Source organism: Neolamprologus multifasciatus, chromosome 17, assembly GCF_963576455.1.
Source record: "Neolamprologus multifasciatus chromosome 17, fNeoMul1.2, whole genome shotgun sequence".
Classification (NCBI taxonomy): domain Eukaryota; kingdom Metazoa; phylum Chordata; class Actinopteri; order Cichliformes; family Cichlidae; genus Neolamprologus; species Neolamprologus multifasciatus.
Window position 1 is genome coordinate 11,042,876 of NC_140455.1, and position 144,179 is coordinate 11,187,054.

Consider the following 144,179-nt stretch of genomic DNA (forward strand, 5'->3'; position numbering starts at 1 on the left):
GCTGTTTTTTTTGTAAAAAGATAACAATGTTAGCCTTTTCTGCAGCTATAGGGCATATATGGTATCACTCTTGGCTGGAAGCAGTGCTTAAACAATGGAAAAAACAAAAACTTTGTCCAAAAACCTCTCATGTTTAACTGTTTTCCACTTTTTATTTGGTCATTTTAGCCTTTTTGGCCAGGGTGAAGGGAGTATCTGCCATCAAACAAGAAGACAGCCGCATGTAGCTATGATGATGTTTGCTAGTTCACCTTAATGTAATAACGTGGTTAGCCTACTCAACGTAAATTATACACGAACAACATTAAGCTCAAAGTCAGAGAGAGTCAATATGACTTAAGGGGAACAGATTTCTTTAAAAAAAACAAGATAAGGACAAATATAAAGCAGAGATGTGTTTCTGTTAGAGGAGTTAACCTGTGGAATAGTTATGACAGTGATTTAAAAAGGTGTAGTTCATTTTCCTTGTTTAAAAATATGTTTAAAAATAGAGTATTAGAAAAATATATATATCAAGAATGAAAAGAGCAGAAAAAAAACAAAAACAAAAAACAAAAAAACCTCTTGATTATTTTGCTTTGATGTAGTTACTTACTAAGGTGGAAAGTTTTCTGTTTTTTTGTTTTTTTCTTGTTTGTTTGTTTGTTTGTTTTGTTTTTGCTTTGTTTGCCTTCTCTCACCCCAACCGGTCGCAGCAGATGGCCGCCCCTCCCTGAGCCTGGTTCTGCCGGAGGTTTCTTCCTGTTAAAAGGGAGTTTTTCCTTCCCACTGTCGCCAAAGTGCTTGCTCATAGGGGGTCATATGATTGTTGGGCTTTTCTCTGTATCTATGAAGCGCCTTGAGGCGACATTTGTTGTGATTTGGCGCTATATAAATGAAATTGAATTGAATTGAATTGAATTTTATTATTTGTTTCAAGCCCTGTGTACAGGAGCTGCATGCTAAAAGATCTTTTGTTAAAAGGGTTGGCGTAATAAGCAAATGCTTCAGCCAATACCTTTTGATTAGCCTTGTCTCATGCTTTCTTGCTTTGTGGTAAATCTTTGTTCTGTCTTCACTGAGATATTTGAATGCTAATCAATAAAAACATATCACTCAGCTACTCACGCAGAGAAGAACGGCTGCTGCTGCCATCATCATCCTCATTATTTCTGCTACACTGGCAGGGCTAGGGGCCAGGACTCTACTCTTCAGCTTTTTGGGGGATGTTGCTAACTCCAGGTCCGATAACAGGCACCACACCTGCAGTAGATGTGCTCGGTGTGAGGTCTCGCAGCAAGCTATCAAATACGGCGCATTTCTCAGCTTTTAAAAAAAACGCTATGCGTCGCCAGGTGTTTCATCGGATTTCAGGTGTTACCTCCTTTCCACAGTATCAGCTTAAAGCACTTGTTGCAGGCTGCTGAGTTTGCATCTTTTGCTGTGAAGTACAGCAAGACTTTTGACCGCTTCGCCTCGGGCATTTTTAATCTGTAGCTCTGCTCTAAAAGAACATACGTACCTGGACCCGCCTACTATCCTCGGAAACATGAAATGATTGGCTAGAATTCAAAGTGTATCACATCTCAGGAAAAAAAAGCACCGAAATAAAGCACCAAAATAAAGCACCGAAATGTGCGCTGCTTTTCGGTCTGGTTACTACCGTTTATGTCAGAACCAGTGCCACCGGTACCCATCCCTACTCGGGACTTTTGATCTCGGGACTTTGAGGCCATACTCGGCACAGATGATTCTGTATACTATGCCACTTGGTTATGGTGTTCCATGTATGTCCTGCATGTTAGCATCTTGCACCCTGCTGTTATGTGCTGGACTGTCTCACAGCCTGTACCTGGGGTCTTGCCTAGTGTGATAGACCCCAGCCTCTATGGATCTTGTGCTGCCATGATTAGTGCCTCTGTGCTGTCTTTCAGTCCAGCTTCGTCCAGCCATTGGTGGGACTTCTGAATGTCAGCCACTTCCTCTATCTGCCAGTGGCTTGTCCTTCCATGATGGTTCCTCCTCTTTCTTGGGTTTCTGCTATCTGAGGTATTCACTGAGCACACGGTCGGTTGGAGCCATCCTCCTGATATATTTGTGATATATTTGTATTTTATATTTCTGACGCTCACCAGTTCCTGGCCTCCTTCCTTCCGCTTAGCATACAGCCTCAGGGTACTGGACTTGGGGTGAAACACTCCAAGCATGTTAAGGAGCGTCCTGGTTTTGATGTCAGTGGCTTATATCTCCTCCTTTGGCCAGCTTATTATCCCAGCAGGGTACCTGATCACTAGCAGGGCATAGGTGTTGATAGCCCGGATCTTGTTCTTATCATTCAGCTGACTCCTCAGGATGTCCTGTTCACTCTTGACTAGGGATGGGTATCGTTTAGGTTTTATCTGATACCGGTGCCAAACTGGTACTTTTGAAACGGTGCCGGTGCTTAAACGGTGCTCGAACCGGTGCTTAAAGAATGGAGAACACAAAATTGGTCCAAAAACCTCTCATGTTCAGCTGTTTTTTTTGTAAAAAGATAACAATGTTAGCCTTTTCTGCAGCTATGGGGCATATATGGTATCACTCTTGGCTGGAAGCAGTGCTTTAACAATGGAAAAAACAAAAACTTTATCCAAAAACCTCTCATGTTTAACTGTTTCCCACTTTTTATTTGGTCATTTTTGCCTTTTTGGCCAGGGTGAAGGGAGTATCTGCCATCAAACAAGAAGACAGCCGCATGTAGCTATGATGGTGTTTGCTAGTTCACCTTACATACATTAATGTAATAACGTGGTTAGCCTACTCAACGTAAATTATACACGAACAACATTAAGCTACTCACGCAGAGAAGAACGGCTGCTGCTGCCATCATCATCCTCATCATTTCTGCTACACTGGCAGGGCTAGGGGCCAGGACTCTACTCATCAGCTTTTTGGGGGATGTTGCTAACTCTTCGTCCGATAACAGGCACCACACCTGCAGTAGATGCGCTCGGTGTGAGGTCTCGCAGCAAGCTATCAAATACGGCGCATTTTTCGGCTTTTAAAAAAAACGCTATGCGTCGCCAGGTGTTTCATCGGATTTCAGGTGTTACCTCCTTTCCACAGTATCACCTTAAAGCACTTGTTGCAGGCTGCTGAGTTTGCATCTTTTGCTGTGAAGTACAGCAAGACTTTTGACCGCTTCGCCTTGGGCATTTTTAATCTGTAGCTCTGCTCTAAAAGAACGTACGTACCTGGACCCGCCTACTATCCCCGGAAACGTAAAATGATTGGCTAGAATTCAAAGTGTATCACATCTCAGGAAAAAAAAGCACCGAAATAAAGCACCGAAATGTGCGCTGCTTTTCGGTCTGGTTACTACCGTTTATGTCAGAACCGGTGCCATCATGGCACCGGATACCGGTACCCATCCCTACTCTTGACATTCAGCTTGATGTCATCCATGTAGAGGAGGTGGCTGATGATTGTGCCATTCCGTGGTCAGTTTCCATAGCCAGTCTTGTTAATGATCTCACTGGGGAGGTTCAGGCCTATGCAGAACAGCAGTGGGGACAGAGCATCTCCTTGGTAGATCCCGCACTTGATGGTGACTTGTGCTATTGGCTTGAAGTTGGCATCTGGTGTTGTATGCCACATCCCCAACGAGTTCCTGATGAAAGTTCTTAGGGTCCTGTTGACCTTTCATAGTTCTAGCCATTCCAGGATACAGGTGTGGGGCATTGGCCTTCTTGGAGTCAATCCAGGCAATACACAGGTTGGTCACCCTAGTCTTGCAGTTTCGGGCAACTGCTCGGTCTTCCAGTAGCTGGTGTTTGGCGCCTCTTGCCAATTTCTTTCTGTGCCCCACTGTATATATATATAGAGAGAGATTATTGCCGTCATGCATCAGGACAGATTACTGCAACATACTGCAGTTGGAAACTCTTGACATGAAGGGCATCTCTGAACAAATTAGTCACATGGTTTGTTGGCTTTGCAAGTGATGATGTAGCTGATATGATGGGCTGATAGGAAGAACCTGCCAGAGTTGCTTCCTTCTCTGTTTTTTAGATGTCAATAAAAGAAGGCAGGATGCTGCACACGGTGGTCTGAGGCCAGCAGGAAAAGCCTATCAGCAAAGCTGACTGTTTTCAAAGACTCATGAGCAGGAATCTAGTATGGCAGAATATTATTACTTTTTTAAAAATTCACAGCATTTTGTGCTCTTAAGATCTGAGATTATTTCACATTAAATATTAAATATTAATTAAATATTTTATTTTATTTTATTTTTTTTTACCATTTTTCTAGAATCACATGGACAAATACTTATGTTAAACAAGAAGGCCTATCTCACAGTCTACCCTATAATTCATCCCACATCTATCGGTTTGAGGTTTTAACTGAACTTGATTGTTGCAGGCCAGTCAAGTTTTTCCACATCAAACTCCGTCATCCATGTATTTAAGGACCTTGCTTTGTGCACTGGTGCACAGTCATGCTGGAACACAAAAGGGCCATCTCTAAACTGTTCTCACAAAGTTGGGAGCATAAAATTGTCCAAAATATTTACACTTTGCCCAATTTCATCAGACAAATACTGTTCTCCTGGCAATCACCAAACTCAAACAGAGTGATTCATCACTCCAGAGAATATTTTTCCTGTGTCCTGTGGCGGCATGCTTTACACCACTGCATCCAACACTTTATATTGTGCTTGGTGATGTAAGACTTGGATGAAGCTGCTTGGTCATGGAAACACATACCATGGAGATCTCTACTCTCTGTTCTTGAGCTAATCTAAAGGCCATATGAAGTTAGGAGGTCTGTACCAATTGACTTTGTAGAATGTTAGCCTTTGTGCACTGTGCACCTCATCATTCACTGACTACTCTGTGATTTTACTCAACTTTGTGGCCGAGTTGCAGTCATTCCCAATCACTTTGACTCTGTTATAATTCCACTAACAGCTGACTATACAATACTTAGTAGTGAGAAGAGTCCCCTTCTTTCGCAAATGTTTGTAGAAGCAGTCTGCATGTGTGCCTAAGTGATTGGAACACCTCAATTAAATGATTCAGATGAGTGAATACTTTCAGCAACATAGTGTAGTTCTAATGAAGGATTTAACTTGTTAAATGTGTTACAAACGTTAAAACATTTCTATTGTTAAAGAGACTGAACTATAACAATATAGATCAGCTCAGCTGAAACTGATTTATTTAATTTATCCTAAGTGCATACTGATAAGCATTTGCCAAAACAGTGTTGATAAATACTTTAATTTGATGAGATTAAGTAAATAATCCATGGGACATTTAGTAAACAAAGACGTGTGTGTGGTGTAAACACAATTGATAAGCCTTTAATCACATGTCTGCTATGCTTACTTAAACTGGACTTCTTGGATCATATTTCAACATGCTTCAACAGTACCTAAGGCAACATACCAAAACTAACACACCCATTTCTTTACATTGCCTGCTAACATAGGACACACGCTGTCAATATCAATACACATTTCATTACACATAAACTCAAGTTGTTTACCATAAAAGATATAAATACAACAAAAACAAAGGAAAACTATGTATGTCTACAATGCCTTAAGGCCATTGAAAAAAACAAAAAAACTTAACTTCACAAATTGATCAAACACAATTTAACAAACACAGGCACACATGTACACACACACACCTAGCAGTTTGTTTTGAATGTAGACACTGTTGTAATTGACCTCAGGTCAGCAGGCAGCTTGTTCCAAAGAATAGGAACAGAGTAACCGTATTGGTGCCTGTATTTAGTTGGTTTACATACCACTGCTTTCAAAGTACAGATGACAATACTTTTGACTTCTAATTGCAACTTATGTAGGGCAGAGAGTGTGTCATGATTTATGAACTTAGAATCATCAATATGCTTAATCTGGCTACATTTTAAGTAGATGTCTGTGACGTTTGCGCTCCACAGTGGGTTTTGTTTTGTTAGTACAACCAAACACAGCTTTTACCTGTAATGTAAATGTGTTTGCCTTAAAACCACTTTGGATCAACTTCCGTTGTTTTAAACTGCTGCATAAATAAGAATGACTTGACTGTCAGGGCAAAGGATTTATTATACTAAGACAGTTTCATGCATTATGTTTGAGGTATTTTTTGTCAATTCCAATAAAATAATTCATTTAACGTGTTTCAGTATATTGTTGGAATGTCAGCCTATAGTTTTACAGGTCAGTTTATATGACAACTTGTGATGAGAAGAAACAAAATAGTAGTACATCTTACTGAAAATTAAATTAATAATGCGGAAGATCTAATGGAAGTCATGACTGAAATATCATTTTCATCACTTAATAAGCTACCTGGATATTGCTTTCCTCTCTGAAAGGGCTCAGTGACCTCTAGTGTGGCAAATTAGTAAAAGTTCTACCTTTTAAACATTTTCACTTGATTATAGTACATGTGGTTGTCAGTGTTGGGCAAGTTACTTTGAAAAAGTAATTAATTATAGTTACTAATTCAAAAAAGTAACTGAGTTAGTAGCTGAGTTACAAGATTCTAAAACTAATTAATTACTTGAAAAGTAACTATTGTGTTACTTTAAAAAAAAATGTTTAACCCTTTGGGGTCTAGGTTATAATTGGCCATTTTTAACTACTTTTGATTTTCCCTCTACATTTCACCTTTAAAAACAATTCTCTTTGCCTTGTTTGGTATCCTTCTTTTCAGCACAACCTCATGTGTCTGAATTTACAGTTGTGTTTTCATTTTGATGTACTGTATTAACACAATTGATCTAAAATCAGACAAAAAACATAAAATCCGAGTAGAAAGTTATATTTTTTACTGTAACAACCACAAACATGTTTAATGAATCATATTTCATAACTTTAAATGCAAATACAAATGGTCAACTTTAAAGTCATACGCACAAGTTTTACCTTTACCTTTTACCTTTTTTTAATAACCATTTCAAACTATTTACATAACAATCAGCTGTTCTGCATTCAATAAGATGTCACACAAATTATTTGTGCCACTCCAAAACTTTCTGTCCACTATAAAGGAGAACATCACAGCTTGAAACCTGCAGGTCTGACAGCAGCTGGCGTATCACTCCTCCTGTTTTTTACCTGGAGACAGCAGTCGCTTCATTGTTCTGACACACAACACAAAACTATACACAACACTACACACTAACTACACAAGACAACACAGTAACTACACACTCCAAACATGCTAAACATCACAAATCTCTCACAGCTCTCTCCCTTTTTCTGCTCTCTCTTTCTCTCTCTCTCTCTCTCTCTCGCCGTCACTCCTAACCCCCCCTCCCCCCCTTCTAAACAACCAATTGTCATGTTGCCATATCATTTTTTTTATTGGTCGACATGGTGCATTTTTCCACCAACACGAACTGGCTGTTTTTTGTTTAGTTTTTTTAATTTTTTGCTCATAAGCAGAGAGTGCTTGCTAGCGCTGTCCTTAGACAGTAAACGTGACGAAACTATTGAGGAAAAAACACGCCTATATATTGTTTATCATGACTCTGGTTTTATGTGGCCTATCAACACAATTTAAAAACTGGTATATCACCTTGTTGCTTTGTCATCTTGAAGTGGTCATGTGATTGGCTTACCACGGCTACTTTATTCTTCCTCAGTCAAACAACAGCACTCACGCAATTGTTTTGCCCCCGAGCTACAGGTGTTGTGCCAAAAAGTGCAGCTGCTTCAAGCTGTAGCGCCCAGATTACTTACAGCTATTTGCGTGCAACTGATATAAGATGCGGTAAGCTGAACACAGCTTCAATCGTCTGTTTGTTGAAAAATAGTATTTTCTTGTTATTAACTGTAATGGCGTTGTAACGATAGAAATAGTAATTTATAATTTCTAATAGTAATAAAGTAACACCGTTACTTGTAACGCCATTATTCCCATCACTGGTGGTTGTACATCATGTTCAGTGCTTTGCTTTCTTTTAGTGCATACCTGCCATGTTGGCATGTATCCATAAAGATGTAAATTTCTAACCTTTCAAAACATTTCGGAGGATTTTTTGATGAAAATTCCTAATGAAGAGGACAGGATAACTTTTGCACTGTAATGATTACATTCGTGTAACAGCCAGACAATGTTAAATCATATTATATGTAAAAAAAACTAGTATGAAAATTTCAAGCAGACTTTGAAAATGCGTGTGCATGTAACTTCAGCAATTGCCAACATGTTCAATAATAACAAGTTATGACAAAAAAGAGAAAAAGAATCAGCATTTACAAGCTGCGAAAACCACATAAGCTCCAGGCTTGAAACAAAGGTGGAAGTTGTGGTAATAAATGTTTTTAGTGTTTTGGGTGGAGTACTAAAGAAACAAATTGAGCTGGGACAGAGTTGCTGCATACAGTCTTACAGTGCTTCAAAAATCAATTCCTTTAAGGGAGTTCTCATTCAAAACCAAAGCTGACTGCAGCAGTCACAAAGCAAGAGTGAATGGAAGACATCAGTACGGAGCTGCTTCCTGCCTCTTCAGGGAGTAGTGAGCAATGCTGGGAGACAGGCTGAGAATCAGAGATGCACTGAAGGGTGTCAATACTGTACAAAATTGAATTAAAGTGTAATTAGGGAAATCATTACCTGACACTTCTGCAGTGGGGGATTTGGTTAATTTACTGAACAATCCTTCAGTGAATGGACTGTGTCTTAGATTTTTATGTCAAGGGTGACTAAGTACCTTTGAGTGATAGAGGATGAATTCGTAATGCACTCCTTAATAATGAAACACAATCAAATCTGCTTAAAAGTGTTTTTGCACTGTAGAAGATGGTGCTGACAGAGGCATATCTTATCTTGCTTTAAAGCATTAGCTGTGGCTTCAAACAGCAATGCCTTGCACTGTGTATGCTTTAAAAAAATGGGTCCAGTGTGTTCAGTTCATGCTTCATCCTATTCTGACTTCATGAGAACTGATACAATGGCTCAAAATGATATAAAATCCTATTGTACATTTTATTTTCATCTCTCAAAGTCTACTTGAGGTTAAACTATATTTCACAAGAGAAATTAGGCCAAGGCTGCTGAAAAATTGTTAACCCTTTTAAATAACTTCACATCAACAGTACAGCTATACAGTATGACATAAACTACACCAAATGCCGTAAGAGAGTATACCAATGTTGAGTATACAAATGAGTTTTTAAAAATCTTAAAAGGCAAAATACATTACTCGGTAACATCATAAACAAGCTTCTGAAATAGGTTTGTTTCAACCTACCAAGTCATATGCATCTCTGATAACCAGCTTATTACATTTTCTGGACTTCTGTGCATATGTATAAACAGCTATACAGTATAGTCAATGAAGCAAATACAAAAGACATGAATGAACTGCAAAGACAAATGTTTGTCTTTACACTAACGCAAGCTATCCTTACCCATACATATAAATGATTTCTCACCTCGACAAATCATTCACCCGCTGAACTGATCAGGGAACAGATAAATGCTGGAGCAGCTTGGTATGAATTGTATTTCATTGTTGGGTAGAAATGAGACCGAGAAAATGGCTGATGCGTAATTTCAGAGTAACCTCAGAGGTAAAGCATTTACAAACATTTTCTGCTACAATAAATATAACAGATTGGTAGCTGGAAAAGCATAAATAACAGATCGCCACAAATTATTGGGAGATGTGGATTGTCGCACAGATGCCAAGCACCAGATATCTATTTAGAAATCAATAGCAATTGTTAGTATTGTGCTTTTGAAATAGGACCAATAAGTACTGTACTGATATGGGGGGAAGTGATAGACCAGAGAGCACCTTTAAGAATAAAACAGCAAGGGTTTAAAGAAATACAGAGAGACAAAGAAAACAGCTTTTACAGATGTCTCGCTTTACATCTTTTCAGTGCAGTAAAGCCTGTGTGGATATGATGATAGATCCATGCAGTTTCTGTGTTGAAAGTCAGGGGAATGGTTTCAAGCAGTTTAGATTAAGGCTATGGTAAAGACAGAGCGAATGTCTTTTTTCTTCGTTTGCTTTGCACACAATAGTATAGATGCTTTTGCACTGATGAAACTCTAAACAATGAAGTGCAAAGATCAATTTTGGATGGAAACCTTAAGAAATTACCTAACCAGCGGTGTTCCATCAGGAGGACCAAGGAAAGTGGTGCTTATCTAGTGAAAGCTTAAAATTAGACAAGAAAAGACATCAGTTAAAATGTAAGAAAATGAAAGTAATCTACTTTCCTCTCAAACTTCATCGTGTCATAAACCGTCATGCCTGTTTGCATCTTTTTTGCAAATTGCATCTTGTGGTCACAGTCTCTGGAAGCCGGTTCAACTCTTCTTGGTTTTGACTCCACTAAAATTTGTAGTTCATCTTGATTTCATGGGCATATAGCTGTAACAGTAGATTGAGCTTGTCAAGCTGAAAGGCCATCCACTTTTTTCTGGTTGTTTGCACATCGGCATTGTAGTGAAACCTGAGTCTCCCATGAGACAAGATGCCACTGGCTCTACGTTCGCTTCTCTAAGATCAGTTACTGTCTTTAGCATTAGCTCAGTAAACATAGTTCTATGGTTTATCGTCTTAACAGAGCAGATTCCTATTACTAACCACCCAGGAAAACATGCTTGATGAAAGAAATTCATCACACTCTTTTAGCATGTTGGCAAAGAAAGTGTTGATGATGGAGAGCAGACTTATTGTGAGCACACGTAAATTTTATTATTAGGTGTATTTTTGTTATTTATTAGTAAATGAGTGTTTTCCTTTTGTTTAAATGTTTTTTTTTAAAAAAAAGAAAAAAACATTTAAATGGTACATGTGCACATTTATTTATCTCTGACTGAACTCAGCATAAGGATTTCAAATCAAATTCAAATTTTATTTGTCACATACACAGTCAAACACAGTACGATATGCAGTGATTCCCAGATTATTGTTTGTCTTCAAATGGCAAAATAAAGCCATTATATGTTATCTCTTCAGTTTCTACTTTTGACAGTCTATTGTAACAGCAGTCTGGCGATGAAGGAGCGGCTAGCCGGTCCAGCGAGCGTGTGGTGTGGGGGTTAGCTGAATAACCCGAAGCCAGTCGGTTAAATCCTATAACACACCTTTATTCGCCGTCAGCAACATTACACTTTATAAGCCAGGTCTCCTCGGCTGTACTCGTCCGAGCCTACATACGCGAGGATTGGTATCGCCAGCGCCAGCTTGTTACAACAGTAAGGTGTTTTCTTGGAGAATGGAACATGAGCAGCATGGAATGGCTGCCGCTAACAACACACACCCACTAGGAGACCCCCATAGCTATTACAATAGTTGGGCAACCCCCCCTAGTGGTGCTATAACCCAAAAGGGTTGTTACGCTATGTACAATTTGTCAGTAGTACAGTTTTATTTGTAGTGAGGTGTTTTCTTAGTAGTTGATCATTACTTTTGCAAAAGAACTGGTTCTAAAAAAATTCCTCTAGGACCCCTCATTTTAAGATAAGACAATAAGCTGAAAATAATGAATTATAATGACTTCTGTAGTTATTTATTCAGTATAGAAGTAATAATATTTTACAGTTCTTGAGCTAGGAAGACATTCAGCCAATTAGGTAAAAACACCCTGGAAGAGTGCAGCAAACTGTAGGAAGATGTCAGGATACATGAAACAGCACAAAAAATGTTTTTTGATTCATAAATTAAAGGCCACAAAATGCAAAATATATCATTTGTTTTTGATGTACATTTGTTCTTTGTGACTTATACTGCCTTTTGTGTGGTTATGTACAACTTGTTCAAATCTGAAAATTCCAGTTGGTGGACTGCTGCTAGAAAAGAGCCTGTCGCTCCAAACAATCTCTCTCTGTAGCCTTCTGGGGAATAGTTTTACTCTCGATTTATCTGACCATGGAATGAAAAGCTGCTAAGTTAAAAAAAAAAACAACAACAAAAAAAATTACAGAAAATGTAGTGGCCAGAACAATAGACAATGTCATCAGCATATAAATGATACAAAGCATTTTATTATCTTTTTCAGAAATTATTTGCATAAACAGAAAGCTTACAGCATTTTGATATAAGGAAGAGAAGGAGTTACCAAGGTTGTCGACTGAACTGTGTCAGATGGGCTAGCCCTTAAACTAAGTTCAAATGTTAAAGTAGTAGATGCCTCTGGATGTTAAGTGAGGAAGCAGTACTCTTGACATTGTTGCATGATTTGCAAAGATTTTTTTCAGGCTAAACAACATAGCTACACACACTTACATGACCGCAATTAGAAACAGTAGATCCCTCTGGGACAGAGATTTATGAGCAGGTGTGTGTGTGTGTGTGTGTGTGTGTGTGTGCGTGTGTGTGTGTGTGTGCGCGCGCGCGCGCGCGCTACTCTGGGGTAACATAGTACAGTGTGTGTGAGATGCCATTATTTTCACAGAAGAGCTTCATTTGTTGCTCCTTCTGAAGTAATTAATTTATTCATGACAGTTAAAAATAAAACCAGAAGAGGACCCATGTGAGAATATGCAGGCAGAGGAAGGAGTTTGAAGGGTGTCAAAAAATCTGCTTGGTACACTTCAGAGGAATATTCAAAAACAGAAAATGTTAGTTTATGGGCTTTTAGTAGCAGTAGATATAGTGTTTTTTTCTGCTTTCACTTTATCATTTTAGTGATTAAACACGTTTCCTACTTGAGGAACAACAGTTGAATCTCAAATGCTGTGCATGCATGAATTGGCCTTGTTGATTATTAATTAATGTGGGTCAAACAAAAACTTTCAGATATTCATATAAAGGAAAAGTAAAGAAAATATTAATAACATTAATAAGAAATTTGGGCACTTTTAGTATTCATAAATAAAATTTCTTACTGAAAATTTTATTTATGAATAAATAAGGTGCGTTGGAAGGTGCGTTAGCGCCTAACGCTGGGAAGGTGAATGTGGTTAATCCCAAAATATTTAAAGTGCACATTTGTTATGCTTTTTAAAACATGAATAATCACCCAGTGCAAGGATATGGCCATTGCCTTGCTCTCTGGGTAATGATGCAGAATAAAATTCAAAAAAAGGAATTCTGACCTTGAGTCAGTGAATATCATAAGGTAAACAAACACCAGTGAGAAAAAAGCATTCCATTTTAAGAAAAGCATTGCTTTTCTTCTTAAAATACCCTTTGCACATCAACACGATACCATTTAAAATGATGAATACTTTGAATTAACCTTAAATTAGATTCCATTTCATAAAAATGGCTTGAGGTGCATTCATAATCCTCTAAATCAAAGTGTGTGTTTTTCCAAATAACCAAACCCGTTTTCTGACTTCTCATAGTTCTTCAGACTTTCTCTCTCTCTCTTTTTCATGTCTCGCAGCCCTGAGTTGTGACAGCTCAGGTCCCTGCAGTCCCCCCTGCATGTCAGTCATTTTCCAGAAACACCCTCAGATCACAACATTCCATTTATTCGGTAAGTGTTTGTGATCGCATGTAATTTGGTTTTCTCTGCACTGTCCCAGTGTTGATGGCAGCTGATGAGGTCTTAGAGAGCCAAGCATTTTATTCTCCTGAGATCATGTCCCAAAACAGCATCTGGCCATGCCTCACAGCCAAACACACACGCACTCACACACTCACAGTCTGTCACACAAACTGCCACATGCACGCCGAATATACTATATTTAACTAGTTCAGTTCTTCTCACTGCAGCATTTGCTCCAAGTCTTCATCCATCTGCAGTCATTCCATTAAATTTCACTGCAGTCTGTTGTCTGCTGCTTAAAATCTCACTGCCGTGTAATTTCAGTATTGCGGGGACATATGGTCTCTGATAAAACGATATTATGTTGTGCCACACAAGAGGGGGAATCCAAACCAATTCATAAATATCGCTCGGTGAAGAATTTGTCTTTCTAAAGAAATACACACAACATGAGAACAGTGAAATATACAGAACTGCAAACGATTAGCACTGCATGAGACAAGCTGGAGCAGAATGCAAGATTTGTGATGAGATTTTTGTGCAGCACTCAGCTTTTAAGCCCAAGTTTCCATTCTGTAGAGATGCTAATGGATTCTCTACCTCAGCTACCATATTATCTCAAATGCAGCCTGCAGCAAATGGCTGAGCTATACCCACAATTTATTAAGTTAATAGTCTCTGGAATTTTTAAATTATTATTTCATGTTGTTATTTAATTTATCTTACTAGTGAGCGAAGAGAAGAGAAGAGAAGAGAAGAGAAGAGAAGAGAAGAGAAGAGGTTAAAAGCTGTGAAGTTATTACTTTATCCACAAATAAAAATCCTCTTTTCAACACAGAAGAAGTCTGCATATCATTATAACCTAACAAGTTTGCTGGTGCCTTTTCTCCCACAAAATAGCGGCGACCCTTAACAAGGTTATTTGAGATCTATTGTGGGCAAACAATGACCATAAAATTACTGCAAACATCTTGTGCTGCACAATCCAACTATTCAAAAGTCCAATATTTACCTAATTATATCGTAGATTTCCTGCACTCGCTGTGCTCTCGTGGCCCTGCTGCACACAAAAAAGTGCTGCTGCTGTCTTCATCCCTTCTTTCTAGGCATATATTTCCACAATTTCAGGGTCATAAACACAAAATTATCATTATTACAAAATAATGAAACCCTAAGGCAAAAGTAAGTCAGCCTGTGCTGGTATTACAGCTAACACAACACACATCAGAAATTTGATTCTGAACCACAGAAAATAAATCATAATAATAATAAATCAATAAAATTCCTGCACTTTAATTTACCCAGTGATTTTGACAAATCCAGTTCAGATGAAAGCATAGTGTCATTGCTCTAGTGTGCAGCTGTCATGTTGGAAATGAAGTGCATTTTTTTTCTGTTATAAAACCTAATAAGTATTGCTCACGAGTTATATATTCTCACAGCAACATTTTACAGAATATACTACATTGGGAAATCACAGTGTCATTTAGTCATTATTTTAAATTCAAGTATTTATTAGATTTTACAGTTTATAACAGCAAATACAAAAATGCAACAACCCACGGAACAAAAAAAGAAAAGAAGAAGACAAACAAAAAAAACACCCAAAACATAAAACTGAGGTTTTAATGTCTGTTGCATTAAGCTCGAATATCCAAGTCAGGTCAACATGTAGGTGGAAAAACTGTCCCATTGTTCCACCGAAGAGTCAGTTATGTGATGTAACCTTCCCAACATCACTTTGCAAGCAATGTTCCCAATCATTCTTTGTTTCCACATTTTGAGCGTAGGAGTATGGGAGTCCTTCCAGTATTCCAAACTGAGACGGGCACATGTTACCAATGCAGTGCTTAACACTCTAAACTGGCTCATTTAGTCATTATTCAAAAATACATAATGAAAGGTGTTATTACTGATCAGTGAGCCCCATTTCATTCAAACAGCATTAAATGCTCATTGGAATAAAAATAGGAGCTCTAATTATAGCTGTAATTATAATTGGAAATGATTTAATAATTTTTTTGTTTATAGATGCTCTAAAATGATCATCTATCTGTCTAACACAGACAGACAGACAGACATTTGCACTCACATCCACACCTATGGGCAATTTAGAATTAGCAGTTAACCTAACCCCACTAATTGCCCACACAAACACAGTGAGAACATGCAAACTCCACAGAGAGGCCCCAGTCAGATTCAAACCCAGGACCTTCTTCCTCTGAGACAGTAGTGCTTGCAGCTAACATGGACTATCTACATGCCCCAGTGTGTCCTAATCCAACCACCCACAACCTAACCCTGACCCAGATGCACAAGACTACCAACTCTTTGCATCTTAATCAAAACCACCACTTCTCCCAAAACGATGTCACACGCTTTAGGTGTCTAAACCTAACCAAACGGCTAGTAAAAGTAAAAATAAATAACGGGTGACATAGGATACAAACCATGTATCCATGTTCACAGCCTAGTGACTTACATCACTGCCACCCGACCTGCCGACTTGTATTCTCTCTGAAAAAAGTATTATAAACAATTATCAATTTTAACTTTACACAGCTAGTTGTTAGTCCAGTCTACATTTCCAAAGTAAATAAAGTATTGTGATGTAGAACATCATAAAAAAAAAAACAGGTGCCTTATCCATGCACGATTTCGTGAAACCAGGTAACATATTGAGATCGCCCTCCCCATCCCCCAATGAGTAATATCTAGAAAAGTATGTTGTGGTCCACGATCTGAACACCAGCCTGCAACTGTCATCAGTTTGAGCCAAGAATTCTATAATTTGCTAATTAAGACTTAACGTTTACAGTAGATCCGGATTGAATATCATTGTTTTATTAGACGTGGTCTTAAACCTAAATCCAGAACAAAGTAAACTGTGGCCTTGATGATGGGGTTTGAGGAAAACCTATGAGGATCATCAGCATCCTTTAGAAAGAACAAATCTTTTTGGAGTTTTCTGTTCCACAGAAATCCGCATTTTCTTTAAATCACTGAAAAAATCTGACATGCCTGTGGCACTAAATAACAATAGTAATAGAACGAATTCAATTCCACTAATTTTTCTTTTTATGTAGCATGAAAATCACAAGAACAAGTGCTTCACCGCGCTGTATATTGTAAGGAAAAGACCAGAGAAACTCCAAAAATCAGATAACCCCCTATGAAGAAGTGACAGTGGGAAGAAAAAACTTTTCAGGGAGTTTTTAGCCCATCCTGATAATAATGAATTACACTAGTCCAGCCTAAGTAATAAATGCATTAACTGGTTTTTCAGAATCACTCTGAGACAGGATAGTTAACCTACAGTCAGTTTGAAGGCCTGTGTTATAGAATCAATTATTATTGGTTAGTCATATTTAAGAATGAAGCATTAATTACTAGGACGTCTTTGAGCAGTCTTGTAGGAGTGGGTTCTAAAAGATGCATTTATGGTTTGTAAGAAATAAAGGAAGTTAACTCAGAAAGATCAATTCGACAAAAAGAGTCTAAATAAATATCAGTGGTATTGAAAGTAGCTGTAGATAATGTAATGCCATTGAGATGATTATGCATATTTCTTCTCTAATGGTTAAAAATGCTATTTGTAAAGAAATTAATGAAGTCATTACTAATTAAGGTTAAAGGAATACTTGGCTCAACGGATCTCTGAACTTTTGTCAGCCTGGCTACAGTGCAGAAGAGAACACTAGGGTTGTTCTTCAATTAATAGTAAGATGTTGTAGCTTTACAGAGGGCTTTTTTTAATTCAGCCAGTTACTTTTTTGGTATTTCTAAATGATGATAAAAAAAATTAGTGAGGTGTCATTTCCTTTCCAGCTTACAAGTCATCTGATTTAAGGTGCACATTTGAGAATTATACCAGGGAGTCAAGTACTTCTAATTGGAGCTACAGTATACAGAGTCATAAGAAGGTGTAAAATTATTAACAAGATCAGAGACATCTGTGGGATTAAAGTTCAGGTAGCTTCTATGCACTGTGTTGGGACATGGCATTGAAGATAATAACAGTGGAGGAATTATATCTATAACTATAATTTAGTTACAGCACTTTCAGAAATACATCTACTGTAATAAAATGTATTCCCATTTCTGTGTAATCCATTACTGTAAATTTAAAATGTAAGTGCTATTAGGAAATAATGATAAGAATGATGACAATAGGGGATTAATGGGGAATACTGTTACCATATGTTAGAACAAGAGAAGCCAATTGAGTGTAATAATAGAATAAATGTTGTGCTGAGGCTTTCACTTTTAGTATCCATGTCATTAGGAGAGGTAAACATTCACTTAAACTGCCACCTCTTGACCAAACACCAAGACAAAAGATTCCAAATATTTTCTGTTAGCAGAAACAGTATACCTCCTTTTGAGGTATATTTGTAGATTCATAGTGTTCTTGCTTTATTTGATAGCTGACTTACAAATGAAAATGGCTGATTACTGTTGCTGCAATTTGTAAGCCGATGACTAATGCAAGGTCATTTTGGGATGTGTGCAAAAGCATAAATCTTTGTCACTGTATTGTAAATTTGTTTCATTCAGTCTCATTTTTAATAGGAAGTTCAGTCAAAACAGAGTCATGGTCCTTATTATTTGGGTGATTTGCATATTGTGATGACAATTACAAACAAAGTGTAAGAAACTGACTTCTTTTACGTGTGTGAACTGCATGATTATAGCTGAGCTCTTGGTATTTCAGTTGGACGCTGCAGCCAGAGGACTGTTAGCTGAGGTCATTTATCAGCAGCCAGTTACCACAAGCGGAGGCTGGGCACTTTCTATCCCTGACCTATGTTCTCTATAAACTGAGACAATGTCCTACTAACGCTGGGTTTTATTCCACTAAAAAAAGTCTCTCTATCACTGCTGAATTGTTTGCTTTTCTTTCCCTGGAGGGAATGAATTGTCCTTGGCAAGCCTGCAAATTCAGACCAGCACCAAGGAGAAATAACTCTAAAGATGTAAAAACAGAAAGAGGAAAACATAATGCTAACAAGGTTTATACAATAGGTAGTGCAAGCCAAGAAATCTGTTTGGTCAGATAAGCATTCTTACCATTTTTTATGCGATCCTTAAACACGTTCCTTAACCAGCTAGACACACACACACACACACACATATATATATATATATATATATATATATATATATATATATATATATATATATATATATATATACATATTCATAAATATGTATACATACACATTATGTGTTTTTATGTACATGTAAAAAGATATAAATGTATCAGCACTTACCCAGGTGAATGTGAAGTAACTGATATATTTCGATTACATCATCTTTTTGTATTTGTATTAATAAAGGCACCTTCCACTCCCACCGCCAGCTCCTGTCTATGTAATAATATTAATGACAATTAATGACAATTCCCATGGCAATAATTACACCATGACTAAATACAATTACAGTCTAAATTCTTCATGGTCATTAAGTAGAAAGACTGACATGATGAGAGTCAGCATAAGAAGACATTTTAAAGCCAAGACTCTATTTTAAGCTAAAAAAAAAAAAAAAAGAAAGAAAAGAAAAAAAAGAGTTATTTATTAACAACCAACAAAATGCATAAGACAGACTTTTAATTAATCAATCACTTGCTGCTATCTATTCTTGCAGTCTGTGATAGGAATGATTTGGGAATATTTTACATTTCTGTAAAGCAGCATTAGTTAATAGATCTTTAGCTCACTGTTTTGAGGTTTTATATATACATGAACTTGACCTTCTGTAGGATGATGTCGGCATTTTTCTGCATGTATACTGTATTTGTTATGGCATGCTCATGGTGGACACGCACCTAAGTACCCTTCTCTTTGTGAATTGTTAGCTGGTTGCACAACATCATTTCAACAATTTGGCTGACTGTGTACATACATGTGTCTCCATTATACCAGGTTTCACTGACAAGAAAGCTGAAATATGGTATAATTGCTGGAAGCACAACATCTTGAGGGCTGCATATACTGGAGTTCACCATCTGCTTGTTAGGCCTGTGTTTTGCCACTCAGTAAAAATACAATAATGTTTACTCTTTGCTATTCAACACAGTATATATTTCAATCTCTCGAGTTAATGGTTTTTCAAGTGAAGTGGCCACATTTGCAAATAACAATTTTGCTCCTGCAAATGAACTCAACTCCCTGATGAGGTGAAAAGTCTACCAGCCTTGACAGTAGGGAATGATTTCGCACAGGCTCCTTATCATATCTTATACACACTCCAGCACAAGCACACATAAACACACCGGCTGTCACTGCACTCATGACTGAATATGTGAATGTCAGAATCGTTCAATGTGAGAAGCAACAACAGGGAGATGCTGAGCATCTGGGGAGGCTGTAAGGAGAGGTAAGAGCTTCTCCTTCGTTGGCTAGACTGACACAGTTTATTATTTCTCTGCTTTCTGTCTGCCTCTCTCTTGCTACAAAAATAAAAAAAGTGCATTAGCATGAGTCTGTAATGGCACTTTTAAGTTAGCAAATTAGAAAATAATAATTAAAAAAAAGAACACATGATACTTACATAATAAATCTACTTGCAAGGTCAGCGTAAACATTTTATCACATTCATTAAATATTGTATAATTAATACACAAATTTCCATTTATTAATATATTATATAAATAAAAATATATAAATCATTTATTTGAATATAAACTATAAATATACTATTAATGCATTCTTGAATGCTTTTTACAATCTACAATAATATTAGATATGCTTTATCTCTGAGCAATCGCCCTATAAATGGTTTCATATGTAGAAGTAATTTGCACCCTTTAACACCCTTATAGCACCCATATGTTGAAGATGGTGTCAAGTGGTTGATATACAGTACACACATATGCACAGTATTCATTATATAGCAAAGCAAAACAGTTCTAACAACATAAAATCTGTCTTCGTGTTGGAAATGAATCACACAACGATGCATACATATTTAATGTGTAATGTGACTGCAGACACGTTCATACCTGTTGTACAGCTGTATTCTGCACAGTGGGTTTACATTATCTTATCAAACTGTTAAATGCTTTTTCTCTGAGCTGATGGCAGGTGAGGATGGCATCTGGCGATATTTTTATGTATTTTCACACAGCAGGAAGTAGCTTATTCATAACTATTTAATTGACAGAAGCTTTTCCTTAATGAACTACATCAGAGAAGTATGCACATGCTGTAGCCTGAAAGAAATAACTTGGCCAAACACTATTATAAAAATATGTGAAAACCAGAAGTCTTTAAAAATAATAATTTAAAAAACACTTACAAAGAGAATAATAAGTCTAAATGCTAAAATATAAAATGGATAAGAATACTGGGTGATTGGGTTTGATAAAGACATATTAAAGAAAGTTTTTTAGATGAGTCTAGAAAAGACATCAAAAATGCACCAAAGCCATAGCTACTATCTACTTCCACTGTCCTCTACTGCTCTCCTTTTTGTATACAATAGCACAATGTTCTTCACACAGTGAGCAGACACCACAAGACCTCACTGTGAACCAGGCGCTTAATTAGAAACAGTGTGTATATTGCACTCAAGCACAAAAAAAAGAGAAAATCCTGAATACTGCAGTCAAGCCTGAAAACTCCAGAGTAACAAAACCATGATGATCACGATAAAGCCAGTAGAGCAGGCAGGGGGGAGGAGATTTTCTTGTTGATTAATTGTGAGATCGAGGTCCAAATGACCAATGAGTAATCGAGATTCTGATTAAAGCTTTGTCAGACTGTTTGAATCTTTAATGACCACATTTGTGTGAGTCTGTGATCCAACTAAGTTATGTTTTGTATACAGCACCAAGTTACAAACTAGACCTAATAGAGACATAGAGGCATTGAAGATGTTCTAGACATGTCAGGTGTCAGGACGTGCCTGTATTACTTTTCCTACCATATATTGCCCAAAATTGAAATGAAGCTAAAGCCAACAGTGCTCAGACAAAGCACTGACAAAAGCTGTCAGGTTCTCAGGCTGATTAAAACCTCAGTTTCACTCTGTTCCCTGATCACTCCTCACAAAGACCCTTGAGTGGCATCAATGAGCACGTTCAGGCTTAAGTGAATGTTTACCTCCCCTAATGACTATCTGTCTCAGTGCTGAGTAAATGCGACTGCCTCAGTTCTTTCCACCACTCGTTGGGGTTACACTGAGTCATGCAGAGATGAGACCTCATCTCCAGGTCTGTGTACCGGCTGTTTGACGACACAAGACTATTTGCAGGTTGTTATTATTTTGCTGTGTGTAATGATTGCCGGACACCATGAAGGCTCAGTAGCTCAGTAGCACATTGTGCACAAGGAATAAATATATTAGGGCTTCACATCTCTCCTTTTTCTATTTTGAGTTGCATGTTATTTCCAACATAATAAAAAAAAGTCAATTCAGATGGATGTAGGAATCTCAACTACAAGAGTTTGAGAATGTAAAAGCAGATGTCTCTTTTCTGATTGCACTGTGATTTTCCTGCTTAGTGTCTATTCTTGTTTACTAACTTAGACCATGCTTCAATGGGCTACATTCACCCAAAATATTATTTAAAAATTGTTTACAAGTGAAATTGTTACTCGGGCATAACAGCATAGTCAAATGTTTGACATTAGTACCCAATTAAAATGAATATCCATCCATCCATTTTGTGCTGCTTGTCTAGGTTCAGGTTGCAAGGTCAGTAGGCTAAGCAGAGTCACCCAAACCCGCTCTCTCTGTCCACCTCATGCAGGAAACTGAGGTGTCTCTCCAGCATGTCCTGGGTCGGCCCCAGGGCCTCCTCCTGTTGGGACATGCCCAGAACATTTCACCAAGGAGGCATCATTGTCAGCTGTCCAAACCACCTCAACTAGATTGTTTCAATGGGAAGGAGAAGCATTGTCACTCTGAGACAAATGGCCAGTCTCCTCATTTGCGATCCACCCTTTGGGGAAAACTCATTTTTGCCACTATTATCTGCAATCTTGTTCATTCTGTCACTACCCAGGGCTCATGCAACAAAGATCAACTAGTAAATCGACAGCTTTGCTTTCATGCTCAGCTCTTTCTTCGTCACAAGAGACCACGAGAGTCTGTATCACTGCTGACGCCGCACCAATCTATCTGATAGTCTCCTGCTCAACTCTTCCTTCACTCGTGGATAAGACCCCAGGGATTCATTTACTTGGGGCAGTAACTCATTCCTGGCTCTAAGTAGTCACTCTATCCTTTACCAACTAAGGACTCTGACCTTGGACTTGTTGAGGTGCTGTATGGCTACTGAATCAGATACTTTGGTTGTGCCTGGTTGAACAAACTCCCACGCACCCTAAAATAAAATTAACAAACTCTCTGGTTCCCCTTATCAAAGTGGGGAACCACAATTCCGAGTTCCAATCCAGATCAATTTTCTTAGTTTTTTTATGCCTAGCACAAAATCCTGCCCTCAACCCAATAGAACATCTTGGGAATGAATTACAGCAGAAACTGCGAGCCAGAGCTGCTCGTGCAACATAAGTGTCTGACCTCATAAATGCACTTCTGGAAGAATGGTTAAAAAGTCCCATAAACACACCTTATGGAAGTCTTTAGGTGTTGAGGCTCTTGTAGCTGCAAAGGGTGGGGCAACATCATATTAAACCTGATTGATTAAGAATGGGATGCTGCTCAAGTTTATATGTGTGTGAAGGCAGATAAGTGAATACTTTGGGTAATATAATATAGTTTAGAGTATTATTACAGAATGTTTTGCTGATGTCTTGCTTAAAATTTTGAAAACTCCCCCAAACATGTCACATGCAATGTGGAATAAGCAAGTCTGGTTTCTGCCCATAGGTGCAGCTTTCAACTATCTTGCATCTCCCGTTACTAAATCACAAAACAGTAGTGTAACATGTCTTCAACCAAATGTAATGAACATAGAAATCTACTTTAACATATGAATTGGTAACTAGCTAAAAACCTAAAAAGTAATAAATAAATTAGTTAAAAGGTAAATGTAATTGGATCATGCTGGCCCAAAGTTGGCTAGTCCTGTGTCACCTCAATCAATCAATCAATCAAACACCTCCAAGGCAGGGATTATTAGTATTAGTAGTAATATTAGTCCTACTGATTAAGAGTATTTGTTAACAACTGAAAGAAACTGCCATTCACGATGTGATTTAAAAGCTCTATTTCATGTTAATTAAAACAGTGAAAACAAAGTAAAGATTCGAAAATTTACATGTTGTGTTGGGGTAAATTACTTGTTGGTTTATTACACTTACGGCAACACAAAATAAGCATCACAATGCAGAACTGTTTCAGGAACCACTGTGGAACTGTTTTGGGTCTGGTCTCCACCAGGGAAATATCTCAGTAAGGTTGTGGGATGTTAAACCAAATGAATGAGCTGCAAGAGATCAAAATACTTTTGATCTCTTGCAGGTTTGAGGTTTGTGATAATTCTTTTTGGGTTTGTCACCAATAGTGACCTCACCTACAATAACTGATTGTTTTGGATATGTTTTTTTTTTTTTTTTAAATATCGTAATGAATGTTTAAGTACTATGTTTGAGCAGATGGTTACTCTCCACCTTGCGTATTTCTTTGTGATGCATTTCAATTAAAATCCATGTTTATGATGTTTCTTTTTCATCCCATCTCTAGCTGCAGTGTGTTTGCTTTGAATAGAACACTTCTTTCAGGACAAACTGAAGATTTCCAAGTAATTTTATGATAATTTTTACATTTCAAAACTAACGCTCAAGGGTGTCTGGCTGTGTGCACTTGCTAAGGTTCTGCTTTTACCGTCTTTGGTTACTGTAGCCTTGAAAAGCATAAGGATCACGTCTTGTTACAGGTCAGTGCTCTGCCTCTGTGACCTACACATTTGATGTATCTTCCTTTAGCTTTAATGAGCACTTTACTGTGACATTGTCTTTGATTCCCCCCCCCTCCTCCTCCTTTGTGTGCCTGGTGTAGATCTGGTCCACATGGACATCCTTACGCTGCATCAATTGGCAATCAATTCTATTTCTTTCCCATGTCTTCTAAAAAGCAACAAACATGCAAACTAACTTATTGTACATGCTGCAGTACTCATAGCCACACCAGCTCTTGTAGAGAACTGTACTCAGATTGATGAATGATTTATTTGAAATTGTAAATATAAGCTTTGGGGACTTACACTCCACTCTGCCTGTGAGTTTTGGAGCATTGAAACACGTGTTCTAAAAACAACCTAAAATGCTGTTTGAACCCACGGAGATAAGCCATGACACTCTCCACTAAAAAAAATCATCTTTTATTCAAAACTTGCATAAAAGGAAAAGTTGAATCTGTGCTTCCACACAAACTTTAAATGGTCAGCTACAATGCTGCTTATAACAGGCAAGCAGAAAAATCCCTCTTTCCAGAAACACCAAAAAGACTGTCTGTTCCTATTAGGTAGTTGTCCTTCACAAGTCTTCGTGGCTGCAAGGCAGGGTCAGAAGAAAAGGCACCCAATCCCGAGACATGATGATGAAACTGTGACAAATCAACTCATTCTTCCACTCCAGATTCTGCGAGTCTCTGTGCCACGGGATTTCAGTTTCCCTTTGAGTTTAGGAGCCAGCGAATCTCGCGACTCAATGGTGTTCATTTCTCTAATCCAATCCCTGCATAAAACCTCCCTTTGAACGTCTACAGAAAATCTGAAAGGCAGCACATATCCCTCCCTCCTTTCGCCCGCTCTCTGATCCGCGCTCAGTGTCCGACGCACAAGCGCTTGGATAGAGCGGGGATAGAGCAGATCTAATTAAGTTTGCTGATGGTGAAAGTGATGATTACTCTGCAGGAAAAAAGGGGGGAGAGTGAGGAAGAGGGCAGAGAAGATAACGAGAATAACTGAGGGGTGGGGTTGGGGGGGGGGGGTGAATACACCCTCCCCGCTTCTCCTCCTCATCTCCCCCTTCCTCTTCGTCATGATGATGATCACCGACACCATCATTAAAGACATTATTCAAATAATTCAAATATTTTCGGGAGTCATTTGCTACTAAAATAATACCATCCATCCCCTCCATTCGCTTCCGGAGTGTGATGATTATACCTATTTGAGCATTTTACATTTAGTGTATTGGCTCTGTTTTACTCTAAAATACTCATGAAATCTTAGTTCAAACTGAGCTAATTTCACTTTCATAACCCAACTTTTCTGAAATGTAGCTGTTGTTATTATTTTCCCAGTTTTGACTGAAAAGCTGCTCCTGCCATACATCAGCCAGAATCAGACCATAAACGTGAGGCCACTCGACTTTTTAAAGCTGGCATTTTATCCGGATTTCCTCCTGTTTTGTTCTTTTCGCCTCCACTCTAATTTGTATTGATCCGAACTGCAGGTGACTTCTATTGCTTTTTCTGAAATGAGGCATCTGTCTCAAGCACACTAGCCTTCTCTGACCATCCCCTCATCCAGCCTCCCCCTCCACCCCCTACCCCTCTTGAACACCTCCTACTTTCACTTCCTCCAGTTACGTCCCAACCAACCGGGTGTGTGCTAGATGCTGGAATAAATTAAATTGCGACGCTATGGTACAGGAGGGAGGGAGAGAGAGAGAGGAGAGCGAGAGCACCCCTAATGCCATTCACACATTCCGTTCGCTGGGAGTCCAGGCACTGTCAGCATCATCAGCAGCTCTCCCTGTGCCCTGCATGCGCCCCGAGCGCGCCCCTCTAACAGAGAGCAGAAATGAGTTAAGAGGACGGAGGCTCGCCACGCTTCTCCCACCCGCGCATTCACCGAATCCAAGTCACAGCGGTGTGTTGAAGTGACCAGTCTGCCTGTGAGTTTTTTGACCCCGTCATCTTAAACGCGCGTTGCGGTCGCTGGAGTGGACCTACAGTGCGGAGCGCACACCGCTGGAGATACCGCTGTGAGAGAGAGGAGCGCGCTCTGAGGAGGTTGGATGTTTTGTTCCCCAGATTGTTCGCGAGTTTGAATTTGTGAGCGAAATTTTTTCTACAACAACAAAAACAACAAAAATCTTATTTATTTTTTTCAAATGCCGCCCAGTCTCCACGCCCAGCTGAGCCCAACTTTACAGTCCTATCAGGGGATTTTTCGGAGACTAATTCCAACCAGTAACGGACTCCAGTACTTGCAGAATCAGGTAAAAAAAAACCAAACAAACAAACAAAACAACAACATTAAACCTTTTAATAATAACCGACCTAAGGTAGAGAAATGAAATATTTAGATTTTGTTTGTAGGTTACGTCGTCCAAAATAAATTCTAAACTCACCTTTTTCATTAACTTCACTTTCCACAATGCAACGTCTAAAATATTTGTTCTGGTCTGGCGCTACTTGACAAATGAGCCCTCTCAGTTCACCTTTGTTCCCCTCATCCCAAACCAAAATTACTAATTAGTGCCCTCTGTGTCCACGTTGTCTCAATTGCTCTCCGTCTGCCTCTTTCTCCTCCTTCCAGCGGAACTCGTCAGCAGTGCAGGGAGAATGAGGAGTCACCGGGGCCGGGGGAAACAGCATGAGTGGCCCGTGCATCTCCATTAGACTGACGGCCCTCATGTTTCTATGGAAGTGGTTATCACTAAGCCTGCTCCAGAGCTGGTTGGTAGCAGGGGCCAGTGCTGCGGACCCTGCCGGGTCAGGCTTCAGCGGCTCCACTGGGCCCCTGGGCTGGCTCCTTTCGGACAAAGGTCCTTTTCACAACTCGCAGGAGTTTGTTGATTTCACAGAGCGCTACCAGCAGGGATTCACCACCAAGTACAAGATATACAGGTGAGAGACGGCAGTGGTTGTGCCAGCTGACTGCTGCAGAACTTACATACCTGAAATCAAGGCTGTTTTTGTCAAGTCAAATAGGCTAAATGTAATTTTTCTGATTCATGTGGTCTTGCTTGGAGTTTTCCCCCCTCTCCTTCTTCTTTAGAAAAGGGTATACTAAACAAGAGATTAGGGTATACTTTTCTTTAGTCTATAAAAGATGCAGATTTAGTGGGTGGTGAACTGGGGGATGATGTATTGAGAAGATTACTTTGCATACAAATAAAAGCACTGCGTGCAGTTTGCACACATGCAAGCATCTTTGAGTGCGACTGTTTGCCCTTTTTGATGGTAGCAACGACATATGGTTTGAGTATGATACAAACTCTCAAAATGCTGCATATCAGTGGGAACTCAAAGTGAAGATACTGCAGGGGGTTTGGGCAAAGCAGTGGGACATAAGAGATATCTGACTGAGCTCGCTGATGTGTGACAGGATGGATTCAAAAAGTGTGCAGTGTGAAGTGTAGTGGGTGTGTGCTTTCGAAGCAGCGGGGTATTGTTTGAAAGCTTGCTGTGATGTAATTTTTCTTTAGTTGTTTTTATTTTATTTCCTGACAGGAGTAGAAAACACTGAGAATTTCAGAGACGAAAGCTACAAATATTACTCAGCGGTCTCTTGGTTTGGATATATGGCATAAAATGGTGTACAACACCCATTGGGTTTTTTTTCTCCATTTCCACAGCTTGCGTTACAAAGGAAAGGAAGGCGATTTTGCCACTGTCACCAGAGTTAACACATTTAGCAGATTTTTTTAGTCTTTTACACAAGTGAGTGTACGAGCTGTCATATTTCCCTAAGCTTTGGTGTCCTCGGAATAGAAACGTACCTCCAGCATTCAGAGTGTGCACTGAAACCGAGACTGATGAAATTCTGTTAGGCTGTGGGTTCAGTCAGCGTGACTTAGCACAGACTGAAAGAGCAAAGTCTGGTGTATGTTTGTTTGATGGCTGTATCATCTTATGCAGTCTATAAATCACCATCCAAAGTAGACTGTGTGAGCATTCCTGTTTTGACTTCAGGGTGTGAATGTCCTCTGGAGGTTGGAATAAAAAAAATCATTGTTTTTGATCTACATAAACATAAACATTTTTTTTTTAAATCACATGCTTGACTTCACATCTTTTGTGAAAAACTGAGGTACCAACAACAATGGCTGAAGATGCTCCACAATATGTGAGAGTGCAACTAGGCGTGCTTACTTGAGTGTCTGTATTTGCGCCGGTGTGTGCCAGGTAAGTGCTTTGATAGTCATAGATGAGAGTAATGCCGGGGTGTCCTCAGCCGAGTGGCAGAGGAGCTGTTGCCAGCTGAACAGAGGTTTGACTGACACTGGCATTTAGCAGCTGACAGGGGCGACAATGCCAGGCAAAGACAGAGAATGTAGCGCTGCTGGCTCCCCAACATCCATCATTTCCTCCTTCACTGCCTCTCTGTTGGCGTCGTCTTTCCATTTCTCAGGACGTCTTCATATCTGCTTTTCTCCTTGCTTGCTCTTGTGCCCTCCTGCCCTTTCTGCACCCCACTCAAGTGCTGCAAATCTAACATTTGCATACAGCTAAAACATGCGCTCAGATTTTTGGCCACCTTCTAGACAACATTTTCTTACAGACAGTATGACTTTTTTTTGACCATCAATTGAATATCTGATAATGCAAACTCGACAGGTCTGTAACCGTCTTTTCCCCTCAGGCTACAATGGCCTTTTCAGTTTCGCTCTAGAACAGTACGATACCTAATTAGAGCAGAAATCCAATAGAAAATCAAGTGAAAAAGGTGAAATATCCCCATGTTGAATAGAGTTCCTGCATTGTCGTTTAGTTTCCTGGGCTGAAAAAGAAAAAAGCACAACTCTTTCGAAGCTTTAAATATCTTGCACTCCTGGCACTGTCATCCTTCACTGAGCAGCTGAGGATGCTGAGGAATGAAGAGATCAGAAGTGCCTTCAAACTGCAGTGGGATGTGCTGTTTGTTTGGGTTGCGTGGCTCATAAAAGACTCATGAATTTTAAATCTTTTTTATTTAAAAAAAGAAGAATCTAGGCAAAAATAATCTTTCATATTGACCGGCAACAGTGTCCTGCTCCTTGCAGACACTTTGCAGCCTATTATGGGTCAGTAAAAGTCCCTTTATTGCCTCTTGAATCACCAACACTGTGTGTCAGTCCCAAACTGAAGCTGGCCTCAATTTGGAGAGCTTTCCTTAGTGCTTGTGTGGATTCCACACCTCCTAAGTATAAAGTATATGTACAATACTGGCATGCACACCTAAAGACAGATGAGACATAGCAATATGAACTCAGTCTCAGTATTCACCGGGTATGAGGGAGGTTAAATTTAAACATTAAAATGTAAACCCCGTCTCTTCCTTTATCTCCATGTCTCTGTCAAGTTCTTTTTTTTCCCTGCCCCCTCTCCCTACCTCCCTTACTCCTTTTCTTTCTCCCTTGTCGAATGATCGCAAACCAATTGCTCTCCCTTGCTCATAAATATTCTCCAGAGCTCAGTTGGCCTTTCCCGTCAGGGGGCAGGGGAGAGGGAGTCAGGGAATGAGGGAGAGGGCTGTAGGAGATGGAGTACAAAAGGAGAGAGAGAGAGAGAAAGAGAGAGAGAAGAGAGGAAACACAGCTTTATCCCCCCCTGCCGGCGGGTCATTGCACCATAACAGCTTGTAGTCTTTTCCAATTATATTATATCCTTTTTTTTTTCTTCCAAAAATTAACAATTTAGTTGAGTATTATTCAGAGGAAAAGTTGTAAGGTTTTTCTTTTCTTCCCCCCCCCATCGCCTGCCTGGAGTGCATTAAAAAGCAGATTAAAAAGCTTAGAGATTTACAGCTTTATGTCGCAGCAGTGTAAATGTGAAACATTGTAACAAATGTGATTTTCAGACTGCAAATCCTCTGAGTGAAAGAAAGAAGTTCTCTCTTTTCAAGGTCTGATCAAATGCAATAATATAATGGATTCAGTGGATTCAAAAGCAATGAAAAACAGGCATAGAGGCACTTAACGATATTACTTGCAATGTGATTGGAGAAAAAAATACACCTGTTATGTCAGGCATAATGGGGGTTTTAAAATGCCCGTTTATTCACTCGCTCTTTCTCTTCTCCCGGCGTGCGTCGCAAATCTCGCAACAGCTTTGTGGCTTTTATTTTATTACTGATGGTAGTTGGATGATTCCAACTTCCCTTGTCCGGCTTGTACATCTTGGTTTATTTGAAAAGCAAGTGAAGCAATAAACAGCATATCTTTTCACTGCTCCTTGTTCACACTGATAGCACGAGATGAGATTTTAAGATATTTCTGTGCAGTTGCTGAATACATGTGCATCATTGCTGGAGGGGAGGCTGTAAAATTAACAAAAGTATGCTTCAGATTAATTATTGAGCAGCTCTCGGTGTTGAGAAATCATCTCTGCACATGTGAGAAGCTCTTGCGCCATGATTTCTTGAGTGCAGTCGAGCCACATCCACAGACAGTAGCATATTAGTCAAAATGTCACCTCCTCCCTTCTTCTTCTTCATGGGCCATAACTTTTATATCACGCCTCATCTCCTGTGTTTTCTCCTCTCTTTTTCTCCTGTCAGCCTAGTAGCTATTACACTGACTTCATTTGATATAAGGAGTCGTCTCTTGTAATTATGGAGTGATTAGTGTTTCAATTATATGCAGACATGTTTGTGGAGAGGATAGGCTGCCAAGGCATGATGTTCACAATACCTGTCATTTGACTTAGCCTATTGTCGTGTTTATGACTTTGCTATTGTGTTCTGAATGCTTTAGATGGGAAAGCACATTTAAAAGAGATTATGAAATGGGACGGAATAAATGGGTTTACAACTGCAATGAAAAAGCAATGAACAGAAGAGAACAAAACAGAAGAACAAAAGGAAGAAAGGGCAAAGCAATGTAATATCACAGTGCAATGCATCACAATACATAGTAAACAATGCCATAAAATACTATCAGTGCTCCTGAGAAGATTATCTAATTTAAAAAACAAACAAACAAAAAACTCTCTTAAAGCCTCTGATAAAGACTAAATTGTCAAGTTGCCTTCTTTCACTATAAAAATCTTGTTTCCGTGCAATGTGAGGGCATGTTAGATGGCAAGAATTACAATTTGATTAGTCAAATTAACAGTTTTTTATGCTTGCATTCAGTAAGTAACCAATTTAACTTTATAATAAAGATGTGGAAGAGTGTACCGTAGTAAATGCTGTGTCTCCAGTCATATACTTTGATAATTACCCTTTGTATTTTTAGTATGTAAGTGTTTTCACACTGTCAAATACAGCCGGATAAAGTCTGCTGCAAGGAACCAGATGGCAGTGAGAAAATTAAATATTAAATTCTGTACCCATCGAACCCTCAGTGGTAACCATCTTAACTCTGTAATGGAAAAGAGACCATCACAATTTTTTCTGCCAGTAGAAAAAGGATAGAAAGTGGCTTTGTAGCTAGGTATCTTGCTAACGGTCTCAGATGGTTTGGTTTTTGGGTTTTCTTTTTACCATTTCAGGCAAAATCAGACACATGCATCTGTTCTGGTGCTGTTATGTGTTTGTTTAAGTTACACTGTTAAACTTTCTAAGAGAAATGTTCACTAGACATTAAAAGTCTAGATGGTCGTGTGCAATGTTCCAAGTACATTTAAATGCAAAATAATTCAACAAGTAGTTTTAGGACTTCATCAACTCAATAAATAAACAAGACAGTTTTTCAGACACGCTGTAACATTTCTATAATAATTTATTGCAAGGTATCTGCTGTCCATTTATCAAACCGTTTTTGTTTTTTGTTTTTTTTAATTTTTGAGGGTTAGATGCCAATGCTTCAAAAAGTTAAAGCATTTTTACCCCCTCACACACACACACGACAGACTCTGGAATTCTATGAAGAAAATATAGACCAGCTGCAATATGATTTATGTTCACTGTTTCACATCAGAAACAGTGAACATGCAAATTACAACCAAAAGTGAGACAGCCAGCTCCAGAGCACCCTTTGATCAGCTGTCACCCAGGTCTTCAAACTTAAGACCTTCTCTTTTATAAAGACAAGATGTCAGATGTGACCCTGGATTCCTTTTGAAAGGTAAAAACAGATCAATTGTCAGAACAGTGACACGTGTAGTTTTAAATTGCATCACACCTTAATATAAAAGTATCAAAATGTGCATTAGGGCAACTTACATTCCACAGGTCGTATATCAGGACTAAAAATCTATGAAGAACCGGGATGCATAATGTCAGAACTGCATTTTAAGGGACTCTCCATAATGCCCACTTTAACAAAACCCATTTCTAAGCCATCATCTTGAAGAAGTTCGACCTTAAGAATTAAAAGGAAGCATAAACAATTTTCTCTTTGCTTGGAATGTAGGTGCTTATTGGGGACATCTCCAAAAAGACTGGAGGAAATAAAAAAGCTCTTACAGAGGACAAAAGGACTGTTATGAATCTATTACTGCTTTCCTGGGCTCATCTTCTCTGTTACTGATTCATACGGCAGTCTGTATCCAAGCACTTTGTCTTTTAATCATATTTGCTCTTTTGATTGATCTATCAGTCTGTATGTTCTGCAATCAGTTACAAATCTTAATAATGTTTAATGACTCATCCATAGAACCAAATATCCTATAATCATAGAAAGCGCAATAACTTTTCCAGAAACTAATATCTCTATGCACACCCATTCCAGTTTTGCAGTAGAAATTGAGATTCTTCAGACCAAACAACGTCTTTTCATTCTGCTGTTGTCCAGTTTTGGTGAGCCTGTGTGAACTGTAGCCTCAGTTTCTTGTTCTTAGCTGACAAGGGTGGCACCCAGAGTCGTCTGCTGCTGTTATCCTTTTTAAAGGTTAGGTGTGTTGTATGTTCATTGAGTTGTATTGAGTGGTTATTTGAGTCTGGTCATTTTCCCCTGATCAGTGATAAGGCATTAAAATGCATCCCCTTTTGTGGGCTTCATACTCTGCATGGTGGAATCTGCCATGAAACGAAACGGCATCAAGATTTAAAATCTGCCAGAGTCGTGATTTTCTCTCATTTATTACAAACAGATTATGTGTAATTGCTAACTTGACCCAAACCCATAGTAGACTAAGCCACTGACTCCATGCTGTTGATTGATGAACCAAAGTTGCTTTAAATATGCCGAGTGACTGTAATGGTTGCAGACCTGACCCCCATTTCAAAGGCAATGAGATTGCAAGTTCATTGCACTGTCACATTAACTTTGGTCACACTACGCTCTCCAAGCATTGTGTTCTCTAGAATCATGATTGCAGCAAATGCATTGCTCTACACCTATTATTCCAACCTGCCACAAAACACCGAGTAGACTTCCTGTTAACCAACTGTTAACCAACAGAGGTGTCATTATGGCATTTCTGCCTCTTCATACAGTTCCAAAAAACTGATAACCTGATTTAGGTCTACTAGGGTGAGACATTTCTCATTTGTTTTGCCTCAACAAATATTATGCTGTAATAAATAATTTCTGTTTTGCCTTTTACTGGTATTTGTTGTTTTTTTTTGTTTGTTTGGTTTTTTTTTTGTTTCTTTAGTAGTCAATAGTTAATAGCACTTTATATCTGCTTCAGCTATTTTAAACTGGTACGGTCGTCTTATTGTTAGTGTGTAATTAACACTGGCCGAGCAGTTCATGTTTTTCGTGGCATTTGTATGCGCATAAAGAGGCTGAAGCTCCAGCAATACTCAAAGTATAAATAACAGCTTTACTTGACCAAGTTGTTTCAGCCTTTGGCCTCCACCGGGTTTGTTAAAACTTTAAAAGGGTGTAGAGTGGAGTCATTGTAACACTGCAGTAACGTTTGCCTTACATGCCCCCAAAGTCTTCAAGAACAACTTCATGATTTATAATACTTGGATACTTAGATTTTTACAACTGTTGTGTGTATTGCCAACATTGGGAAAGTATCATCTAAAAATTTAAAATATCAGGTCACATTTGACTTCTGACCTCTCCTTCAAGATCAATAGATAATAATACAAATAATGCTATAAAAACAAGAATTTTAATTTCTTTTCTATTATAAGCATACAGGGAGTAATATATGGGGATTCTAAATATCATGTTTCTTTGGACGTTATTTATTTAAGCTCAAAAAAGTCCGATTTTTATAAAATGTCTTTAAACCTATGCTTTAAACTCTGCTGCCTACAAACACTACAAACAAATGTAGTGGCAAATGCTCAAGTGTGACATTATAGTTTGCATCCAAATATCACGTCAAATTTGAGCTTTGTACTCAATTTTACATTTCACCTCTGCTGGTTATGTCAGGTATATTAAAATTGTTTCAACACAGCAAAACACAAAAGCCCATATTTTGCACCAGAAACTTCTTAAAGTATATTTAAAAAGAACAAAGTAAATACATAGAAAATACAATACCACTCCCTTAAAAGTAAATACTGCCCAGAGAGTGAGCTGCCTTGGTGGAAGTTTGCACTCTTGGATCAGTTGTGTCAGCTTGTCAGCCATCAGAAGTAGCTTCAAAACACTTCATTTCAATAACCATATAAAACCCATCGTCTGTGGAAATCAGCTTGTTTACTGATGCTGTTTATTCATTTCTACATTTAAGCATGTTTACTCGCTTTTACATTTCATAGAATATGAAAATGAATTAACCTGCTTTAAACTATGTTTTCAATTTTGATGATTATGGATCTTTTTATTCAGTTTTTCAGTTAGATGTACAAATTTAAAACTTATTGTTTGCAAATTGGAATTGAACGTTACTGTGTAAAAAAAATAAATGTCAAAAGTTGAACTTGATGCTTTGACAGGTATAAAATAATGTGCTGTACTTAGTTACTGATGCTTGGGGCAATATAACCACTGTCTTTGTTTACAGATTGGAGGACATTGAGTAAGTTTATGTGGCTATATATTTTTTTCTCCCCAACAAAAGAGTGGACTGTTAAATATTATTCTAAACAGAAAAAGTGTATTTTCAAAGACAACACTTATTTCCACGTATCCCTATTAGCCATGCAAAATGATAACCCTGATGTATAGGTCAAAGGTGGGAGTTCAGCTTTGGTTTCTTTACACCATGAGCCCAGTTCCCTTTTTAGGGGATCAGGGCCATCGTGCAGATCAGAAAGAAACGATTAGTAGTTGCAGTTCATGTTAAAAACTGGTGCGAAGTGAGAAAGTGCTCAAATGCGTCATTTTTCTATAACCTATTTTTGTCCTTTAGGATTGCAGGACCGACCAAAATTAGAATCACTCAGGTTTGATGTAATGTGTTTCATACACCCAAACCAATACTCTATCATTGCATTTTGCTAACAAAGACATTCGATGTCATGAAATCACAGCGACAGTTAATTTCGAGCAATTTCAGGAAATTAAAAAATCCAAGCTTTTGCCTGTTATGTCTTCTAGATATAAAAAACCAAAAACTGAATGAATACAGTTGGTTCATTTCATGCTTCATTTATGTTGCCATTTCTTTAAATTCAGAACACATTCCTGTGCTTCTCTTCTGCCTCTCCGCTTGCCTGACATACACAGTCTAATCAAATCTGACCTTGTGCTGGTGAGCGCAGAATGCGCGCAGAGGCTCCTAACTGCAAGGGTCTTGTTTGTTTATAATCATTATTTTATTGTATGGAGTAGTTTCTTTTTTGTATATTTTATTTGACTTCATTTGCATTTTTCTTTCTTTATTTTAAAACCATTACAGGACATATCCAGGGAGATCACGGGTGTTCATGTTCTTCAAATTTCCTTCCATTTTTCCTCTATTCAATCCGGTGAATTGAAGTATGTTCATTATCCTTCAGTTTCGAATACATCCTCAGGAAAGAGGTAGAGCAGCCCCTTCTTAATCACCAGCAGCAATGATAGTGACAAGTACTTCCTTCAACTAGAGCTTATGGCTTCTGACAAGTGTGGGATTGGGGAGTTATAAAGGACAGAACAGAGATTTATTGGTTAGAAGTCTATGGAAACAGGTTTTATGAAAATGTCTCTGTATTTGAGGCCAAAACTGATATTCATGTATATCAGCTGACCAGTGTAGAAGAAAACAGTTACTGAAGTTGCTGTCAGCATGCACACATCATCCTTATTTACATGTCTGAATGCCATGCTAAGTTGTACAGATAACTCAATAGATAGAATTGTAATTTTGGCAATAGTAAACGTGTTATATGGCCGTGAAGGCAGCAAAATTTCATATACAGTGGTCCCTCGTTTATCGCGGGAGCTACATTCTAAAAATAACCCAGAGTAGGTGAAATCCGTAAAGTAGCCAATGTTATTTTTTACAATTATTATAGATGTTTTAAGGCTGTAAAACCCCTCAAACACACTTTATCCACTTTTCTCAGACAGACATGAACATTTTCACACTTTTCTCTCTTGTTTAAGCACTCTCAAAGTTCAAACCTGTGTAGAAAAATAAGTCCAGTATTACAGAATGAAACCAAAGGGACCCGCAGATGCCTTTGAAAGCACAAAACGTTTTGTTGACGTTGTTGTGTTTGTTGGGGAGAAAACTTACAAACACACAGTACAGCACTTCAGTGCTAGCGGTCCAAGATTTATGTAAATCTGACAAGCTGAACGCATTCTGTACTGTACAGGTGACAGTGCACGAGATTGATTGACAATGGTCTACAGCCAATCAGGATGCAGAACACACACACAAAAAAAGCATGCAAAATTGCACAAAAAAAATCCGCGAAACAGCGAGGCAGCTGTGGTGAACCGTGTTATTGCGAGGGACCACTGTACTACACAGATAAGATAGAACAATGCATAAATAATAAATTAATTAATCAAAAAATGTGAAGAAAAATAAAGTTCTAATCTTCTTCTGACAGGTTTGTTCACCCGCCATAAAAAAGGAGACCTGTTGTACAGTTTCATAGAGAATTGTAGGTATGATTTCCTGAACCATTCTTTATGACAATTGATTAATTTGGTTTAAGACTAAGGGAGAATGATCCCTGCTGGCCCTGTAGTGTGGAATGAAGGACGTGTGATGGACTGTCCGTGATGGAGAGCAGTTTTGTTAAGTGACCTCATGTCCCTCACTGACTTGCGTGCCTCCAGATTTTGGCCCAGAATGGTTCCAGTTAGTTTGCTGATCCTGCTGACATATCTGGCATTGCTGCTGCCACTCATTAACACTGTTTTGTCGAAGATTTCTAAGATCTTACTTTACACAGTATCTGAGCTTCACAAACACTCCTCATCTCCTTCTCCTACACAGCATCAATGTCAGTCCTCCAGTCCTTTCTGTCATTCAGGTGAATACACAAGTATCTGTAGCTATTTACTGTTTTCAGTCTCCTCAGCCATCTTGGATATTTTTTAAATTAGAAAAAATGGAATCTGACAGACAGTCATCATGGCAAATTACCCAAGGGTCACCTGGGTGACGTACAGTGGTGTGAAAAAGTATTTTCCCCTTCGTGATTTGTCAATTTGTTAGCATATTTGTCACACTTAGGTTTCAAATCGTCACACAAATTTTAGTCATAAATGACCCAAGTAAGAACCAAACTCACACTGCAGTTTGAAAAGACAATTTTTTTTTAAGTTATAAGAGCTTTCCAAATACTGCCAGACACCTTGAATGAAGAAATCACTTAGTTTGAATCTGTGTGACAAAGTGAAAAAGATTAAAAGATTTTAAAAAAGCAAGACATTATGGTTGGGTAAGGTCAGCGTTCATGATTTAGAAAGAGAGTTGGCATATATGGGGAGCTCGAAGGCGAAAACCACTGCTGATAAAAAAAAAACAAAGGCTTGTCTCACATTTGATGAATTTTGGGAAAATATTCTGTGGACTGACATGATACAATTGACAAGTTTTTTGGAAGGTTTAAGGCCCATTATATCTGGCTTAAAACTAATATGGTGTTACATAAAAAAGGCATCATAGCAACAGTCAAAAATGGTGGCAGTATTGTAATAGATTAATTAATTCTGCTCCCTACAAAAAAAAAAGAGAATTTTTGGTCATCGGTTTGTGTCAGTATGTCAGGGTTATGCAGCAGGACAATGACTTAGACAAAGACTTATCAGATTCAGATTATTTTGCATGACCTTTAACTGGCCATTCATGGTCAAAACCCCTCCAATATGACTGTATATGACTCTGCAAAGCAGTGGGCCAAAATTCCTCCACACTGATGTGAAAGGCTCATTCTCAGGTCTCAAAAACGCTTGATTGCACTTCTTGCTACCAAGGGTGCCATAACCAGTTATTAGGTTTGGGGGGCAGTTACTTTTTTGGATTGGATAGCTTTTTTCCCCCTTAATAAATTATTGCATTTTGTATTTATTCAGTTGTCTTTGCGGTTTTTTTTTTTTTGTTTGTTTTTTTGATGATGTGAAACATGTAAATGTAATAAATACGCCAAAAATCAAACTTTTTCAGGGCACTGTATTGTAAGATTCAGATGTAATGATTGCAGTCAGTGACATTAAAACTGTATTTTGATAGAAATTTGAAGCTCACAAAATCAATCGGATGCTATTTAGAATAAAAAATGACATTTAATTTGTGATTTTGCAGAATTTTATGTGTCCTCTCTTAAGTTCTAAATATGGACCTGTCAGTGTAAGAATGTGACTAATAAACCTTTAAAACTGTAAGAAAATTATGGTTATGAGCAGTTACAAGAAGGGAAAAAATGTCTTTGCTGCCTGTTATAAATACTGACTTTGATGGCTTGACTGGCTTTGAATCTCGTCTCGCTCTGTTGCAGACTGATCTACACGATTGTCATGGAAACCCAGAAATAACTGTTGGGTTGACAGTGCCACATGGAAAGACTTTGATAATATATTTAAAATTGATGATGTTTTTAATCAGGCTGTTACTGTTAATTGTTTGTAGTCCCCAAGCTTCGATTGCTTCCAGCTTGCCTGTCAAGCGGGCTGATGTTCGTGCTGTAACAGAATTAGCTGTTAAAAAAGTGTTTTACTCACACAGTAAAGAAAGGACCAGAAAACAGAATGTGCAACTTGTTTTGGGTTTGAATCTTGTGTTCTGAAGATGTATTGTGCAGAGCTACAGTATGTCATACTTTGTAAAAGCTGCTGCGTGCATGCTGTGGACAAAACTGTCACAAAGAGCAGGATTTACTGTAGCAGGTCGCTCTTCAACGAGCTCTTTGATTTATTTGTGTATCAATTTGTGAGGTTAAGTGTGTATGCACAGTGTATTGGCCTATTAACAGTATGTGCATACCTCATTATGTAGACAGTGTGAGTCCAGACATTCCTGTGTGAGTCCGCATTTTGTGTGTGTGCATCTTTGTGTGTGAGAGAGAGTGCGAGAGGGGGAGAGAGTGAGAGAGATATGTAGTCCCTTGTCAACAATGTTATGACAAACTGCAGCACAAAAGGGATAAGCAGCTTCCATATCAGCAAACCCTGCTGCCAGTCATGATCTTGCTCTCTCGAGCTGCCCTTGCTTTCTATTATCAGAGGTGTAGTTGTATTCATGGAAGCCACAAATCATTAATGGCAGCTGCCTATTTGGGAAAGCTTTCGCTTCTTACAATATGCAGTATTTCACAGTTTCTCAAAACTGGTCTTTAAAAAATTTAAAGTTAAAATGAATGCTTCCTCTTTCTTCCAAGAAAACTTTAAGTGTTAAAGCTTTGCTAAAAAGGGAACATGAAAAATGAAACTGACAGTGCCTATTTTATCCAAATTGTTCATTTACAATTGTGTAGAGCTGTAAAAATGGTTTTTCTTTGGTAATAAAAGCAAGTAATAAGTTTAGTCAGATACATTTACGTCAAGGACGTGACCAGTTTTTCAAATATTGTTCTCTGGTTCTTTTAGGGACTTGTCAAGGAATCAGAGCAGCAAGAACACACAGACACACCTTCACACGCATGCATGCACACATATACACATTTGTGGACTGTAAATGCAAACTGACATCAATGTATTAGTGACTCCAGAAGTACACAAGGTGCACATTTGCGTTACTGTGTCTCTTCTGTCCTACGTGGCTTCAAATCAAACTAACAGCTTTTAAGAAGTGGAGCTTTTTCTCTGCTCAGCATCTGCTATTTTAGAATTTGATCGGATGCTTTATGCCATTCCTGTGCTTGACTTCCTGACCTCCTCACAAGCTCCGTGCAGCTTCACATGACTTCCTACAAAAATAGACTCAGTGCAAAATTTTGAGCATCTTATGGGATTCTTCTGAAACGTGCTGTGGAGGAACGATAAGCAATTGCTTGAGTGGGTGCAATCAATTACGATGCAGCCGCCCTGAGTGGGATTCACTGTTAGTTATTACTATTCAGCTGTTTGCTGTGAAACTTTAAAATGAGCTGAAGATAATGCCATTTTTTTTCATGCTCTGCCCAAACTGTTCTAACACAATGTTTTATTACTGCCGTTAATAAACGCTTTGATTTTTAAACAAAAAGGTAGGCTGCTGTTTTAAAGCTATATACAAATATTTTTTTTCATTCTGCTGTCAGGTTTTCTGATAAATTTTAAAAGTTTTCTGGGTAGAAATAATCAGGGCAGTTGAAACGTGAGTGATGAAATTAACCATTCGGGATAAAAGCTGAACAAAAAAGTAAGCTAAAGACTCCTAAGGTGTAAGCGCAACACGATTCCACAGCCCCTTTTCTCCCAGCCTTTGTACTCTGTCCCCGACGGCCGAAGGGAGACAGCCGTGCGCAATTACCTGCTCCACGGGGGAAAGGCGGTACCTGAGACACAGGAGACAGAAAGAGCGAAACAAAGCACAACATGCGGCACTAAGGCCATAACACATTCTTTTAGAAGAAAACTGAGAAAAAAAAAAGACAGCAATTGGTTGTTTTCTGATGAAGGCAGTGAAAATGAGGATTGCCAGTATGGGTTACAGCTCTGCTTTTAGGCTTGTTTGTGTGCTAGAAGTGACAGCTGTCTCTGAGAAGCCACGAAACAAAAGTACAGACAAGCGTCAAATTAAAGGAAATAACACCAGAAAGTGTCTTGGTAATGAGCTGAGATGCCATATGCACAGCTTTGCATGGATTCTGCAAGTTTTTTTTTTGGAAAACTATTGTAGAAATTGTCTAAAATCAGAAAAAAATGTCAACTCATCGCAGTCGACTTACATGATTTTTGTGAGGGATTTATTTTCTCCTTCTGCTCTTTCCTCTGGTGAATCATTTGTCCTCCTCATTAGAAAGTTGGCGGGGTTTTTTTTGGTATAACCAAGAGAATGTTTTCATGTCACGCCACATCATTAGTTAACTCAGTGGAATGATAGGATTTTTAAAGCCTAATCGATGGAGGGAAAGATGTACCCTCACTTGGTCCTTTGTTGATGGTCCTGGAAAAAAAAGAAAAGAAAGAAAAGAGTAAAACTGGTGCAAGAATCTGAACTTACTTTGGTTAACATTATATTTAAAGCCATGTTTTGACTAAAGGGTATCCAACTTGAACAAGTCTACCTAACTAAATACATTATACAGCTAAATGCCTTTAAAAGTATGTAATGATAACTCTTGATTTCAAGGGTGCACAATATTGGAAAATATCCCTACTAGTGTCCAGCAGCTGCTGCAGTGTCACTAGCAATAATTTTAATAACACAGTAATGATACACATCAGCACGACAGCTCGTTTCTTTTATTACAGCCTGGGTATTTTGTCTTTTTTAGACAATGAGAACTGAGAGAGGTGGGAAGAAAAACAACAGGGAAATAATTTCCTTGTTTTTTTAATGTCATTAATCTTTTTAAGTTTGTCATAATTTTATTCTAATTGTTTTTAGAATTTAGTGTTTGTGTATAAAATGTTTCATCATTATTCCATAATTAGACAAAATAGTATTAAAGTATTATACATGCAGTATTATTATAGCTTACACTGCATAATTTTGCATTCACAATTCTTATATTTGCTCTACAGGAGTTTTCGATTCCCACCGACACAGGTCACACTCTTAGGTGGTAGTCGAGTGTTGGAAACGTGTACTCGAGTATCACTTAGTTATATCAAAGGCATGAAAAGTCCAAATGAACAGGAAGCAGTATGTTGCCTTGTTTATAGGACCTCTCAGTGGGTTTAATAGGTTTCTTACGAATTAATGGTCTAATGTTTGTTTGATGTTGTTGGACAAACTGTTGGTGGCAATTCTGCAAAGCCTTCACAACCAGCAGCTATTAACTACATCATTACACTCACTTTCCCCATCTTGATCTTCCTTTCTTCCCTAGTTTGTTTATCTGGTGCGTCAATGACGAAAAGAAACGGGGAGGGTGAGAGTCTGTTTTCTCCTCTCCCATCCCACTCCCACTCTCATTTCACTCTTCAACTCATTTTTTAAAGACGGCATCATAAGTAGCTCAATTAACAAAGTTGATGGGAGCCGCTATGAAGGTGTCTTTCTGGGATATGCTCATTACGCAACTGGCACGAGTAGAATTTCTTTTGATGTCACTCAAAAGAAAAGCCTCTTTGTTTGTAATTCTTAATTTCTAAAAACCATTTCCCTGTTGCTAATGATGCATGCATATTGAGAAGGATCAACGTCACATCAGATTAAATGAGGAGGGAGAAGCAAACCGCAGTAAAGGAAAAGAAAATGTGACATCGAAAGCGGCGGAGTGTCCGCGGTTTGCACGCAAGGTTTTCTAAATGCATGTACATTTGGTTTATCTTACTGAACGGAGCATGAAGGACATTTCTCTCATTTTGCTCTATTCTCTTTAGGGAGGTCCTTGAAATAACTTTGAGTCTACATCAAGCAACTGTTTTGCACAGTGGGTTATTTTGGTATCTGGGGTAACCCAGCTACAAAACACAACAATATGTTCTTACTTAGCCTTTATTGATGAGATGCATGTGTTTGTAAATCATGATAAAATAATAATGATGAAGTGCTGCTAGCAAGTTTTTACTTCTTCTTTAAGTAATGTTTTAAATAGTGAAATGAAAATGTGTTTTCAATTTACTATTCATCAAAATTTATTAGCAGTACTATTTGTGTCTTGCCCTGTTTTCTTTTAATTTAATACATTTCTGTAGTGGCTTTAATCACTATGAATTAAAGGTCCTTTTATGTCTTTTTTAAAAGAAATTACAGATTAATGTTGCCATGGCTATGTGCCAGGTCACAAATACAGAACTGTGCAAAAGTCTTGAGCCTCTCCTTATTTATTTGTGGTTTTGCTGGGATTCATTGCAGCCATTTATTGAAAGCAGCAAAGATCCTGGACATAGAAATACAGCACATAAGGTAAAAACAGAGTTTGCACATTTCTAATGAGCTCGAAAGTCAATATTTAGTATGACCCCCTTTATTCTTCAACATATCCTGAACGCTGTTAGGCAGGCTTTCTTTAATTTCTTTAAGTAACCTTCAGGAGTAGTTCTCCAGGCAGTCGTCGTGGAGGAGTATGGGAAGGAACACAGGAACAGCCACTCTCCCACTGAGACCATTTGGGATATGGGTACAATTTCTGAACAGTGAACAATAGATGAACCGCGATGCATCTATCATGTCCTGTGTGAGGTCTTTACTGGATTTTTTTATGTTTCATAAGGCCCTGACTCTCAAATATAGTTCATCTGCGGTAGATAGTTTTTAGACCAGTCACTTCTTGTTTTGTCCTCCACTCGTGTAGTTTCCTCTGATATTTTAAGGACACCCTATGCCCCATGCTGAGATATGCCGCGTTTTCGTCTAATAGCTCTTTTGGAATCACTTTTGGTGCAAATATAAATATATTTATGGCTGTCATACTATATTATTTTTGGAATTTTGTAGATTCAACTAAAGAAATGGGCACAAATTATGTGTTTTTGCCACTGGCTGCCGGTAATAAAGCTCTCAAGGATAGTAATTTAAAACTGGTTCTTTCCTAAGTTCTGTATTAAACACACCTCTTAATTTAGGTGTGTTATTCATGTTTGATTCATTCGTAGGTCAATACTGTTGCACAAGAATACTTTTAAAACAATACAAATCTGGTTCTTTGGAAGCAAAATATCAAGAAATGAGGTGTGGCTCAAGACTTTTGCACAGAGCATTACCTTATTAATGGAATGTACTGCTGCACAGATATAACAAATAAACTGAAGATATCTATGAAATTTTCATGTTCATCCATAAAATGCCAATAGTGAACACAGGCTCTACATAATGAATCAGTTATTGCTTCCTCTTGCAACACACCTGCCATGTGAGGGTCATTTGCTCAAGCTCAGTCAAGAATTTCAATTTCACTTCTTGCAGCAATTTGATTATTTTAGCAAGAGTGAAAAAAGTAACAAACTTCACCAATGACAAAATTGTGCAAGAGAGGCTCTCATTTACCAGTGTGAACAGGATCTAATTGGCATTTGGAATACACCATCATATAAACGGTAAACATAAGCTGTGTGAGAGGAAAATCATATGTGAACGGAAAGACAAGTATATCATTAAAGAAAGGTACAGTACTGCCTGATGTCAAAGGTGAAATTAGACTTTTCTGAAGCAATCGGGAAAGAAAAGTATTTAATTAATGTCATCCCCTTTATTCCACTGGCAAATGTGCACTAATTATCATGTAGGTCGAAGTTTTCTCCAGTGTTTAAATATTGGAATTTTTTTTCTTATTTTTTTCTTCATGAATCACCGTTTGAATCCAGAGTTTTGCAGCGCAATGATGTGGACCTAACTGCTGTAAAGTCATTACAGAGTATCTGAGTAAAACAGCGAATAAATGAGAGATGGAAGAAAACTGTCTTTAACGGTAATTGCCTCGCTGCCGGAAAGAGTGTACGAATACAAGCAGAACACCTGCAAAGACAAGTCAAGCTTATTTTTCTTTCTTTGTGACATTTAATTGTTCTTCTGGTGGGTGGAAATGAAAATGCACTATAGCTCGCTAGAATTAACTTGAAAGAGACACCAAAAGAGCTGTAGACCCGTAGAAGCTGCGAGGATTATTCATGCCAACCTAACTTACAGACACAGAATAATTTTAAATAAATTATATTATAAAAACAAACAGCCAAAGGAGAAAAAAAAACCCTGTATAATAAATCTGTTTTTGCAAAATGTGCACATGTGCGTAAATGGCAGTGGTTCAGATTCAAGTGTCATTAGTCTCAGTACTGTATACAGATCAAGGGCAGAGGTTTGTGTTATTAATCAATTACATGATGCATTCACACAATGTTGATCAAGTGTGACTGTGTTGCAGTTTGTAAATGAGCCAAAGACACGTTCAGCCTAATTGATCAACATCAGCTGATGTGCAGGTCCATTTGAAATTATTCCAATTACTGATGTATCATCGCCATGATATATTTCTTATGCATTTTTTTTAAATAAAATGTGTATGAGGATTTTGACTCAAGGTCTGAATCCTTAACGTAATAAATTTTTAAATGATATACTCTTTTCTACCTGTCTTTAGGGACGTGCCTTTTACTACAGTTTTATTCTAAACAGGCTGTACTGGTTTTTACAAAGACCGGAATCTCTGGGAACAAATATGTACCTTAATATAAAAATAAAAACTTGTGTGTATGTTGTTGAAGAAGAAGATGTAGAAACAACAACATACACATACGTTTTTAGAACCATATTACTGCCGGGCCATTTCTAAGTGTATGGTTCTTCTCTCATCTACTACTCTACTACTGGCTACTTAGAGCTTTGCTTATCTCACATCTGCACCTAGGCACAAGCAGAACATCAGCAGGTTTAAACCCAGAACTTTCTTGTTGTGAGGTGATTGTGCTAACATTGCACCACCTTGCTTGAGATTTACACGACAAATACAGAATGAAACCTGAAGCCAAAAATGACTTAAATGCATTTTAATTCACTTAAAAGCATCAGTAAAACCTTAAAAATCTAAGAATAAAATTAACATTTTACTATTTTTAAAAAACATTTCTAAACATAGACTGTCTCCTGATACTGCAGCTTAAAATCTGAAGCAGATGGTGTGATTATATATACATATACATTTCATATATAGCTGTAGCATTTTTGGCACCTGAAAAGGACAGATAGATATCTTGAGGGCCACTAATTTTGAGATTGAATAAAAACAACAAAGAGATTGGAAAAAGGAAAATCCTCCAATCCTACTGCTGCTTTAAACTGATTCACAACAAAGTACACTTTCATGTTTTTAAACTGCATATTTTTTTAATGAATATTTTAAAATATTTAATTTCCTTGCAGTAATTCCCACATCAACATACCTTGGGGGAAGATCAGAAGAAGCAGACACTCCCTCGGTGTGCTCAGTGACATAGTGAACCGACTGAAGTGTGCACTGCTTTGCTTGTTGCCATATTACTGTTTTAGCACGCTATTCACTCGCTTCATTCTGTGGTTTGTTATATTGGACACTAACACGCCCTCAGGCAGTCCATACTGAGTGATGTATCTAAGACATCTGGTGATGGCTCTAATCATGACCTGTGTCGCTCTCCACCTATTGGTTCACACAGCACTCCAGCTTGCTCAGATGGGGGTGTGACAGGTAGAAGCGCAGGAAGCCCCTGCTGCACAGAGCTGTGGGTAAAATAAGCCTGCCTATTATGTGTGTGTGTGTGTTTGTGTGTGTGTGATAGGGTATTCCAGTTACTCGAAGAGTAAGGGGTGAAATAAACTTGCACTCTTCCATGAAATGCAAGATCTCTTTGTGCGTCTACGTGCAAAACGTTGAGACTGAATCACAGTCTTCGTCAACAAAAGTGTGCATGTGTGTGCAGACACTGTTATTCTGCAGCTTAGCTGTGACACCGTTCGAAAATGTCCATCAGCGAGCAGGATAGCGAGGCAGTGTGCCGATCACGGCACCGCTCTCCTTCTTTCTCTCTCCATTGCTCCCTCCTTCAGATGGCCCCAGCGGATGGAAAGAAACACTAATGGCCGCTCGTTATAGAGAAACACCGACATGAAACAGGACTTAATGAGCTGTTTTCTGTTTTGTATTTTTCTCAGGGGGTCATTGTTATTGGTGGAAAATTGATTGGCAGCAGGCCTGCACCCATGGGGACTATGCGATGTTCTGGGCGATAGCAAAGTTGTTGCAGCAAGGGCAGCTTTGTTCAGATGTTTAAAGCTGCAGGGTGTGTGAATGCACGTGCATTTATCTTTGCATTTTGAAGCTGGCGTGTGTCTGTGGAATGTAGGGAGTATGTACTCGAGTACTCGAGAGGGAGGTGATAAATCCCAGTTTTCACTGGGTTCTTTGTAAGGACATTTCAAGATGTCAAGAAATCTACAGCAAAAATAGTTTTTTGAATGGTTGATAGATTACTTCTTATATATATCACATAAGCTGGTAGCTCAGGCATGAGGAAGTTGTCAGTATTATCCTGTTATCCTTTATCTCTTGTGAAATCCTCTGAAAGATACTAAAGCTTCAGTTACAACACAGATTACATCTTCCTGAAAGAAATACCTAGCAAAGCAGTGTATAACAACAGAACGCTATTTAACCTTCAACCAAGACCTACAAAGAATCAACACTAGAGCCAGACAGATTTATCAGCGGGTCAGTATTATCATTTATTATTAGCTATTTGTCATTCTGTCAGTATCCACATTTATAAAGGCAGATAAGGAAGAGATGGGAGAAACACCCTTCAACCTTCAACCATGTGAGTGGTGCATAGTTTACCAAGGGGCACGCTACAACTTTCCTGTTGGCAACACACGTACTGGCAAGCTACAAAGACGACAATCAGCTAATCCCAGCAGAGCTGAGTAAAAAAAATAACTAGACTGACCATATGTCAGGGAGATATGTTTATGTTTTATGTGCCTGAAAGAAGAAAACGATAAAGATACAGGAATATTGTTTTTTTAATACCGGAGTTTTCAGGAATATTCAAATCTCAAATTCAACTTTTATTTGCCACATACACAATCATACAGAGTACAACATGCAGTGAAATGCTTAATGCTGCGCAATTTCTGACCAGATACAAGTATAAAATTAAAGTTAAAAATCAAAATTAAAAAGGTGTGAAAATCAAGAGTGTGCAGATCAGTGAACATGTATAATATCAAAGTACAATATTTTGTTATTAAGTGCATGTACAGTTTTGTGAATATTGGATCTAATCAACACACAAACCAGGGCATGGACACATTTGTGAAAATGACAGTTAGGCAAACAGATAAAGTCGATTTTGTAACAAAAAAAGACTACAGTAGATGACCTACATCTCAACATTGGCTTTAATATTGTGGGCAATAAAGAAGGCTTCTGCATCTCAGAATAGAAGTAAAACAATATGAAGTTACGTCACCACTGGTAGACTGCATTTATTTGTTTGTTTATTCATATACTTATCTGTTCATTTACTAATTAAAAATCTTCTGGAGTTTATAAGTGTTTGTTTAATGACAGTGGTATATTAGTCTTGTGACCGACAGCATTTAGGTTTTTGGATATTGTCATATTGATAAAGACTTAAAATGCAATATAGTATGCAATTATGATCCCCACTTAATTGAAGGTAAGCATGGAAACTGGTGGGCACCTTTTCAGTGGTTAAGGTTTTGTGGAAATTGTCATTTAAAATGATATATAACGCGAAAGAACTGACATGAGGTGCTGCTGTGTTAGAGCATCTTGCAGAGTGAACCATTACACGATCAATTTAAAAAAGGGATAATGCTGGACACAATTAAATACTGTAGAGATGTTTTTTCAGTATTCTCTGCTGAGTAACAGCAACAAATGAAAATAAATAGTTATCTTTTCAAGGTTCAAGGTTCTTTATTTGTCACATGCATAGTTATACAAGTATAACACACAGTGAAATGTAGCCGTCTCATAATTCTGGTATTTCTGGTAATATTTGTTGATGATTTAAATCTTAGATGATCTGTCTGGGTTTCATGTAATATATATCTATACATACATATATATAGGTGTAAAAGTTGACCAGGCTCTGCAGTGAATTTAAACGTTTGAATTTAAAATGAAAACAAAAACAAAATGCTCAATTTTTTGAACCGATGGTGTGTAATGACAGAAAACTTGTCTGAAGCCTGGACTTTTGCCTCGCAAAGCCTATGCTGACTTACTTCTTGAAACTTTGGACATTATGAGTAATAACAATTGTAACAGTTTATGCGTAAAAGAAGGACAAGCAATAAAGGTTTATTGTTTTAAAATTATTTCCCAGAACCTGATGATTTACTTTAATCAACTCCTTGCAAGCAATAAACATATCCCTAAACACATGTTTTGGAAAAAGGTAAAAAAAAGACCTATCTGAAAACATTTAGATAGTTTTTGATGTATTCCAGTGAGAACATTTAATGTTTTTGTTCCCTGATTGCTAACACTTTGGAGATATATTCAATAAAACAATATATTCATATTCTGATTGCCTACGATTAAAGGAAGGGTTTAGGTTGGGGTTGTTGCAAATGGAGAAATCAGATCTCAGAGGGTTAAAGTTCATTTGGTTTTGTAATACATCTTTGAGAAGACATGTTATGCTTGTGTTGCAGCCATTCTTTGATATAACAGGTTATATTTTAGCCTATCGCCTCGAGCAATTTCCCAAAAGCCAAGTCAACTACCCAATATGACTGAAAGGTCTTAGATTTCTCCCCTGCTAGTTTGCGGGAAGAACCTTATTTATTACCAGCTGTATTTGAATAGCACTAATCTATGCATCAAGCCGCAGCACTCAGTCTGCACTTGGTAGATAAAGGCAGCTGGCATACTCCAAGGCGAGGCTGAATATCAATCGGCTACAGATGAAGCCTGTTCTCTCCAAAAGAGGTCCTAAAAGCAGCAAGACTCCACGCATGATTACAGACTGTCCAGCCACAGCTCCTCAAACAGTGAGTGGAGATGTGAAAAGATTGCTCTATTATTTAAAATTGGTGGAAAAACACAATATTTTTTACACCGTGGTGCAAAGCAATTCTGTGAGCTGGAGGTAGGAACAGCATGAGGTCATTCATCTTTTAAAGAGTGGCACACATGATTCACTTAGAGGTTATGCATACATCACATTTTATGCCCAGCAAGGAACAGTTCTGAATATGGGCCTCATTGTGAGGGGTAAGCTGTGTCCTGCCTGCTTTAAAACGGCAAGGGAGCCTATTTTCATTTCTTTGCAACTACTGTTCAGATCAATGTGGTGGATTCAGTCTTTGCATTGTGTGTCTAGAGGAAATGTCCCAAAACAGCCAAAACATAGATTCTTCTCACATATTGAAGGCAAAGGAAAGACTAATCAAGACCTTATTATGGAGGAGTCCATATAACATTTGGCTTCAGCTGGACTGTTTTCAAGCGAGCTTGAATGCAACATTCATGCTGTTGTTTTCCTTTGCTTACAGCGAGCATGTGTTTGTGTGAAATTGCAGGGAGTTTGGCCGATGGAAGGTGAACAGCTTGGCCCTGGAGAGACAAGAGAACAATGGCTTTTCCTTGCCTCTGGACCCCGAGTTCCTCCAGACCATTAGGCAGCTGGGCAGGAGGCCCAGTCTTAGCGCCATCACAGACAACATTATCAGGAAATACGGGACCCACTTCCTGCTCTCTGCTACACTGGGAGGTAAATAAAGAACACAGCTTGTGGTTATCTTTGCTTTTACTGACTTGTCTTAACACGTGAATAACAAGGTGATGTTTTAGGAAGCCAGATGAACACAGCCTTTTTTACACAACAAGAAATTTTAACCCTCTGATGTCGAAGTCATCATAGGTGTCAACCGTAACTCTGTCCCTACCCTAACACTAATCTTAGCCCAGTCACCACTGGTGACGACTTGGACCACAGAGGGTTAAAGAAACTTTTTCAGGATCTTTACAAGTATTTCAGCTTGAAACCCAGAGTGAATTTGACTGAGTGGGGAAAAAAAGCCTCATGTTTTGCTTGTCTGTTGAGACTTTGGAGCGTTTTCAGTTCCCTTTCATCTTTAAAATTCTCTTCTCTACTTCAAAACCCAAATAAAAAATGCTAAAGGGACTTTCATTTTTTTTAATTTAGTTTCACAGTTTTATTGCTGTAACTTGTGTTCCAACTACTATTCTATTAAAAAGAACCAAGTACATATGCAGGCACAGTGTCTCTGTCTGCCTATTCTTGTTGCTTTTGACTTTAGTCTATCAAATAAGTAAATTGCCATCAAGGGTAATCTTCAGAATAAGAGTAAACTTCTAGCAGCAGGGAGTCTGTCAGTTAAACATGTTTAATGCTCAAAAGCTTTTTGTTTTGCACTCGTTCAACTACTCTAAATATTTAAGTTCATTTTGGCCAAGAATGTGGAATCATTTGTAATCATTTTTTAAACGCAGATTTTCTGACTCAACATGTAAAATCTGTCTTTGAAACTGTCAGTAGATCATCTGTTTCCATAACAATAGATCTAAGTTAGCCTGAGTGCTGTAATGTGCAGCAAAGCCCCCAGCTATCTGGTGTTCAATCACCTCCCAGCTGCTCTGTTTGGCTCTTTTCATCTTTTGTCTCTTGTGCATAAACTCTGAATACCAACAGTACTCAAATAGATCGGAGAGACAATCTTGCACATTATTGGCTGCAAACAAAAGGAAAGAAAATACAGCTGCACGCCAAAGATAACGCGCAGCATTACCTTTAGCCTGTGCTAGTAGTGCTCTGTAAAAATATTGTAATATATAAAGTTATGCTGGCTAACAAAAAGTATTGTGATTTCCAACCTCTGTACAAAAAAAATTTGCAATGCTGATTTTTGAACTTCACGTCCTTCAGTGCCTATGTCCAGTTTTTATTGCATCACAGTCTTCTTAATTTTCCCTGTTTGTTTGTTTCCTGGCACATTCCCACCACCTTTAGATCAGCGCAATGGTGAGGAATTTTTCTAGCAGGATCAATTGGGCACCTGTGCTTACGGGGTTATTGTATGGAAAACTTATGTAGCTTTTATCTGAAAAAATAATAAATAATAAGACTTCTACAAATCTCAATTTGTGCAATACAGCAATAGAGTCATCACTAAATTAGGATGTAGTAACAAGGGCTGTTTGTTCTCTTAGCAGGTTTCCATCTTTATGAGTTTAATGTAAAGAGTATGATGATGTTCGCACGGAGGAGTCATAAATAATCAATCTGTATGTGTCACTGCGTCTGCATTTTTGCAGGGGAAGAGTCATTAATGATATTTGTGGACAAGCGAAAGTTGAGTCGAACATCAGAAGCGAGTGAATCAAATGGCACAGCTATGACGCTGGAAGCTCTGCACCAGCTGGCCGCCTCCTACTTCATTGACAGGGAGAGCACCCTGCACAAGCTGCACCACATCCAGATCGCCTCCACCGCCATCAAGGTAAAGTCAGCTTCTCTTTGGGCTTCAGTCACACATAATAACGGAATCACATTATTTGCCAATCGTTTAAATGGCTCCCATTGTTATAGCATTCCATCTATGAACGCAGCCATTTCATTGAGTTATTGTTCCAATTTGCTTGGATGTTGCTTCACTGGATAACCATAATTATTGTATTTTTCAAAACATAGCAAAGTGGTCTTGATTAGCCCCCTCACTAAAGAATTAATTCAATCACAGCCAGTATGGTGTATTTCAGTCGTAACCATACAATCAGCAGATTTGGCTCATTTTAACAAGTGGAGCTTGTGTCAACAATCAGTGATTGCTTTTGCTTTTTTTTATTGTTTTGTTTTATTCACCAAATTTATTTAGTATGCACACATTCAACAACTATATTTGTACCTGCATATTAAGAGCCCATTGATATGTTTTCCACTGGTTGAATAGTACACAAATTGATAAGAGGTCATCGTGGGATTGTTACCTTTTTACATTTATTCATTCAGGTGAACTATAAAGGGAGTCCAACTACCCCATTAAATGCTGTATATGTTTTCTTTAATAATACACATTATTACAAAAAGGTTTTTATTTCCAAACGTTACTTTCCTATTAAAAGATAGCGTCACTGATGTGGCTGTGTGTGTACTCATGATGTTGCATAATTATTCTTGCTCTCCCTTTAGAGAGTAGCTATTGGACTAAATCAAGAAAAGCCCATCCAGTGGTCAGTACTTGCCAAGTCCTAACCACTTACTGCCACTTACTTTATGCAGTTTACAGCCTGTGAAAGGACCTTGATGAGCAACTGTGCACTGCTTCAAATGCAAAATAGAAATATTAAAATATTTTGAAGCCCTTAGTTGAGGGGATTAGAACTACGTAAGGACAGGGAACCTCCGTGTTAAATGACAGCTATTTTTCTTACCATTTTTAATTAATGAACCATTAGGACTAAATGCACTTAAGACCTTACCTAATGTTCTAGCCAAAAATCCACCGGCAGCCATTAGTGAGGCAACCTCTTTATTGCTTAATAGTTTTACTTACAAAACTGTTGGGCAAAATGTGTATTATAACAGTGGTTGTCAAGCTTTCATTTTATTTTATGGAATTCATTTTATAATTATTATTTTTTATACTAAGATAAGCTTCCTCAGGGCTTATAAGTATAATTACTATATATAAGCCATAATAGAAGTGCGCTATTATGTCAGGTTGAGTGTATTTAATATATTTATTTTTCTTCTTCACTATAGAAGGCACAATTGTACCAGAATATTTTAGATACGGTTTTTTTTCCATTTACCTTTTTTTCCTTAAAGTGTTCATTTTGTGTGATTGTAAGCCAAGCACAAATTATATTGGCTTACCACCATTGTCAAATAATTAAAGAATAATCTTTCATTCTTATAAATGATTTTATTTTTTATTTAGTAACGTAGGAGACTATTCCTACAACCCTGTATCACACCAATGATAATACATGTTAAATCTTGAATGGCTTGTAAAAATGTAAAAGAAAAGAAAAACAACTACCGGTACCTGGGGCTGAAAATGAAGCCACTATAAAGATCCCAATACTGTAATTCCTTAAATAATCACTTTAGGCTACTTTCAAAAGTGAGTCAATCCCCGTGGAGTCCATATTAAAATGGCTTTACAAGAGGAAAAAAAATGTTTACAGTCTGTTAAAGTTTATAGCCCTAATTTGAGATCCTGTCTTCCTTCTCTCACCCCAGCCGGTCGCAGTAGATGGCTGCCCCTCCCTGAGCCTGGTTCTGCTGGAGGTTTCTTCCTGTTAAAAGGGAGTTTTTCCTTCTCACTGTCACCAAAGCTCATAGTGGGTCATATGATTGTTCGGTTTTTCTCTGTATGTATTATTGTAGGGTCTACCTTACAATATAAAGCGCCTTGAGGCAACTGTTGTTGTGATTTGGCACTATATAAATAAAATTGAATTGAATTGAAAAATTGGTATAATAAATGGTAGTTTGCCTCATACTTATAATGGTAGCTAATTACTGACGCATGTAGCTGTAGCTTCTGGATATCGGCATTTTTAATACTCAAGTTTTGGTCTTCAAACTTCTACTATTTTCATATGTTACTTATTATCACTAATTAGCAATTAAGTCTGTAATACACCCATACGCATTTATAGGCAACTTGTTTACTAAGCTAGGTGGTGCTAGCTGATAACTCAGCACTCCATCTTCTCATCCAAACATGTTATATTGGGCTCCACAAAGCCAATGTGGCATCTGTAGCACTGAATGTTGTGTTATGTGATTACATCTTTTATATATAGTCTATGGTATTTAAAAATTTGCTTGTAGAAAAAAATAACTCTGAAACGTCAAATACAATATTTATTTTATTAAAAGAAACTATAATGTTTGAAAACTGATAAGCTGAATATTCTTCTTAATATTATTTAGCTGAGAAATTAGAAAAAAATACCAGTTTCCTTGCAAGTATTGCATTGTTGTGTTGGCTTTGATGTGACATTTGAGTAAACATGCACATTCAATGAGCAGCCAAGAGAAGACATGAAGCGAGCAATACTGTTTACTTCCCTTCTCACTTTAATGTGTGTATTCACAAGCTTACATATGAGGCGGCATTCTGAGCATATCTAGATAGCCTTATGTAGGCTTATCACCCTGCATCTTTTACAGCTTAATACCTCCAGGGTGTGTTCATATATCACTCTGTCAGTTGTCAAGCAGAATGAATTGAATAGGCTGGGTTTGTCCTTCACTTAAAATTCTCTATGTTTTCAGAGGAATCTGTTACTTCACGTGGCTTTAATGTGTTTACGCCTACCTTTGGTAAACCACAGATTAACATCTAAGAATGTGGGTAACAATAACAATGTATAAAAACACCAGTCTGAGACATGGTCAGCTTCTTCAGTCTGTTTGTCATGTGATTACACCTGCTTCTGCAGTGATAGTTTTGAGATTGGATCTGCTAAAAAACAGAGATACCTGACCTGACTAACAAATCAATGTTTTTCACTTATAGATCTTTGATGTTTTCCTGCAGTGCCACTGACTAAGAAACAAGCTTTATGTGAGAGCATGTCTTGAATGTTTTGAAGATGTGTTGTGCTGAAAATGAGGAGGCAATGTAAAATTACCTGATATTATTTAAAATGAGATCACATTGGATAACAGAGCACATATAAGGAACGACGCCAAATTGAGAATTAGTACACAGTAAAATATGTGAATCAAAATAAATAGTAAAAACTATTGCAAGGTAACTTTACAAAATGATATTCATCAGTAAATGGATCTGATTGTGGAGTCATAAAATATAAGAGCGCATTACAAACCTACTGAAAAAGTACCAGTTTTACAAAAACATGTGGAAATGTAGTTGTTATAAAAATTCTGTTTAATTTAAGAATACATACAAGCCTGATGTGCAACCCAGTATCACGACAAAACACGTAAAAGACACACCTGTTCACCATATCTATGTCACACTTCACTCCTCCAAAGCGTGAAAAGACACATGCAGAAGCTGCAGTAACAGCAGAAAAGCATTTAAACAGACATTATTAACACATTTACATATATATATATATATATATATATATATATATATATACACACACACACATATTAGCCGCCTAGCTTAATCATTTCTGACGATTAAGGGCTGAATGTGAAATGACTGAAATGTATCCTATAGGTTTTTTGTTCGCTTGCCTTTAACTATTTTATGGTAATGCAGCTTCTGCATGTGTGTCCATTACACATTTTGGCACAATATCAGGTTCTGATGTGTCCAAATTGGTGTCTTTGTAACTACTGTCTAAGACCGAAGTGAGAGCTGGTGTCCTGCAGGTTTCGGATGTGTCTTTGAATCAACACAGCTGATTTAAATGGCTAAATAACTTCAACATGTCTTGAAGTTCTCCAGAGGCCTGGTAATGAACCAATCGTTTGATTCAGGTGTGTTGTCCCAGGGTGAGATCTAAAACCTGCAGGACACCAGCACTTGAGGCCTGGAGTTCCCCAACCCTACACACTGAAGGTTCCAGAGTTAGTACTAGCATATTTGTTTGGTAATTAATAATAAATTTCATAATCTTAGAAAGTGTTACTCTATCTGTGGTCGTTTGCCTTCATAAGAGCTTTTTAGATACTAACGTCCTCTGACCACAACTTTATTGGCATTTACAGCATGGACACATGTTAGGGATCAGTAGGAAAAAAGATTTGCAGAATGTGCAGGTGGTAATTATGTGGTAATTTAACCATGTCCATGTCTCAATGGAAAGCACTGCCAGACCGCAACATATAAAAAATGATGTCACTTCACAGTATTTTGTATTAAACTGCCTTTTTTTTATAATTTATGAACCAATTGTGGTGGAATCTGAATCATTGCAGCCAACTTTTTTACCTACTGAAATAATCTATTATGATAAAGACAGCCCTTTTTGAAGAGGCCAAGCATCAACAATCCAAAATTACTAGTCAGGGTAAACAGGGCCTGTTCAAAGAAATAAGTAGTAATTATGTGTGCAAATTTTTTGTTTTTTTTTAACTGTAAACTCACAAAGTTACGAAGTCATCCACATACATTGCTAAATGAGGCAACAGTGTTTGTAGGAAAAACCAAACCTTATTATTAATCCTCTTATAAAAGGGATGTTAGGTGAAGTGGATAAGCATGTAGTTAGTGTGAATAAAAACCCTTGGTGGATGGGTGATTTTATAACTGTGACATGTCTGAAAAGACCACCATATACAAATGTTAATGGGTGTGCTGTGTCTTTACATTGAAAGTTATCACTGAGAGAGAAAGAAGCAACAGAAGTTGTTTTAGTTTGTTCTCTCAAACAGTTCACAGCCTCTGTGTGGGTGCAGCTGCTGTGAGAGAGAAAGAGAGAAAGAGAGAGCAGAAGCTACATCAGCTATAGATTTTTCAGTATGAAAGAAATAATTCTGGATGACAAAGTTGCTAATTAGCACGACAATGAGGTGAACGGAAGCGTAATGATCACTGCTGAGCGTGAGCAAGATGTATTGTGCCCCAGTTGAAATTGTTGAAATTTTTCATATTAAAGATCAAATTATTATCTAAATTCCTACAGTGAAAACTGAATACCATCCAAATCACAAATAAACAGCATCTATAAACTAATAATAAACAGGTTTGAGCAAACACGGGCAGGGCTCTGTTCACTTTGGAAAAATAAAATAAAATAGAACTTGACTGTCCGGTCTGTTTCCTTGTGTAGCTGCAGTAACAAAGAAAAAAAAAGGCCAAACTGCCTGCTTTTTTTCCTCAGATGCAGCCTATTCTTCATTGACTTGTCCTTAGTGATGCCCCACTACGCAGTCCATCAGAGATAAAACTGTACATTCTCTAAAGTGAATTGGCAAGAGGACGTTGAGCTGATTTGGCAGCCACCACTGAACCAAAGTGCTGCTAAAAACCCCTCTGATTGAGATGAATAGAGAAAAAGCCCTCTAGGGTACGTTTGTTTGTGAGGCATTTTCAGGTGACTGATGTAAAATATTCACAGCATCACCAGCCTTTAATTTCAAACATGGATTTTTACCTCACCCAAATGAAGACGAATGCCAAAACAAAGTTGCCTTTAAGAAGAGCATTGGTCCCCTGGTTTTAAGAGATAACATATTTAAATGGTGGAAACGCTTGGCCTGAAGGCCTATAGGACTGAGAGAAGCAGCTCTGGAAAATAATCAAAGACGGGAAAAATGAGATAGGAGTGCAAAAAAGAAAAAAAAATGGCTCTGCTGTTACATAGTGTGATGAATCAGCCCTTCCATTTCAGTAATTTCCTTTGAGAGCTGCCGTCATTTGTCAAACATTTTGTGGTACGAGTTAAGGTGTCATATGCGGGTGAGTAGAAGAGATGAGACGAGGACAGAAAAGCCTTATTTAGAAGGCCTTTTAGCCCAGGATCCAAGTACACAGGAAAAGTTGCAATAGTCATCCTACTTACCTTTTATTTGCTGCGCCAGCTCGTCCACATTGAAGATTCATTAAACTAAGCTTGTGAGGGGAATATCACTGACAGGAAGGAGAAGTGATAAGGATTGCTTGAGCCAATCTGCCGTGCCTGCCTTAGCTGTTCAGCCATTACACTCAGTTTGTTCAAGTTAAGGAACGCACAAATAAAGTTTGAGCATCTGAAGATTAGCAGATAACTGCTGCTGAGCAACAATTTCGGAGCACAGGGCTTCCAAAGTTTGAGGCTGTTTTGATGCGATGATAAAGAAAAAGTACTTTGTCATCGTGAGCATGGATGAATAATTCATTATGGACAGATTTTTTATTTATGGCCATTATTCAGAAAGGAAGATAAATGCTCTTCTTTTTGGCTCTTAACCATGTTTTTCACCAAATTTTAACATAAGTTCCCTTCCTTGATATGTTGGTAGACGAAGAAGGTGATTATGGCAAAGCTGAAATCTGACTTTAGATGTCAAGAGGAAGCTGGGAGAAGAGATCTCCCAGCTTCCTCTTTTTCATGTGCTGTAGGTTAACAGAGGTGATGTCCGATGAGCTAAAACAACACAGAGTCAAATTCGCTCCCTCGGCCCCTCTTCCACTACTCGCAGTAAAAAAGCATAGCTTAGTTTCCCTTAGTGAACATAAAAGCACATTCAGTATTAAATTGCACTTTCTGCTACCAGAGGTCCCCCTCTGTCCCCCCATGCCTTTTTTCCCATTCCAAAAGCCACACAATAATCACATTCTGATGCTATTTGCTTCCTCTTCCTCGTTTTTCTTGCTTATACTTTATAAGCTTATCCCCCCCTTTGGTTGACATTAGAGTGTAAGCCCGTGCAACAAAGTGGTCTTAAACATGCACGGAAATCCTCAAAGACTGAATAAACAGGCAGAAACGCATCTCAGATGCAAATGTGGATTTGCACATCCACTGCACCGTGGTGATTAAGGGAACAGCAATTCTTGAAGGTGCAGAGAATGAGGCAATTTTGAGATGAGCGATGAATTTTTTTTTAAACATGAAACATTAATGTCATCTTGTACTTTTTTTCTCCAGCAAGCAAAAAGTGCAGCCATTCAAAGTCCATTGTTGCTCAAACATCTGACAACACAAGCTCACTAAGTGACATTTTATGCTGTTTTGTGGAATTATTCATATGAGAGATTTGCAGCAGTGATGAATGTTCATCAGTAAAATGTTCCTAACTTGTATTATAATAATATTAAAGCCACGTTTTTAAATAATGAATATGCCTCAGAGCATCTGTATCAGTGGAACATGTTAAAGGGCTAAGTGATGTTTTGCCCTGCCAAGGCTTCACACTAGTAACACATAGGCTGTCATCCATTTAGTTGCCTTGCAAGACACTTCATAATCTGATTCAGAGAAGACATGTATCTTAACAGTCAACTTGTGGCGTAATTACCTTTTATCAAGCCTATTTTATTTAATTTGTTAGCTTCAGTTCATCTACAATTAAATCAGACAAAACTGTATCTCTAATGATTTCTTGTCAGTCAGTTGTCAGAAAGAAAATATTTCTCTGTATCAAGTGCATTCCAGTTAGGATCAACTGTTTTTTTAACAGAAAAAAAAAATATATATATATATATATATATATATATATATATATAAATATATAAAATTATAAAAAAAAATTAAGACGGACTTTGCAAAAGTCCGTCTTAATTTTTTTTTCCCCCATGTCCCCTGCGGGGCTCCGTATGTATGAACATATGGGTGGGTTAAAACTTATTTTTCCAGAAGTAATGTAAGTGCGTCAAATATCTACATGAGACTGTGAGTTTGTGTTTAAATCAATAAAGCGCTGCAAAAAAATACCTGGAGCTAAATATTTAATTCCACTCGAGGTGTTGCAAAAAAACAAAATGTAAATTTGTTCTACGCATTTGGTTTTCTATAACTGATTTTGAGCATATTTATTATTGGAAACTGCATCAGTTTAATATCTGTGATGGAGCATAATAGAAATAAGCATTGGTGCCCTTCAGTGTTCTGATTATTAGTATTTTAGTCCCAGGCTTTTATAGTCATTATTCTCAGTCAGTAAGTTGTCAGAGAGTGTGAAACACAGAGATAATATTGATGTCCACACATTTTAGATAATACTTTGAAAGTATCACACTAATCAAACAGCTTCCATTTGTCATGCTTGCTGGGTCAGCGTCACAAAAGGTGAAAAAGTTTATATTCATTTTATTGTGGTAACATTTTGAGTGCCTTTATTGATTATACTTTTATGTTGTTTTACGTTAACAAAAAAGAGAGCTGATTTTGAGGTTGGTCAGATTTGTTTGATTTTATGTGCTTCCTTTTGAATAATCTTATTGAATTTGCTCTGTTTTCTTCTTTTCTGTTATCATGTTTATCTGGTTGCAGCGAAACAGCTTCACTGCTGTTCTACCAAATAAAACAGATTTGAACTAGAGGGAGAAATTGAGGTGTCATTTACTCTGTATGTGCACAACCTTTTCAGTGGGAGACGTGAGATCCACCATCTATCTTCTTCCACTGTGAAAACTGAGGAAAACAAGCAGCTGTGCTGTGCTTAGTCCAGTTACGATGCCAAATCCTGGCTCTGGCTCTCACCTGCTCCAAAAGTCAAAATGGCTCACTTGTGTGTTGGGCCAGAGGGGAGCAATGTTAACTTTACAAGCAGCAGTGTTTCCCCTGAACGAATGTGTGTGGCAGCAGCAGACCTACATATTTTACAGACAAGAGTGTAAGAAGAAGCTGAGGAGGATGCCTTCAGGGGTCACTGGGGAATGCCTGCTTTGCTTGACTATAGAGACAAATTAAAGGAAAAAAGCAAACAAACAAGTGAGGTACCACAACAAATGTGTGGGTAAAAAAGCTCACTGAATGATAAAAATAAAATGAGTTAAAAACAGCATTTCAGATCTCAGTTTTGTTAAATGCCTGTTGGAGATTTTAGAGACTCTAAATATGAGATTATCTTTGGAAAAAGAGGTATTCATTCTTTTAGTAGACTTCCAGAGCACTCAATTTTTCTCAGTCGCTCACCCAGCTAGGTTTCAGCATTAAACTAGAGTCTATTACATGACCAACTTAGAAAGACAGACAACCATTCATGCTCAATCAACACCTAAAGCTAAATTAGAAGCCAAAATTAACCCAACATATACCCAACTGGACTGTGGGTGGAAATAAGAGCACCTCTGCATAGATGCAGCTTATAGTAGCCACATAGCACTGTACTAGTAACACTTCTTTTAGAACCTCTTTAGTCAAAGTAGGATTGTTATTGCATCTCTACTAATTCATATTTGCCAGAATGTTTCTGTTCTCACACCTGCCAGTCACTTGTATAGCCTATGATTGGAGAACACAACCCTGCTCTCCCATGTCAAAGAACATGAAATATTTTTTTTTTTAAAGCCAGTAAAGTCAAGGGGAGAAAGAAACAAAAATGAATGGTGGAAACTTAGACTGGAAGAGGGTTGCAGAGTGGTGTGTAGCAACAAGACTGTCTGCTGGCTAAAGTATATTAAGTAGCCCACTTATATTTGCTTGTAGGTTAACTCAAAAGGAAATAGGCAGAGCAATCTTGATGTTGGCATGGAGATGTGTCAGGATCACTGGCAGAGTTTTAGCTTAAGGTCAGTTAATTGTTCATGGTAAATTATGCTGAGGTTATCGTCATGGTATTCCTAACTTTTAAACCCCTTTTTGTAGATTCGTATTCAGCAAAAACTGGACCATTGTTTTTCACCAACCAGCTCAAAAAAGGTTGATAGTTCATGAACTATGTGCAAAGCGGTAAAGAGGAATGTAATGTGGGAGGGAGACAGTAAATATTCAGTAATAACATCTTAATGGATCATTTTAACAGGATTTATCTATTAATTCTAGAGTGGAATATTTTCATGTGCCATATTTGCTTTAACCATAGGTTGATTATTTTAGCCATTATATTTTTTCAGGTTTTATTGTAGAGGGCATTTTTGTGTGTGTGTGTGTGTGTTTTGTTTTGTTTTTAAATTTTCATGCTCATTATATTTGTATTGTTTATTGTTGACACCCAGAGAATACAAAAGGCTTTCATTTCAGTTGTCAAATCTTTATCGGAAATCTATGGGATTTTGTTACAATGATCGTGTTATGGTGTTGCTTTTTTCAGCAAAATTTAGATCTTGATCTTTTAAAAATTGTGATTAAAATATACTTGTCTTATGAACCAATATTTTTTCAAATATGGTTTTAGGTTTAGTGAATTCTAAATGAGCACTAGGCTTGTAATACATTAATCAAAAGGTAAGCCTTGAGGGCATAGTGTAATGTGTCACGTCCACAGCATGTATGAGCGTCACAAAGTGCTTATTCTACAAAACCCTTTAAGCGCAATTAAATGTTCCATTAAATGCAGCTGTTAGTTATTCAAACATAGTCAGCACAGTTATCTTGTATACAATTATGGTGCATTAATAATTCCCCCACCAACGGATCCGTGGATTTACTGATCACAGTTAAAAAAAAAAAAGTCTTCACTCCTTTAGCAAAAAAACATTTTTTTCATTTTTGGGTTGCTTTCTAATAGGGAAGGCTGACTGTGCACACATGCTCTGCTCCACTGGGTTCCTTTTGCAGATGGCCTCATTGCTATGCATAGAAAAGGCATCTTTAGATTTGCATTTGGTCAATTTTCCACTTTAAGTTGGACATCTGTCTGTGTTAGAAATTAATTTGTATGTCACTATATATGCTGCTTGGATTTTAATTAATAGCATTAAGGCATCCATAACAAAAAGAAGAATGGAAGTCCACCTCTCTCCAATGCTTTACTGCTGTCTCCCTGTCCTGGAGAATGAAAATTATGATTTTTTTAATAAGCAATAGACTATATTTTTTGTAAATTGAAAAATACTTCCTCAGTAAGGTTTTTATTTTATGGGGTATTGATACAATGTGTGCATGCATACAGCAGATACAGAGCTCCCAGCCATTATTCCTCTGCACGTCTCTTTGCACTCTGTGTTATTCATTGACCTTGTAGTTGTCAAAAGCAGATGTCAAAAGAGACAACTTTTCTGCCCACAGCGGCAAAAGTCTTCCTTTTCCTCCTGGCTGGATACCACAGTTGCCGTCATTAATCTGGCAAGGAGATGGAGTTACTTTTATTGGACTCTTGGGAAATTATTAAAAGAAGACGGCGTCATGGTTTTTGGCAATAATTCACGAGTGACAGCGACAGAGATGGATTTCCCTTCAGGTTGTCAGCTTATCTTTGGTGCCTGTGGATCCTGCATGCATATACACATGTGCTAAATCAAGCTTTTGTCAACAATGATTGAGCTGAGATTGCTCACAAACTATATAAGCTCAAAAGGACAGGAGAAATGGGTGACTGTTTTGTCAGCACACATCTGGTGTTCTGGAGGGACTTGGATATAGTTTGCATGTTTCAAGGCTCCTTGGAATAGTTTTTTTACACCCCTATCAAAAGTTGTTCTCTCGTTCCCCAACTTTTCTCACGCCCAAGTTTTAACACATCTTCTTCAGCAGATTTAACATTCACTCCATAAAAATGGGCTTTTCGAGAAAGAATCTGTTTAGAGTTCAGGCATGTCTTTATCACCACACAACCTAGTATTATGAATAACACTGCAAGCCGTTTTGTGGCTTTTTACTGCATATTTTTATAATGTTGTTATTTCACCTCCAAGAATGATGCCCTAACCCTGACGTAGAACCTAACCTTTCCATGTGTCATTTTACTGCCTTAAAGGACATACTAAAACCTTAAAAAGCACTGACATGTGCCTGAAGTGGTGTTCTATTTATGCAGAACTCCACATTGGATCACATCTTGTGTAAAAATCTCTGAACTGTAACACCTCAGTTTGTTCAGATTTTGTGCTTAATTTAGCTGGCTTGAGACATTTATTAAGTTGTGTACTTGACTCTTTTGAGTCAAATGTAAGGTTGTAGGTCATGTAAGTTTGCTTTCTCTGCATGCTGGCCTATGCCATTTTCTTGCTTTTTACACTGAATAGCAACAGCTTCTCCCTGTTTTCACCAATTTGTATTGCAATTTTCATTATAATGGACTGAGCACATAAGAAAAAAGCCTCTGAAAAGATTTACTTTCCAACTGTGGAGTGGTGCGTTACAGTGCAAATGATTAATTGAGTCAAAACCCATTTTTAAAAATAACCTTTTATTTCCAAAGGACAGAAAAGTTTTTAAGCCAAAATGTCAAGACAACCTTCTTCAAATGGACGGTGAGAAAGCCAGCAGTGACTACACTCGCTTTGGATGGTCACCCTGTTCAGTGCACAAAAAGGAATACTCTTAGTGTAATCACTCTGCCACACATTCTTGCACTCAGTCGCTGTATTTTAAAACCAATTTCTCTTCAACGCACCTTAATGCATCAATTTATGATTAACAGCAAGGAATGGCCTAATGGTGCTAGAAAATTGAAGCAGTCGCTGTAAAAATTGTTTGCTTTTTGTCTTGCTCTCTTTTTTTTTATGATATTCAGTGAAGCATTCATTAAATTACAACATTTTAATTTAGAGTGACAAAGAAATGGAGAATTTGTTGTAAAGTAGAGAATAAGCAGAGAGTTTTAATAGATCACCCAACCGGTAATAGAAATAAACACATTCAGCTCGAGTGGAGCTGTGGATCAGTTATCTGCCTAAATGACTTCAAAAGCTTCATTTGTCCCAGAGAATCATTTCCTCCTGACACACAGGAGGAGATTAATGAAAAAACAGGGCAAAGACAGGTTCACTCGACTTGTTCATACAAGCAAGCAACAGATGCAGTGCAAGAAACATTATCTAATCTTCTACACTCTGTTAGATTTGTTGTCATTTATTTCTTGGTTCTAGTTTTCCTAAATGCTGCATTAGCATCGCACATTCATCAGTTTCACATCTGTTATAGAATCAGCTTTGCTTTTTCCTTTTTTTTCCCCCTATACCGCCGATTTGATGCGATAAGCAAAAAGCTCCGAGTACAAATAACAGGTGCCGTTTTCGTGAATTTACCAAGCAAACTGTAAGATCACTTGAGTTGGGTCTGCAGCTCAGACAAAAGGATGCGGTGATGATTACAACACATACTGTTTATTCAAACAAACAGGAGATTTCAGAAAATCAAGACGATGCTTACACACAGGACTCACTGTTTAACATTGTGTGAAAACCAGTAGTGACTGCATGCAGCACATTTGTCATGCACACATCTCTTCTCCAATAGACGCTCGATTTTTGAGGAAAAGCCTGCACATACTTGTCTATATGTTAGTGAATTTTCATAGTTTTTTTCCTTTCCTACTCCCACTTGCTTGAACCTTTTCTGTTGAGTCAATTAACCTGACTTGGAGCAGGTGTGTAAAACAAACTCCTCCAGCTGGTGCTTCCCACGCTCACAATTCATGAACATATCTTGTTTCCAGTGATGTTTGTCTGCCGTAGCTTTTTAATATTAACTTCCCTAGAATTTCTTGCACTAGCTTTTTGTAATCTTTATAACTGTGGGACATTGTCAGATATGCGAAAATAACATAACAGATTGTCAGATGTACAGAAGTAATAATTGCATAATGAAGCATGGCATGTGGGTAAGGCTGCCGTTTCCTCTATAAACGAGCTGGTAAATGACCTGCTGTCCGTGCCAAATCAACAACTTCTGCCAACTTGTTTGGCGTCTCGCTTCATGTCACTGAACTGTTTCCATGACTTATCTAAGAGTTCTCTCAGGGAAAGAGAAACTTGTGCAAACCGAGTCTGTTACTTCCCTCAAGCTGCAGTAATGTAATCTCCTCAAACTGTCAGTAGCCTGCTCGAGTTGTAATTTATTCTTTCATCAAGACTTTACACCTCCCACGCAGCCACATCAATTTCCTCTGGGTAAAGTTTTTCGTTGTGAAGCCTGCCCCACTCTCTTCTCTCAGTCACCAAATTGTCAGACTACCATCACAGCCAACTGCGCTTGTTTCGAGCGACTGAAAAATGGGGTGCTTGATTGGTCATGATTGAAGCAAACACACCCACTGCCAGAATTATAGTTATGTTTTCTGCGCCTCCACAGGTGGACTAAAAGTTGCCAAAAATAAGCTTGTTACACTGTGTTAATCTCACATTATACACCTATGACTGAGTATTGTCTTGTGTGTCACTGATTTTAAAAGAAACCTAAATAAGAATAACTAGTTTGATTAACGTTTCAGCGGTTTACGGTTTCCATGTTTCTGTTTCTTCTTTATGTTATCTCCCATATGGAAAAGATATATATAAATCTTATAAAGTTTTTATCTGTCTTGTATGAAACTTGTATGAAAAGCATACAAGAGTGAAAACACATATAAGATCCCTTGAAAAATTATATAATGAAACTTGTATGTTTTGTATACTTACTAAAAAAATATATGAAAGTAATGAGAAAGTGGCCACTTTCATGAGTAAATCATGTAAGCCTTATATGATTTATATATGATTTATTCAGGAAAGTGGCCACTTTCATGAGTAAGTCATATATGTTTTTTAGGGATGCACCGATACCGATACTGGTATCGGGTATCGGGGCCGATACTGTAAAATGTGTGTGTACTCATACTCGTAAAAGTTAACCGATACCATGAACCGATACTAACTTATTTCATTAATCAGAGGGTGGCTTGTCATTTCTGTTGTAGTTTTTTAGATTGGCCACTAGGGGGACATCCCGCGCTAGACAGGCACAGGGTTAGGCGAGTGAGACTGGCGGCTCCAGATAAAAAAGAGAAACTGGAGGCTGCTGTAGCTAGACTAAACAAAATGTCAGCAGTGTGGACCGGAACAGCCAACTTTAACTCAGGTTTTGGAAAAGCAATGAAAAATGTCAAGAGAAAATCCACAGGATGTTAAAATAACAGAGGCTCTGACTCATTTTATCGCTCTGGATGACCAGCCAATGCCGGTCGTGGAAAATCAGGGAGATAATGGTGCCAAAACTTTCTGAAGAGGTAAAGACAAGCAGTGTGTGCGCGATGTCAGTTCTTGGTTTAACGGCACAGTGGACTGATGATCCACGGGCAGATGAGGAGTTTGTTCGTCAATGCCGTATACTTAAGTTATTTTGTTTGTTTGTTTACAGTATGGACACTCTGCAATAATTTATTTTATTCTCAAACCTAATTTGTATTTATTTTATTCCAAACAGAAGTGTTTATTTATTATTCTGAAAGCTCGAGACAGTGCCAATAGTTCAGTGATATTTTGTTAAATTACAATGTGGAGACTCTGCAATAATTTAACAGAAGTGCTTATTTTTCACTTGAAATTCTTTTGTGGTCATTTTTATTAAGATTTTATTTTTTATTGGCAGAGAAATATTATATATATTATATATATATTAATATAAAGAGTAATATTACAACTAAGTAGCTGCCGCCATTGTTGGAATTTAACTTTTGTGAGACCTTGCAAAAGTTTTGCGAGATCCCGAGTTAGTTTTGCGAGATCTCGCAAAAGTTTTGCAAAAACCACCAGTCATGCCTTAAAAGAGCTGAGGACATGCTGCAGACAACTGCACTTTACAACATTTTTTTAAAATTGTTTGCCTGTTACATATCTTATTGTATAAAAAATTCTCTGTTGCTTATATTTATTTATTGTGTGTTTGTCTATGTTAAATACTGTTTGTTCTATGATGAGAGGTACACCACAGGATTTTATTATGTGACTACACCATGAATCATATATCTGGAAAGCTAAGGATCTTTTGTTTTTAGTGCTAATTAGCAACTGTTAGCATGCAAAAATGAAATGGTTGAACATTATACCTGGCGAGCGTGTTAGCACGAACATGCGAGGAAGCTGATTCACCTCAAAGTGCTCCTGTGTTCCTGCAGTCGCACAGAGCCTCTGGTGTGCTGCTTAGTTTCGTCAGAAATAGAACTGTTGTGAGGATTTATGGGATTACCAAATCATTCCTCCGACTGCATCTGATCTAATGTGTATTTGTATCCGTCATTTTGCAGTAAAACATTAACATGTAAAAATGAATCTGTCATCATCGAGTCTGAAAAATGGCTTCACTGTTTACCGCGATGAGTATGCTGCCAATCCTCTCATCATATTTCAACCTACGTAGTCTTGGAACAATATTGCATGCCTCCTGTAAAAGTTTGAACCAAGCAATTACACAAACCCTCAGGTGTATAATTGAAGATGACATGCTTACACGGGCTTACAATGCATTTTAGCATGTTATTGGTGTCAGTGGGTATTATAATGGGTAAACACAATGTAGAGATGAATTTGACAGACGACACCCCAACTTACTCATTACGCCTTACGCTGCGGACCCGATCACAACTCAATTTCCAGCTCACTGGCTCACAGAGTCATTATCCTAAATATGATTTGCTCAATGGAGAAGTCTAAATAATCTGTAATATATTTAGTGTTTCTCAGAAGAGGAGATGTAGAGGGAATGACTGTTAATCTTATTCTGCATGATCTGCGTTCGCTTCCATCCTCCTTTGTCATAGCTCACTCTCTGTATGTGTTTGTATATTTAATGCCATTAGAGAGTTACTTTCACAGTATGAATTGCTGTTAAGCCCCTCTGTTTTCCTCCCTTTAGGTGACCGAAACAAGGACGGGTCCTCTTGGATGCAGTAACTATGACAACCTCGACTCTGTCAGCTCCGTTTTGGTTCAGAGCCCTGAAAACAAGATTCATTTGCAAGGTTGGCCATCCATAATTGAACTCCCCCAATTTCTGATGGAATTGTCACAGTGTCTGTTCTCTGGCAGGCCTATAACTGCAACACGAGAGTGTCAGAATGAATTTAGCTTCAATCACTCTTTTGCTTTTTTTTCTAGCCATGCATTGCTTGCAGACTTCTGAAGTGAATCCTGGGCAGTAATGATTCAGAACAAAAGTAGCAGAACTACACAGTAAAAATAAAACTTAAACTGAATCTCAGCATATTGCATCTGATGCCAAGTGTATGTCAAGCATGGGAGAGGAAAAAAAAGAAAGAAAATGAGAGCTGGTCTTCAGTGATTTACAGATCTACCATAGAAAAGCTATCTAAACACAGTTTTTGCAGTACCTAAAGTGCTTACAGCTCCCACTTCATTCATCCATGTGACATTTCCATGTTTGTGCCCTGTTTTTGTCCTTGCCTTAGGCCTCCAGGCCATTCTGCCAGAGTATCTGAGGGCCAGGTTTGTGCAAGCAGCTCTTAGCTACATTGGCTGTAATGAGGAGGGCCAGTTTGTGTGCCGAAACAACGACTGCTGGTGCCAGTGTGCCGTCGACTATCCACAGTGTAATTGCCCCGAGGTGGAACTGAGGGCTATGGAAGCTAGTTTGCTGCAAATCCGAGATTCCTGGAACATGGCTAACCAAGAATTTGAAGAGTCAGGTCAGTGTTTTTTTATTTGTATTTATTTATTTATTTTTGCCATTTTAAATGACCCTCTCACTGACTGCAAATAACACCCTGTTGTTGGAGGCACTGATGGAAAAATCAAACTGACGATCTTTGAAAAAGGGACTATTACATCCAATCTATGCAATAGAAATTCAACATTACAGAGTGTAATACTTTTTGCAAGAAGCTGCAAACACACATGGTTATGAAAACAACTAAGAAGCCCTGTTCATTTAACTTACTTAGACACAACAGATTTTTTCCCTGTTCTGCACATGGTTTAATTTTATTGTTTTTATCTGTTTTCAGGGATTTTGGGGAAATAAACTATTAAACCATTTCCTGATCATAACAAATTGTCAGTTGTACATATCAGTACACACCTTTTATTTAGTATTATTTGGAATTCTTGCATGCAACAGCTTACATTAATTGTCTTTGATTTACATTCAGTAAGAAGATTATCTGCAGATGACTATTGTCTGCAGTAATATCTATCTAGCAGCATGGGTGGAACCTCCCTGCCTTTCTATGGATGAACATTGGTACACAAATGGCAATCACTGTATAAGATTTGCGTGATGGATGTGTAAAAGAGTAAGAGCTATCCATCCATCAGCTGATGTGGACTTCTCTTAGAGCAGCTGATCTTCCTGGATTGCGGCTGAGCTTGACTTCATGGCCTCGATGATTTAATGATATGTTCAATTTTCTGTGACTTACAAAGTATGAGGATCATTAATATTAAAAGATGTGTGATTTCTGTAAAACAAAGGATGTTTTGAGGAGGTATTCTAAAACAATTAAATATCAGCTACGTTAAGGCTCTTAACAAATGAATGAAATGAAGGTACCTTACTTCATTGTGTTGATGTAAAAATCTTATAAATCCAATCCTGCCGTAAAACAGCACTGATTATTGATCAGTAACACTTGTCTTAGTGGCCTAATACAGCAAGAGGTATTAAGTGAATAGCTGACGTAGTAGAAACAGCAAAATAATGAAATTAATAAAATTTCTCTGGTGAAAATCGAACCACTTCTCGAGCATTCAGATTAATAACTCTTTTGTGACCTTTGAACCTGTCTTTAGGAAAAAAATGCATAGATGATTTACAAAGTCCAGTACATGAAAGAGGAGCAATTACAGCAATATTACTGGGTCAACAGTGATTCAGTCAGAAGTAAGCTCTTCACTGCGGTAGGAGCTGTCATGCCTTTTGAAACACAATACAGTTGCTCTAATCTGTTAACAGAATACAATTTAATAGCTTAGTAATAGCACTAGCAATGATGTTGCAGTTGTATTAACCAATGTGTCATTAGCTTTTGCAATTTTTTTCCACTAATATACCCGTTGACCGTTATGTCAAACTCTTCTTCCTCAGTCTTGAATTTTACTGTATCTTGCAGCATAGCTCTGCCTCCATGTTCCCCTGTCATTATTAAAACTGTGCTGCATCCACAGGCTCTAAGGGCATCTTGCTGTTTCACTCATTTCCAGCTCTGCCTTAAGCTGTTTTCAGTGCACCTAGCTGGCTGTATGTTATTACCGGCTACATGCTTCTGTACTAAGGGCAACTTGATTAGTGCGCAGTTGGCAATGACTTAAGCAGCAAGGTGCCCAGAGAACTGCAGTTACACTGCTGTATTAAATAATGAAAAATAAGTTTCCTTGAAACCCCTGAGGATCTACTTGTATAGTCAATCTAATAGAGGACAACTCGCACCAGCAGCAGAGAGATTAATAATCATAACTCTTATTGTTAAATGAGCTTCCTAACATCAGAAGATGGTGGACATGATTTGTTTTAAGTCCCACCACCCACTGAGTGGTAACTGTTTAATAATTAAGACATCATATCTTTTATACCTGGATCAGTATCCTATCTCAGTGTTTGGCTAAGACACACCGTAGTCATAACAGAGCATTGAAACAGTGTGAAAAACTAGACTCAGGGGAGCATAAATAAGAGAGTGCACTTCATATCCAAGAGAGTTCCAAGAGGCTTTAGTCTAAATAAACTGCGATATGTTGCAGTAAGTCAAATACATGCTTAAAGTTACTGGACTACTAAGACGCATAAATTATTAATTATAACCTCATAATTAAGTAATTTAAGAAAACCCTGCCAAATAAGCCTCCTTACACACGTCGTTACCCTTCAACCTCCTTGTGTTATTTTTGATAAGACCCACACTGTGTCTGTACTTGTGTTCCTGAAAATCTGACAATGTCTTCTATTTTTAAAATTGTACAAAAGGAAAATGCCGTTACCTTCCTGGGTTCAGCAGCTGACAAGATAATAATGGTCATTAGAGCGCAAGTTTCCAGGGATGAGGTATTGTTGTCTTGGTGATAAAATAATAGTGTAGTTAAGAAGTTACTTGCCATTCCCACCTTCTCATGGTTATTCAACATTATGATTTTGCCATGATGCTAACTATATTTAATTAATCAGTATTGTTTTTTAGCCTGTAAGTATACCTATATTCTATATGTTTCCTACTTAAGGAGTCAAATGACAGTATAAAATAATCAATAATAATAAGAAGTGAATGTACCTATTGTTTGTTATTGTGGATGTTTTCAAGTCAAATCTGCTACTCCTCCCAGAAACACAGGGTCAGCAAACTTACTGGGAAGAAAATACAAAAACAATTTACATATCCACTAAAACAGGTCAAAACTCAAGGTTCAATGTCAAAATAAGAACAAGATACAATGTGAATCCATTGTAAGGAATGAACATAAATAGAAATAAGATGGAAGTATGCCAATAATGTTAAGGATACAAAATAATTTAAAAAAATACAAAAAGCACTGCAACAGGAGTGAGTCTTGGTCTGTGACACTGACAAAGCGAGCCAGACCATTCCACAAACAAGGAGTCCTAAGAGAAAATGCTCGATTGTATTTTGTGTTTAAGACTGACATAGAAATTTTTAACAGGTTTCTGCCTGAGGATTTGAGGCTGAGCTATTACTGTGCAAGTAGTACAGTGTGTAGTACTGTGAGCTCACGCCCTATCATTTGCTTCCAAGGAGCCAGACTTCTTTTAATTTTTCTTCTAAGTAGTCTTGAGACATAGTCCTCCAAGCTTTCTGATGGTCTTTCACAGTTTTCCTTTGGACATTTGCTGCTTTTTCACTCATTTTCAAGACTAGTCCTTGTACCTGACCATTTTTTTAAAATTATTAACTCACATAACACAGACCGATTAATCATTTAAAAATTTAAACAGCGCTTAACTCAAGGGATAAACCAATGTTGTGCCAACACATAGATACAAGATAGAGAACAAATTTAAAACGACATCATCAGGTACATTAAGTACCATAAATTGTTTCCATTTTTTTAGTTGAATCTAGAAAAAATAGCAACAATAACACAGTCTGACTGGCATCAAATAGTGTTTTTACACCAGCAAAGAGGTATTAGCTTAAAACCTGCCATACAATGCTGTGAAAAAGTATTTGCCCCCATCTTACTTTCTGATTTTTACCATGTTTGTGACACTCAACGCTTTCAAACAAGCTTTAATACTAGATAAAGATAACCTAAGTTCCATCTACTGTTCACCAAAGCCTCAACAGCAATGCTTTCAATGGAAGGATGGCTGTCAAGAATTTCTAAAAATGAGTCTTCACTATAATGTAAATGTACACCCATCTGGAACAACCCTAATATTCTACAAAACAACAATATGATAAACTTCCCAGATTGGAGTTGCAAAGGAATTAAATACTTGGTACATCTATTTGAAAGAACAGACTATTCTATTTGACAGATTAGTTTTACAACATGGGATTAACGAGAATAGATTTTTAGAATATCAACAAATTAAATCTATAATAAAAAAAGAAAGTTAAGCCTTATCAAGTCAAACTACAAACACCATTAAGTGTGGTGCAATTCCTCCGTCTCAAAACCCCCAAATTACTGAATAGTGCAAACTAAAATATGCAGGAAAACTCTCTGTTAAAATGACTAGAAACCCCAGTCTACAATTAATACAATACAAAATCCTGCATAGAGTGCACCAAATGGGTCAACGGATGTTCACGTTGGGTTTTGCGTCGTCTAACAGCTGCTCACACTGTCAGGGCAATATACCTGACAATTACATCCACCTGTTCAGAGGTTTTGGTGCCAATCCAGCCTCCCCTTCAGTTTTCTTGTTGGGCAACTTAGATGATTTCACAAGAAGCCATTTTGAAGGAAGGGAAATGGGGAAAAGGGGTCTGAGGTATCCCAGATTACACAAGAACATGGACTGAGAATCAGTGGCCAAGTCTTGCAGAGTATCTTGAAAAAGATTTCAAACTTGAATCCAAGTTTGAAGTCTTTGGTTCAAACTGTTGTCATCATGTGAGCAGGAGGAAGCCAACATCCAGAGAAGAGCTTTGGAATGTTCTTCAAGAATCCTCTACAGCTATCTCTGAGGACTACTTAAAGAAATAATATTTTTTACCGAATATATTGTATCTTCATGTATGGTTGCACATTTCAATACATTTCTAGCAAGAAATAGAGAAAGGAGGAATGGCTCAATACTTATAGTATTGTTTATTATGGGGCCAGGGCATGAAGGACTTTAAAACTAATAAGTAAAATGTTAAAATCAGCTCTATAGGTAATGGGCAACCTGTATAGGGTCATGGACTCTATAAAATGGAGTAATAGGTTCACTTTTCTCGGTTCCCATAAAATGCCATTGCAATATTGTAACCAAGAGAAAATAAAAGCAAGAATGATATTCTGAGTATTGATTACTTATTGTATCCTCACAATATATCTATAACACAGGTACTTGTAGGCCTTAATAAAAGTGAGTAATATTAACTCTTTATTGGAAAGGTTAGACTTTAGTTGGATGCTAGAGACAAAAAAATTCCAGCTGTTACTGCACGATGTGTAATCTTGATAATGTGGCTGAAGGATCAGCAATTTACTGCTCCTTTTTTTAAAATCACTTTTGGGCATTTTATTAGACAGTGAAAGGAGGCAGGAAATGTGAGGAAGGTTGAATAAGATGCAGTAAAGAACCAGCCACTCAATGCTAGAGGCATTTGTATCAATGTAATAGCTAAACACGTGGCTATTGAGCCACTCCCACAGTTATTTTTTTCAGACTGAACACATTTATATTACCCTGGTTTTTAATTTTCATAGTCAACCACTTAAATCGCTTTTGTCTTCCAGAATAATAAATCGTACTAGTTAAAATAGTTGGGAAATTTAGATTTATTGGGAAATATAATATTTATAGTAATCCTTCTATACAATGTGTGCATAGCCAGTCTACATTAATATTATATATTAGTGCTGTCAGTGTTAATCTTGTTAAAATGATGTTAACACCATAACCGCAATAACGCAGCAAATCTCAGTTAGAGAATTAACACTGTTATATATATTTCACACATACTGAAACATGTAACAAACAATATTCTCATGAATGAAAAATTATTTTCTTATGCTACTTTTATGGATTATGTTTTTTTTCTCCTTTTTTTCTATAACTGGACAATGGTCTGACAATATCGTATTTTAGTTGTTTTAGCTGACATTAGCCAGTCTTTTTTGGGATGTATTTTTATTTTTACATGACATCCTTTAACAGCCAGTGTCACTTAAACTTGCTTTGTCCTGTCAGATTTGCATTTTGCTACTAAGCTTGTTTTTATTGCATGTTTGCATGACTGATGTTTTAATGTTTCAATAAGTTAAGCGCAATGCTAAAATATTTATGTAAGCTGAGATATATTCTTCTTCTTCTTCGACGCAGAATCCTGTTGTTATTGAAAATGTAAATCACAGTGATGGTTATTACGATGAAGACACGCATGGGATGTTTTAAAAGACTCATTCTTGGATTATGTCATCTCATTGGACGCCAGTAATGGTCTTATCTTTTAAACTAATTTTAGTTAAGACAAATTAATATATCACACAATCTGCTAAATGTGTGATTAGAAGAAAGAAAAAAAAATGGTGGCGGCAGCACCATGTGATTTTTCTTTAGTTCTCAAAATACAGGTCATAGAAAACACTTAATTTCACAGGAACGTGTAAAGCTTTTTGCATAATCAGCAGGAAAGGCGTTGGGGCTTAATTGGTTTCCCAAATTGATGCTTTATTATCCAGACAAACAGCACGGTCTTTTTCTAATCAGAAGTGAGCATGTTTTCGATTTTCCATACATCCAATCATGATTGTGATGATATTGTTATTGAAATGTAATCTGTTAGCACACGAGGCAAACAGCATTTCTGAAGGGCTGACAGATGTTATCCTCTGTGCTCCATGCCCATCCTGATTTCCCCCTGACAGACTTGCTGCAGAAAATCTGTATGCTATTCATTAATGAATCTTACCCCATCACCGTATTTAGCTCTGCCTTTTTCTATTAGCCTATGCTTCAAACAATATCACTTCCAGTTTGCCCCACAGCTCTTCAGTCAACAAGGACTCTGCGAACTGATTTTCTCATTTTGGCTTGACTAAATTAGCCAAATATAGTGAGAAAGCATTCAAGTCAGTTAGGCAAAGTCAGACAGGAACCATCCACTTCTTTTCCAACACAGACTAAACTATCTTGCCTGTCCTCTGTCTTTCAGATGAGTTCCAGAACTTTGTTCGAAGGCTTCCTACATTCTATGCTCTGAACGCATCGGCCATTCAATATTTCTGGAAAACGGAGCCGACCATTCTCCAGCGCTACAAACAGCTGGAGCTCAGCACCCAGCAGCTCCTGAGCAAAGCACGACGCATTATCAACAAGCTCTTCACCCTCAGCAAAAGGTGTCAAACTCAGCCCAAAATTATTATGCTGAGAGAGAGGTGAGAAATATAACTATTCCTGCTGACCTTTCTGTGGATACAGATGTGTTAGGCCGTGTGTTTGCGCGCATGAGTGTGAAAAAATAAGCAAAAATTCCAAAGCCTGCAGCCACATTGCAAGTCCTTTCAAGCACGTTGCAAACGGCAGTGCTCATTTATTTTCCTCAGCCCGCTCTGTGCACAGTGCTTTGTTATCCCCTGAACTAGGCATTATGCTAATAATACACACAATACATTAGCACTTTGATATTCAACCGAGGTCTCGCTGAAGTGAGCTATAGTGTCACACCTGATGACTTGGCTGCACTCCCAGCCTGGGTCTCCTTTACATTCAGGAAATCAAAGTTATCCTCCTGTGAAATTAAAGTTTGCAGTGTTTCAAAGGAATATGCAAAGTTTGGGCCATTTTTCCTGTTGGTTAACTTGACTGCAATGAAATCATATACTAAAGAAAATCTGCCGTGGATCTTCTGTTGATCATTCCATCTATTTTTGTGTTTTTCTCCACAAGTTTTCTCCAAGTTCAGCCGTATAGTCTGCAACAAAAGCTTATGAAAAAGAAATGTGATTATGTCAGTGCAGCTGAAGTACCCAGGTTTATTTTAGGAGCTATTTCAGGTGAGAAACCAAATATTCATTCTCTGCAATGTGATTTTTTTTAAATATAGAGCTCGAATCTCCAATTGCCCCCACCTTCATTTCCTCTATAATGAGGGAATATATCTCTGTTCAAACTGTACATATTTACCTATAAGATCTATGGGAACATACAGTGTTGTAAGTCATGTATTTGGCTCATATCTGATTTTTTACTTGCAGATTTTTTAAATGGAGATTTCATTTATTAAGGAGAAAATGCTTTCCAAACCCACCTAAATTAACTGTGATTAATCACATTTTTTGGAAAGCTGGGTTCTATTTTATTAGCCACATGCAGACCTGATTACTGCCAGACACACTAAATCAAGAAATCCCTAAAAAATGAACCTGTAGAAATACGTTATACTGGGGTCTGAAGAAGCTCAAGAAAAGATGAAAAACAAAGTCATTGACATCTACGAATAGGGTTACAAAACCATTTCTAAGGTTTTGAGATTCCAGTGAACCACAATGGAGAGCCATTAAGAAAATGGAGAAAACTGAAAATTGGTGAACATAATCTCCCATGGCTACTAAAATTACTCCAGGAGTGCAGCCATGGGAGATTTCCAAAGACCACTGCTGACCTTAAAGGACACAAAGGCTCATCTCACATTTGTCAAAAACCATATCAATGATCCCCAAGACTTTTAGGATAATATTCTATGGACTGACAAGGCAAGAGTGAAACTTTGCAAGGTTTGAGTCCTGTTACATCTGGCAAAAACAAACATAGCATCATAGAAAGATCATACCATCAGTCAAACATGGTTGCGGTAGTATGATGGTCTGGGCTGCTTTGCTGTTTCAGCAGCTGGACAACTTGAAATGGATGGCTTGATGGGTGAAATGGATGCAACCATGAATTCTACTAGAAAAATCTAATAAAGAAAGCCCGTCTGTCAGTTCATGACCTTAAGCTCAGGGACACTTGGGTTATGGACAATGAGCCGAAAGACTCCAGCAACTCCACCTGGATGGTTAAAAAAAAACCCAAATGAATATTTTGCAATGGCCTGTTAAGGTCTGTGCTTAAATCAGATTGAGCTGCTTTAGCATCACCTTAGACAGGCTGTTTAATTCAGCTCTCCAATGAGCCTGAATTAAAGCAATTCTACAAAGCAAAGTGGTGATGTAAAAGACGCATTGCCAGTTATTGCAAAAGCTTGGATATAGTTCTTGCTACAAAGGGTGACGCAAGCAGCTATTAGGTTTAGGGGGCAATTACTATTTTACATTGAAGTGTAACAAATATGCAAAAAACTAAGAGATCAAGAAGAGGGCAAATACCTTTTCACAGCACTGTACATATATGCAGTGTTAAATTCGGAGTTGCTGCAAGCACAGTTGTGTTTGCTTACATTTTTAAGCAAGGTAAAGAAAAGGTTTTGTTTCCTAAAAATAGAACACAAAAATTGTTTAGTTCACCTGAAATAGTATATTTAGGGAATCCAAATTTTTATTTGCAGACTTAAACTCAAGGTACTGCACCCCTTTAGTATATGGGTTTTCTATACAACCAAATGAGCTATACTGACACCTATTTGCAAAGATCTTATAAGGGAATAGAAATGTATTCAGGTTATTACCATTATAGATTGACCATCACTATAGGGAAAAGTGTATTTCTGATATTTAAGGGGAAATGTATAGGAGCGATAAAGGCAGATTAAAAGATTGGTCAAAATCACTGTGGCTGAGCTCTCAGTCTTGCACTAGTCATACTACAAAAGATTCAATACAACGACAAATGGTTATTTTTTCGCATGATTTTGCATTTCTGTTTCCAGATGGTCCCTCATATCATATTAACTTGATTTTTAATGGCTTTCAGCTCCAGTCCTAAGCACCGTTTCCTCATATAGCATCATAATGCTGCAGAATCAGATGTTCCTTAGTAGCAATTTATGCAAATTAGGTGCGACCGAGGTCATTTACAGCTATATTCTTAGTAATATCTGTGCTGTGAAAAAAAATTAAAGAGATGCAAAATGTTCATCCCTGATGGAAAATGGTGACAGGTTTAGTAAATGTTCCCATCTGTGTATAAAAGCTTGCAAACAGCTAAATTACAATGATGAAATAGGCGACTTGCAGTGTTTTGAGCTGAGATGAATGAAGTTATATATATATATAGCAAGAATATACAAAGATTTTATTCCCATTTACCTTACATATCATACCGCCCTGTACATAATGGCCCAGCTCACGGAGGATTTGTTTTTCATATGGAATATTTGTACGTCTCTGTAGCCATTATTCATGTTCCAAAGCTTCACGGTCTTTGTGAGATGAAGACAAAGCAAACATTAAAAAAAATGTTGGCTGTTACATTGTAAATCCATTTTGGAGTTTCTTTTGTAACTTTCTAGCGCAGTCTTTGGAACTATGTACAGTATTTTTTTTTTCCTTTTATTTTTTTCCGTGAATACAAGAGGTGTCAGGGCAGCCGTGATGGAGCTGCACAAAAACAACTGATTGGAAGCACAGAAAAAGCTGCCTAAGTAAATAAATGTGGCTTGTAATGGAAAAAATGAAGTATATCTAGTGCAGAGGAGAAGTTTTCTTCACTAGTCAAAATGTACTCTGTGGCAGAAGGAGAAAGTTCGTTTGTGGCATTGATCTGTGTGAAATGAACTAACAGACAATGAACAGATTGCATAGTGAACACCCGGCTTCTCTTTTGCCCATACTGCACACTGCGTCTCCATGACAGTTTACATGTCCTGCTGACAAAATGTGCTTATGATGGCGAGACAGCTTCCTCTCTCTTGCTGTGCACAGTCTCCACTCTGGAGGTGAGATATGCACAACTGACTCTCGCTGATGAGTTTCAGACAAGCTGGGTGCCGTTAAGACTGTTAACGCATTACATCGACTATCTTTTGACAAAATGTCACCAGATTTAAAATTTGATTTGAGGAAAAAGAAAAAGTCTTTTGCTCCTTTCTGTTTTTCTCCACATCACACTGACTGCGCTCACTGTGATGCTGGAATACTAGAGGGGGCTTGCCGGTTCAAAGCACTTATAAAAGAAGAACAAAAAAATGGTCTCGAAACTAAGAAACACCAGAAGCCTTCTATAGACTTTAGCTCTGCATGATAATTATTTTTTCATGCCTAAGATATGCATCATTAGTGAGTAAAAGTACAGTACACTGGAGGGAACAAATTATAGAGCTGGAAAACAAAAAGAAAGGAAAAGAAAAGAAAACGCAATCACAAGTTTATATATTTAGTTATTTTTACCACTGGAAGGTGTTCTAAGCCATGTTTCTTTTTAAATAATTGTTTTCTCAATTAAAGTGGAAAAAACACATTTGAATATATTGCTTTTTGCACAGAACTGACAATATCAGCGAACTCACAATCATTTGTTTCCATTTTTTTCATATAACTGTGAAGTCTGCAGCAGCAGTATGTTAGTTTATCCAGCTGTTTAGTACACAGTTTCACCCTTATCATCACTTTGCTTAGCTTCACCATTTGTGTGTATTTTTCCAGCCCAACTAGAATCTAGAGACGCAGGACTGTGTAGATGAAATCCATTTAAATATGTTGTGTAAGTTCAAACACAACTTGATCGTATCCAGTTTGATAGCTGGTTTAAAAATTGACTCAGTAGAATATTACATGTATTATAGCCTCTTTTTTTATAATCAATTGCTTCTTATCCAAAATATCAAAATGTTCTTTAAAAATGTTTTGCATATATTTACTGTATTTATGTGTTGGGTACACCCACATGCAATCTCCATCCACTGCAGTTTATCACTTTCATAGTCTTTGTGTCGATATAGGAATATATCAAATGCTTTTCCAGTCAATGTACTAAACATTGAGAAGCTAAAATAATTTGTGGAAAAGGGTAAAAAAGCCTGATTTAGGAATTACATCTAACATTTATTCATCTATCTGTCCATCCTCTTCTGCTTATCCTTATCATTGTCGCAGGGGGTCTAGAGCCTATCCCAGCTGTCCCAGGGCGAGAGGCGGGCTACAGCCTGGCCAGTCTGATGCAGGGCTAGCGCTACTGTTTATCATGGGATCAAATTCCCAGTGATACACACTCTCACCAGCACACACAGTGCAGTTTAATTTCTTTAGTCTAACAACTGTTTGAACAAACGGTACGTTTCCCTTCAAAATTATGTTTTTTAGATGTAAATTACTTATACATGCACTTTTGTTTCCCTTAAATTAATTTACCAGCTGCACACGGCTACAGCAACAGAACAGCCACTCGGCTAAAGTACAAAAGTGGATTAAAAAAATCTGACAGATGTGGAACATAGCAAGCGACAGACTAATTTACCACATTATGTTCCTGTCATGCATTCCATCTGCTCTTTCATTCAGAAACAATTTCGGTATATTGCTTCACCGATATAGTTTGTAGCTTGGAATAAATAGAGCATTTTGCTAATCATATACTATATGTATGGTTCTAGATATGCATAGGGCTAGACTGGACTCTTTATCAGCCTCTTATTAAACCTAATTTTGTTTTATAGGAAATTTTGTGTGATGCCAAAGCTGAAGCTATGTTTTGATTACATTTCTGTATTTTGTGGTTGCTTTGGTTGTTTATGCTTTTAACAAGAGTGTATCTTTTTAGTATTTTCAGCTCAGCTCAAAGTAAACAACATAAAAATTGTAACGTAATTAGCATTAGTTTATTTTACAGAGGGAGACTTTCCAATTACCCAATTAGCTCGTTTTCTTAGCACTAAATATAAAATGGGTGTATTTCTAACTCATGTTTTTTGACCTTGCATATTTGTAGTGAAACGACAAGTGATCCATCTATAGTAGGATGCGTTTTAGACTGGATAAGTGAACAGGAAATCTTTTCTACAGGGATTTCATGAAAACATCGAAGGATTTGAATGAATCGCTTAAATGTGGGACTTGCGTAGCAGGCATTGGTCTCTTGAGATTATGATGTGATATAGAATGATATATGACTGTTGATCTCCCCCATAATGCACCTTCCCTCCCCTACAGAGTCTAGTCAGGAAGCAGACAAATTTAACTTAGCTGTGTTTCTTCAGAAAGCACTTAACCATGCATATGAAACTCATAGTTTCAATTTGTTAGTTATAGTAATGACTCAGTTTTACTCCTTACAGTGCAAGAGTTGGTTGCTCTAAATTACATTTAACATATTTTCATGTGTCATTAACGAATCATATAGAGCAGGAGAAGACAGAGGGACTTTGACATTTACATTTCATGGCTTCATAATTGTGAAGTGCCGCATAACTGCTATATCCATAGCCATATTTTCATTTCATGCCCACATATGTATTGTTCAACTTCCCATCTATATCCACTGCATCTCTTATTTATAGGCAAAGATCTGAAAAGAAATACATGCAAAAAGTGTTTTTTGTATTGTTTATATTTTTTAAGTATGTGTGGGGGAAAAATGCTTTTTCTATCCTGAGTCATCTCTGTTTTTGTTTATAGATTTTACAATGTAACAGCTTCCACAAAGAAAGAAAGTATGCACTATAATTCTTAAAAATTTAAATACAGTGTTTATTCTTAATGAAATGTCAAATTACTCAAAGTTATATGACCGTCTAATAATTACTCAGCTTACCTGCTGATGTGAACAATCAGGAACATTTTTATAAATATTATATTTAACAATAAAGTAGAAACTCAACACCCAACAAAAGAGAAAGCACCTGATGTAAGCATAATGACCAGAAAGGGAAAAGAGATGTGAGCGAAGACAATAAATGGGATTGTGAGACTTCACATTGACGAAAAGCATACGTGATGATCACTATCAAACTAAGTGGCTCACAGGTTTTCTCCATACAGAGAAGCATTGAGTTTGTCATCAAAATATAGATTTTTTTGTTGTTCGGTTTAGAAACAATAAGATTAATGTTTGAAGCCATGTGATTCTTGTGTTATGTACTCTGCATCAGCAATGAATCTTACCCACTGCTCCGTCTCTGTCGCAGGCCCTTTAGCTACTGGCTGAACTACATCCTCTCCATCATGTACTGCAGCGAAAACAATCACATCGGCTCTTACCTGGAGGAAACCCGGAGCTGCTCCTGCCCTTATGAGCATCCTCCCTGCCAGGGCTTGATCCCATGCACAGTGGGGGAGGGCACCTCCTGTGCGTCATGCTCCTATGAGAATCGCTCCCGCTGCGCCACCTGCAACCAGGGTTACATGCTGAGCCAGGGGGTGTGCCGCAACGAAGTGCCAGACTCCACTGACCACTACATAGGCTTTGAGACTGACCTGCAGGACATGGAGCTGCGCTATCTTCTCCAGAAACGTGACAACCGCATCAGCATTCACGGCATCTTCGTAAGCAACGACGTCAGGCTGAATAATTGGTTTGACCCATCGTGGAGGAAGAGAATGCTGCTGACACTGAAAAGTAACAAATACAAGTCAAACCATGTCCACATGCTGCTGGGGATGTCTCTACAGATCTGCCTTACCAAGAACATCACTCTGGACCCCATGCTGTCTGTTTATATCAATCCGTTTGGCGGGAGCCACTCAGAGAGCTGGATCATGCCCATTGAGCAGAAGAACTATCCAGACTGGGAGAGGACTAAATTAGACCTTCCTTATGACTGTTATAATTGGACTCTGACTTTAGGCAACAAGTGGAAAACATTTTTTGAGACAGTGCATTTTTATCTACGGAGCCGGATCAGGGGCACCTCAAGTAACGGGAATGGAACTGTATATTATGAACCCTTGGAGTACCTGGAATCGGGACGAAATCTAGGCTACATGAAGATCAACAGCATCCAGGTGTACGGCTATAGTATGCACTTTGACCCGGAAGCGATCCAGGACTTGATTTTACAGCTGGACTACCCATATACTCAGGGATCGCAGGACTCAGCCCTGCTGCAGCTGCTGGAGATCCGGGATCGGGTCAACAGGCTTTCCCCACCAGGAGCTCAGCCACTGGACCTGTTCTCCTGTCTGCTGCGGCACCGGCTCAAACTGTCCACTACAGATGTTGCCAGGATCCAGGCAGCGTTGCAGACTTTCAGTGCCAAGCAGCCAAACTCGATGGAATATGAAACAACCAAATTATGTAGCTAAGAAGTGGGCAGGTGGCCAGGCGCACAGATGGAAGAGCAGTCACCACACAACTCTGACGATAGTAAAGAGCAATTCTGGAGCAGTGCAACGGACATTTGGGGGACATGTTATTTGTTGTCATGGGTCTCAAGAGTGCATTTGAGATTCTTATGTCAACTTTTGGTATAAATTTGTATTACGTCTTAGAAATAAGGAGGATTTCACCATACTTGCCTCATTGTTGGTTTTGTTTTTCTCTCCTGATGAAAACAATAACTTTAATAGTTATTAATATGAATTTCAATATTTGCCATCACTGATATTTTGCCAGCGTGCTGATGTTTGTAGATTGCACAAATCTGAATTGCTCACATACGTAAACAAAAGGCTTTTGCTGATAAAATATTACCCAAGCAATGTAGTCACCTCACTCATTTCATTTCAACACCAGCATGTTCCTCGCTACATTTGCTTTCTAAAAAAAAAGCCCAACATAAGTAATTGTTTTAATATCACAGTCCTCCTTCTTTGGCTGGAAAATTATGGGCACCGTGTTCTTTTTGCTTTTCATATCATGATAAAAATCACTCATTTTTTTAAGCTCTACTTCACATTTTTGTAAGAAAATAGTCATTGCCATAAACGAAGTGAATAAATAAATGCTGTATTACTCCGGACTTGCTGACAAACAATGTATCATGTTCACAATATATGTTACATGTGCTCTTATTTTTATAATGCTGTTGTTTGTGAAGCAAAAGTTACAAAAACACTGTCTATAAAATGTATAATACGATTTGTTAATACACTAAATAAAATACATTTTTATGTGTGGTCTGTACATGGTGTTCTTGTGTACATAGATGCTTTTTGGCTTTCTAAATGGTACTGTAATAACTAATATAGTGCCATTTATAATGAGTTTATCAGATTTATGATAGGGGTTACTAACATTATTTATTCTGTTATCACGTTTCAAAAATGTCACTTGATTTTGATGCTCTCAAGAGACACGACTGAACAGCCAATCAGTGGCATGCAGTGTGACGATGTCACATTTTGTTACCTGCTCAGATTGCTCGGAATCCCAGCCAAGCAGGTGCTAAAAAAAGTACCTGATACCTAATGGAAAACCGTGGTGAACCATGGTGAGTTGATCCCAGTAGGTACTAATGGAAAAGGGGCTTAAATGTGACATTTCCAATTCATTTTTTAAAAGAATCATTCCAAAACAAAGCTAGATATTGTTACACTATGACTTCTTCATTTTATGTGTGATCACTCATTTTAAAGGTCACCTAAACAGGACATTGATATCATTAAAGTTACTGACAGCTACTCTTGGTGCTGCTATCAAGAAAACATTTTTGATTTGAATAGCAGAATCATAATATTACTAGTTTCATTTGTTGGTAAGTTGTTTAGTTATTGCTCAGTATTAACTTTATGAAGCTTTTTTTTAAAATAATTTATCTATTTGTCTAAATCCAAATCTGTCCTATGACAAAACCCTTACTCGGTACACCCACAATCAATGTCAGTGTCCTTCCTACTTTTGCAGCACTTCTTTACTGGCATATGAACTAAATTCACACAGCTATAGTGATAGTGCGAGAACACTTGAAGAAACTATTGCCATTGAATTGCTATTTGCCAATTTCCAAAACCACAGTTTCATTGCATGAAATAAATCAGTCCACGCCTCCCACCTGAGCTGCTCACAATGATCTGCAATCACCCACAAATACTTTTATTTAATAACAATTCTGATTAACTTTGAGTCTATTAAATAGGGTTATTTTTCTAGTATTTTCAAGCCCTCAAAACTTCCTGAGTGCAGGAGATAAATTAAATAATATTCAATCAATTGAAAAAATAATCAATAAAAACACACAAATTGTTTGGAATTTACCTGTTAGGAATATTTCTATTCTATGAATATATATACACATATATAATAACAAAATTACAACAACATTTTTAACATGACTACATGATGAGAAACACTCAATGCAGGAATAGTTCCATATCAGACCAGTAAGAAATACATTTTTACACCTACTGCATCCCTGAACTTCAATATTGTGAGATTTATAATGACATACAGTCCTGTGCAAAAGTCTTGAGTCATTCTTTTATATTTATGTTATGCAATGAACCATGCAGTATTTTAAGGTTGGACGGACAGCAGATCTCCACCAGATCGTCTTCACCTCAGCAGCAGTAATCAGGTTCACTGCACCAAAGATTTGAATTCCCTGAGAATTAATATTGTTGCTCCATCTGTTTTAGCGATTTCTTCCCTCATTTGGATTCCTACTCCACTCCTCTGTTTGCTGCTCTGAGGAGTTCCGCACTGCCTTCAGCTTCAATTCTGTTGGTACCTGAAAGAGAAGGACTCACCTGGAACACTCACCCGCCTACACACTCACCACAGGCACTCTTAGCCTCTGGATTCCACCTGCCCTCAGAAAACCCCTTCCTGGATCCAACCAGTCCCATTCACAAGTAAGATTGTTCTCGTTAATGTCATCCTTATATTACCCTCTCTTTTCCTCCACGGGACTTCCAGCAGCCCATCACTGAGTTAAGCATAACTCAAGCTCTGCTCCCGTCCTCGGTAAATAACTTGTTGTTTCCCATTAAACCTTTTAAAAAATTCCTTCAGTGTATGGAGTCTGAATTCAGAATATTCATTTAGCCAATATGAAAGTTTTCTGTTAAGTGTAAACATCACACTGGTTAAGACCTTGAGTTAGGTGTCTTTTATTATGCTGAAATGATTGATAGGTCAGTGTTGAGTGGCTTAACAAATAAAATAATACTGACTGACTAGTTTGAAAATAAGTGAAAAAGCAACCGGTGTCCAGCAGTGTTTTTCCTGTGAGGATGAGCCATTGTTTGACTTATTTTAGAAATGCAGCAATATGTGCAATAGTCAGTAGTGATAAGAAGAACATTTCTGTATTTACGATCTCTTCTAGGCTTTAGATTTGTTCTCATGCATTGATGTTTGATGCAGTGGGGAAGACACAGCATCAAAGCCTGATATCTCAGGTGTTTCTCCCCGTGGTTTGTAGTCTGTTGTAATTTGCAGGGTTTATGTCTTGCTCCAACCTGAAATATAAGCCTCAAACTCCAGATCCTTTAGGTGCTTTGTACTTAGTGTAGTTTGCAGCTTTGACCCCAACACACAAACACGTTGTAGTATGCGTGTATGTGCATCTGTTTCACATGATGAAAGCACGAGTTTTCCCCACGTTTAGATGGCAGTGATGCTTTTATGCTAGAAGTCTCAGCTACTTCTTTCTGCTAGAACAGCAGAGGGATAAAAACTAAATACTTTTATTCAACAAGTTTTGCATCACTTAAAGCTTTTTAAGCTTAAGGCAGCTTAAAAAATTAACAATGGAGTACTTTTAGCTATGCAACCGAACAATAATGTGTGATAAATTACTCAATATATGAATCTTAGCATTGCTTTACTTATATAAGGATTTCACTGGTAGAAAGAGTAGATCAGTAGATGATTGGACCTTGCAAAAACACTCTGATATAACTCTGACACAAGGTAACATTGCATGGAAAGAATACATATTTGCTAGTTAGATGAAATCTCACAAGCAGAAAATGCTTCACTCATTTGTTTTCTCATATCTGAGCTAAACTCCTGTAACATACTAATACTGTAATTACACGATAGCAGCAGGGAATTTATGCTTTCCAACATTTAATAGAACATAGCGTAAGCCCCAACATGCACCAGACTGTCTGGTATTTTGCTTTTGTCATTATTTTTCTGCATAGTTATTTGGCTTGAAATTATCCATGCATTACAGCAATCAAAGTAACCCCTGTGTGTAATGTTCTCTTGCTCCATGTAGCCTCTTCTATTTCATTTAACATAAAAGTGATGCTTTCCACAAACAGCAGCTCCAAGAGACAATAGGGAACCAAGCATGAATCAATTTTTTTCATGCGTCTGACTATCATCATAATCCTTCTATCAAGAAAAACAAAGAAAAGAAATGGAAAAATTGTACTGTATCTCTAAGAAAGAATAAAGGGAAAGCTTTTGCATGTCCACAGTTTTATGCCTTTAGCATTTATTAGAAATATAATGTGTTTTGCTCCCGCATTTCAAAAATATTTTAGATGAACTGGGGATTCTAAACTGGCCATACTCTAGATGTGACCCAGATAAAATGCTTGACGTGTTCAAAATCAACCATTGCATGAATGCATGATTAGATCTAACTTCTTTTCTAAAGTAACATGAGTGGCCATTGAATCACTCCAAAATGAGATATACATTTAAATAAATTATTCACAAATATGGTAACTGTAGTTGGCATCGCAGTTTACAAGCTGTTAATAATAAAGAGTTTTCGATTTGAATAACAGAAACCGTTGATGTAAGTTTAACTTGTTGGTAAAAATTCAGTTATGCTTACTTCCTGAAACCAACCTATTGTCTATTTATGGCTGCATTCAAATGTAGGCGGACAAAACCCTTAACTCAGGCTTTGAACACCCATAAATCACACCAGACTCATCATTACTTTTGCTGAACTTCTTTATTGGCAAATTAACCCAATTCAAGCAGTTACACTGATTAGGCATAATGGCTACTGAGAGGTTAACTGAATAACACTGATTATCTCTTCATCATGGCACCTGCTAGTAGGGGATGTATTAAGAAGATTTTGTCTTCAAGTTGATGTGTTAGCAGCAGGAAAAATTGGCAAGTATAGGGATTTTGGCGTTTGAAAGCGACAAACTGTGACGGATAGACGACTGTGTCAGAACATCTCCAAATCTATCAAATATGAGAGAAACAAAGTCACATCAGTGTACGTGTGAGAAATGTAAAACCTGTTGAAAAAACTAGTTTTAAGGAACTTCAAGTGTTCATGAGAGCTGAGGGCAGGTCGTCAGTAAACGAAGTGCTTTTAAGTGCATTCTGGTATCTTATATTAAACTTAGATGTTTTTATTATGATCATTAAGATTTTGCTGTGATGTGTTTTGAACCACAAAAACCTTTCAAATTACGTTATTTAATCTGTTTTGGTGATAAGGACTCTCCCCGACCTGATCATGAGATATTCAAACAGGAGCTTACTGATAGCAGTCCTTTGATACTTGAGACATGATGATATGGTGTTTCTGTCTGTGCTGACAAGAGCCAGACAAGAGTCTTGGTCTTAGTCACTTAGGCAACAAACACCGTTATCACGGATATCCACAGATATTTAAGGAAGCACTGACGTGACAAAACTTGCAATTGCAATGAATAATCATTTTAAAAACTGTAACTTAAAAAAAAGAAGAAATGAATAATCAAATAAGACAATCAACTGTTTCAGAACAAAACTGCTCAGACTGCATGAAGTATTAAGGTGTGCTCCCCTCTAGGCTCAGAGAGCAATAACTTGATGCTCCACCACAGCTCAACTCTGAGGGGCTAACAGAGCTGCAGTGATATTTAATTAAAAAAAATTGTAAAAGTTCCAGTATAGAAGCTCAATGCTGTTGCAAGGCTCTTCAGAATTTGTCCATTTGAATGAACTCACAGCTTAAGAGCCCTGAAAGCTATATTGTAAATATCCTCAAAGAAAATAGCTTTCTAGCCTTCTTGAACGAAGGTTGGAAAAAAAATGAGCTGAGCATTCTTTTCATGAAAAGCAACTGCATGTGGGGAATGTTTAAAATGCCATGTAATAGGTTTTTTCTTGAGTAACAGTTTAGGAAAATACAGTAAGACTCACTTTCATTTTTCTTTTTTTCATATAAAATTAAGTTTATGCTTGATAGTGAAAAACACGCTCAATGTCTTGTCTGTCTTGTACTTATTTAACATTGCTAGACCATTAGTGATATGCCTTTTAGACACAAATGTCTGACCACTTATAGCAACTTTACAATACCTCTAAGTATGTGGTAAATGGACACTTTCATCGTCCTTTTCTACTCAAAGCAGAAAAGCACTATGAAAAGCCTCATTCCCTTTACTTGCACATTCATATAACATCTTTTTGACACACACTAACTCAGATGCATCAGGACCAACTTGGGGCTCAGTACATACTTTGACACACAGACTGTAGTAGCCAGGGATTTGGCATGAAAAACAGCCACCAGATTCAGTGGTATAGTTTGAAAGGATTGGCGGTAAAGGTCAAGGTTTTTATTGTATGGCCAATAAGGTTATGAAACCTTCCTAATTATCCTTATTTTTCCATACATAAATATAACAGTAATGGTAACTAATGATAGCTGTTCATTTACTGCATATCCACTAATTAGATTATTAATTGCTGTATGTGAAGGAGGTTAATTGGGATTCACTGTTCTTTTGGTGGAATACACTACACTACATTGTCTTCAAACCAGGAGTAGAAAATGAAGTCTCTAGTCTCTTTGTATTTTTACAAATGTAGCAAGAGTTGCACATACGTAACACTGTTCCTGTCAGGGTTCCTGGGTCGGTGACCCAGTGTTTTCAGTTTTCCCACATCAATGTTTTCACTTCCTGTTTTTTCCTCATGTCAGCTTGTCTCTCGTGTCATTAGTCAGATTATGTTCAGCCCTGTACTCACCTGTTTCCAATCAGTGTCATCATTCAACCTGTGTATTTAAGTTCCTCGGTTTCACCAGTCCTTTGTCGTGTCATTGATGTTATGTTGTCGTTTCCGCCAGCCAGCCAGCCAGCCACTCAGTCCGTCCGTCCGTCCTTCCTTCCTTCATTCAGTCAGTCGTCCAGCCAGCCAGCCAGCCATTTCCTACCTCTGTTCTGTTTGCTCACGCCATCACAATAAACACCAGTCTTCACCTACCTGTGAGTCCTGCGTTTGGGTTCCTTCTTCCTCGCCTCCACTCAGCAACCCCTGACAGTTCCACCGTCGGGGCTGCACAATTTGTGTTACAGTAGGTGGATGGGTAGCCGTCTGGCTTAACAACTCTTCTGGCAAAAACCCTGAACATTAATATTTATAGACTAATTAACAGAATTACATACTGTGCACTACCATCGTTTAGTGCACTTAGTTTGGGGTTTACAAAGAAAATGTATTTTATTTAGAATTTGTTCATCCTTTTAGACTATGCAAAGATGACAGGTATGTTCTCTGGCCTTAGTGTAGCCTTGTATCTACATATTATTACTGACATTATTACTCATTATTATACCTTCAAGATTCAAATCATCCTTTGTTTCCCAAAACTGTGGTCCACAGCTTCTTTGTCATATCAAATGAAGTTTGTTGCATATTCAAACTCAAAGGTTTGCATTAAATTTTTTACACGATGCCCTTTCAACTTTCAAACAGCAGCATTTCTTTTCTCCAAAGGCAGGTGTTCTGTGATTTTGAGACTCAAAATATTCTCAGCAGCTTGTTCTCCTTTGCTTGTTGCTTGCTGTCATGTAGTTTCTCCTCGGCATGCTTCTGGCTCCAGAACAATCTGCATTGCTCTTTGAAAATGTACTTCATAGTTCACCACACAAGCTGCAATCAGTAACAATTCCCAAAGTGACCCTGAGAGTCACAGCCCTTTCTCCAGCAGAAAGAAAACACTACTGCAAACTCATAATGCCTTAATAGTGGCACTAAAGCATAATGTTAAAGGATGAAAAGGAAAGAGCACCATCTGCACCGACTGTGGTGGGTGAAGGTGACAATATTATCATTATCTGGATGCCAGATCCTTAGAGGAAACATTTCCTCGGAAAGTTGAGTGGGTGGTGAGACATGATGTCCTAGCTTGGCAAGAGACAGCTTGTGACTGCTTTAAAGACGCAAATGGAAAAAAAGAAGAAAAAAGAGAACGTGAGCAATGTGGTTCATATAATAAACGTCAAAAACACGAAGGAGTTTTGAAGGTTATTGACATGCAGGTGGCCTACCTACACTGCACTTGAGCTGAATATTTTGAGAACAAATGTTTAGGGGTATAAGTTATTTTTATGCACATTCCACTTCCTTGCCAGAGGGAGTAAGTGAATCTAATTTAGCGGCAATAAAACTAAATTAATGGACTACAAGCATCAGAGTACATAAAGAACTAATTCCATCTGAAAGTAACATTAACACTGAGAATATGTAATTGTGAAAGAGGTCTATAAAAATACTGATTTGGTCGGCCAAATGCAAATGTGTTCCTCAATCAGCTCTGCCAAGTTCTGTCCAGGCGTGACATGCAAACTCGATCTGAGGCAAACTTTTTCCCCCAAATCATCAGATTTGAGGGTAGCCTGGAGGAGAATAGAATATTTTGGATAATGGGGTAGAAAAATTCAACTTTCAGCTTTGAGAAACTGTAGTTGTATTTGTTCTGCCTCACAGAAGCTGCATCAATGTGATGTGTACAAGTGTTTGCTTGTATGGACACACGGAGCATTGTTAATCACCTCTTCTGTGTAAAAGTTTGGCCCTTTTAGCTCATTGCTTTATATTGTTGATGTTGTTTGTGTTTTGTCTCACAAGCTTTCATATCAGCAATCTCGTGGTTTTAGAGCTAAATTAGCAAATTAGTCAAATGTCTTAGCAAATTAGCTAAAAGGTGAAGTTAGAAAGAAATGCAACACAGTCAGTATTTCGGTTTGGTTTATTCCCAGCATCCTCCTTTCTCCTTGAAATCAGTCTTTTATCATTTATCAATATAAACTTTAGGCTACAGTTCCACTCACTGACATAAATCTCAGTCATTTTGAGGACACACACAATATCTTTCTTTTAGTGTTTAAGTCTCTGGTTCTCTTCCACAGCATGTCTTCTATCCTGTCTTCCTTCTCTCACCCCAACCGGTCGTGGCAGATTCCTGAGCCTGGTTCTGCCGGAGGTTTCTTCCTGTTAAAAGGGAGTTTTTCCTTCCCACTGTCGCCAATGTGCTTGTTCATAGTGGGTCATATGATTGTTGGATTTTTCTCTGTATGTATTATTGTCAGGTCTACCTTACAATATAAAGCGCCTTAAGGCCGCTGTTGTTGTGATTTGGCGCTGTATACAGTAAATGAAATGAAATTGAATTTAATTAAGTGTCAACACAAGGCCGACAGAGCAGTTGAAAACCAGCTCAAAGAACACTTCACAGAGAAAATGTTGTAGTCAAAAAGATTCTTCTAAAAACGGGTATAGATAGAAATGTTTATCTGAAAATCAACCTTGGGTTTATTGTTTGCACATGCTATGAGTTAGCAGGGGAAAACAGGTGTTCCTGAATGAGGTGCCGTTTCTACTGTACCACCACATTTTTGTGCTTTTAATGTTCAGAACTCCACTTTACAAAAGGTGTAGATCATTTTACTATCCATCACCTCCTGCCACTGACCATCACTTTTTTTTTTTCATGTTTGATTTCTTAGGGTTTTTTATTCTGTCCACCTAGCATGCAGATTTCTTTTAAAGGATACATAATTTAATTGGTATGGTTACTGAATTAAGTACCCTTGTGTCTTAGATTACTCCATTCCAGAAAGAAAAGAAATGTAATGTAATTACGGCAATGCAATACATTAGAATGCATTACACCCACCAGTGTCTGTTAGGTTGCTCAGGGTTGCTTGCTTGCAAAATATTTTCTAGCTGACATATAAACGTTGATGGAGCAAAGAAGTCTATCAAGACGTCTATGTGTAATACAGTAATTTCAGATGAAATTTTAAGAAATACACAAGCCAATCAAGTCAAGCTGATGTGTGGCATCCAGCTAACTCCACTGAGGGGTTGCTATACTAGCTTGCCGAGTCTAAATATATGAATTACTTGTTAGGCCACATCAGCGGGCAAAATATTGGTTTACTCAACAAGCATCACATTCGAAGTGGGCAAGGGGTAACTCAGACTGCAGACACAGAAAGCTCTCATTCTAGAGGCTAGCGCTCACATTTAGACTTTTTATCTATGATTTAGGTTCAGGTTGTATGAACGTAGGTCACAAGCTGGCCACAAAGTTTTGAACAATAATCCTTTCATTACTGCAGTACAATAAAGTAGCAGTACAATTCAATACAAAATACAAGTGTATTAAAAGTTCAGATATTTTTTGGTGGAATACAAACATATAACAGTGATTATATAACTCATGCATCGATATATTTCTGAGTTGCCCTACTGTAAATGGACCACATTTATTTTTTTCTCCCTTTTTGCTTTTTCTATTTAGTTCTACAGAACCATCATTTCTAAGACACAGTATTTGTTCAAGTTGGGGCAAAAATCTTTTTACAAATCCTGTTTTGCTTCTTCATTCTCTTCTTTGGCCTGCTTTTTTAGTGTCACTGTTGTGTTGGTGAAAGTGTGGTTCTCCATAGACTCCGTGTCAGCTAAAACTCACGCCCTATTGAGGCATTAAATCAAATCTCTGAAGAATATGATGAATTCCCACCTGAAATATATTCATATCTTAAATTACCATTTCACTCTGTTTTTAAATATGCAACTGCAGAAAAACAATGCAGACCTTTGTGTTATTATAGCTGCTTTGGATTAAAGAAAGCTGATAACACACATGTCTAGCGCAACATTTATCAAACTTTAATAAGAGGTTTAGAACCTCTGATGTGAAAACTGAGCTATTTCTGCTCTGGGCTTTCAAAGCTCCTTGTCAATGCCAGTAAAATGCTCCTCGCAGCCCTTATAGTTCTTATTAGGACTCAAAGCCCATTTCTCTGATCTCTTTTCATTCTTTAAAGAAGAGGAAAAGGAAACGTGAGGCTTAAAAGAGATACTACAGTCACCAAAATATGCTAACCTCATTTCTTTAGAAAATAAAACATCTCTTTTTGTTCCTGCTCTCTTATCCACAACTCTTTGAATATCACAGCTTGCCCTCTTGCCCAACCTACTAATGCATGTCAGGAAAAAAAAGTATTTTGTGTCCATTTCTATTCAAATTGCTTATGATAGCAGGAGCGCCATGGTTTCCTCTGGGGCTGAGAAATGTTCATTTGAAAAATCGCCCGGACGTGCACGGAGGTTGCCAACCTCAATTTTTGATGCAGTAGCTCATTTTGTGTGTCTTCCTCAGGAGTCACAGCCCAGCCCCACCGGAGGCCTAGCCACACTAGCCAGCCAATTATCAGGGCCTTTTCCTGCACCTGCCCACTGCAGGCTCGAGTATGGATCTGCAGCTCCACTCCAGGCTGAGAAGCAATCAAAGCTGATGCCCTACTACTGCTTAACTCAGAGAAACTCAAAACTGCTCAAAGAAAAACACAATTTCAGTTCATCCACTGTCTTGGATGAAAGATTAGGAGAAAAAAATGACAATGAGCTGGAAGTCATTTTGATACATTGTAAAACTCAAAGCATACCTAGGGTGAAACTTTTTACCTCTTGTTGAGTAAATTAACCCTTTTCCAAAGTCAAAACCAAAATCATTCAGCGATAAAATGTAGAAATTTTATAATTTTGAGAAACATGCTAATTTTTCATTTAATGACACCAATATGAAATTGTTTTTTTTTTTTTTCTTCGTTTCATCGCTTATTCTTTTAATAACTCGCTGGGAGTGTTTGGGAGCTGAGGAGACCAAGCAGTGCAGTTTTGAAGTTGAAATGTACTCTTGCTTCTTTGATTTCTCAGACCACTGGACAGTTTTCCACTTTGCCTCAGACCAACTTAAATGAGCTCAGTCCTTGAGAAGTCAGCTCTGTTTTCTGCAGCAACCTAACCAAGTAGTTTTAGTGCCTAAACCTAACTAATCATAGAGTGAAAGTGAACATAAAAAGAGTGTGAAAACAAAACTAATCAGCAAGGAGGGGAAAAAAATGAAGCACTCAAAAACATGAACCACTCAGCCCCTGAGATCCGAAACTGACTCAAGACACAGTCACTCCTCTAGCTTTCTAATGAGGACTCTATTACTTGGAAACCCATCGTTAGCTCTCGGCTTCTAATATTGCCGCCCCTGATGTGGCTAGGCAACAACACAAAAGGAAGCCGTGCACTGTTGTGATACCTGCTGCTTCACCCTGCTACTTATCTGAGATTTTATGCCTTGCACCTTCTGTACACACATTCCTTCAGATTCTCAGAGTTTGATGATGAAATCATGCGGTTGAATGTCACATTGAGAACAGGTAAGATATAAATTGTTACATGAATTTAAACTTCAACAGTGAAATTGTTCAATTATTTATTCTTCAACACTTTGCCATTTAGAATGTTCTAAATGGACCATCAATATTACTGTACCGTATGTAGTGCACTCAGAGCATCCCATAATGTCAGCTTAAAGAGATGAAATGTAATTGTGAACCAAAACGAAGTCAAGTTGCCCTTTTTTCAAGCTCTCAAGACTACCGCGCCCTGGATTACTGAGAACCTACTCAGACATATTCTGTTGTACTTTGGGAGAAACACATAGAAGTATGAAAAGGTATCAGGAAAGCTGGCTACAGGAACAGCTCCGTTTAAACTAAGGTACAGACAGTCCACACTGGTTTCCAAGAGCTTGTGCCTTGAGTCCACAGTCAAGAGACATAGAGCTGTGCAGATCTTATGACGAGCACAAAATCAGCTCTAAAACTACAGTGGGGCAAAAAAGTATTTAGTCAGCCACCGATTGTGCAAGTTCCCCCACTTAAAATGATGACAGAGGTCAGTAATTTGCACCAGAGGTACACTTCAACTGTGAGAGACAGAATGTGAAAAAAAAAAATCCATGAATTCACATGGTAGGATTTGTAAAGAATTTATTCGTAAATCAGGGTGGAAGATAAGTATTTGGTCAATAACAAAAATACAACTCAATACTTTGTAACATAACCTTTGTTGGCAATACCAGAGGTCAAACGTTTACTATAGGTCTTTACCAGGTTTGCACACACAGTAGCTGGTATTTTGGCCCATTCCTCCATGCAGATCTTCTCAAGAGCAGTGATGTTTTGGGGCTGTCGCCGAGCAACACGGACTTTCAACTCCCGCCACAGATTTTCTATGGGGTTGAGGTCTGGAGACTGGCTAGGCCACTCCAGGACTTTCAAATGCTTCTTACGGAGCCACTCCTTTGTTGCCCGGGCGGTGTGTTTTGGATCATTGTCATGTTGGAAGACCCAGCCTCGTTTCATCTTCAAAGTTCTCACTGATGGAAGGAGGTTTTGGCTCAAAATCTCACGATACTTGGCCCCATTCATTCTGTCCTTAACACGGATCAGTCGTCCTGTCCCCTTGGCAGAAAAACAGCCCCATAGCATGATGTTTCCACCCCCATGCTTCACAGTAGGTATGGTGTTCTTGGGATGCAACTCGGTATTCTTCTTCCTCCAAACACGACGAGTTGAGTTTATACCAAAAAGTTCTACTTTGGTTTCATCTGACCACATGACATTCTCCCAATCCTCTGCTGTATCATCCATGTGCTCTCTGGCAAACTTCAGACGGGCCTGGACATGCACTGGCTTCAGCAGCGGAACACGTCTGGCACTGCGGGATTTGATTCCCTGCCGTTGTAGTGTGTTACTGATGGTGACCTTTGTTACTTTGGTCCCAGCTCTCTGTAGGTCATTCACCAGGTCCCCCCGTGTGGTTCTGGGATCTTTGCTCACCGTTCTCATGATCATTTTGACCCCACGGGATGAGATCTTGCGTGGAGCCCCAGATCGAGGGAGATTATCAGTGGTCTTGTATGTCTTCCATTTTCTGATGATTGCTCCCACAGTTGATTTTTTCACACCAAGCTGCTTGCCTATTGTAGATTCACTCTTCCCAGTCTGGTGCAGGTCTACAATTCTTTTCCTTGTTCCCTTCGAAAGCTCTTTGGTCTTGGCCATGGCGGAGTTTGGAGTCTGACTGGTTGAGGCTGTGGACAGGTGTCTTTTATACAGATGATGAGGTCAAACAGGTGCCATTCATACAGGTAACGAGTGGGGGACAGAAAAGCTTCTTACAGAAGACGTTACAGGTCTGTGAGAGCCAGGGATTTCCCTTGTTTGAGGTGACCAAATACTTATTTTCCACCCTGATTTACGAATAAATTCTTTACAAATCCTACCATGTGAATTCATGGATTTTTTTTTCACATTCTGTCTCTCACAGTTGAAGTGTACCTCTGGTGCAAATTACTGACCTCTGTCATCATTTTAAGTGGGGGAACTTGCACAATCGGTGGCTGACTAAATACTTTTTTGCCCCACTGTAAAAGGAGAAGACAGGTCTCTTTTACTACAGATGTACTCCAGGACTAGATCAACCAAACCCTGCTCGAACAGACAACCTTCTTCCATCTTACAAGAAGTTTCTGTCTTCATGGAAAGGGCACCGTTTGCACATCATATATAAGGCAAAGAAACTTCAAGTTCAAAATGCCACAAGCAAAGGTGATGAAGCAGATTTTCATTGTCTTTTCTCCTTTTTCTTTCCCTCTCTTTCTGTTAACTTTCTTCTGAACTTTTCTTCTTGTTTTTCTTTCTTGTCCCCGAGTCCAGTCTGGCCTGAGTACAATAACTTAGAATAAAAATAACTAATAAAGATCAAATAAACTATGACAATCAAGTGGACCAGTGTAGCAAAAGGCCCACTTGGGAAAGTAAATCTGTTGGGCATTTTTCTTGGCCTTCAGACAATAATTCTGATTCTAATTGCTACAGTGCCAGACAGGACAAAAAAAAAAAAAGAAAAATGCCACAAGCAAGGATTTTCTATTCAGCGTAATAACCATACCATCTGGATCACAGCAAAAGGACATTACAGACACATCACTACAGACCACCAGGATAAATACGTGTACTTATCAACTTATCAAATCGGGATATTCTAGCCAAATGATCCAACTATGCTATATCTTTGTGTCATCAACCCATTGTGTACCTCATCACAGGCACAAAGACAGCAATAAGAATGAATAAATTGGCACAGTCTGAAGTAGAACAAAGTAGGATGAAGGTATCAATGCTCTTCTCCAGTGCAAAAATACCTACTTCCAACCTCACCATTCAGGAAAAGAACGCTAATCCATCCCTTAGTATTGACCAAAGGATCATCTTATAGCTGGTAAAGAAAAGTGCACCATTCTTCTGTGCTCAACTGATTAAGAGTTGAATAACTGTTGCAGTGGAGACTGTCAGAAAATGCCTACAGCATGAAGCTGCAGATAGAGCTGCACCGGCTTCATCCTTGATCAGATTTGTGTGATGCTAGACAGAAGCCTCAGCACTAAATTTCTCCAAAAACCCAGACACGAGTCCTTCCACTTTGACTCCCACCAACAATGGAACACAAACTTAAGATGACAGCAAACCTGCCGCTAACACATGAGGGACAGCCACCATTAGGGGTAAAAACCTTTGACTCTCAATCAGTTGTTTTAGAATTGATGAAGCTACTTGGATGAAATGCAAGACCACAGGACATGCAGGACATTCTTTTCAAGCACTTGAGAATGCCATTAGCTGGATGATGAGGAACTTACATTGACAACATACGGTACAAATTTATTAGACCAAAGACCAAAGCAGAAAAATAGTAAAGCATATATTTTTTACATTAATAATTTAAGTTACCCTTATCTATATATCTGAACAGAAAATTAGTTTTAGTGGTTAAATGTTACAGATAATTAATTTTAGATTTCTCAGGGAAGTAAGGTGAGCCAATTCAAATTTGGCTATAAAAAATATTAATTCTGTTTATTATTTGACCAACAAGCAAGTTTTTGGCAGATTTCTAACATATTTATGTTTTTATGACATGTGGTTTAATCAGCTGGTTATACACTGTATGGTGAATGTAAATACTTTGATGAGAAAAAAAAAGCAATGTGGCACAATCAAAATGTACCTTTTCCATCATCAAAGACGTGCCAGCAATTCAAAAAAAAAAAAAAGAAAAGAAAAAAATCACTTTCAGAGATTTTTTTTCTTATTGTTAATTTTGTTTTTCTGCTCATTACAATAATGCAGCTTGGTGATCGAAGTAAGTTAACTGATGAATGATGTCCTGGGTGTAAATTAATGTTAGTCTTTTTTGCTCCAGCCATATGAGACACAGGAGACTGAGTATTGGAGAGATAAGAGAACAAGTTGTCAGTGTGAGGAGCGGCTGGGAGATAAACTGATTGTAGTCTAGATAGGGTGTAAAAATGGTCTGCATAAGTAGCTCATGTCATTTACAATCAGTTCAACTTCATGAACAGAGATCCAAAAGTCCCCCATCCCCTCACCACACACACACACACACACACACACACACACACACACACACAACCCCATTCAGCTATCTTAGTGAGGACCCTCATTGACATAATGGTTTCCCTAGCCCCTTACCCTAACCCTAACCATTAAAAATGAATGCCTAACCCTTACCCTAAACCTAACCATAACCTAATTGTAACCCTGACACTAAAACCCCATTTTGAGCCTCAAAAATGCCTTTAAATGCCTTCAAAAATGTGAGGACTGGGTTGTGTGTCCTCGCAAGTGACTGCTGGTTCTCACAAGTATAGTAGAATGCAGATTTCGGTCCTCACAAAGATAGCTAGACAGGAACGACACACACACACAAAAGCCTTGTGGCCTTTAGCATGACATCTAATTGTGACAGCCACATTTCAGACCAGAGGTCTTACTAACTAAAGCATGAATAATATAATTACCATTATCTTTGGCGAGCAAATTAAAATTTTGTTCATTTCAGATTTAACTTCCATAAATCCCACTGACTTTGTATTTTAATAATATCTGTTATCCTCTAAATATCTGTAATCCTGACTTCACAAAGGACAGATATTCTAAGACTGGCAGTTAGTTCCTATTCAACAATGATGATCAGAAACTGACTTTAATGAATGTGGGATAAATCTCCCTCACAAACACATACACACACATTTAAAAAAACATGGATATTTTTTCACATTTGTCAACAAAACCCATGAAAAGACAAAGGATAATAATGAATTTATCTTTTGGCTATGTCTAAAGTCTAATCAAAGCTATTTCTCTGCTCCACTGTTATCCAAAAATCATTAAGAAAACATCACCATGGCACACTGCTGCACACGCTGACACATTTTTTCATTGCAAATGGGAGTTATGGTGTTTTGAAAAACACTCCACAAATTAATTCTGTCTCAGACAGTAGTGTACGACAAAGATCTTGGCATATGCATGGGGGCATAAAACAAAGCATTTTTTTAAGCTTGCCCTCATGCACTTCTGACATTTACCCACTTCCCACAGTGGCTCAGAAAGTTGGTGAAATACACCCTATATTTTCCATTGTCGTCGCCTACAGCAGTGGTCTTGCAGATACTGTTCTCCACATTCATATCCTATGTTTACTAATGTATTACATTAACAATATGTGCCTTCAGACATTGCCTCTGTGTATGGCATATTTGTGCCCTGCAAACATCCTGTCATCCTGTCAAAAATGTAAACATTTTTTGCAGAAGCTTGTTACTGGCTTGAAGTGAGACATGTGGACGATATCATGAATCTGCATAGTTCTAAGGATCTTCACATTAACATAAATAGGCTTAACAACACTATCCACCTCAAAAGTCTCAATAATTTTGGGGACATTTGTTTAGGATCAGAATTTACTACAGCATCCTTAGAGAATAGGTAAACTGGTTGGCTGGGATTCAGTGACAGTCAGCCAAACATTTACTTTGCTCAGTCTTTCTCAGGAGGACAGCATTAGTGGTTCTCCAGATGTTACAGTGCTGTAGCTGCATGGAGGGACCAGCTATTTCACCTCAGGGAAAAGAGGAGGCTGATCGCCTAGAGAAGGCTCAAAGGCAGACAAATGAATCAGTGCATTATGTGTCCAGGGTGGGGTTTGCAGAGGCCACACAGGGATGGAGAGCTCCTTATGGTTACATTCTGTTTGCCCAAATGGGCTGAGGGTGAAAATCAGATGTCAAGCTTGCTTGTGCCCCTAAGGCCAAATGAAAGCCTCCCATACCTGTGAGATGAACTGTGGGCCTTTGTCTGAAACTATATCAAATGGGATAGAATGTAACCTAAAAATGCTGAAACATAATTACAGCAGAGAACAGTGGTTAAAAAAGTGGCTCATCCAGCTGGGCACGATGAAGGGCATTCTGTTTCTATGTAAGTCTGCTAAGTAAGGAAAGTAGGTGGGAGTATGAGTCTGGTGCTATCTGTGGAAGAGAATTGTTGGGAAAAAGAGCAGGTTTTGGGTTTTCTTATTTCTGGGCAAGTAATTGTGAACCTGGATCATCTCAAAAATTAGCTATTGAACTATTTGCCTGACTAATTGATGGCAAAGGCTGTGTGGTCTGTCCAGACTATGAATAGATGCCCTTTCACAGATTAATGCTCATAAAAATTAACATACACATTGTATGTACTGACAACGTGCTACTTTTCATATGAAAAGGTGAAAGACAAAGAGAAAAGCAATTTTATAAATTACGGTGCAGTTGTTTAATCGTTTTTTTGATCTGCCTCATAACTATGCCAAGAAAATATGGACGGGATTATTTTTGTCTGAAGCAGTATTTAATAAAATTGTATAATATAGTCAAGTAATGTCAAATTAATCATTTTAAAATTATTGTTTATCTGATGAAACAGCTAAAAAAGCACATTTGCATTTACTCACAAAAAGAGATGGATATGAAGATCTTACATGTCTTTAAGTGCTCCATTAAAAATCTTTTTTAATGTCTCATGTCTATTTTGTCAATATGCCAAGTATGTAATATGCAATAAAGGAATTTGAGAAATTAATAGCTAAGTTAAAAAGTACCGCATTTGTATTTACACTGAGCAGTAACTGATTTTAATGTTACAATTGAATATAATACAGCACAACAAAAGCGAAAGATTAGATCAAATAGAAGACAAAGCAGAATGGGAACTATATCTTTAAATGCAGGTCAGGTCTTTTATTTTAACGGGAGAAGATCCAGTGAAGAAGGTTCAACCATCGACTCTTCCAGCAGATGGCAAGCCTCCCAGCTTGATTTCCAGGAACCTGGAAGTACATCACCACTGAAACAGTTGGATGAATATCTTGCCCCAGGGTAGGATTGTGCCAGTTACCTGGATTCGTACCAGCTCAATTCTCAAACCCACATATTTAAAGACTGCTCTAACTTAAATGCAGAATGATCAGACCTCTATTTGATCTAAACCCAGCCTGACTTACCAGACCTAGCCCCTCAACCCCAACACACGCATGCCTCCCACAAAATGAACCAAATAATGCAAATTTCTTTGTCCCACTGTTCCTATTCAAACTAAGTTGCACTTACTGATTTCACAGGTATAATTACATTTATCGTTACTCTACTGAACAATGGGCTCTCTCATGCATTGGTAATACCTGAATAGAGCCCATTCATTTTCTGCTGAATCATGGATAACTTGCACTTCACTTCCTATAAACAAAACAGTGTATCACCATCAAAGTTTCACACAAGTCTGTGATTTAGTACTGAAAAAAACAAAACAAATGTCAGAGCACACATCTCTGCACATAACAACTAAATACATAAGGGAGGAGACCCTTTGTGACTGAGTAGAGAAAAGTAATGTTTTGAATGGAAAAAAGCAAAACAATTCAATGGAAAGACACAATGAGATATTGCTGGCACAATGGTTTTATATAGCTGTGCAGAGACGTTTCCAAGTTGAGCAAAATTGCCATGTTCTTTTGAGTTTTCTAAATGCAGATGTTTAAACAGAAACAGAGAATGATTTTCAGCAAGTAATAGTAAGGATGGCAGGGTAATGCTCGATACATTGTATTTATTCCCTCCAGTCACTCAAAGTTGGACAGTATAATTATATGTACAAATTAGTACTTTGGTACTTTTTTCCTTAACATGTAATCAGTAGTCTGTTGTTAGTTTTGCCATTAGTTCTCAAATTCCCATCATTTAGATACATGCAATTAATGGCTTAATGCATAAAATTAATGAAATTTCTTTTTTTAAACTCAGTCTTCAACTGATTGTTCAAAAAGGCTACTTTTTCTTCTCATGATTCTGATACACCTAGGTAGGGCAAACTTAGAGTACAGTTATTAGTCAAAAAAGGATTGAAAGTTCTGTAATAGGTAACAATAAAAGGAGTGAAATTTAACTCAGTATTGTTACATTTATTTCCCATAGAAGACTATTTGGGGGTAGCTCAGCAGGTAGAGTGGTGGCTCCATGATCGGAAGGTCGGAGGTTCGAATCCACTGAACGTCTACCCTGAGGTGCCCCTGCTCAAGGTACCGTCCCTACACACTCCTCCCCGGGTGCCCAATGGCTGCCCACTGCTTCACTAATGAATGGGTTAAATGCAGAGAGGAATTTCCCCACAGTGATCAATAAAGTATACATTATTATTGTTTGAGGCAATTTGCAATTTGATGTTCATGTCTGTCAAACAATGAGCAGCACGAAATGTGATCTGGATAACTGTAGTGAGCTGCAATACACTGTGAAGCTGCAAAACTAAAAACAATATTCAGTCAATACCTGCATATTAATTGGTTTCATAAGTTTTCATATTGATATAATCTCCTCCGGTGATGGATGGATGTGTAATAAGAACTAGCCTGTGGAACTGATGACACTTTGAAATTCAGAGACAATTATTCATGAAGGCATTAAATACATTGGCATTGATGTGTGGTCGAACTGGCTGCCTAGATTCTGTTGGACTCTTTACATTTAGACAAATTTAGACTCTTGGAGAAAAAAAAATGTTGTAGATAAAGCAACATATTTTTGTTTTCTACTACTTTTTGTATTGTAATGTATTTTTATTATCATTAATTTTCCATCAATGTCTTTTATATTACAAGATAGGAAAGTATAATGAGAAACTGGAAGCTGTTTACTGTACATCACAGTTTGGAAAAATAACACAGCAATCATCAAAAGCTAGTTAAAGAGATAAAAAAAAAAGAATTAATAACAAATGCAAAAAGTCAGTATTGTGGAGGTATGTAAGGACGACTTGAGAGCTTACCACATTTTACTCCAACTTTAATCTCAGCTTCACTCAGCTGGTTTCACAAGGCCGCAAAACATCTCCTAGAACCCATAAAACATTACTCCTCCCACTTCACTTCCCTCTGGGTGTGACTTGAGTCCCCTAGTGGTCTGCCAGAGTATCACTAACCTGGCTATGTCTGGCTAATGTTAATTTCATTAATATTAATTAAATATTAGTGCATGTAACAAGGTAATAAATAAAATAATAATATGAACTTGGCAAAAATTATTTACACTAAATTTAAGTAACATTATGATAAAGTGCTGATGATGAAATTATTAAACATTGATTGTGATTAAGAAAATACAGTCATTTTTATGAGTTTCATATTTCACATGAAAGTTCCTAAAAATTCAAATTGGTACTATATCATGCTACCAAAAAGGTGTGTTTTGGGTAAGATTCAAATATTCCCTGTTCTTTGAAATTCATGCTATTAAAGGGATATATTCACAAGTTGTTTTGGGAGTTTTCTTGCTCTGAAATGTATAAACTACAGCCTACACATATTAACTGACTGAAAGCTGCATTCCACAAATGATTTTGCAAACAGTTATTTTAGTATTAGAGTGAACACATTAGAAGTTTACTACTAGAGTATAAGTAATGACCTTATTTAAAAAGACTTATGATATAAGATCCAAAACATGTGAATTAGAGAGAAGAAACTAAGCTACAGTTAAAGATGTTAGACTATGGTGACACTTTGCTTTTGCTTCGCTATACAGTTTTTGGATGTGTCCACAGTGTGTATGGAGCCATTAAATATGACCATCTAAAACATAGGTGTCAAACTCTGGCCCGCGGGCCAAATGTAATTAGGCTGCGGGCCAAATTTGGCCAAAGCCATACCAAATTACTATTAGAGCTGGCCTACTGGTATTATACAGCTAATATATATATATATTAATATTAGCTTTGCTTGTTCCATATTCAGTTTTCCAGCAAAACATATTTGAGTCCATAAGAGAAGATTCATTCTTACAGTGGGGCAAAAAAGTATTTAGTCAGCCACCGATTGTGCAAGTTCCCCCACTTAAAATGATGACAGAGGTCAGTAATTTGCACCAGAGGTACACTTCAACTGTGAGAGACAGAATGTGAAAAAAAAAATCCATGAATTCACATGGTAGGATTTGTAAAGAATTTATTCGTAAATCAGGGTGGAAAATAAGTATTTGGTCAATAACAAAAATACAACTTAATACTTTGTAACATAACCTTTGTTGGCAATAACAGAGGTCAAACGTTTACTATAGGTCTTTACCAGGTTTGCACACACAGTAGCTGGTATTTTGGCCCATTCCTCCATGCAGATCTTCTCAAGAGCAGTGATGTTTTGGGGCTGTCGCCGAGCAACACGGACTTTCAACTCCCGCCACAGATTTTCTATGGGGTTGAGGTCTGGAGACTGGCTAGGCCACTCCAGGACTTTCAAATGCTTCTTACGGAGCCACTCCTTTGTTGCCCGGGCGGTGTGTTTTGGATCATTGTCATGTTGGAAGACCCAGCCTCGTTTCATCTTCAAAGTTCTCACTGATGGAAGGAGGTTTTGGCTCAAAATCTCACGATACTTGGCCCCATTCATTCTGTCCTTAACACGGATCAGTTGTCCTGTCCCCTTGGCAGAAAAACAGCCCCATAGCATGATGTTTCCACCCCCATGCTTCACAGTAGGTATGGTGTTCTTGGGATGCAACTCAGTATTCTTCTTCCGCCAAACACGACGAGTTGAGTTTATACCAAAAAGTTCTACTTTGGTTTCATCTGACCACATGACATTCTCCCAATCCTCTGCTGTATCATCCATGTGCTCTCTGGCAAACTTCAGACGGGCCTGGACATGCACTGGCTTCAGCAGCGGAACACGTCTGGCACTGCAGGATTTGATTCCCTGCCGTTGTAGTGTGTTACTGATGGTGACCTTTGTTACTTTGGTCCCAGCTCTCTGCAGGTCATTCACCAGGTCCCCCCGTGTGGTTCTGGGATCTTTGCTCACCGTTCTCATGATCATTTTGACCCCACGGGATGAGATCTTGCGTGGAGCCCCAGATCGAGGGAGATTATCAGTGGTCTTGTATGTCTTCCATTTTCTGATGATTGCTCCCACAGTTGATTTTTTCACACCAAGCTGCTTGCCTATTGTAGATTCACTCTTCCCAGTCTGGTGCAGGTCTACAATTCTTTTCCTGGTGTCCTTCGAAAGCTCTTTGGAGTTTGGAGTCTGACTGGTTGAGGCTGTGGACAGGTGTCTTTTATACAGATGATGAGGTCAAACAGGTGCCATTCATACAGGTAACGAGTGGGGGACAGAAAAGCTTCTTACAGAAGACGTTACAGGTCTGTGAGAGCCAGGGATTTTCCTTGTTTGAGGTGACCAAATACTTATTTTCCACCCTGATTTACGAATAAATTCTTTACAAATCCTACCATGTGAATTCATGGATTTTTTTTTTCACATTCTGTCTCTCACAGTTGAAGTGTACCTCTGGTGCAAATTACTGACCTCTGTCATCATTTTAAGTGGGGGAACTTGCACAATCGGTGGCTGACTAAATACTTTTTTGCCCCACTGTATATCTAGAGGAAGATTTTTTTTTAATAAATATTAATGTTAGCCCGCGACTTTGTTCCAGTTTTGAATTTTGGCCCACTGTGTATTTGAGTTTGACACCTCTGATCTAAAACATTCCAATGGTGTCAGTGTCAATAAAAGAGCCACAACACTCACACAACACAGTTATTAAATATATATTGTATATATATTTCTTTAGTTCTTGGGTTTAGCAAAAAATCACCATGGAATGTAGCAGAGGTCTGTAGTTTACACACCTGTAAACTACATGTACACTACACAGAAACAAATGCTTCCAGGTAACAAGCAACCAACCATAGTACCATATTTTTTCAGTATCTGGTCTTTAAGTGACGACGTAATGAACCCCGCTTCCGGGCCCAAACTATTTTGTGTTTAATAAGACAGTTGTGTTTGTAACACGTTTTAATGCTTTGTATCTTGTTCTATTTAATCTCAACAAGCTCCTGACTGAAGTTTGGTCCATTTAAAGCATCCTGCCATGCGATTGCATTTGTCCCTAACCACCGGGAACCCTCACACTAACTTTTATCGAGTGGAAAAAGCGTTCGTCCTCCAGCTTCACTGTTTATGTCATGCTAACATAGTTGTGTCGCTAGCGATCATGTAGCACATCATTATATAACAGCTAGCCACACTTCAGTAACCCTACAAACGTCACTACTGTTTAATTATCTGTCTTCATTTATGTCAGAAGTGATAGCAGAGCTGTACATCTTAATTTGTTATCAGAACACGTGGAAACTAGCGAGCTAACTTGCTGCTAACTTCTAAATTTCATACATTCTGTTTTCATGGATGCCTGGATGTTAAACTTAATAGTTACACCTGGTAAAGCAGCAATGCTGATCATTTTATTACAGATGAAAGAATTTAGACAGTTTTTAACTCTCAGTGATGCTGGAGTGTTCGTTTGACGTAGGGACCTGCAGCGCAGTTTAAGCCTGGCATTTGGCTAATGACGTCAGTCTTAAAGACCAGATTATCTTTAATCAAAAGGGAATATCTAGAACATGAAAAAGGACAAATTGTTGTATTTTTTTTTTTTTTAACTTTTTGGTAAAACAAGATGATGAACTATGCTAAAATCCTAAAAATAAATATTTTAAAACATGCTTTGTTTACCTTAGTCATGATGTTCTTGGACAACAAAAAATATGTTTATACAATAGATAAAAAAAATATGGCTAAAATTACACTACAACAAATAGCTGTATGACTTGGTGTCTACAGAGAAACAAGCATGAAGAAATTAAAGCTTCTTTGCTACTTTGCAGAATTTTCTACTATAAAAATTTGATTTCAGAATCTCGTTCTTCAATGATGACATGCAGAATACATACATATTTAGAAATTGTATAACACGTAACAGACTTAGATATAGAAATCAGACAGAAATCGGGATAAAGGTCTGTAATCCTTGTTTTAATGCAGGTGTCACTGACAAAAGAGTGCTGGAGTGGAGTTGAACTAGTTTGCTCAACTGGATGTGTGAAGACAATGTAAGCAAGGTTTGCACAGTGCTGGAAGGTTAATTGGCTGAATGCAGGAGTGGCAAAAAACCCTACAGAAACAAAAAAACAGAAGTGATGTGAAATAAAACAGGAAATTCTTAATTAGATAGAAGATAAGAGAAATAAATGATCATATTACTTCCATTAAACTAAACATGAATGGTCAAAAATAGCAACAGTTTATGATCAGGAATATTAAACTGCATTTCTGTAAAATCTCTGTAATTACTGACTCTTAGGTTTAAACTATACACATAATAGCACAATTAGCTCTTAAAGAAAATAGCTAAAATGTACATTACATTTCATTCTCTGGTATAGACCCAAAACCTATTTGCAGTTTCTCTTCTTGACGTTAGAAATTATATTCATGTGCACACATTGCTGCACTGGCTTTGTGTCCTTGGCAACTACAGTTACATTCTTAATAAAACTGCACATATAAAATAAATACAAATAAATAAAAATGAGCTCAAATGTAGTACTGCAGTGGTAAAATTATATCTATTGTATGTGTGTATCTGTTCTCCTTAATTCTCACATATAGCATAAGCAGTATTATTCTACCACACCATACTGGGAAATGGGAAATGCATTTTTTCTAGATTTATTTTTAATAAATATGATTTTCTCTATAATACCAGGGTGAGAAATGCTGCTGTATCCACAGCTGAATGTTATGAACATTGTTAAAACTGTGCATTTTGCTAGACGTACACATGGGTTGTATACGTTCTTATGATTATGTTTCTGGCATTGGAAGAAGACGCTGTCACCATCACCAAACAATATGAATGCATGCTGTTTGTCATCCAAGCCTGGGCCATTTCTCCAGGGTATTTTCCCATTTGTGACAGGATTTTCTCTCCTTCTCTTTCTCTCCCTCCCTCTCTCTGTCTGTCTCTCTCTCCTGCACTTTCTATTTCTTTAATATATATCCTGACTTGCGGGCACTTCCTCATTATTCCTATCTTGATATCTGCCACTGTTAATGAGTGGAGGGACTCAAGTTACAGAGTTTCAGCATTTGGATTAATGTGGGTGCTGTAGAGGGGGAAGTTTGGGAATAGTGCGTGCTCTCACAGTTCATTACTGTGGATATATGACATTTTAAGGCTGTGAGATGCCAGGCTAATGATGCTCCCCAGTAAACACTTGAGACTGCCAGCCACTGCACCTGAGAATGTTCCTCTAATAGCAAGGATGTCAGCACAGTGACAGGTCCACTTCCTCTGCACTCACTGTACCAGTGGGTTTTTGTTTGTTTTTTTTAAAGCAAGTCTTTACTTGTTAATTCGCAATGGACCAATCAATTTAAGAGTAAATAGGCTGGACATAATAACAAGAACACCTGAGCAAAGCAACAAGTATAGTTTTAATTTTTGAGAAGTGTTTTTATTCAGTGTGTGAATTTATACACGCTGAGAGCGGGACTATACAGCCTGACAGCGCCCACCAGAATACTGCCAAAACATTCTCTTTGTCTCCAATGATTTTATTGAGTCAGTTACTGTAAAGATGTCATCATTAGGTCACCAATGCATGTGTGGAGTGGGGACCAGAACAGGACATCATGTCCCAATATAACACGCTGTGCTTTCTATCTGCTGACAGGTATGCACTGGACCCTTGTGTTTAAAAAGTTCTTCAGGCATCAACGCTTTCAGGGCTCTAGCATATGAAGAGTCCTTTTCTGGGTGAGCTTGCTGATCTCCACATTGCACACATAATATTGTGGTATGGCTCTGCATGGTGTTTTTTCGTTTTTTGGCAGTTTAAAAAAAAAAAGTTTAATATTAAGTCATGATATAAAAACTTACTTTGAGTAAGTGTGACTACAAAGTCACGTATACTGTAACAAACCCTGACTTTCTTGGATCATGAGGAAATTGGAGGTCAAAACTGGCTTGGTTCACATTAACATTATATATGTTATGTACATCATGCTATATACACTACACTAATTATGCACTGCATACATTATATTTACATATACATTCTGTTCATGATCTCAGACTTTCTTTCCTCCACTGCTTATGCATCACATGTTGCGTTCTTCATTCCTGCTGTTTTTGCTTCTCTTAATTGCTGTATGTATAATAACTTGTGTTGCAAACAGTGATTTAAAATGCAAATAGTGAAATGTAGAGTAGTTTGCATCAATGTGAGTACAGTGAACTCGCTATCATATTCAATAAACGCATGTGACATGATTAGAGCTTTGTGACATGATGGGTTGTCCTGCCGGAATTAGTCGTCAGAAGAAGGATGGACATGATCAGCAGCAATATCCAGGTAGACTGTGGCATTTAAATGATAGTCAGTCAGTAATAAGAAACCTTAATTGTGCCAAGAAAACATCCCCCACGCTACTGCACCATCACCACCAGCAGCAGCAGCCTGAATTGATAATAAATGGCAGGATATGGATTCATGCTTTCATGTTGTTTACACCAAATTCTGACACTGCAATCTGAATGTCACAGCAGAAATTAAGACACATCAGACCAGACAATATTTTATTCAATCTTTTATTGTCCAATTTTGGCGAGTCTGTGAAAATTATAGCCTCAGTTTCCTGTTCTTGGCTGTCAGAAGGTGCACGCAGTACTGCTCTTCTACTACTGCAGCTTAGCTGCTTCAGCGTTTGATGTGTTGCACATTCACGGGTGCTCTTCTGTATATCTTGGCTGTAACAGGTGGTGATTTGAGTTACTGTTGCCTTGCTATGGGGCTCAGTGCTGTCTCGTCATTCTCCTCTGACTTCTGACATCAACACGGCAGTTTCACCCACAAAACTGCTGCTCACTTTATATTTTCTCTTTTTCAGACCATTTGCTATAGACCCTAGAGATGGTTGTGTGGGAAAACGGCAACAGATCAGCAGTTTCTGAAATACTCCGACCTCACCGTCTGCCACCAACAACCACGTCAGGTTCAAAGTCACTCAATTTTTTTTTTTGCTGGCCATTCTGATGCTTGGTTTGAACTTCCCACAAATTTCCCACATATGGGACTAATAAAGGTTGTCTTATCTTATCTTCCACAGGTCTTTTTGACCATGTCTACATCTCTAAATACATTAGGTTGCTGCCTTGTGATTGGATGTTTAGATATTTGTGTTAATATGCAGCTGAACAGGTGTAGCGTGTATGGCGAGTGCATATATATAAAAAAGCTGGGGAAATGAACAGTTCACAGCCTTCGTCTTCACTTTTTATGCATTTGGGGTGGCAGTAGAGCAGCAGTTTTGTCCTTCACTCTCCACTCCTCCACTCCCTCCCTCATAGCATACCTTTTATAATATATTTCTGTGTGTGTGTGTATGAGAGTGTGTGTGTGTGTGTGTGTGTTATTGTTCGTGGCATTTCCATTGGTGGGATTGAGAATAATGGTCGGCTTTTACTTGTATGAACTAGTTTTCCTTTTACTTGTCTTTTGTAGTTTGACAATTTCATTTTTTTTCATTTTTAATCTCAGCAAGGGCTTTTTCTTTGGCCTTACCGAATAGATTGGCGTTGTTATTTTTCAATTTAGCAGTTACTTTTTTGGTACAGAATAAATTCTTTTCATGATTTTAGAACTAAGACCACCAAATGACACATTGCTTTTCCTCCACTGCTCCGCATCACATGCTGGGCTCTTCATTTTTGCTGTGTTTTGCTTGTCTTAATGGACTTGTGTTGCAAACATTGATTTAAAATGCAAATGGTGCAACACAGAGTACTTTGCATCAATTTATGGCTAAAAGTTAATGGAAATAAAGCTCATGCACACATTACAGTTTTAAGTGAATAAGATTTATGCAAGATGACCAATAAATGGCTTTGCAAATTTGATAGAAAGACTCTAGTTGTGTTTTACTTCAAGATTTTATTTAATGCATCCTTCGTTGTGGCTTCAAACTTTGAAACTGAGGAACATATCTATCAAAGGTGAGACGAGATATTATCTTGTAGACCTCGTCTTATTTCATTTAAAGTATTATCATCCACCTCTTAGTTTCATTTGCCTGTTGGGTATGAATTTTTTATTTGTACTCATATTGATTTGGCCATGCAAACACAAAATGGGCGATGAGGGATTTGTTGAAAGGCATTGATCAGCTCAGAGACCTGACAGCAACCTTTTTCTATTTGAAGCAATGTCATTGTGCAAATGGAGGTCATATTTCAACTTTATCGAGTCCTGCCCCGTTGGTCCGGCAGCAACATGGAGTCAGCACAAAAAAAAACGCTTTCGGGTAGCAAACCCAGCCTCTCTTTTGGGAATAAAATATGCCATCTAAACACAGGAAGTATTTATCAAGCCTAAAATTGATAATGTCAACAGCCAGCCTCAGCATAGCCAGCAGCGCAACACATTTGTATCTAACCTAATATAACTCCAGTCTGTATGACAAAAAAAAAAGCCTTTGCTTGAGCAAAAGACAAATTATCTTTTGATTCGAAATGGACCATTTCCTTAAATACCTGTATTCCTAATGAGTCTGCCCAACTCCCCTCCCTTCTTTTGCTCTCTGCTTGTCTTGCTATTAGTGTCCAGGGAGCTAGCAGCGTGCTGCCCGACTGCCTGAGTGATTAACTAAGGCTTGGGGCTGACAGGCTAGCTACCCCTGATAGAAGCAGGAGGGGGATAATGTGGGACTCTGTTTAGCAAGGCGAAGAGGACAGGAGAAAATAGTGGATGGGTTGAAAAGGGAACAGGGGGGAGGTAGGAAACAGTGAGGCAGAGATGATGGAGCGGGGAACAAATAGAGTGAATTCAGGATGAGGGGAGGAGAAAGGGGATTGAGTAGAGCAGAAAGCTGTACATAGAAAAAAAATAGGACAACAAAGATGAGGATGAGGAAACTGAAAGACAAATTAGTCGGTTTTTGGTAAGAGATGACAGGATATATAGTGGAAATGAAGAGAATGCTTTAAAAAGGGGGGTAAAGGATGAAAGTTTGATGACTGGGGGAAGAAATGTAAAAAGCAAAGGAGGCTACGGGAAGCAAGAAGCAATGTACGCGACTGCAGGTGGGAGTCCCTTGTGAGGTAACGGTTAAGTCTATGTAGTGATAGGGGCTCAAGCAAAACTAATGATCTTGTCCAATTGAGAATAGGCCATCTGAGAGTAGTTTATATCTAATGGATGGTGAAGTGGGCTGCGCAGGTGTTTCATATAGCCCTTTAGGGAAGTTCTCTCTTACGCCTTTCTATGTATGAATGTTTATTTTCTGTACCAAGCTGGCGACAGCTGTGAATCAAAGCGACAGTTATAGGTGCCACTGAAAACAGGTTCATTAGCACAATGAGCACACAGTTTTCTGTACGGCTGAGCATTCGCTTCTCAGAAATAAACCACTGAAAAAGCCATTGGTCAAAACAAGATGAATATTACTGCGCTTGCATTTTTTCCCAATCATTATGCATTAGCTGCAAATAGGGAGCATATCACATTGACTTTTTTTGTTGTTGTTGTTGTCGCTAAAAAGCCCGGAGAAATCCAACAATTTAGTTTGCAATAACTATTGAAAAATTCTGAGGGGACAGATAAGATTCAGGATTGGAGTAGTGCGGCACATTAATTTTCTTTTCCATAAGAAATCATGGTGGCAGCATTTTCCCACTAGAAAATGCTTGGCTCTGTATTTTGTCACCTTATTAGTGTCTTCCTGTCCTGCTGCTGCTGCTGTGAGTACTTTCCCTATATGACAGTATGACAAGCTGTGGAAAGTCACCATGCACTTTTAGGTGAGAAAGTGCCATTGAGGAGCAATTGGAACTATGTTGAAAAATAATAAATTCTGCTTTCAGTGAAACCTATGGGGGCCATATCTTCATTTATGCTTCAATACCCGCGGTGATTGTAATTTGTATTATTAATGTGTAGGTGGATATTAAAAACGGTATCCGCTGACAGTTTGCCACTGAGAAGGAAAAGGCTGGTTGAATTCATATTTCAGGTTGATATAATAAGAATGAGAAAAGTTTCATTTTTCAAAACTAATGTATGCTTCAAAAGCATTTGTCTTTTGTCTCTTCTAAAGCAAAACAGGAGCCAGGGGCTCACACAGAATGTCCACATTCACTCTCATACAGTTTTCGTTCTGCTTTTGCATAGAGCAAAAAAAAAAAAATGTTATCAGCTATTCCCCTTCTTTTCTCCCCTACAGTGAGAAGGAAGCGTGAAAAAACATCAGAGGAAGTGAGTATGACAAGTCAGCAAAGGGTGATTTACCATCTGGGATCAAAATACTGCAACCTGTCATTCCCCATATCAGCATCTCTTTTGACATTATCCTTTAATGTCCTCATATGGGCATTAAATCATGGCAAATTATCATCATAGAAATGTAAATGGCACTAATGAAAGTCTCAGCGCTGGGCAAGTATTAGCAGTTGCACGCATAAACAAAATTAAGTAACGATTAAAAGGAAAGTTCCACTGAGGAAAAACGATGGAAAAGTTGCTCTTTGGTTGTAGATTTTCATTAAGAGATTCATCGTATATTGAGTACACCTGCATCTAAACAAAGTCCGTGTTGAAATAGGCACAGTTCATAGGCATTTTCAAATCCATGGCTGCACCAAGGAAGACTGACATGTACGCCTTTGCACAGTGCAGCCAATTATTTCCCTCTCCAAGTGAATACTGCTGTGCTAACTTTCAAATACTGACACATTCAGCAACAGTGTTTGAAGAATACCCCCGCCCCCCCACACACACACACGCACACTCCCACCCCCCCCTCACCTCCTCACAATAGGCACGAAATTGTTTCTTCAAGTGTGAGCCTTAGAAACAACTTATTCTAATCAGTCTTGAATTGGGCTATGTATGAAGGTTTTTACTGCAAATACGCTAAAAGCTCCAATTATTACATTCAATCCCTCACCCATCAGTCCTCTTGCTGAAAATGCCACAAAGGCGAAACACAAGGTGGAAGCTCTGCAGGCACAGACTTCAGAGATCAGAGGAGCAGAGATGACAAAAGGAAGTAAAACCCCAGGGCCCAAGCCTGCATCCTTCTCTGTTCCTCTGTCACATGACGGTTCGGTATAAACATCATTAAAGCGTTGAATTCATACTCAGATAAACATCCTCAGATAAACCTTTAGCATTTTTCACTGTAAACAGTTTAACACACTGCCTGATGGGGAAAGGCAGGCTGGCATTTGTTACCGCTGTGTTTTGCTCCTTCTCGAGCATATTCAAAGACCTGCTAAACCTGTCTGATTAATCATCACATAGATGACAGTTCCTTAAACTGCCGCGATCATACACTGGCTTGCCTGTGCAGACTTTCATTCTGTTTTGCCTGAGGGGGACCCAGGAAGATCTGAAGCCTTGGAGCTCTATAGCCCTCCACATTTTATAGCATTCTTGTTAGCTGTTAATAATAATAAAAACCTTCACAGAAATCCCAACTGACATATATTGACAGCACATGAGGTTGGGTGCCATGTCTTCAGATCACCCAGCCTGCTGTCCAAACTATAAATGGCTGATTGCTGTATAGAGAACAGAATGGTTGCTTTAAGTGAACATGTTTCTTCATACGGCTCTTAATATTACACTACCTCAAAATCACTTATTTCTTTTTCTCATTAAGAGACAATGAGCAGCTTTTTGCCACCATCAATTGATTTATAGAGCTGCGTTTACAGCTCTGCTTTATCTCCTCGAAAAACAAGAGCAGGGCTGAGCAAGAGATGTCTGTTCTACATATCAGTTAGTAAACCACAATTAGGCAGGAAAAAACAACGACAAGCTGTCGCTGTGCAGTCTTCACCCCCCTACCACAATGCACAGCGTGAGCCACTGGCTGGCTGCTTTCGTCTGACTAAATGCTGAATTTATGATCTGAATGAATACTTTAGGGAGGGGAGGATTTGCATCCTGCTGTGGTGACTTAAAGTGTTTTTGTTTAGCATTTGTTCAGACAAGATGACACTGAATATTTATGATTTCTCTTAATTTGTTGAGTCGTGTAAACTTTATGGAACACACAATGTAAAACTCTACAAAAGGCAGCAATATTCCTTCAAATTGTCCAAACAATTCAGTCTCTTGTTGCTCAATGTGGTACACAACTTCTACGTAGACTTTGATTGTAGTTGTGCATTTTGGCTGTCTCAGAGGGTTTCTGACTGCAGTCTGTATTATGTAATCATATTCACGTTAGATGGGTACTCATATTAAGTTTCTCTTTATGTAACATGGTGTTGTTAAGGTGGGGGTTGTGAGAAGATGTGTAAATGTTTATCTATTAAACTATAGTTAGTGCCACAGTGGAAACACACTTTTAAACATAACCTATTACATACAGTTTTACTTTATCTAAAACGTTTTAAATGTTATCTGGAGAGATACAACATTCAAATAGTTTTGTGTTACCAGAAATTAAAACATTACATTGAGCATGTGCATGTTGGTTTTCTGCACCCAGGAGTTTGGATGGAAACTGCTTCTCCAGAGTTTGTGTAGCTTGCTGTACACGCACACCATTGTGAAACAGTAATTGCTCCCTTCTTGATTTCTTTGAATTTTTTTCACAAATACAATTTTCAAATCATCAATTTTTTTTTTTATGTTAGACAAAACCTACCTGGCCCTGAAACCTAATAACTGGTTGTGACACCTTTGGCAGCCAGAACTTCAATCAAGCATTTGTGATAACTGGCCATGAGTCTTTCACATCGCCGTGGAGGAATTTTGGCCCACTCTTCTTTGTACTTCCACTCTACCACTCTACTCTGAATGGTTCTTTTTAAAGCATTCAGGGAGGACTTGTTGGTATTTAGTTTTGGTATTGTGCTGAATAACACAAGAAGGTTAGAGCTTCAGGGTACAAATTGGTTGGATATTCTCCTTCAGGATTTTCTGATAGACAGCAGAATTCAAGGTTCCATCAATTCCAGCAAATCATCCTCCTGACGGAGCAAAGCTTCCACAGACAATCACTCTACCAGAAACATGTTTGACTGTTGGTATGCTGTTCTTTTCATGTTAGTTTTATGTCAGATGTAACAGGGCCTTTCAAAATGTTTGTTTGTATTTTCAAATTTATTAGGGGGATCATATTTTCTGTGACCCCCAATAAGTCTTGGCAAATATGAAATGACTCCTTGTGTTGTTTTTGTTCAGTAGTGGTTTTCACATTAGAACTCTCCCATTCTGTCCAGTCTCATACTGTTGCACTTTCTTTTTTTTTCATATTTCCTTGGACTGATAACACAAAAAGCTAGCAATTAAAGTTTTGGAGCACTAGCATCGGATGAACTCTGAAAAACTCTCCGTCTTAACAGAAACATCACAATTTCTGACAGGGAACAAGGAAATGCTGCAATGTTTTAATAATAAAAGATTAGTAAACAACCTGAATTTCACAAAAAACAGGTTATGGTACCTGCCACAAAAAATAAATAATCGCAGTATTCCGCTGTGTTATACCCAATACTGAACACGGGGGTGGAGGGCTCTTTTTTTTTAAGTACCAGAGTGCATAAATGGCATGCATATGTGTAAGCATGGCTGAGCTACTTCTTGTTTTTTGAGATTATGTAACCACAGTGGGAGCTATTAGCAGCTGATCATGTGATCAACTATTAGAATGATTTTAGAAGGACCTCATAATTTAATCTGTTTCTCCAGCCTTATCGCCATCTCTGATTTTAGATCACCTGGCTTTCCCCTCCACGGGATTGGTCCCCATATGGGTGTCAGTTTTTTATTTTTTATTTTTTTTTGGGGGGGGGGGGGGGGGGGGCTTAGGACACTAGCAAGCTTGGTCAACGAGTTGTATCTATAAACTGCATGTGCACAGTGCACAAACACACATATCTGTCACGTCACCCACTAAAACTGCAGCACAAACTTCCTGGATGCTCTGTATTGCACAGGTGATGATAATATTTATCAGAGAACTGCCTCTAACAGCATCTACCCAGTGAGTTACTGAGGGAAAAAAACTAACTACTGTACAGGAGGGAACCTATTCATAGATATGGAAACAATTCTATGTGCCAGGTAGTACACAAAATATAAAAATGATAAATCATTTTTAAAAAAACTCAAAGGTTTTCAAGTTCCTGAAAATGTTTCACAATAAAAGCTTGTCAAGAAATTTGACAAGTTTTGTTCTATCGAAATGCTGTGGCTTTTAATTTGCATAGCAAACAGATTAATGTAATGCAGGAATGATTGAAATTACAGAACTGGGACCATTTACGCTTTTTAAGTCAATTTTACATTTAAGCTATTTCATAAACAACTAGACTATGTCATTTCTGGAGACACTGAGGTGGGATGTTTCTACTGGTGGACTTGGCCTGAAGCTTGGCTGTGCTGCAGCTAAAACGTTTAATGTTTTATGCTTTAATGACGACTGGCTCTATTAGCACATTCTTAAAATTTACATATTATAAATGGGATACAATGTGTGAAGGTTCTCCTTTTCAGTTAGGGCAACACTACATCTATCATTGTAACCATTATCTTTTCCTAGCCCCTAACCATCTGTTTCTATTATCTAGTAGACACACCTAACACACACCTAAAACTTGTGTTAGGTAGTGCTCTTTTGTTACATTTAACAGATGTGGGACAACATTACCAGTCATTGGAAGCCCTGTTAGTCTCCACCTGAATGTTATAACCCAATGTTCACCCTGCTCTACTTCAACTCTTAGGGGAGATATTTCCTTTTCTTTTTCTCCCTACTAAATGCCCCACTGTGTTCACGAGACTGTTGCGGACCTTGATGGCTGTTGGTATGTGGTGTCCAATGGATTCTGTCAGAGGATTTCTTAAAAAAAGAAAAAAAACGAAAGAAAAGAAAACATATCTGGTAACAGCACTGATAAGAGACCTCATACTGATCTGTGAGGTCATATGAACATGCACTTTCACACAGTCAACAGAGCCATAATAACTAATAAATAGCTCATTGTATGATTTGATAACCACAGCTTTTTTCTCTCCTTGAACATGCAGACACTTCTTTAAGCAGATGTTGTATAATATAAAGTAAAACATGAACACATAAAAAGAAAGCATAAATATATAAAATGAAACTCTGAATAGATTAAATTAAACTTGTATAAAATGAATGAGCATATCCTTAAAATGGCCCGAAAAAGAGAAAATATGCAGAGACTTTCTCGAGCTGAGGGCAATTAACCAATGTGCACCAGTAACTCATGTAACCATTGTCAACAGCATATAAAACCTTGTAAACGGGCTACAGCAACAAGGAGACCAGAAGGCGCTGGGTACCACTGAAAAGATATTTTCTTGGTACATTTTGGGTAGTTAGAGCCAAGTGGGCCCCATGAAGCTATTGGACAACAAATTATTTAATTATTTATCACAAAAGAAAAAAGAAAATCTCAAAATAAATCCAGATGCTGCTTTTTTGTTATAATGCTGTTCTTTCTTTCAAATATTATTAGCCATTCATTAAGATGTTAGCAGGCTTCAACTAAAGCCACTTTTATTATCCACTAATTAAGATGTGTTATACAAATGAAACTGCAGTTCAGTTTCCTGCTATAGTACAGTATCAACAAATTGACAGTTTAATTGACCCTCAGGGTTCATAATTTCAAACAATCATGGGACCTCTTGGCCCTCCAGCATGAATAACTACAACTGAAAAGGAGCACACAGTCAGAAGGAATATTATTTAGCCTCACAGTTTCATGGCCAGCTTACATTAAACATTTAAGATTTTAGTGTTTTACTGTGGTCCATCAACAGCACTCCTATACCAACTGTCACCCAGCAAGGCTAGCACACTGAATGGGGTTAATAGAGTTCAGGTGACACTAATTTGGTGGTTATCAAACCTGTGAACTTGATGCTAATGCATGCAACCTTGTGGACAATGAGCCAAGTCACCACGAGAATAAACATTTCAAGAGCACAATAAGATTACATTAACTCGACATGCAGGTCTTTGATTTAAAAAAAAAAAACTGCAAAATTTGCATGCTAAAGATTTTTTGATGCAATCAGCTCTTCTGCTCTGGTTAAAAAATAATAAAAATAATCATAATTTGGTCAGTAATTTCTAAATGTTTCACTGCTATCAATCCACGTTCCAGTAAAGTAAGAACAAATGGAAAAAGATTGGAATTTTTTAGCAATACAGCAGCACAGATTCATTTACTTTTTTTTTTTTGTGGCACACGCTAAGGTCTAACTTATTGTAAAATAAGAATAACAGGCACTTAAACTCTTTTTTTTTTATATGCAACAAATGAAAATTTACTATAATATTTTGGACCCACTACAAGTGCCCTCTCTCTTTCCCATTCATACTGATTCAGATTACAGTACAGTTGTCTTGTAAGGCCATCACTCACAATTGTGCTGCAGTGACCCATTCCATGGCAAGGAGAATGACTTGAAGAGCTGCACATATTATTTCATAAGACTGCACAGCCCACCCACCTTTAACTAATGACTTGGAAGTAATGGCCTTCAACAATTTTCTATTTTTCACTGACAGTTCACATTACAGCCAGCAGCGTTACAGAGAAACTAGACTGTGATAAAGGAAGAGCCGGAAAGAGACAGAGGGAGGTGAGTTAGGTATAAATAAAGTTTTCAACACTGTCTGCTATTGTCTTTGAATAATTTTCAGCATAGTTAAAACGTGGGTCTATTAAACCTTTACCAAAAGATATAGTTCTTACCAGATGGGCTGGTCATCTACCAAAAACCAGAAATGGTAAATGGCCTGTATTTATATAGCGCTTTACTAGTCCCTAAGGACCCCAAAGCGCTTTACATATCCAGTCATCCACCCATTCACACACTGGTGATGGCAAGCTACATTGTAGCCACAGCCACCCTGGGGCGCACTGACAGAGGCGAGGCTGCCGGACACTGGCACCACCGGGCCCTCTGACCACCACCAGTAGGCAACGGGTGAAGTGTCTTGCCCAAGGACACAACGACCGAGACTATCCAAGCCGGGGCTCGAACCGGCAACCTTCCGATTACAAGGCGAACTCCCAACTCTTGAGCCTTATTATTATAATAATAGTAATAACATGATTTGTATTTGTCTTAGCCAGATCAAACTATGTGTAATTGGAGTGACCCTGTATGTGTTGTTTCTTTTAAGCAGATGTTCTGTTAGTTGTCATGGAAACTGATGGATAATATCAATTGATCAGTGACATCTTAATAAGTTAGTGGGAAAAACATCCTAGCTGTTTAAAAACATTTATTTTAGGGTTGTTTTTTTCTCATGTCCTTGGTGTGCTGCTACTTCCTCTAAATATTTATCTATCCACTTCCGTTTATCCTTTTCAGAGTCACGGGGGGTGCTGGAGCCCAGGGGCGATTCTAGGATCAGAGCTTTGGAGGTGCTGAGCACCCAGAGAGTTGCCCAGCCAGGCAAGATAAACTTTACTTGTCACGATGAGACTTCTTCCCTGTCTCTGTCAGTCTCTGCATCCTTAAATGTCTCCAGTTGTCCTGAGTTCCCTCTGACTGTCTCCTTGGTGCATTTAAACCCCTGTCTTCATCGTCTGTTGTCTTCATCTCCGTTATCAGTCATCAAAATTTTACCATCTCTATGCAGGTCTGAAAATTTCTATTTTAAATCAAAAGATTCTTAAATTCATCAAGTCTCTCTGCGCCTGGGTCCTCGTCACAAAACATGACATCATTGTTTTGTACATTTTAACACTATTTAATCCCACATTTGTGAAGGAAAGCAAAACATTTTTTTGAAAAGTCTGTAACAAAACCATCACATCAGATAAAGGTTATTTAAATGCTGCAAAAGAAGAATGGATTGGAATAAAAAAAATAAATTCATATCCTAACCTTAATTACTGGGGGAAAATGATGAATGATGATCATAGTGAGTAAGAAGTAAACCGAGTGCATTTTTTTGACAGAGATTCACTTTTAATGTGTATGTATAATACAATACAGATATATAAAAATACACTCCAAAAATAGAGTCATTGAAATGTACAAAATATTGATAATAACATTATAAAAATGGAGGCAACTTTGCCTGTGGTACAATGTATGAAAATATCTTTACTGCAGATACTATTGTGGCTCTGCAGATTTATTTCTTTTATTTTAACCTGTGTCGCCTCACCTTGAAGTTGACAAATCTGTCTATCACTTTTTGGTGGTCAACTCTCTCAAGCAGTTTAACAGTTCGTTTTGCCTGTCACTGTTCCCTGTCTGTTTTCTTACCTGTTTCTTCCTGACCTTACACTTTCTCCTCACGTTCCCCTCTTTCCTCTCTCCCTCTTTGGACTGACAATCATACACAAATAGATTGTATTCAATTAGATTAAAAAATTACATTAATATGAAAAAAAATATTATTAAGATCACTAATAAAAAAAAATCCTCTCTCAGTGTACTTTCAACTAGAGATGGACCGATCCGATATTACCTATCGGTATCAGTCCGATACTGACCCAAATTACTGGATCGGATATCGGAGAGAAATAAAAAAATGTAATCCGATCCATTAAATATCAAAAAAGCACCTCACAAAACTTGCGACACGGTGTAACTCGGCTCATACCGGAGCAGTGTGGTCACGTGATAGAGCGGTTGTGTGTATTTGTAGCCTGCTAGCAAACATTTCATCTCCGAGGAAGTTATCTCAGAGAGAAGTAAAGCAAGTGTGTAAGTTCATCTCTGAATGTTTGTAAAGCATTCCCACGTTAAGCTTAACAACCGATATATAGAGCGACTGCCTCTCTCTCTCTCCTGCTGCTACTTCAATCGTGAAACTGCTTAATGATCAGCTGATCGGCTTTTCTGTCGCGAGTCCGTCTCTCTTCTTAGTTTTTGGCCCACTTTGCACCAGAAAGAGGAAACCAGCGGCTGAACAACAGCAGCACTATTAAGCTTGATAAGCTTTTGTTAGAATTTATTGTGTGGATGCTTTAAGGCATCCACACTATTGTTTTCCTGTTTCTCTTTATTGTGTGGATGCTTAAGGCATCCACACTATTGTTTTCCTGTTTCTCTTTATTCTTTATACTTTATTCTAGTTGCTTCCGTACACTTTTTGGCACTTAACTACTTCCACAATTTTTGTGCTATTTTCACCATTCAAATTTTAAACTATTCTGCTATTTTTGCTCTTTCCGGCTATATCTTTTGGTATTTTTCACTATTATACTTTTTAAAATATTAAGCTTTTTTCCTTTAATTTGTCCCATTGAAATGAATGGGAAACTTCTGCAATTCTGCTAAAATTTGCTTGTTTTTGAAACTTAACTACTTCCTTATATTTTCACTTAGAACAACCATTCAAACTTTAAAATGTTCTCAAATTATTGGGCTATTCAGGTATAAACCAGCTTTTTCAAATCTTTTACCATTTTATTTTTATCCCTCTTCAAGTTTTGAGTTGCAAAATTGTGATTTTTCACAAAATACATGCGTTGTTATGGTTGCTATGCACTTGGTTCTAAGTGAGACACTGAAGGTTTTGCAGTCTTCTCTTCATGTCCGAACAACTTCTTGCTACTTGCTCAATTTTCACTCAACTTCCACTAATTATACATCAAAACGTAGGTATTTTTGCTGGCTTTCAGAAAATGTCACCATCATTGTTGTGGGATTTCTAGAATTTTGGCAAATCTCCTCAGACCAACACAAAGTCGGAAAACTCTCCATAGAAAGTCAATGGAGAGTTTCTTCAAAATCACCGCTTGATTTCTGTAATGAGAGGCATTTTCGAATCGTCATATCTCCCCAACGAAGCGAAGTTAAAACATGAGGCTTGTCCCAGTATATCTTCAGATACTCCTGACGCTCACAATTCAAGAATTATTTTCTCACCTATTACCGTTCTGAGATGAGTTAGACTTGTTTGAGGGTAGGAAATTCGTCCTTCGCTCAGATTTCTTCAGATTTCAAACTCTGGAAATGAGGCAATTTTTTCTCTCGTCATATCTTTTTTTGGATTTCCACAGAGACCTGAAAATTTCCATGACTGTTCACCAAAGCCTGCTGTCTCTTACGGTGAAAGAATGATATCGATACTCCAAATAGATTTAGAGTTAGAAAGCGTTGTTTGAGGGCAGGTCAAGGCAGGTTTTGCTTCGCCTCTACTCAGTTATGGTGCATTAGAAGTCAATATCTTTAATAATTCATATTTTAATGATAAATTGTCAACACTTGAAGATTCCCCCATCTCTTCTGAACAAAACGGTGTAAGAATGACCGTTCTAGCCCCTACGGTTAGGAAATTATGGTCATTTGTTTGAGTTTAGTCCTCACTATGAGAAATAGACTGCAAAAATCCTGCCTCTCTGCTGCGTGTGTAAAAACGGCTGCACCTGTTTTGGCGGGAAAAAAGTACACAGCCTCTCTGATTGGTGGATTCAAATTCAGCAGCTCCCAGGCTGCTTGACTGACCTAAAAACTGGCTTCTCTCTCTTTCTGTGTGTGTTATAGTATTTCTAAATGATAGTATTTCTGCTTTTTATAGTATTTCTGCTAAATGATAGTATTTCTGCTTCTTAAGGTATTTCTGCTTTCTATAGTATTTCTGCTTAATATAGTATTTCTGCTAAATTATAGTATTTCTGCTACATTATACTATTTCTGCTTTTTATAGTATTTCTGCTTTTTATAGTATTTCTGCTTAATATAGTATTTCTGCTAAATTATAGTATTTCTGCTACATTATACTATTTCTGCTTTTTATAGTGTTTCTGCTAAATTATAGTATTTCTGCTTTTTATAGTATTTCTGCTTAATATAGTATTTCTGCTAAATTATAGTATTTCTGCTACATTATACTATTTCTGCTTTTTATAGTGTTTCTGCTAAATTATAGTATTTCTGCTTTTTATAGTATTTCTGCTTTTTATACGAATTGTGCTTAATATAGGATTTGTGCTTAATATAGTATTTCTGCTAAATTATAGTATTTCTGCTTTTTATAGGATTTGTGCTTAATATATGTCAGGGTTCTGGGTCTGAGCAACCCAGGATCCCTGTGCAGTTATGTACTAGTTATATGTATTACTATATATTTTTGGTGTTGCTTCCCCGTTTGCTCTATGCTTGTACATATGTGGAGACACTTGTTAAATTCCCCTGGCTGGTGGACTCCCTCAATCCAGTTGTCCTGGACTTCCTGCTTTCCACCCTCCACCTCCACTTCCTCCTCAGGCTGCTCACCGGCCCGGACCGCTGGTGGATTCACAGCCTGAGACGCCGGCCCCGACGTCTACATGGAAACGACGTTCGCGCCGCCGGCTTTCCTCACCGCAGCCTAATCCATGAACTTCTCAAGAGTCGGCTGTGGTGAGTAGTACGGACAATTTTCCATTTCCCTCACCATCTGTGTTTGTGTCTGCAGTGGACGAGCCGACAGCGCAGGTAACATCACCTCGGTCAGAGGTCTCCACACCACTCGCTGCTTCAACATCTGCAGCTGTGGCACCGCCGTCATCTCACCGCCTGCAGTCACCCTTCTGCCATCTTCTTCACCGGCTGCTACGTCGCCACCCGGACCTGCCCTGCCCGAGCAGGAGCTCGGCGAGCCGGAGGAGCTCGCACTGCCCGAGCAGGAGCTCGGCGAGCCGGTGGAGCTCGCACTGCCCGAGCAGGAGCTCGGCGAGCCGGTGGAGCCAGCGCCGCGAGCCGGTGGAGCCAGCGCCGCTGCCCGGCGAGCAGGAGAAGCCAGCGCCGCTGACGGAGGAGCCCAGCGAGCCGGTTAAGCCAGCGCCGCTGCTCGGTGAGCCAGCGGCTGACGGAGAGCCCGCGCCGCTGCTCGGTGAGCCCGCGCCGGAGCTCGGTGAGCGGGTGGAGCCCGCGCCGGAGCTCGGTGAGCGGGTGGAGCCCGCGCCGGAGCTCGGCGAGCAGGAGAGCGGCGCTTTTTTTGCGCCGCTGCGGGATGCGCGGTCTGACTTTGGGACTGTGACCTGGGAGGGTTTGTTGTTTGTTGTTTTTGCTTGTTTTGGTTCTGGTTACTTAAGCCTTAAGCTACTTAAGAGAGTCTTGGAGCTCCCACCGACGCGGGATCATTACGTGAGACTCCACGTCAGTCATCCAGTTGTGCTTGGTTAGTGTGTGTGTATGCCCGCGATTGTATGTGTCCTGACGGCTGCTTCTATTGTGTCCCCAGGAGAGGGGTGGAGTGCCAGACAGCAGCCAGCACGGGGAGTGCTGAGACACGGGAGCGGAGAGCACAAACACTGGGAGAAGACACGACACGGGAGTCTGGGGAAAGCACTGGAATTTGGTGTTATTTCCACACACTGTAAATAAACGCACTGTTTATACACAGAGCACCGCGCCTGGGTCCTCCTTCCCCACAACCCCCACGGTTTGCCATGCCATACCGTGACAATATAGTATTTGTGCTTAATATAGTAATTCTGCTTTTTATAATATTTCTGCTATTTATAGTATTTCTGCTAAATTATAGTTTTTCTGCTAAATTATAGTATTTCTGCTTTTTATAGTATTTCTGCTAAATTATAGTATTTCTGCTTAATCATACTATTTCTATATATTACTGCCAGGTCCCCAGGCAGCCAATCCTCTGTGAGGACTGAGACACTTAGCCCTGAAATTCACATATCAGGGCCTGCACGGCTTCCCAGCCAGCCAATCATATCTGAGGTCTGCCGTTTCTTCTCTTGTCATGTCTCAGCGACGGTTGTACAAAGAGCAATGAAAATCGCAGTCAAAGTACACCAAAGTCCGCTGATTCACCCAGTACAAGAATTATGCTTCTAGTCCACCTAGTTTTTGAGTTACATGACGTTTTGTAACTCCAAAAAACGGCGTTTTTCGCCTCTCACCGCGATCTAATTCTGACTGCTCATCACCCTGTTTTCCAGGCGCCCGGCTCTCTTTCCCAGTGGCGCAGTTGGTAGTGACATGGGTCTGCAAGCCAAAGGTCGTTGGTTCGATTCCACATTGGGCAACGTGTTTTTTTCCCTACAAATTAATACACTATCACAGACCAGTAATTCATATTCATCATTTATTATAATTCTGCAAACTTTTATCATTTTACCAGCTTTTCTAATATGGACCTCACATTCTTGTTAACACTCCATGGCACAAATACTGTTCCCTTTAGGCTCTGTGTATGTGTGTGTGTATCAATATTTCTCCCATTTTAAAGTATTACTCCACCATAATTGTATTTCTGTTAAATCAAAGTACTTTTACTACATCTTAGTACTTCTGCTCAATCATAGTATTTCTGCTAAATCATAGTATTTTTGCCAAATCATGGTTTTTGTGCCAAATCATAACATTTGTGTTATGTTATAGTATTACTACTAAGTGGAGGAATTTCTGTCATGTTACAGTATATGTGCTGATTACAGTATTTCTGCTAAATCATAGTATTTCTACTATATTATATTTTTCTTTCTAAATATAGCATTTCTGCTATATAATTGTATTTCTGCTATGTTATAATATTTGTGCTAAACCAGAGTATTTGTGCTGAAACATAGTATTTCTGCCAAATGATAGTATTTCTGTCAAATTATAGTATTTGTGCTAAAACATAGTATTAATTTAAAATTACAATATTCATAGTTCATCACAGTGTCTCTGGTAAATCACAGTATTTCTGCTATGTTGTACTATTTTTCTAAATCATAGTGTTTCTGTAATGTTTAAGTATTTTTGGCTAAATATATTCTTTCTGTTATCTTATACTATTTCTCCTAAATTCTTGTATATTTGAGAAGTTATCATGTTTCTGGTAAGTTACAATATTTCTGCCAAGTTCTGCTATGCTATTGTATTTCTGCCAAGTATTATGTTTCCTCTAAGATATTGCAGTTCTGCTAAGTTATTACTTTTTAGCAAAGTTCCTTTGCTTCTGCAAAGTTTTTACAATTTCTGCAACTTTTCAACTTTTTCAGCTAGTTTTTGCAGACAGCTTCAGCTTTAAAGCATCCACACTGCATTTTCGCAGGAAATGCAAATTTTTCTAGTTGTGTGGATGCTTTAAGGCATCCACACTATTGAGTTCCTGTTTCTCTTTATTCTTTATTATTATTATTATTCTTCAAGTTGCTTCCGTACGTTTTTCGCCGTAGAACTACTTCCACAATTTTTATGCTATTTTCACCATTCAAATTTTAAACTATTCTGCTATTTCTGCTAATTGCGCAATATCTTTTGGTATTTTTTGCTATTATACTTTTTAAAATATTAAGCTTTTTATGCAATTTTTTGTCCCATTGAAATTAATGTAAAACTTCCAAAATTCTGCTAAATTTTGCTTGTTTTTGAAACTTAACTACTTCCTCATACTTTCACGTAGAACAACCATTCAAATTTTAAAATGTTCACAAATCATTGGGCTATTCATGTATATTTCAACTTTTTCATATCTGTTACCGTTTTCATCTTATCCCTCTTTAAGTTTAGAGTTGCAAAATTGTGATTTTTCACAAAATACATGCGTTGTTATGGTTGCTATGCACTTGGCTTTCAGTGTGGTACTGTAAGTTTCGCAGTCTTCTCTTCATGTCCGAACAACTTCTTGCTACTTGCTCAATTTTCACTCAACTTCCACAAATTATACATCAAAACGTAGGTATTTTTGCTGGCTTTCAGAAATTGTCACTATCATTGTTGTGGGATTTATAGAATTTTGGCAAATCTCCTCAGACCAACACAAACTCTGAAAACTCTCCATAGAAAGTCAATAGAGAGTTTGTTCAAAATCACCGCTTGATTTCTGTAATGAGAGTCATATTCGAATCGCCATATCTCCTTAACGAAGCGAAGTCAAGACATGAGGCTTGTGCCAATATATCTTCAGACACTCCTGACGCTCACAATTTAAAAAGTTTTTTCTCACCTATTACCATTTGGCCATGAATTACGTTTGTTTGAGGGTAGGAAATTCGATCTTCGCTCAGATTTCTTCAGATTTCAAACTCTGGAAATGAACCACTTTTTTCTCTTGTCATATCTTTTTGATGGATTTCCATAGAGACCTAAAAATTTCCATGACTGTTCACTAAAGTCCTGCTGTCTCTTACGGTGAAGAATGATATCGATACTCCAAATAGATTTAGAGTTACAAAGCGTTGTTTGAGGGCAAGTCAAGGCAGTTTTTTGCTTCGCCTCTACTCAGTTATGGTGCATTAGAAGTCAAATATCTTTAATAATTCATATTTTAATGATAAATTGTCAACACTTGAAGATTCCCCCATCTCTTCTGAACAAAACGGTGTAAGAATGACCGTTCTAGCCCCTACGGTTAGGAAATTATGGTCATTTGTTTGAGTTTAGTCCTCACTATGAGAAATAGACTGCAAAAATCCTGCCTCTCTGCTGCGTGTGTAAAAACGGCTGCACCTGTTTTGGCGGGAAAAAAGTACACAGCCTCTCTGATTGGTGGATTCAAATTTAGCAGCTCCCAGGCTGCTTGACTGACCTAAAAACTGGCTTCTCTCTCTTTCTGTGTGTGTTATAGTATTTCTAAATGATAGTATTTCTGCTTTTTATAATATTTCTGCTAAATTATAGTATTTCTGCTTTTTATAATATTTCTGCTTTTTATACTATTTGAGCTTAATATAGTATTTCTGCTTTTAATAGGATTTGTGCTTAATATAGTATTTCTGCTAAATTATAGTATTTCTGCTTATTATAGTATTTCTGATTTTTTTATAGTATTTCTGCTAAATTATAGTATTTCTGCTAAATTATAGTATTTCTGCTAAATTATAGTATTTGTGCTTAATATAGTATTTCTGCTAAAATATAGTATTTCTGCTTAATATAATATTTCTGCTTTTTATAGTATTTGTGCTAAAACATAGTATTTCTACTAAATGTAGTATTTATGCTTAATCATACTATTTCTATATATTACTGCCAGGTCCCCAGGCAGCCAATCCTCTGTGAGGACTGAGACATTCAAATTCACAAATCAGAGCCTGCATGGCTTCCCAGCCAGCCAATCATATCTGAGGGCTCAGGCATTCAAATTTGCATATTGGGGCCTGCAAAAATCCTGTCTCTCTGCTGCATGTGTAAAAAACGGCTGCACCTGTTTTGGCGGGGAAAAGTACACAGCCTCTCTGATTGGTGGATTCAAATTTAGCAGCTCCCAGGCTGCTTGACTGACCTAAAAGCTTGCTTCTCTCTCTTTCTGTGTTGTGTTATAGTATTTCTAAATTATAGTATTTCTGCTTTTTATAGTATTTCTGCTAAATTATAGTATTTCTGCTAAATTATAGTATTTCTGCTTTTTATAGGATTTCTGCTTTTTATATGATTTGTGCTTAATATAGTATTTCTGCTTTTTACAGTATTTGTGCTTAATATAGTATTTCTGCTAAAGTATAGTGTTTCTGCTTTTTATAGGATTTGTGCTTAATATAGTATTTGTGCTTAATATAGTATTTCTGCTTAATTATAGTATTTCTGCTTTTTATAGTATTTCTGCTAAATTATAGTATTTCTGCTAAATTATAGTATTTCTGCTTAATATAGTATTTCTGCTAAATTATAGTATTTCTGCTTTTTATAGTATTTGTGCTAAAACATAGTATTTCTACTAAATGTAGTATTTATGCTTAATTATACTATTTCTATATATTACTGCCAGGTCCCCAGGCAGCCAATCCTCTCTGAGGACAGACATTCAAATTTACAAATCAGAGCCTTCACGGCTTCCCAGCCAGCCAATCGTATCTGAGGGCTCAGGCATTCAAATTTGCATATTGGGGCCTTCACGGCTTGTAAGCCAGCCAATCATATCTGAGGGCTCAGGCATTCAAATTTGCATATTGGGGCCTTCACGGCTTGTAAGCCAGCCAATCATATCTGAGGGCTCAGGCATTCAAATTTGCATATTGGGGCCTGCAAAAATCCTGTCTCTCTGCTGCATGTGTAAAAACGGCTGCACCTGTTTTGGCGGGGAAAAGTACACAGCCTCTCTGATTGGTGGATTCAAATTTAGCAGCTCCCAGGCTGCTTGACTGACCTAAAAACTTGCTTCTCTCTCTTTCTGTGTTGTGTTATAGTATTTCTAAATTATAGTATTTCTGCTTTTTATAGTATTTCTGCTAAATTATAGTATTTCTGCTAAATTATAGTATTTCTGCCTTTTATAGGATTTGTGCTTAATATAGTATTTCTGCAAAATATAGTATTTCTGCTTTTTATATGATTTGTGCTCAATTCTAGCATTTCTGCTTTTTATAGTATTTCTGCTTTTTATAATATTTGAGCTTTCTGCCTTTTATAGGATTTGTGCTTAATATAGTATTTCTGCAAAATATAGTATTTCTGATTAATTATAGTTTTTCTACCAAATCATAGTACAGTATTTCTGCTTTTTATAGTATTTATGCTTAATATAGTATTTCTGCTTTTTATAGTATTTGTGCTTAATATAGTATTTCTGCTAAATTATAGTGTTTCTGCTTTTTATAGGATTTGTGCTTAATATAGTATTTGTGCTTAATTATAGTATTTCTGCTTTTTATAGTATTTCTGCTAAATTATAGTATTTCTGCTTAATATAGTATTTCTGCTAAATTATAGTATTTCTGCTTTTTATAGTATTTGTGCTAAAACATAGTATTTCTACTAAATGTAGTATTTATGCTTAATTATACTATTTCTATATATTACTGCCAGGTCCCCAGGCAGCCAATCCTCTCTGAGGACAGACATTCAAATTTACAAATCAGAGCCTTCACGGCTTCCCAGCCAGCCAATCATATCTGAGGGCTCAGGCATTCAAATTTGCATATTGGGGCCTGCACGGCTTGTAAGCCAGCCAATCATATCTGAGGTCTGCCGTTTCTTCTCTCGTCATATCTCAGCGACGGATGTACAAAGAGCAATGAAAATCGCAGTCAAAGTACACCAAAGTCCGCTGATTCACCCAGTACAAGAATTATGTTTCTAGTCCACCTAGTTTTTGAGTTACACGGCGTTTTGTAACTCCAAAAAACGGCGTTTTTTCGCCTCTCACCGCGAGCTAATTCTGACTGCTCATCACCCTGTTTTCCAGTCACCTGCTCTCTTTCCCAGTGGCGCAGTTGGTAATGACACGGGTCTGCAACCAAAAGGTCGTGGGTTCGATTCAACCTTGGTCAACATTTTTTTTGCCCTACAAATTAATACACTATCACAGACAAGTAATTCATATTCATCATTTATTATAATTCAGCAAACTTTTATGATTTTAGCAGCTTTTTTGCCAAATCATGGTTTTTGTGCCAAATCATAACAGTTGTTTTATGTTATAGTATTACTACTAAGTGGAGGAATTTCTGTCATGTTACAGTATATGTGCTGATTACAGTATTTCTATATTATATTTCTCTTTCTAAATATAGCATTTCTGCTATATAATTGTATTTCTGCTATGTTATAATATTTGTGTTAAACCAGAGTATTTGTGCTGAAACATAGTATTTCTGCCAAATGATAGTATTTCTGTCAAATTATAGTATTTGTGCTAAAACATAGTATTCATTTAAAATTACAATATTCATAGTTCATCACAGTGTCTCTGGTAAATCACAGTATTTCTGCTATGTTGTACTATTTTTCTAAATCATAGTGTTTCCGTAATGTTTAAGTATTTTTGGCTAAATATATTCTTTCTGTTATCTTATACTATTTCTCCTAAATTCTTGTATATTTGAGAAGTTATGTTTCTGCTAAGTTACAATATTTCTGCCAAGTTCTGCTATGCTATTGTATTTCTGCCAAGTATTATGTTTCCTCTAAGATATTGCAGTTCTCCTAAGTTATTACTTTTTAGCAAAGTTCCTTTGCTTCTGCAAAGTTTTTACAATTTCTGCAACTTTTCAGCTTTTTCAGCTAGTTTTTGCAGACAGCTTCAGCTTTAAAGCATCCACACTGCATTTTCGCAGGAAATGCAAATTTTTCTAGTTAAATTGATTGCCATCTGCCAGTAAAACTGAAGATGAAGAAGAAATTACATAATAGTCATGTTGTGAGACCAGAGTAGATAAATATCTGATAAGAAAAGCAGTCAATCTGACCTAGGTCCTAGAGAAAAGGCCCTAGCATGAGCAATGGTCAGAAGAAAACAAAAAAGGTATACTGGGGACAAAACAGAGCCAATTCTGCTATACCTGGTGCACGTGGAAAAATTATCAATATGCTTTTTGTGACATTTTTGTTTGGTGGTGTGCCGTGTGATTTTTCTAATGTGAAATATGTGCCGTTGCTCCAAAAGGTTGGGAGATACTGGTCTAATTTGATTGCACCACATCTATGCGTCCATATTCTTAACGTCTTACTCATTTATTAAGGGACTAACAGAAAGACCCATATTTACCGAGCAGCAGGAATGTGCAAAGACTAGATATAAAGTTGCATCCTGCCAGTGACTCAGAGGAGAACAGTACGCATTAATCATGTTTAACTTGTTGGGTATTTGTTTGTTTTGTTTCTAATTCTGTGTTCATGCATAATCTAGGCTTGTTTTGGTTTAAAGAATTGTATTTTGAGCTTTTCCCCGTGGCCTGTTTTTGGGTCCTCTTCTTCCTTTCTGTGATTGACAGTTTTACAGTGTTTTACAGTGTTTTACAGTGTCAGGCTATGTTACCTTAGAGTAACAAATTTTTGCTTAACAAATTTATTAGAACACCTGCCATAAAACAAGGGAATGGCAGAAAATGTAGAAATCTCTCAAAAACATGTTTAAGACTAAAAAATGACTGAAAACACATCTTCTGCTATTGAGAGTCCAAAATTAATTAAGCATCTTACACTGAGCATACCGATAATTTTCCTACTTTCCCTAGTCTGTGACTTAAAAAACGCAAACATTCGGGCTGATTTAATCCAGCTAGCATCTCTCATGGATTTGAAGAAGCAGCCATCAAAATTATTATTTCCTGAGAGTGACATCTTTATTAAAGAGTATTTGGCCAATCTCAGCTTCAAGTCCCTGAACAACATTGACAATCTGTGGTCTTAGGTTCCTGTATTACTACTAATCACTTTCTGTGTGAAACCCACTTTATAAAGCTTTGTCATTTCGATGACATTAAAATGCTACAGTGATGACTTGAGGACATCAAATTCCTGAGGAGGAATGTTAATCTACTTGACAAGAGGAACTGAAGTTATAGGGCAAAGTACAGGCTTCCATTTATGTAAGAAAAGAATCATCTAGAGTATTTCTAACCCAAGTAAAGTCATAGACAAGACATTACAAACTGGAGTGACCTCACAGTGTTAACATCCATCATTTATATACAGTCTATGGAAGAAACTGATTTGAGAAAACAGCCTTTAAAAAATGATTTGCCAATTCTTATTTGGAAAACACTATTGTATTTTCTTTTTAATAATACATATCAACATTACATTTTCCCATGTATCTGTTTTCTTAAACTATAAGATTATATGCAAAAAAGTTATTTCAACTTTAACATAACAATTTGCAAACACATATATGTTATTTTAAATATTTAGATAAAAGGCAAAACTGTCAGCTCTACCTTTTGAAACTAAACCTGCGCCATGATTATTGAACTAGGCAAGGATGAAATGACCAGGCTTACAGTGATTCATGTTGTGATGTTGATCGCCCACCAAATTGGTTTTCCATTTTTAAACCCTTCCCCAACACAAGCAGTACAAGTGGGACTACAGAACAAACACCCTTGGAGGACATGTGAGCAGGGTGGTGGGAAACATAGAGGTTGTTTTATGGGGTTGTTTTTATCCAAAAAGAGCCTCTTGCTACATCTGCTCACTGTGTTAATAATTATCATAACTCCATCTCCACAGTATCTACAAAAATGGGATCAAAGCCATGTTACTGATAGCAGGTTATAGATCAGCGGTATCTCTGAGGAATAGTAGCATTGATTGAATATGAAATCTAATGCATGACTGTTGCCTGCAGCTGTACAGCTGTAATTTTTTGTTCAATTACACTTTAGATTGCAGTTACTCTCTGTACCATTAACACCCATTAATGAGTTTGTGCCAGAATCCCACTCTGGGTGAACAATTCTGTGAGCATATATGGTTTAAACACAGGTCTTTAATGCTGGGGATGTGGTGCAAATTTACTAATTCTGCATAAGTGTGTCTCTAGAAGGTTCCAGAGTTGATCAGAGTGTGGAGCGACAGCTGTGCTACAAATCAGTGCCCATTTACTGGTGACAAAGTCATTAAAGCCTGCTCATCTCATAAAACACAATGCACATGGTCAAATACCATTCGCTTCTTTCGTGCTCATAACTCAGTCTACTGCACACACGCACACACACACTGACAGATGTGCATGCAAACACACAGTTTCTCACAAAACTAAACTGAGTGTGTCAATTGGACTGAGCACAGGGGGCAGTGTGTGTGTGTGTGTGTGTGTGTGTGTGAGAGTTTGCTTGTGTCAAAATTGGGGACTTCTATCAGCTCACACACCAGTCAATTGGGGACACCTCTCCCTTTGGGGACCAAAACCACCGTCCCCAATTAGATTTACCTCTAACAACGTTCAGCATGCTCTAAAACATATTTTAATCCAAAAATCTCACCTGTCCCCAAAAATGACATTTTTTAGATTTTTTGTGTATGTGTATGACATTGCCCCCAAAATTTTTCGCAATCTGTGTATAACTCTATGTTGCCCCCTAGTGGAAGTGTGTGAAATTGCAAAGATTTCCACTGTCCCCAAAAGTGACATTTCTTGGATTTTTTTGTGTGTGTATTACCTCTCCCTAACCCTTATATTATTATAGTGTAAGATTTCTTTTAAAATACTGATCTTTGTTGAAAATCTTATTCAACATTCTTTTGTATGAATGGTTTTATATAAACAAACATTTGTTCTCTTGACTAAATAATAGAAATCAGTAGACTATTTGTTAGAAAGTAGATTATATTTTCAAAGGGTAAAGAAGACACTAGAAAATACAAAAGAGTCATATTTCATGTAATTATGATATAAATAGTTTTAATATTTTTTAAAGAATTATTTGGCATGATGTGAAGCAGATGCATGAAATAATGGAGCACTTTAGGTTCATATTTGTTTTCTGAACTGCAGCTTGACATAAATTACTCTAAATTCTTGATACTTGTATTGCAACATATTTAAGATGTTTCTTGAATTTCTGTTGAATGGTGCAGGGATCCAAAATTTGGTGAAACAGCTGAGCTAAATTTAAATTTCAATGTTAATACCTTTTAGGCAGTATGTAAAATACTGCCTAAAAAGCATAAAAAGTCACAAGCATATGGCATAAAACTTAATTCTCACCAAAGTCTCTTTAAGAGCTGATCAAAAACTGTGTAAGACTATGGTCACTGAATATGGATCATGACAGAAAAAAAATTATTTCCTCGATACAAGCGGGAAAGATTAGCTTCTGTAGCATGGTTGACTGGGCCTTAGAGATATGTGCAGAGTTTGACTCAAGTCAAATTCAAAGTCAGCTTTATTGTGAAAACCCATATGTACAGATGATACACAGGAATTTTAAATTGTAATGCTCCCACAGTCTACAGTGTACAGTGAACAACTTAAAGATAAAAACAAAACAAAAGTCCTATGTACAACATAATACAATAAACACTAGTGTCATACAATCAGAGTGCTTTTGGGAAAGAGTTTGTGTGCAAGTGGGGGTGGGGCAGTCAGTCAAAGGGCGATGTTTAGAGTTTTGTATGTCTGTCGGGTGGGGGGATCAGAGGAAAGAGATGAATGCAGGTCTGGAGATTGTGTGTGTGAGAGTGAAGAGGGACACAGCAGGGACAGCCTAAAGGTAGGGGAGGTGAGGTAAGACCTCTATGTCACCATAGGCCTTGATCGCAGCCATGGAGGTGTGTGCAAGCAGCAGCATGTAGAGCAGCTTTAAAGGTATGAAAAGTGATTAAAACTTTTTTAGTTACTTATACCTATATCTTAAGGTTTCTGCTGAAAAGTTTCAGCATTTTCTGTTTGAATGTAAGAAAGTTATTTAGTAATAAATGCTAATACTGGTTTGCTAGATGTGCCCTTGATAATTTGGAAAAAAAAGACTTGAGCTAATTAGCCCGAAAAAGCTAACCACGTATAAGTCACACATTCAGAGATGTCTTGGATTAAAAATCAAGGCATGTTTGAATGAACCAAACTTTCAATATTTTAGGGGATTTCATTTTTTTTATGCTTTTATGATTCTAAAATATCATTCTAAAAATGTTTATTAGAATCCTTAAGTTTTTCATGTGGAAGCTAACAATGAGGACTATCTTGTTAATTAAGAGAGGCTAATGAAACGGGGGGAAAAAATGAACTTCATAAAGAGGAATATTATGTTATTTGTTTAATTTATTTATTTATTATTCTGAAACAAAGAAACATATATAAGCTGCAGGATTTTGAATGTCCCCATTTAGATTAAAGCGGAGTGTATTTGTGTTAGAAACGTCTCCAAAAGTCATAAGAATATGGCATACTAGTGACTATAGTTGGATATGGTTTTGTATTTTTTTTTTTAATGGTATCATGTCCCTATTTTCTGTATAAACCTACCCATGAAGTCGGAGAACAATTTATCAATGATTCCCACACTCAAGTAAGAGTTATGTTGTAAAATCTTTCATTATGTCTAAGATTTGAAAATACAGAACAAATACCAATCAGAATGAGGACTAAGATAAAGCAATCCATCCCCCAAATCATTACACATACCTCAACATATGCATATGTTTAATAATCAGAGTTCATTGTATTTACCATTTCCCTAAGGAAAGTTTCCCATTAAATGTTACCATTTAGGTTAAAGCGGAGTGTATTTGTGTTAGAAACGTCCCCAAAAGTCATAAGCATATGGCATACTAATGACTATAGTTGGATATGTTTTTGTATTGTTTTTTAAAAATAGTGTCATGTCCCCTTTTCAGTATAACTCCATACATGAAGTTTGAGAACAATTTATCCGTGATCACCACACTCAAGTAAGAGTTATGTTAAAAAAACAACAACCCTTCATTATGTCTAAGATTTAAAAATTCAGAACAAATACCAATCAGAATGAGGACTAAGATAAAGAAATCCATCCCCAAATCATTACACATACTTTAACAAATGCAAATATTTAATAATCCGAGTTCATTGTATTTACCAGTTCCCTAACGAAAGTTTCCCATTGAATGTCCCCATTTAGGTTAAAGCGGAGTGTATTTGTGTTAGAAACGTCCCCAAAAGTCATAAGCATATGGCATACCTATGACTATAGTTGGATATGTTTTTGTATTGTTTTTTAAAAATAGTGTCATGTCGCCTTTTCAGTATAACTCCATACATGAAGTTCGAGAACAATTTATCAGTGATCACCACACTCAAGTAAGAGTTATGTTGTAAAATCTTTCATTATGTCTAAGATTTGGAAATATGGAACAAATACCAATCAGAATGAGGTCTAAGATAAAGCAATCAATCCCAAAAATCATTACACATACTTTAACATAAGCAAATATTTAATAATCAGAGTTCATTGTATTTACCAGTTCCCTAACGAAAGTTTCCCATTGAATGTCCCCATTTAGGTTAAAGCGGAGTGTATTTGTGTTAAAAACGTCCGCAAAAGTCATAAGCATATGGCATACTAATGACTATAGTTGGATTTTTTTTTTGGATTTTTTTTCTAAAAATATTTCATGTCCCTTTTTCAGTATAAGTCTATCCATGAAGTCTGTAAACAATTTATCAATGATCCCCACACTCAAGCAAGGGTTATGTTAAAAAAAAACCCCTTCATTATGTCTAAGATTTAAAAATACAGAACAAATACCAATCAGAATGAGGACTAAGATAAAGAAATCCATCCGAAAAGTCGTTACACATACCTTAATATATGCAGATGTTTAATAATCCGAGTTCATTTTATTAACCAGTTCCCTAACGGAAGTTTCCCATTGAATGTCCCCATTTAGGTTAAAGCGGAGTGTATTTCTGTTAAAAACGTCCCCAAAAGTCATAAGCATATGGCATACTAATGACTATAGTTGGATTTTATTTTTTGGATTTTCTTTCTAAAAATAGTATCATGTCCCTTTTTCAGTATAAATCTATCCATGAAGTCTGTAAACAATTTATCAATGATCCCCACACTCAAGCAAGGGTTATGTTAAAAAAAAAAACCCTTCATTATGTCTAAGATTTAAAAATACAGAACAAATACCAATCAGAATGAGGACTAAGATAAAGAAATCCATCTGAAAAGTCGTTACACATACCTTAACATATGCAGATGTTTAATAATCCGAGTTCATTGTATTTACCAGTTCCCTAACGAAAGTTTCCCATTGAATGTCCCCATTTAGGTTAAAGCGGAGTGTATTTCTGTTAGAAACGTCCCCAAAAGTGATAAGTATGTGCCATACTAATGACTATAGTTGGATATGCTTTGGGATTTTTTAAAAGATGTTATCATGTCCCTTTTTCTGTATAAATCTACCATAAAGTCAACAAACAATTTATCAATGATCACCCCACTCAAGTAAGGGTTATTGTTGTAAAATCCTTCATTATGTCTAAGATTTGGAAATATGGAACAAATACCAATCAGAAGGAGGACTAAGAAAAAGAAATCCATCCCCCAAATCATTACACCTTAACATATGCAATGTTCCATAATCAGAGTTCGTTGTATTTACCAGTTCCCTAACGAAAGTTTCCCATTGAATGTCCCCATTTAGGTTAAAGCGGAGTGTATTTGTGTTAGAAACGTCCCCAAAAGTCATAAGTATATGGCATTCTAATGACTATAGTTGGATATGCTTTGGGTTTTTTAAAAGATGTTATTATGTCCCTTTTTCTGTATAAATCTACCTATAAAGTCAACAAACAATTTATCAATGATCACCCCACTCAAGTAAGGGTTATTGTTGTAAAAACCTTCATTATGTCTAAGATTTAAAAATACAGAACAAATACCAATCAGAATGAGGACTAAGATAAAGAAATCCATCCCCCAAATCATTACACCTTAACATATGCATATTTCATAATCAGAGTTCGTTGTATTTATCAGTTCCCTAAGGAAAGTTTCCCATTGAATGTCCCCATTTAGGTTAAAGCGGAGTGTATTTGTGTTAAAAACGTCCCCAAAAGTCATAAGCATATGGCATACTAATGACTATAGTTGGATATGTTTTGGGATTTTTTTTCTAAAAATAGTATCATGTCCCTTTTTCAGTATAAGTCTATCCATGAAGTCTGTAAACAATTTATCAATGATCCCCACACTCAAGCAAGGGTTATGTTAAAAAAAAAACCCCTTCATTATGTCTAAGATTTAAAAATACAGAACAAATACCAATCAGAATTAGGACTAAGATAAAGAAATCCATCCGAAAAGTAGTTACACATACCTTAACATATGCAGATGTTTAATAATCCGAGTTCATTGTATTTACCAGTTCCGTAACGAAAGTTTCCCATTGAATGTCCCCATTTAGGTTAAAGCGGAGTGTATTTGTGTTAGAAACATCCCCAAAAGTCATAAGAATATGGCATACCTTTGACTATAGTTGGATATGTTTTTGTATTGTTTTTTAAAAATAGTGTCATGTCCCTTTTTCAGTATAACTCTACATGAAGTTCGAGAACAATTTATCAGTGATCACCACACTCAAGTAAGAGTTATGTTGTAAAATTTTATTATGTCTAAGATTTGGAAATATGGAACAAATACCAATCAGAATGAGGACTAAGACAAAGCAATCCATCCCCCAAATCATTACACATACTTTAACAAATGCAAATATTTAATAATCAGAGTTCATTGTATTTACCAGTTCCCTAAGGAAAGTTTCCCATTGAATGTCCCCATTTAGGTTAAAGCGGAGTGTATTTGTGTTAAAAACGTCCCCAAAAGTCATAATCATATGGCATACTAATGACTATAGTTGGATTTTATTTTTGGATTTTTTTCTAGAAATATTTTCATGTCCCTTTTTCAGTATAAGTCTATCCATGAAGTCTGTAAACAATTTATCAATGATCCCCACACTCAAGCAAGGGTTATGTTAAAAAAAAAACCTTCATTATGTCTAAGATTTAAAAATACAGAACAAATACCAATCAGAATGAGGACTAAGATAAAGAAATCCATCCCCCAAATCATTACACATATTTTAACATAAGCAAATATTTAATAATCAGAGTTAATTGTATTTACCAGTTCCCTAAGGAAAGTTTCCCATTGAATGTCCCCATTTAGGTTAAAGCGGAGTGTATTTGTGTTAAAAACGTCCCCAAAAGTCATAAGCATATGGCATTCTAATGACTATAGTTGGATTTTATTTTTGGATTTTTTTTCTAAAAATAGTATCATGTCCCTTTTTCAGTATAAATCTATCCATGAAGTCTGTAAACAATTTATCAATGATCCCCACACTCAAGCAAGGGTTATGTTAAAAAAAAAAACCTTCATTATGTCTAAGTTTTAAAAATACAGAACAAATACCAATCAGAATGAGGACTAAGATAAAGAAATCCATCCGAAAAGTAGTTACACATACCTTAACATATGCAGATGTTTAATAATCCGAGTTCATTGTATTTACCAGTTCCCTAACAAAAGTTTCCCATTGAATGTCCCCATTTAGGTTAAAGCGGAGTGTATTTGTGTTAGAAACATCCCCAAAAGTCATAAGAATATGGCATACCTATGACTATAGTTGGATATGTTTTTGTATTGTTTTTTAAAAATAGTGTCATGTCCCTTTTTCAGTATAACTCCCTACATGAAGTTCGAGAACAATTTATCAGTGATCACCACACTCAAGTAAGAGTTATGTTGTAAAATCCTTCATTATGTCTAAGATTTGGAAATATGAAACAAATACCAATCAGAATGAGGACTAAGATAAAGCAATCCATCCCCCAAATCATTACACATACTTTAACATAAGCAAATATTTAATAATCAGAGTTCATTGTATTTACCAGTTCCCTAACAAAAGTTTCCCATTGAATGTTACCATTTAGGTTAAAGCGGAGTGTATTTGTGTTAGAAACGTCCCCACAAGTCATAAGCATATGGCATACTAATGACTACAGTTGGATATGTTTTGGGATTTTTTTTCTAAAAATAGTATCATGTCCCTTTTTCAGTATAAGTCTATCCATGAAGTCTGTAAACAATTTATCAATGATCCCCACACTCAAGCAAGGGTTATGTTAAAAAAAAAACCCTTCATTATGTCGAAGATTTAAAAATACAGAGCAAATACCAATCAGAATGAGGACTAAGATAAAGAAATCCATCCCCCAAATCATTACACATACTTTAACATAAGCAAATATTTAATAATCAGAGTTAATTGTATTTACCAGTTCCCTAAGGAAAGTTTCCCATTGAATGTCCCCATTTAGGTTAAAGCGGAGTGTATTTGTGTTAAAAACGTCCGCAAAAGTCATAAGCATATGGCATACTAATGACTATAGTTGGATTTTATTTTTTGGATTTTTTTTCTAAAAATATTTTCATGTCCCTTTTTCAGTATAAGTCTATCCATGAAGTCTGTAAACAAT

General features: G+C 37.7%; 1 protein-coding gene across 2 annotated transcripts; it reads left to right on the forward strand.

The window, feature by feature from the left end:
- The first annotated feature begins 25,954 nt into the window (after positions 1–25,954).
- On the forward strand, positions 25,955–100,857 carry brinp3a.1 (bone morphogenetic protein/retinoic acid inducible neural-specific 3a, tandem duplicate 1). 2 transcript variants are annotated; one of them, XM_085137456.1, is made up of 9 exons: positions 25,955–26,368; positions 26,481–26,577; positions 26,898–27,208; positions 50,639–50,829; positions 52,395–52,579; positions 69,213–69,318; positions 69,766–70,002; positions 76,636–76,858; positions 83,479–100,857. In XM_085137456.1, the coding sequence occupies exons 3-9, from the start codon at positions 26,955–26,957 to the stop codon at positions 84,593–84,595; spliced, it is 2,313 nt and encodes a 770-aa protein (XP_084993582.1). In that variant the 5' UTR covers positions 25,955–26,368; positions 26,481–26,577; positions 26,898–26,954; the 3' UTR covers positions 84,596–100,857. The 2 variants fall into 2 exon arrangements, with proteins under 2 accessions (XP_084993582.1, XP_084993581.1); XM_085137455.1 differs by having other exon boundaries at positions 25,955–26,577.
- Positions 100,858–144,179: the final 43,322 nt, after the last annotated feature.

What these genes read in the sequence shown, in the direction of transcription:
- brinp3a.1 (XM_085137455.1), top strand. Translation starts at nt 26,955, where the DNA reads ATGAGTGGCCCGTGCATCTCCATTAGACTGACGGCCCTCATGTTTCTA. An exon ending in ACCAAGTACAAGATATACAG is followed by an intron (nt 27,209 to 50,638) that starts GTGAGAGACGGC and finishes GTGAAATTGCAG; the next exon opens with GGAGTTTGGCCGATGGAAGG. An exon ending in GCTCTCTGCTACACTGGGAG is followed by an intron (nt 50,830 to 52,394) that starts GTAAATAAAGAA and finishes GCATTTTTGCAG; the next exon opens with GGGAAGAGTCATTAATGATA.